General features: G+C 51.1%; 6 protein-coding genes and 1 pseudogene across 10 annotated transcripts; 4 read left to right on the top strand and 3 right to left on the bottom strand.

Annotated features, from left to right (window-relative positions):
- Positions 1–22,852: 22,852 nt before the first annotated feature.
- UPK2 (uroplakin 2) lies at positions 22,853–24,861 on the top strand. The gene is made up of 5 exons (XM_008150090.3): positions 22,853–22,928; positions 23,361–23,492; positions 23,629–23,767; positions 24,115–24,185; positions 24,725–24,861. The coding sequence occupies exons 1-5, from the start codon at positions 22,853–22,855 to the stop codon at positions 24,859–24,861; spliced, it is 555 nt and encodes a 184-aa protein (XP_008148312.2).
- Positions 24,862–30,029: 5,168 nt separating this feature from the next.
- FOXR1 (forkhead box R1) lies at positions 30,030–37,876 on the top strand. The gene is made up of 6 exons (XM_054725648.1): positions 30,030–30,090; positions 35,309–35,383; positions 35,475–35,725; positions 35,942–36,171; positions 37,172–37,392; positions 37,842–37,876. Exons 1-6 carry the CDS (start codon positions 30,030–30,032, stop codon positions 37,868–37,870), a joined length of 867 nt encoding a protein of 288 aa, XP_054581623.1. The 3' UTR covers positions 37,871–37,876.
- A 7,456-nt stretch (positions 37,877–45,332) lies between these two features.
- On the top strand, positions 45,333–58,568 carry CENATAC (centrosomal AT-AC splicing factor). 3 transcript variants are annotated; one of them, XM_008150203.3, is made up of 11 exons: positions 45,333–45,460; positions 45,573–45,736; positions 46,104–46,202; positions 54,833–54,899; positions 54,961–55,023; positions 55,338–55,402; positions 55,788–55,893; positions 56,971–57,001; positions 57,998–58,087; positions 58,169–58,301; positions 58,392–58,568. In XM_008150203.3, exons 1-11 carry the CDS (start codon positions 45,341–45,343, stop codon positions 58,453–58,455), a joined length of 1,002 nt encoding a protein of 333 aa, XP_008148425.2. In that variant the 5' UTR covers positions 45,333–45,340; the 3' UTR covers positions 58,456–58,568. The 3 variants fall into 3 exon arrangements, with proteins under 3 accessions (XP_008148425.2, XP_054580587.1, XP_054580588.1); XM_054724612.1 differs by having other exon boundaries at positions 45,333–45,478; XM_054724613.1 differs by lacking the exon at positions 54,961–55,023 and having other exon boundaries at positions 45,333–45,478.
- Positions 58,537–60,425, bottom strand: RPS25 (ribosomal protein S25). The gene is made up of 5 exons (XM_054724614.1): positions 60,316–60,425; positions 60,006–60,101; positions 59,329–59,512; positions 58,672–58,773; positions 58,537–58,578 (listed from the first exon to the last, which is right to left on the bottom strand). The coding sequence occupies exons 1-4, from the start codon at positions 60,316–60,318 to the stop codon at positions 58,679–58,681; spliced, it is 378 nt and encodes a 125-aa protein (XP_054580589.1). The 5' UTR covers positions 60,319–60,425; the 3' UTR covers positions 58,537–58,578; positions 58,672–58,678.
- A 68-nt stretch (positions 60,426–60,493) lies between these two features.
- Positions 60,494–64,124, top strand: TRAPPC4 (trafficking protein particle complex subunit 4). Its single transcript, XM_008150089.3, has 5 exons — positions 60,494–60,942; positions 61,081–61,255; positions 62,635–62,738; positions 63,385–63,511; positions 63,767–64,124. Exons 1-5 carry the CDS (start codon positions 60,768–60,770, stop codon positions 63,843–63,845), a joined length of 660 nt encoding a protein of 219 aa, XP_008148311.1. The 5' UTR covers positions 60,494–60,767; the 3' UTR covers positions 63,846–64,124.
- Positions 64,125–64,405: 281 nt separating this feature from the next.
- Positions 64,406–71,298, bottom strand: SLC37A4 (solute carrier family 37 member 4). 3 transcript variants are annotated; one of them, XM_054725557.1, is made up of 11 exons: positions 70,725–70,810; positions 69,922–70,261; positions 68,862–69,094; positions 68,319–68,562; positions 67,712–67,870; positions 67,422–67,507; positions 66,265–66,378; positions 65,996–66,061; positions 65,554–65,692; positions 65,278–65,449; positions 64,406–65,064 (listed from the first exon to the last, which is right to left on the bottom strand). In XM_054725557.1, the coding sequence occupies exons 2-10, from the start codon at positions 70,067–70,069 to the stop codon at positions 65,283–65,285; spliced, it is 1,356 nt and encodes a 451-aa protein (XP_054581532.1). In that variant the 5' UTR covers positions 70,070–70,261; positions 70,725–70,810; the 3' UTR covers positions 64,406–65,064; positions 65,278–65,282. The 3 variants fall into 3 exon arrangements, with proteins under 3 accessions (XP_054581532.1, XP_008148309.1, XP_054581533.1); XM_008150087.3 differs by lacking the exon at positions 70,725–70,810 and adding an exon at positions 71,275–71,298 and having other exon boundaries at positions 64,406–65,449; XM_054725558.1 differs by lacking the exon at positions 65,996–66,061 and having other exon boundaries at positions 64,406–65,449.
- A 7,764-nt stretch (positions 71,299–79,062) lies between these two features.
- LOC103293812 (ATP-dependent Clp protease proteolytic subunit, mitochondrial-like) lies at positions 79,063–85,297 on the bottom strand (annotated as a pseudogene).
- Between the last annotated feature and the right edge of the window lie 23,284 nt (positions 85,298–108,581).

Genomic DNA, 108,581 nt, shown 5'->3' with positions numbered 1-108,581 from the left:
TGCCCTCACCTTCTCTTCTTTCTGTGCCCTTCAGGCCTCAGCACCAAGCGCACACCTCAGGCCAGGCTTCCCAGCTCCTGCGGAGACAGGCCCGTCAGCCAGGACAAGTGAAAGAGGGAAACTGAGACAAATAGGTAAAGGGCCAAGCAGTTTACCGCCATCCGGTAAATTGCAAAATCCTATCTTCCCTAACCAAGGATACTTGGGAGTAAATGGTTTTCACTACTCCCAACCAGAGGACAAATAGCTTAAATTACCCTGTTCAGGGAGACAGAGAGAACTCCCATTAGTGCCATTGTGCCCACCGCACCTAAGGAAAGAGGAAGCTGAGGGAGTAAATCTCATTTTGTCACATCGGTATAAAACTCTTCCATATCCTATTGAGACCCTCCTGTGAAGTCTCCCCTAAACTCCCACCCTTTACAACCTCCGAGAGCCCTGGCTGGTGTGGCTCTGAATAGAGCATCGGCCTGCAGACTGAAGGGCCCCAAGTTCAATTCCAGTCAAGGGCACATGCCCGGGTTGTGGGCTTAATCCCCAGTAGGGGGTGTGCAGGAGGCAACCGATCAATGATTCTCTCTCATCATTGATGTTTCTATCTCTCCCTCTCTTCTTCTCTGAGATCAATAAAAATATATATATTGAAAAAAAAACACAAAACCGTCAAGAGCCAGGCTCACTCTCCCTCTGCGGAGCAAGCCTATGGCTTGCTTTCCTCTCGGGCCTGCATCTCCTAAACTCTCAGGGTCCCCAGGAGACTTGCAACGAGGGGAGCAATGGGCAGCGACAGCTGGTCCCCAGCTCCCCCCCTGAACCTGTCCCCAACGTCCCTTTTTTCAGACTTTCCAAAGAACCAAAGCAGCCGGCCCAGCTCCCTCCTGTTGCCTCTTCCTACCCTAAGTCCTGTGTCCCTGCCCCAGCTTTAATGAACACTCTCACCACCACCGGGACGTGTTGTGTGAAGTCTTTCCTGCTCAGAGTCCCACATCCTCCAGGCCGGCCGAGCAGACCCGCTCCAGGCCCGGTTCTTGCTAACCACCAGTTCCTTCTCCTCCACCAACACCCTCTGAGCTTCTCCCCATAACAGGACCCTTCTGAGGAATTCTGGGTGCTTCCCACCACTTCCTCTCACCCTGCTCGAGGCTGAGTCCATTCTCCCTCGATCCAGAAGCCCTCCCAGCTTAGTGAAGGGTCCCTTTTTTAGTAGTAAACTGCCTTACTTTCCTGCATCTCCCCTTTCCCAGGAGCCTCTCTCTAAGACTGTCCTTTGCACAGGCAATTCTGGCTACTTGCTGACTGTGATGTCTGAATCCACATGTACCATTTCCAAAGTGCATGAAGGGGGCAACTGATCAATGATTCTCATCATTGATGTTTCTCTCTTTCCCCCTCTCCCTTTCTCTCTGAAATCAATAAAAATATATTTAAATTTTTTAAAAAATATATTTTTACTGATTTCAGAGAGGAAGGAAGAGGGAAAGAGAGAGACAGAAACATTCATGATGAGAGAGAATCATGGATCGGCTGCCTCCTGCAAGTCCCCTACTAGGGATCCAGCCCACAACACTGGGCATGTGCCCTTGACCGAATCGAACCTGGGACCTTTCAGTTTGCCAAACCGGCTAGGGCTAAAAAAAAAATTTGAATGGGTTGAGAATGCATCCTTGCCTAACAACTGGTGAAGAGTCCTCGCTGGGATCTTATTCTGTAGGTTCTGTAGGTGAGAGGCACTGAGCCGGCCAGACCTCATCCCAGGCTGGAATCCGCCTCAGCTCAGACGCTGTTTCCTGCAGGAAACGTTCTCAGACGCCCACGCCTGGACAGACCACTCTCCAAGGTGCTCCCCACGTCTCCGTGACACGGAACTGAAGTTGCCCATTCACTTGTCGTTTGTCCCCAACTAGACTGTGTGCGCTCTGAGGGCAGGGACCATGTCTGTCTTGTTTACCAGCATGCACTTTTTAAAATATATATATTGACTGATTTTTCACAGAGAGGAAGGGAGAGGGAGAGAGAGTTAGAAACATGAATGAGAGAGAAACTTCAATCAGCTTCCTCCTGCACACCTCCTACTGGGGATGTGCCCGCAACCAAGGTACATGCCCTTGACCGGAATCGAACCTGGGACCCCTCAGTCTGCAGGCCGACGCTCTATCCACTGAGCCAAACCGGTTAGGGCAACAGCATGCACCTTTTGTCTAGTCCCATGCCCCAGCACATTCAGTAGTCATTGAATAAATACGTAGGTGGGGTTGGGGAGGAAGGATTCCTGGAGGAAATGGATTCAGACATCACAGTCAGCAAGTAGCCAGAATTGCCTGTGCAAAGGACAGTCTTAGAGAGAGGCTCCTGGGAAAGGGGAGATGCAGGAAAGTAAGGCAGTTTACTACTAAAAAAGGGACCCTTCACTAAGCTGGGAGGGCTTCTGGATAGAGGGAGAATGGACTCAGCCTCGAGCAGGGTGAGAGGAAGTGGTGGGAAGCACCTGCATCCACTCTGGGGATCGAGCCCACAACCCAGGCAGGTGCCTTGACAGGGAATCGAGCCGTGACCTCCTGGTTCATAGGTCAATGCTCAACCACTGAGCCATACCAGCCGGGCTCAAATAACAACCACCCCCCCCCTTTTTTTTTAATCCTCACCTGAGGATATTTTCCCATTGATTTCTAAAGAGAGTGGAAGAGACAGGGAAAGACAGAGAGAAACATCGATGTGAGAGGAACGCATCTAGCATGCACTTTGACCAGGGGCTGGGCCAGGGAGGAGCCTGCAACCAAGGTACGTGCCCTTGACCAGAATTGAACCCGGACCCTTCGGTCCGCAGGCCAACGCTCTATCCACTGAGCAACACCGGCCAGGGCAAATAGCCCATTTTTAATAAACTCTGAGTCCCAGAAGAAAGAAGACTGGCCTGAAAGTCGCAAGTGTGTGCCTTGGCCTATGCACTCCCTGCCTTAGTGTCTTCAAATGTAAAAGAAGAGGATTGGATGAGTTTATCTTCTCTTCTTTATCAGGAAGATATTAAATAGATGGAGTAAATAGCAGGCTTGATCTGTTGAGAGAAAAACATGCCCTTAGCTCGGGTCTGCGTGGGGAGGGAGGGCAGAGTTCAGAGCCCAGGAGAGGCTCCAGAGAAAGTGAGCGAAGTCACCTCCTGCTCCTCACTGTCTGGCATCCCCTGCACTGCCTTCTGCGATCATGCTGAGATGTGCTCACAGCGTGGCTTTAGTCACTGCATGACTGTCTTGTACGCAGCACTCTGGGGCAGGCGTGTCACACTCACAGGCTAACACGGCCCAGTAAACAAGATTTAAGCTTATGTGGCCGCAAACAAACAAACGCTTCCATTTTCATAGAAATGTAAGTTTATTTCAATGGGGACATGCTGAATACAACGGGCTGAAATAAATCAGTCATCATTAACATAAAATAATAGAACATTTTAATAAACATTAATATTTTTTCTTGAACATTAACTTACCAGACACTGAATAACTGTACAAATAAATAAGCATAACGCAAATAAACCTATTTTTCTTGTTCTCCGAAAGCAAAATATTTCCTGTTGCGCACACCAAACAAGTCAGTCCAAGACTAAGGACGTGGCCATCGGCTGCTAAAATATTTGCTGCCGGTATTAGTGGGGAGAAATGGTGCGCCTGCGCGTAAGGACCATAAGGGAAATGAATGCAGCACGATTGTAGTCATTAGTCATTAGCGAACGCTGTGGTTCGTTGTTAATAATTATGTATAACAGGATATTGTAAAAATTCAGTTACAAAATTTTTATTAAAATGTTTCTTACATACCGTTATATTGGCTGGGCTGCAAAAATATTTTTTGTGGCCCTAGCTGGTTTGGCTCAGTGGATAGAGCATCAGCCTGCAGACTGAAGAGTCCCAGGTTCAATTCCAGTCAAGGGAACATGCCTGGGTTGCAGGCTCAATCCCCATTAGGGGATGTGTAGGAGACAGCCAATCAATGATTCTCCCTCATCATTGATGTTTCTATCTCTCTTTCCCTCTCCCTTCCTCTCTGAAATCAATAAAGATATATTAAAAAATATATATTCGTTGTGGGCTGCATGCGGCCCATGGGCCGCGAGTTTGACATGCTTGCTCTAGGGCTTTTATCGTAAGAGATGGATGTTCACAGGGAATCGAGCCGTGACCTCCGTGAGGAAACTGAGGCCCCAGTGGTGAAAGGACTTACCTAAAGTCACGTGGCTGGTGAGTGACAGCTGCAAGAGGCGCCAGGGTCTCCTAATTCTGGGTCCAGACTCCAGGACACGCAGCACTTACTTCCAACTTTCTGCTGGGTTTCTCCCTACCTCTGGCTCCCCTCCCGGTGCAGCCCTGCGACCTGGGAAGGCAGGCCTGGCCTCCTTATCTGAGCAGAGCCGGGAATGCTGGGACCGCCTCGCTGCCCTGCTCTCTCACCCTGTCCGCTATCAGGCCGCATCTCAGAAGGCATCCCTGGATTGGGGACAAGGCCCTGGGCCAGACACCTTCCCAGTCCGCGAGGGAGGGAAAGCTGCTCTGTGACTCCGAGCAAGCTGAGGCGCGTCCCTGGGCCTCCGGTCTCCATCTGCTCAGACTGTCACCATCCTCCTCGCAGGGTGTTTATAACTTGAAGTCCCTGATGACGGACTGGTTCTCAGAGGTAGAACCCTGAGGTAAGGAGGAAAGTTCAGTGTTTTGGTCTTTTTGGCAGGATCCCACCGCCTCGGCCACATCTGCTCCCTCCCCAGAGACGGGAGTGCTGCTTCATGGGGCACCCACACCGGGCACCATGATGTACTCTGTGAAAACTACAGGACCTGGCCCGGGCCGGTGCGCTCAGTGGTTAGAGCACCAGCCCTTACCACTGTATAACAGGATATTGTAAAAATTAAGTTTTTCCACCGAGGGGTTGTGGGTCCTCAGGACAGGTGCAGGAGGCAACCAACCTCTCTCTCTTTCTCTCCCTGGCATCGCTGTTTCTCTCCCTGCCTCTCTCCTTCCCTTCCTCTCTCCCTGAAAAACAATGGGAAAAATACCCTTGGGTGAGGGTGACAACAGAAAGTTACAGGATATGTAACCTGAAAATATCCTGGGGTCCCACAACCCAAATACCAAATATTGAAAATAATTTCAAGAAGGAATCCCAATTTCTACTTGCATCCCTTGAAGGCAATCTAACTCGTAACCTACAGCACCACTCCTTCCAGCTCCCCTTCCCGCTCCCCCTGCTACACCGTGAGCGAGCGGGGGTGCTCGCTCTCCGTCCGCCCCCCCCCCCCATTCTCATTACAGAAGCCCTGGAACTGCGTCCCCCAGACCAGGTTTCCAACAACAGGTGAAGCATGGAGTCCCCTGGGGCTGAGAGGAGGCGGGCAGAGGGAGGCCTGGAGCAGTCAGTGACCAGTCAGTTTTTACCTGTGAAACCACACGGTGCCTGCCCTGAAGGAGCTCAGAGAGGGACCACTGAGGACCATGAGATGATAAATGACTGAAGGATGTGGGCTTCATGCGACCAGTGCGGGCTGCGTCCTCAGAGAAACCTGGTGGAGGACAGAGACTGACCTCCGTCTGGGGAGCACAGCGGTCTTGGTGAGGGCACCAGGGGCAAGAGCAAGAGGAATCACAGGTTTGGGTGGGAAAGGGTCTCAGAGACCAACGACCTAGTCCAAATGCTTTCTGATGCTCCACTCGCTGCCGACATCCCTGCGAGCGATGGCCCACATCGGAGGGCCTCGCGCTGTGGGGCACCTACTGCCCGCCAGGCGGCCCTGGCATTTACGCCTGCCTGTTTTCCCTTCCCTTGGGCTGAAGTCTACCTTCCAGGGGTGCCCACTCATTGTGGACTTGAGAAGGGAGAGCTAGGCCCTGGCTGGTGTGGCTCAGTGGATAGAGCATGAGCCTGCGGACTGAAGGGTCCAGGGTTCTATTCCGGTCAGGGCACATGCCCAGGTTGTGGGCTTGATCCCCAGTGGGGGGTGTACAGGAGGCAGCTGATCAGTGATTCTCTCTCATCATTGATATTTCTATCTCTCTTCCTCTCTCTGAAATCAATAAAAATATTTTTTTTAAAAAGAGAAGAGAGGATAGGAGGAAAGCTGCGGAGAGGTTTGAACATCGGTGCAGGAACAAATGGGAAGCAAGAAAGAGATGCTGAGAGACAAGGAGAAAGCTGGGCGCAAGGAGTGTGTGCAGATGCAGGGGGGGCGCGGGCAGAAAAAAGGTTTGCAGGAGAAACTGATGAAGTGCAACTGAGAAAACTGTTGCCATGGTGATGGGTCCAGAGGAGGGAGGAGAAATAGAAATCGGATTATGAGCTGGGGGAGAGGGGAAGGGGGTGTTCAAGACCCAGAAGCAGTGCCCCCACACCAGGCCCTCCCACCAGACCCCCTTCTACCCTTGAGGAATAGCTTTCTCAGAGGCCCCCAAGGCCAGACCAGGGGTGCTGCGGTCCTGGAGGGTCAGGCCTCTGGAACCCCCTCCCTCCTCTCCTGGGTGAGAGCAGATCTGCACCCCACCCCCACATGCCTCCTGGCCCTGGGACGCTCTCTGCACCAACCCTCTCCCTCTCCTTCTGCCTCTTCATCAGAAGCTCACAGTGAGGGGGGAGACTTGTTTTAAGCACCTACTATGTGCCAAGCACTGGACTGGGCCCTTCGTGCCTGGTTTCCTTCAGTCCTCACCCCAGCCCTGAGGTAGGTCACTACCTCCACGAATAGACAGGAAACTGAGATCAAGGTCCCAGGCTGGACAGGGGCAGGCAGAGCTGGGGTGTGGCCCTGGCTCACGTGCTCCAGCGTCCCTGCTGGCCCTGCCTCCTGCACAGCCCTGCCCCGCTCCTGCGCAGGGTGGCCGGACCGGAGGTGAGCTGCGGGGCCTTGAGGCAAACATGCCACAGGCAGTGAGACTGGGCTCAGTAGGAAGCGGGCAGCTCGGGGCTCAGGGCTGGGGTGGGAGGCGCAGAGCCCGGGCATTTCTGGCGGAGCTGAAGGAACAGGTCCAGCGAGCCTGTGGGAGCCCTGGGGGCAGCACTCGCTGAGTCTGTGAGCCCAGCAGCTACAGGGGAAGCGCCGCCCCTTGGGCTTCGGTACAAACAGCAGTTCTGTAACGGGCACTGCCTCTGATGTGCAGATCAGACGGGGCCTGGGAGGTGGGAGAAGCAGGGTTCAAGGGCATGTGTGGTCTTGGGTAGCTATGCCAAGACCACCCCCCGCCCGAGTTTGAGGGGGGCGGCTCCAAAAGGTGTGGGTCTGGCCCATCATAACCTGCTCTCCCTCCTGGTGGAGACCTTAAAACACCCACCTGTTCTCTCCAGGGACTGGCTAGAACCATATCCTAACCTGGGAGGCGGGGGGCGGGGGGGGGGGGGAGGAAATTGGCGGTCAGAAATGGCTGGACCCCAAGGCTAAAGGTCACAGTTCTATTGGGTCCCTTGTCCACTGGACTCCAGAGGTTCTAGGTCCCTGCCCCACAGCCCATAGCAGTTAGAGGGGAATAGAGCTGCTACAGAGGCAGGCCAGTCAGCCAGGGCAGGCAGGACAGGGAAACAGGCAGGCAGACAGCAGTTGGCAGCCATCTAGAAAATCCTATCTTCCCCAAACCAGGGACACTTAAGAGTAAACGGTTGTGCCCTAGCCGGTGTGGCTCAGTGGATAGAGCGTCAGCCTGCAGACTGAAGGGTCCTGGGTTGGATTCCGGTCAAGGGCACATGCCAGGGTTGAGGGCTCCATCCCCAATAGGGGGTGTGCAGAAAGCAGCTGACCAGTGATTCTCTCTCATCATTGATGTTTCTTTCTCTCTCCCTCTCCTTCCTCTCTGAAATCAGTAAAAATATATATTTTTTTCAAAACGAGTTAATGGTTTTCACTTCTCCTCCCCAACCAGAGGATAAAGAGCTTAAATCACCCTATTCAGGGAGAGACAGCAGAAATCCAACTAGTGCCATTGGCCAACCTTCTCGCCATAACCCCCTGGTCTCACTGTCCCAGCCCCCCTGGTCTCACTGTCCCAGCCCCCCTGGTCTCACTGTCCCAGCCCCTCTGGTCTCACTGTCCCAGCTCCCCTGGTCTCACTGTCCCAGCCCCCCTGGTCTCACTGTCCCAGCCCCCCTGGTCTCACTGTCCCAGCCCGCCTGGTCTCACTGTCCCAGCCCCCCTGGTCTCACTGTCCCAGCCCCCCTGGTCTCACTGTCCAGCTGTAACAAACACCCTCAACACTCACCTGGACGTGTGGCGCAACTTTCCTGCACGAAGTCAAAAACCCACAGACTCACGGCCGGCCGGGGGCAGACCCCCAAGGCCAGGCGCCCTTCCCGGAGACTTCCTCCTGGGCCTGAAGGAAGGGGATGCAGAGAGCTCACTCCTGTTGCCTCCGTTCACATCTCATCACCCCACCAACACTCCAGGATGCCCTTCCGGGCGCCCAGCCTTAGTCCCCACAGACAAGGCAGGAGGGGCCCAGCCCCAGCCCAAGGCATCCGAAGGACTGCAGGGAGGAGAGAAAAGACACTTCCCTCCTCCTCCTCCTCCTCACCTGCTCCCCAGACTGCCTGCCGCAGCCCCTCATGGAATCCCAAATCCCATTCCACCAGCCGGCAGCCCCACATTCGTGGCCCGCCCAGTCCCTCTCATTCCCATCTTCCCTCCCAGACAGGCCGAATCCAAGAAGCACATTCCAACCCCCCCTCCCCCCCCCCTCCCCCGGACTGGTCTGCTGCGGAATGGACTCCCAGAAGGCTTCTTTCTCTTTCGGTGCCTGGGGCGCCACTCCCTGCGGGCTCTTTCCCATTTTCTTTTCTTTTTTTAAATATAACTTTATTGATTTCAAGGAGAAAGGGAGGGGGAGAGAGAGAGGGAGAGAGAAGCATCAGTGATGAGAGAATCATTGATCGGCTGCCTCCTGCACAACCCCTGCTGGGGATGGAGCCCGGGACCTGGGCCTGTGCCCTGACCGGAATCGAACTGTGACCTCCTGGTTCACAGGTCCACGCTCAGCCACGGGTGGCTCCTACTTTCTTTTAGGGAAGCTTCTCGGTCCCCTAGCGGCTCCTCCTCTGCCGAGCATGTGGGGCCCAGGCTCAGTCCTCGGCCTGCCTTCCCCCTGGGCACGCCCTGCTCTCCACGGCTGCAGCCCTCGCACCTGCGCCACCCGTCTGAGCCTCCGACCACACCTCACCTCGGTGTCAGGCGCCAACTCCGCACGTTCAAAACAGAGATGTCCTCCTTCTGCCCCAGTCTGCTCCTCCCCTCCCCCGCCACCCCACACCGCTGCGGCTTCAGCCAGCGAAGGGCAGCAGCCAGCCAGCAGCTCAAGCCAGGCCCCGAGACATCCTAACTCCGCCCCACCCCACCCCGCCCTGAAGACCACCCCCAAAGTCTCCTCTGTCAACATCTTTTGCCTAGAATCTCACCTCAACAGCGAGTCAGGAGACACCGGATGGCGCTCAGACCCAGCTGGTGTGGCTCCAAGGTTTAGCATTGAGGCAGCAATCAATGATTCTCTCTCATTGATGTTTCTATCTCTTCCTCTCTGAAATCAATAAAAATATTTTTTAAAAGAAAAAAACAACCCAGTGGTTGAGCGGCAACCCATGAACCAAGAGGTCACTGGTTCGATTCCTGGTCAGGGCACATGCCCGGGTTGCTGGCTCGATCCAGTGGGGGGCGTGCAGCCCATTCACCGGTATTTCTATCTCTCTATCCCTCTTCCTTCCTCTCTCTGAAATCAATTTTAGAAAAATATTTTTTCAAATATATTTTATTGATTTTTTACAGAGAGGGAGAGGGATAGAGAGTTAGAAACATTGATGAGAGAGAAACATCCATCAGCTGCTTCCTGCACACCCCCTACTGGGGTTGTGCCTGAAACCAAGATACATGCCCTTGACCGGAATCGAACCTGGGACCCCCCAGTCGGCAGGCCGACGCTCTATCCACTGAGCCAAACCAGCCAGGGCTAGAAAAAAATATTTTTTAAAAATGTCTCTCAGCTGTTCATCCAACACATTGCAGCAAAAATCATCTTTATAAGACACAAATTTGATCATGACACTCTCCTGTTTAAAACCCTTTTATCCTTAGGATAGAAATTAGAATCCTTGCCTAACCAGTGTGGCTCAGTGGATAGAGCGTTGGCCTGCAGATCAAAGAGTCCCGGGTTCATTTCCAGTCAAGGGCATGTACTTCGGTTGCAGGCCCCTCTCCGGGCCCAGCCCTGGTCAGGGCTCATGCAGGAGGCAACCGATTGATGTGTTTCTCTCACATCAATACAGTTTTTCTCCGTCTTTCCCTCTCTCTAAAAATCAATGGAAAAATATCCTCAGGTGAGGATTAAAAAAAAATTAGAATCCTTCAAGGGACTTACAAAGTTCTTCATCTGGTCCCAACGTCTCCAGTGACTTCCCCAATGCTCCTCTACACCTTCAAGGTGTCCATTCTCTAACCTTGAGCCTTTGCAGTTCTCTCAGCCTAGAACAGTCTCCACCCCTTCTTCTGCCTTCATCCTGCTAACTGCTACTCAACTGTCAGGTCTTCACTTACCACTTCTTCCAGGAAGCCCTCTGGGACTCCCCATGCCCAGGTAAGTGGCCCCTTCAGTGAGGAGCCTCTTTGACAAGTCCTTTAACTTCTCTAACCTAGATTCCTCATTTATCAATAACAGTACCTACCTACAGAGTTGTTATGAGGATTAATCAAGAAAATGCATGGAGGACTTAGCACAGTGCCTGGCGTGGGGTTAGCACTCCATAAATAGCAGCTATTATCAATTCTACTAAAATCCTGGTGCAGGGTAGTAGTGGATTCTTCAATACCCCCCACTGGACCATAGTTTCAGGGAAAGCATTTCATTCACCTCTGAATACCCAGCACTTAGCAGTAATTAGTGGAAAGGCATTTAATAAACATTGATGGAATAAAATAATTCATGCTAATTCCGGCCATCATTACTTCTTGTATGGATTAGCTTAGCTCTCCTTCGGGTGTTAAGAGCCTTAATTATCACACAATGAAGGCCCCACCTCTCTTACCACAAACTGAAGTAGGCCCCTCCCCTGCTGACCGCCCACCCCCCACCCCCCCGCAGGCTCCTCTCTCTACGGGAAACGTGATGGGCCAGGTCTTTGCAGGGTAATTGCTCCTTCACATCCACACCCCACTCCTCCCATTGCAATCCCTCCTTCCCAGGGCTCTGCCGGGCTGCGCTGCCCCCAGGCTGCCTCTACAAACCTCCAGCTCCTTAGCCTCAAATAGCCTTCCTCTTTGCTCATCTGGCAGAAAAAACAACTCCCCTTCCAACATCGGGGCAGACAGCACAGCCTGAGGCCCCAATGTCAAAGCTGGCCTTGGGGACGGATGTTTGGCTCACAAGGTGCGTTTTTATCTTGGATATCCATTTAAATTTGAAAATAAGAACATTTTACCTAACAATTCCGATTTCTGGCTTCCCTAGGAAGAGTGAGAAGGCATGGCCGCACACAGTGTCACCGGTCCGCTTTGGCTGATCTTGTTACCTGCCTAGTCCTTCAAGACACCAGGGCTGGTCCGGGCCGGGCGCTCAGTGGTTAGAGCGTCAGCCCTCAGACTGAAGGGTCCCAGGTTCGATTCCATCAGGGGCCCGGACTTCGGTTGCAGGCTGGATTCCCAGCCCTGGTCGGGACACAGGTGAAGGCAACCAATCAGTGTGTCTCTCTCACATCCACGTTTCTCTCTGTGCTTCTCCGCCTGCCTCCACTCTCTCTAAGAATCAGAAAAATACCCTCAGGTGAGGATTAACAACAAAAGGAGAAACCTATCCTTGGGTGAGGATTTAAAAAACAAAAGCAAACAAAAAAACTATAAGCCAATATCCCTAATGAAGATAGACACGAAAATCCTCAACAAAATATTAGCAAACCGACGTGGCAATATAATTTAAAAATCATACACTATGATCAAATAGGATTTATTCCTGGTTTAATATCCACAATCAATCAAGGTGATGCACCACATAAGTGAACTGAAGAATAAAAAATAAACAATTAATTAATGAAAAACAACAACAATAAAATAAAAAAAAACAACGCCCTAGCCGGTTTGGCTCAGTAGATAGAGCATCGGCCTGAGGGTCAAAGAGTCCCGAGTTCGATTCGGTCAAGGGCCCTGGTCGGGCTTGTGCAGGAGGCAACTAATCAATGTGTTTCTGTCACATCAATGTTTCTCTCTGTCTCTCCTCCACTCTCTCTAAGAATCAATGGAAAAATATCCTCGGGTGAAGAGTAACAATCACAACAAGACTCCAGGGGCTGCCCCGGCTGTCCTTCCGGGTCACCCAGCGGCAATAGCGAGCCTGGCTTTCCCTCCTCAGCAGCCGTGTGGACGCCACTCCCCCTCCTGGCCCGGCCCCCGGCCCCTGCTCTTCCAGGTCTCCTCGTCCCACCTGCCTCCCTGCGCTCCCACCGCAGTGCTCCCCTCACCTCCGGCACGCCCCTTCAGACCCGGCCTGGGTCGCCCTCCCAGCCACTCGCCCCGACACCTCAGTTTCCAAACCTTGAAAACCGAACTCTGAGTCAATACAACCTGACAGGTTTACAATTTCTCTATCCAAACTGTTGAGTAATTGGGAAAAAACTCCCAAAATAGCAAGGTCAGTTAATTTTATGTGTCAACTGACGGGTCACGATACTTGCCAAGATACTTGGTCAAACATTCTGGGTGTGTCTGAAGGTGTGTTTTGGGTGAGGCTCACCTGAAGTCCGCGGCCTTGGAGGAAAGCAGATTACCCCAAAATGTGGGGGGTCTCGTCCAATCAGCTGAAAGCCCTAAGAGAACCAACAAAGAAGGCGTCCTTCCAGCAGCTTTTGGACGGGACTGCAACTCTTTGTCACCTGGGGACATTTTTCCTGTTGCTTTTTAGAGCGAGTGGAAAGGAGGGAGAAGACAGACAGAGAGAAACATCGATGTGAGAGAGACACATCCATTGGTTGCCTCCCCCACACACCCTGACCTGGGTCAGGGATCCAGCCCACAACCGAGGTATGCGCCCTTGACCGGAATTTGAGCCCTCGGCCCTTCAGTCCACAGACCGACGCTCTAAACATGGAGCAAAAGCAGACAGGGCCGAACTGCAGCTCTTTCCCTGGGTCTCCAGCCTGCGGGCCTCCCCCATCAGATTTCGGATTTGCCAAGCAGCCCCGAGTGCACGAGCCAATTCCTTAAATAAATCTCTATAAATACACATCCTGTTGGAGCCCTGACTAATGCAGCGGGGCCCCGAGGACCAGCGACACTCAGGGCTCGTGGGAGCTGGATCTTCCTCTCCCACCACCGGGATTCCAAACTCTTCCCCCCCCCCCCCCCTTTCAGGCCCCAAACCTTTCTCCTTCTGGAGCTTTCTGCTTCCCTGAGAAGGCAAAGGCCTTCCGGGGGAGCTCCACTCACTTACTCCTGCACCACCCCCCCCCCCCCCCCCCCGAGAGAGTGTGGCCGTTCTCTGCATCACTGCCCCTTTTCTCTGCTAAAAGGTGTTCCTGCCCGGCCGGCGGGGCTCAGGGGCTGAGCGTCCACCTAGGGACCAGGAGGTCACGGTCGGTTCGATTCCCAGTCAGGGCACATGCCCGGGTTTTGGGCTCGGTCCCCAGCAGGGGGCGTGCAGGAGGCAGCCAATCAATGATTCTCTCTCACCATTGATGTTTCTATCTCTCTTTCCTCTCCCTTCCCCTCTGAAATCAATAAAAATATGTATATTTTTAAGAAGCAAGTGTGGTTCCTAAGGCAAAGGCTAATGGCTCCACCTCTGATCTGAACCCCATTTTCTTCCTCCTCCAAAAGCCCCTCAATCATTATATACCCCTCTCTCCTGCATCTTTGACTTGGAAAACAGAACGGAGGAGCCTTTTCTGGACCCCAGTTCCTCTCCAGGTATCTCCTTCGCGTCCTGCCCAAGCTCCCTGAAAGCTGGGGCTCCAACTGCACCTCCTCGCAGGGGCTCTGGCCTCTGCCTCCCTCCCCGGCAGGAAGCTGTTGCGAAGGAGCCGCATGACCCTCAAGATGCTCAGCCCAGTGGACAGTGCTTAGTCCTTACTTCACGTCACGTGACACGGCCTTTGGGAAACTCTCCATCCACTCCCTGTTTTCCTCCTCATCTCATTCCTCCATCAGCTCCCTCCTGCACCTGTCCCTTAGACACTGTGCTCCTCAGGTCCCTGTCCTGGTGTCTCCTCTCCTGCTGCTCTCTGCCAGGACTTGTCCACACTCAGGATTTTAGCCATTGCTCGCCTTCCCTCTCTCTCTTTTAAAAAAAAATTTTTTTTATTGATTTCAGAGAGGAAGGGAGAGAGCCAAACATCAATGATGACAGAGTGACCGGCTGCCTCCTGCACACCCCACACGGGATGGATACACAATCCTGGACCAGGAACCGAACTCGTGATCTCCTGGTTCAGAGGTCAATGCCCAACCACTGAGCCACGCCGGCTGGGCTCACCTTCTCGCTTTATCCCATACCTCTCCTCTGCCCCAGACTCACATATTCATTATGAAAATGTCCAGAGGAGCCGAGACCGGTTTGGCTCGGTGGATAGAGCGTCGGTCTGCGGACTGAGGGGTCCCGGGTTCGATTCCAGTCAAGGGCGTGTACATTGGTTGTGGGCACATCCCTAGTGGGGGGTGTGCAGGGGGCAGCTGGTCGATGTTTCTCTCTCATCGATGTTTCTGGCTCTCTGTCCCTCTCCCTTCCTCTCTGTGAAAAATCAATAAAATATATTTAAAAAAAAAAAAAAAAGAAAATGTCCAGAGGATACAACTCACCCCCAAATGTAGCGGTTTATAAAACAGACACTTTTCTGAGCATCAGGAATCTGGGAGGGACTTTGCTGAGTGTTTCTGGCTCAGGGCGTCTCAGGAAGTTTCAGCAAAGCCGACCACCTGGACCACAGCCTGGCGGGCTTGTCTGGGCCTGAAGATATGCTTCCGAGCTTGTCCATACACGTGGCTGTGGCTGGAGTCTCAGCGCCTCCCGACCCATTGCAGTGTGGTCCTCCCCAGGGAGGTGTGCGGGAAGCAGCCACTGCCGATACTCTCATGAGAGTGCACCACGGAACGCAGAAGGCCGATGGACCTTGGGCGTTAGCAGGGCTAATGCCAAGCACCATTGTTCTTTTGAGATAGTGGTGGCTCGAAGCAATTTCCTGACCTGATCGCCTCAAAGTAAATGTTTACTGGACCTTACTGATCTTTACTGATCTTCATTGACCTTAGAGATGGTCTGTCTGCTACCTGTTTGCCATGCTTTACTGAGGGCAGGATGTGTATCTAAAACTGAACAAAAAGTGGACAAGGCCAGGTTTCAGTGTGCCTCTCCCAGAGAGAGGTCTCCACCTGGCCCCCATGCTATCATCAACAAGTCAACAAACGACAAGTGTTGGCGAGGATGCGGAGAAAAAGGAACCCTCCTTCACTGCTGGTGGAATGCAGACTGGTGCAGCCACTGTGGAGAACAGTATGGAGTTTCCTCAAAAAACTAAAAATGGAACTTCCATTTGACCCAGTAATCCCACTTCTAGGAATATATCCCACGAAACTAGAAACACCAATCAGAAAGGATATATGCACCCCTATGTTCATAGCAGCACAATTCACAATAGCTAAGATTTGGAAACAGCCTAGGTGCCCATCAGCAGATGAGTGGATTAGAAAACTGTGGTACATCTACACAATGGAATACTATGCTGCTTTAAAAAAGAAGGAATTCTTACCATTTGCAACAGTGTGGATGGAGCTGGAGAGCATTATGCTAAGTGAAATAAACCAGGCAGTGAAAGAAAAATACCACATGGTCTCACTCATTTGTGGGTTATAATGAACAACATAAACCGATGAACAAAAATAGATCCAGAGACAGAGAAGCATCGATCAGATGCTCAGTCCTCAAAGGGAAGGCAGGGGAGGGAGGGACTAAGGGGGAGCAATCAACCAAAGGACTTGTATGCATGCATATGAGCCTAACCAACGGACACAGACACGGGGGGGGGGGGGGGGGGGGGGGAGGGGCGCGGCGGGGTTTGAGGGCATAAGTGGGGGAATAGGGGGACAATGGGGGGATAAGGACACATTTGTAATACCTTAATCAACAAAGGGAAGGAAGAAAAAAAGCCCCATGTCTTCTAAATTCGTGTTTCTTGTCTAGTATTTTCATTTGTGCATTGGCCCCTCCTTCAGATCCTGAACCCTAGCCATGCAGGTCGTGGCTCCCAGGTCCTACAGAGGGAGGCATCCAAGCGAGAGCCAGGAGCAAGACCAGTGCTTTTTGTGACCTCACCGTGACCTCTGCTATGTGCTCCTGGCCACAGACCAACCCTGGTACCATGTGCCAATCATTCCTTGCTGCCATTCCATTCTCTCCAGTTCCCATAGGATCTTCACACAATTAAAACACCTTAAAAGCTTTCTGGTTTTTTTCAGGGTAAAAACCAAGCTCCTCAGCACAGCCTGCAAAGCCACCAGTGACCCTGCCAGTGGCTAGACTCTCTCCAGGCCCATCTTTTTATTATTATTGCTAGAGGCCCGGTGATGGGTTCGTGCACATTGAAAGGAAATTAATTAGAAGAAGCATTTTAGAGGCGGGGAGGGACAGGGGAGGGCTCCAGGGTGTGTCTGTCCTGTCTTGCCCAGTCCCGATCGACTGAACCCCAGTAGCAAGCTAACATACCGGTCGGAGTGTCTGCCCCCTGGTGGTCAGTGAGCATCATAGCAACTGGTCAAACAGTTGAACGAACGGTTGGACACTTAGCATATTAGGCTTTTATTATATAGGACTAGAGGCCCAGTGCACGAAATTTGTGCATGGGGCGGGGTGTCCCTCAGCCCAGCCTGCACCCTCTCCAATCTGGGACCCCTCGAGGGATGTCTGACTGCCCGTTTAGGCCAGATCCCGGTAGGATCGGGCCTAAACAGGCAGTCGGACATCCCTCTCACAATCCAGGACTGCTGGCTCCCAACTGCTCACCTGCCTGCCTTCCTGATTGCCCCTAACCGCTTCTGCCTGCTAGCCTGATCACTCCCTAACCACTCCCCTGCCGGCCTGATTGATGCCTAACTGCTCCCCTGCCAGCTTGTTTGCCCCTAACTGCCCTCCCCTGCAGGCCTGGTCACCCCTACTGCTCTCCCCTGCAGGCCTGGGTCCCCACCAACTGCCCTTCCCTGCAGGCCTGGTCACCCCCAACTTCCCTCCTCTGCAGTCCTGGTCACCCCTAACTGCTCTCCCCTGCAGGCTTGATTGCCCCCAACTGCCCTCCCCTGCTGGCCTGATCGCCCACAATTGCCCTCCCTTGCAGGCCTGGTCCCTCCCAACTACCCTCCCCTGCTGGCCATCTTGTGGCGGCCATCTTGTGTCCACATGGGGGCAGCCATCTTGTGTGTTGGAGTGATGGTCAATTTGCATATTACTCTTTCATTAGATAGGATAGAGGCCTGGTGCACGGGTGGGGGCCAGCTGGTTTGCCCTGAAGGGTGTCCTGGATCAGGGTGGGGGTTCCCTTGGGGCATGGGGTGGCTTGGGCAAGGGACCTGTGGTGGTTTGCAGGCCGGCCACACCCCCCGATGAACCAAGTGGTGGCCCTGGTATCTGGGATTTATTTATCTTCTATAATTGAAACTTTATAGCCTTGAGTGGAGCCAAGCCTCCTGCTCACTCCCTGGCCATAGCCATTTTTATTGGGATTTATTTATCTTCTATAATTGAAACTTTGTAGCCTTGAGTGGAGGCCTGGGCCAGCCAGGGTGTGCGGAAAGCTTGGCTTCCTCCATTGCCGGGAAAACCCAAGCTTCCTGCTCTCTCCATGGCTGAAGCCATCTTGGTTGGGTTAATTTGCATACTCACTCCTGATTGGCTGGTGGGCGTGGTTTGATGATGTAGTGGATTGATGGTTAATTTGCATATCACTATTTTATTAGATAGGATTATTTTTTTAATTATTGATTTCAGAGAGGAAGGGAGAGGGAGAGAGATAGAAACACCAATGATGAGAGAGAATCATTGATCAGCTGCCTCCTGCACGCCCCACACTGGAAATAAAACTGTGACTTCCTGGTTCATAGGTCCACACTCAAGCACTGAGCTACGCCAGCCAGGCTCACCATGCCCATCTTTGAATACTTCTTTCTAATCAAGATGTACAGTTCCCAGTTCCAGAAGGTGTCAACATCATTCACATTTCTAAGTCTTATGCTGGCCCCTCTAGGTTCCCTCCCCAGGGCATTTTTTTGATATATATTTTTATTAATTTCAGAAAGGAAGGGAGAGGGAGAGAGAGATCGAAACATCAATGATGAGAGAGAATCATTGATGGGCTGCCTCCTGCACGCCCCGCACTGGGGATGGAGCCCACAACCTGGGCCTGTGCCCTGACTGGGAATTGAATCCTGACCTCCTGGTTCATAGGTTGATGCTCAATCACTGAGCCGCGCAAATTCTAATTTCTATGCCATCTCCTTCTCTACTCACCCTATAACCTTGGGGAAATAATGAGTTGCCTCTGTGTCTCTGTCTGCACGAAGGGTTAATAGAAAGGAAAGGAGAAGATTAATTACTTAAATTAATATTTATTGAACCAGATCCTGTGCTAGACACTCTTTCATAAATTAACTGAGTGACAGACGCAGTATCCGGGCGAGACAGGCTGTCTACCCTTCCCACAGACGGGAAGCTGCGCTCTGGGTAGCTACGTGGGTAACTTGGCCAAAGCTGTGAAGCTGGAAGCAGACATGAGTAACATTAGAAAGAAAATGGAGCATCCGTGTCTTTTCCAACTGAGTGACGGAGATTTGTCATTCTCACGGCCTCTTCCAGCCTCAGGTCTCAAGGACAGAGGCCTTGCCGTGTCCCATGGGACCAAATCTGGTGAGCACTGCATCTTACCTCCAGGCTCAGCTCCAGGGTCTCTCCCAGTGCGTCCTACAGATCAGGGCAATGACCTCCTGCATTCCTCCTGCACCTGTGCATGGGTGCGTGTGTGCATGTGTGCGTGTGTGCGTGTGTGCGTGTGTGTGTGTGTGTGTGTGTGTGTGTTAATCCTCACCCGAGGATATTTTTCCCCCATTGATTTTTCCCCCATTGAGAAAGGAGGGCAAGGGAGAAAGAGAGATAGACACATCAATTGGTTGCCTCCTGCAGGTGCCCTGTCCAGGCCTGGAGATCAAACAGGAAACCGAGGTATATGCCCTTGACTGGGAATCAAACCCATGACCCTTTGGTCTGGTCTACGGGCTGACACTCTCACCAATGAGCAACCAGCCAGGACCTGCACCTTTATTTCTTACACCTGTCATATGTTGCTAGAGGAATGGGAAGGAATGAGTCTTCCCATTTTAGGTGAGAAAATGGAGGTTCAGCTGAAACCGGTTTGGCTCAGTGGATAGAGCGTCGGTCTGTGGACTGAAGGGTCCCAGGTTCGATTCCGGTCAAGGGCATGTACCTTGGTTGCGGGCACATCCCCGGTAGGGGGTGTGCAGGAGGCAGCTGATTGAGGTTTCTCTCTCATCGATGTTTCTAGCTCTCTATCCCTCTCCCTTCCTCTCTGTAAAAAAATCAATAAAAATATATTTAAAAAAAAAAAAGAAAGAAAATGGAGGTTCAGAGTGACTTACCTACAGCCTATGGCACCACTCATCAGCAAGAGGCCCCCAGGAGAGGCTGACCGGCCCCTGGAGCCCATGGGCCACTTTCCTAAGGCCCTGGGGGCGGGGGGCGGCTTTAGGGGGGAACCGGCAGTGCAGCCCACAGACCTGGGCTCTCATCTGAGGCCTTACGGTTGCAAAACGACCAGAGTCAAGAAAAAACAAGTGCTGTCGCTCAGAAAGAGCGGGTCTGAGTGAGGAGGATCCAGGCCAAGCAGCAGAGGGCGCCTGGGAGCTCCTGGGCGGAACTTCTCTGACCTTCCGGTCCCTGGTGCCGAGCACAGGGCCAGGGACATAGCGGATACTTAACACGTACTGGTTACCTTGAATATGGAACTCGGCAGGAAAGAGGCAGGGGAGGGAACTTGAGGGAGCTTAGGACTGAGAACCCAGCCCGGGGAGACAGCCTAGAGAGAGTGGGTCCACGCTCGAGACACCAGCACTTGTGCTTCGGGTTTGCTGACGCCGAGCGCGGAGGAAGTTCTCCGGAGGGGCCGGGCTGTGCTTCCAGGGGCCTCCGTGTAGCCAAGGAGTCTGCTCTGCTAAGAGGCTGAGAGAGTTACCCTCTCACTCCCGAGCTTGGCCTCCCCTCCTCTCAGCTCCCCAAACCCCTCTCCACCACCGTGATGGGATAATTAGATGTGAGAGCTCAGCACAGATGATGCTCCAGTTGCTTAGCAACTAATGGTTTCCATGGAGACCACAAAGCACAGCCTCCAGAGCCACCAGTGAGCAGCTTGGCAGGGCAGGGAGAAGACACAACTCTCAGCTCCTCCAGGAACCTGGGGGGGGGGGGGGGGGGGGGGCGCGCCAGGGTTGGGGGGCGGGGATTGGAAGGAAAGGGCGGGTTTAAAGCTACAGGGCCCTCTTATACCTTTAAGTGCTGGTCCGTGCTCTGGCCTCCCCTACCCCACGCCGTCGCACTCATAGTTTCAGATGGGGCTGGGGCTTCGGAGTGGGCCCAACACAACCCACCCTGCAATAAACCCAACCTCTTCCCCTTTCTGCTCCCTGGTTTGTGACTGACATGGAGACAGACACTTCCCAAGCCGTCCTCCTGGCTCAGGGACACCCCCGATTTGAAGAGCCCCAGGAAGGTCCCCTTCCCCCTGGAGTTCCACTTTCTAGTCAGTTTCCTCCCTCCGAAGTTCCACTCAGGGTACAAAGATCCTCTTTTGTTTGTACAATGACGGTAGAATCTGATCTAAGAGGACAAAGGCCAAGGTGGAGAAAAGCAGAATCCGGTTCTTTAGGAGGGCAGCCTGGCCGGGAGACGAACCTGCCCTGGTCTTCACCAGAGCGGCCGCGGGGGCCGGGGCAGAGTGTCCAGAGTGTCTGGCAACTCCCGAGTGGGGGCCGCTCAGACCAGTGTCACCAGCGTCGCCTGGACGCTAGTTAGCAATGCAGGACTTCAGGCCTCACCTCAGACCCACTGAACCCGAACCTGCATTTCAGCAAGATGCTGCCCGCCGGCCTGGCTCAGGGGTTAAGCATTGACCTATGAGCCAGAAGGTCACGGTTCGATTCCTGGCCAGGGTGCATGCCCGGGCTGCGGGCTCGATCCCCAGTGCATGATTCTCTCTCATCATTGATGTTCTCTCTCTCTCCCTCCCCCTTCCTCTCTGACATCAATAAAGATACATTTAAGTGTCTGGAGCAGATGCACGTTAAATTGGGAGGAGCGCTGGTCTAAGCCCCCCAACCCACGCTTCACTGTCACCCTTGCTTGCACCCAGGCTTTGCCCCTCCCCTCCCGCCACAGGGGTAAGGGCACAGCCTCACCGTCCCTCGCTTTGCTGCAGGCCCCTGACCTGCTCTGGGACAGGGAAGACAGAAGGGCTCATGGGAAAGGACGTAGGAAAGCTGGCTCCGTGGTTGGAGTGTGGTCCCACAGACCAAAAGGCCGCCGGCTTGATTCCCGGTCAGGACACACACCCCGGTTGCAGGTTCCATCCCTGGTCAGGGCGAGGAGGGGAGGCAACTGCTCGATGTTGTTTCTCCTCTCCGTCTCCCTTTCTCTGTCTCTAAAACCGATGAGAACATTCCCCCCGAGGAGGCTAGACAGACACACATCAGCTTCTGCGGACGTCTCCGTCCCCTCCTAGTGTCCACATCCCACAGTGACGGCACCTCTTGGAATCTGTTTCCACATCTACAAAGGGGAGCCAGTGCCCCCCTGCCCAGGACGTGGGAGGACAAATGTCGGAGCCCGTAGCCCGGCATCCCCTCTGCTCCCCATTCCGTCTCCCTCAGCACAGGGGTCCGGGTGCAGCCAGAGGGGCGATGCGTTTTCTTTGTCTTGTTTCTTCTCAAACAGTTCAACAACGCCACCCGTGGGACTGGTCCATGCCCGCCTCCCTGGTCTCTCCCTGGTGCGCCCTGCCCCCCACCCCTTACCCTCCCAGCACCACATCCCTCTACGCTCCCACAGCAGGACCTGGGCCTCAGGGAACACTCAGAATTAGAGCCCCCTTTTTTAGAATATATTTTTATTGATTTCAGAGAGGAAGGGAGAGGGAGAGAGATAGAAACATCAATGACGAGAGAGAATCATGGATCGGCTGCCTCCTGCACGCCCCCCACTGGGGATGGAGCCCGCAACCCGGGCCTGTGCCCTGACCGGGAATCAACTGTGACCTCCTGGTTCCTAGGTCGACACTCAACACTCCACCCCGAGCCACGCGGCCGGGCCAGCATTAGAGCCCTTGGCGCTGCCGCCACACAACCAGCTTCCATCCGCGCAGCCAGGGCCTCCGAGTTGCTCCCCGCGTCCTGAGCCCAGGGCACCCTCAGAGCTCGCTGCCTCGAAGACCTCCCACGCAGGGGAGCCGTCCCCCGCAGGCTGGGCTCCAGATACACGGGCAGCAAAACCACGGGTGCCCTTCCAGGTGTGGGTCCCAGAAGAAGGGGGGATTTCCAACCCTCCCCCCACCCAACCCCCGCCCCTTAGGTACCGCCCCCACCCCCCCAGCAGCTGACTAAGCCACCTAGATGCTTACTCCGGGCCTAAGGGCCAGCTCCACATCCTGAAAAACCTGTCTCTCCGCCCACCCCCCAGGCTGGAAAGCCCAAGGGGCAGGTTGGACAAGATTCCTCTCCAGCCCCTCCCCCCGCCCCAGGACAAAACCGCAGCCCCAGCGGCGAGGCCTCACTTGCCTCCAGAAGCCCCAGCCGCCAGCATCCATTCCAGCTCCCAGCCCAGCTATGGCATCCCTGCTACCCAGCCGGACCTTGCCCTTGACCCTGGTCCTGATGGTTATCCTGGCCCCAGGGGCTGCAGGTCTCTGCCATTTGGGGGGTGGAGGGCTGGGCCTGGACGGGGCAGTGCCCCCTGTGCCTTCCAGACTCAGAAAGAGGGGCTCATCTGGCCAGTCGGGAGTGGGGACTGCCGATGGCAGTGACTGGTCATTGGTCACTGAAGCCATCGGCCACTGAGCCCAGTGCACACTCCTGTCCTCGTCCTGGCCCAGGAGGCAGAGCGGCCTGGGGATGGGCCGAGGCTGGGGTAGGGGTGAGGCTGGGCCCGCTGGATCTGCAGGTTTGTAGGGTACCCAGGTTCTGCAGCCCACGCCTGCCACCTGGCGGTCGGACCAGCAAAGGTCCGTGTTCTGCCAATGGCCCGCAGGGTGGGAGAGGCACCTGGGGGTGGGGGGGGGGTGGGGGACAGGTCTGACAGTGGGGGCCACCTAACTTCCCCCCGGCCCCTCAGCAGTTTTCAACATCTCAAGCCTCTCCGGCCTGCTGTCCCCGGCGCTCACGGAGAGCCTGCTGGTTGCCTTGCCCCCCTGCCACCTCACCGGGGGCAACGCCACCCTGACGGTCCGGAGAGCCAATGACAGCACAGGTCTGCTCCCCTTCCCTGGCACCCCGGTTCCTTCCCAGAATGCCCCAGCGTGCCTGCTCCACGCCCCTTCCCTCGACCACCGCTGCTGGGCCCGCACTGTAAACTGCCCCTCTCCTCGGGCCTCGACCTCCCGCAGTGGTGACGCGTGGCTTTGTGGTGCCCCCCTGCCGTGGGCGAAGGGAGCTGGTGAGTGTGGTGGACAGCGGGGCCGGCTTCACCGTCACCCGGCTCAGCGCATACCAGGTGACAAACCTCGCGCCAGGAACCAAATACTAGTAGGTGCCAGGTCCAGGCCCGGGCCCTGGGGGAGGGGGCGCTGGGTCCTGGCAGTGGGCGGTCGTGGTGGGACGTGGTCACCTTGGGGAGAGAGGGCATAGCTAAAGGGCTCACGAATGGGCCTCTCCAGCCAATCAGTGATTCTCTCTCATCATTGATGTTTCTCTCTCTCTGTCTCCCTCTCCCTTCCTCTCTGAAATCAATAAAAATATATTTTAAAAATAAAAATAATAAAAAAGAGCGGGCCGCTCCCGGAGGAGGCACGGGGGAGGCCTGGCTGGGCTCCCCTCCTCCCGAGTCCCAGACACGCCCTGAGGACCCTCTCCTTTCTCCTAACCCACAACAGCGTCTCCTACCGGGTGCGGAAGGGGACGGCCACTGAGTCCAGCCGAGAGGTCCCCATGTCCACCCTCCCTCGTGAGTAACCTGCTCCCTCTCAGCTCCAGCCGCAGCCCCCCGCCCTTCTCGGCACTGCCAGCCCCCTGGGGCCCCCTCTATCCTAGCACCGAGCCCTGGGCATTTTACTTGTTCCTTTTTAATTGATTGGTTTGAGAGAGAGATTTGTTGTTCCACTTATGTATGCAGTCATGGGTTGCTTCTTGTATGTGCCCTGACGGGGGATGGAACCCGCACCCTCGGCGTATTGGGGCAACACTCTCACCAACTGAGCCACCCAGCCAGGGCCAGCCCGGGGCATTCCCACTGGGCTGGCTCATCTTCTTGCTAAACTGAAGGTTCTCTGTGGGGGGACCGGGTCCGATTGATTGCGGTAGCTTTCGCGAGTGATGCCGGAGTGGCCCCCTAGCCGGTTCCTGGGTGGATGTCTGGATCCCTTGGCTGGCCCGGATGCTGGGAGAATAGACAGATGAAAGGGTACTGGCGGAGTGGCTGGAGGAGGCAGCCAGCTGAGTGCCCGGGCCGCCGCCTGCCCTCGGACCTCCCTCTTCCCCCCACAGGACGCCAGGGGGCCTCCCTCGGGCTGGGGATGGCCCGCACGGGGGGCATGGTGGTCATCACGGTGCTGCTCTCCGTCGCCATGTTCCTGCTGGTCGTGGGCTTCGTCGTGGCCCTGGCACTGGGCGCCCGGAAGTGAGGAGGCCAAGTGGGCGCGGGGGGCTCGGCCAGGAGGTTGGCACTGGCCAGCTCTCCAGCCCAGACCTGGGCCTTTGCTCCTGACAAGCCAGCCTGTTCCCCGTCCCGTCTGGCTCCTTGGTGCCTTAGCTCCCCTCACCCTCCTCCCTCCGCTCCTCCCCTTGTCTCCAGGCCTCCCTTTCCCAGCTCTGTCCTCTTCCTCACCCTGTTCCTGTCACAGTGGAGTTCCCTCCCCTCTCACTTCTTTAATGGCCTCCAACAAGGATTCACCAGTGACTGAGCTCCTACAATAAGGGGCCCTGGCCAGTGTGGCTCAGTTGGTTGGGCGTCCTGTGCCCCGTCCCAGTCAGGACACACGCCCAGGTTGTGGGCTTGATCCCCAACAGGGGGTGGACATGAAGCAGTCGATCCATATTTTGCTCTCACCTTTCTCTTTCTCTTCCTTTCCCTTCCTCTCGCTCTGAAAATCACTTAAAAATATTTTAAAAAAAAAATAAAGCCTGGCCGGTGTGGCTCAGTGGTTGAACGCTGACCTATGAACCAGGAGGTCCTGGTTCAATTCCAGGTCAAGGGCACATGCCTGGGTTGTGGGCTTGATCCCGAGTAGGGGGCGTGCAGGAGGCAGCCGATCCTTGATTCCCTCTCCTCATTGATGTTTCTCTCTCTCTACCTCCCCCTTCCTCTCTGAAATCAATAAAAATATGTTTAAAAAAGTAATTAATTAATTAAGTCAGCCGCTGCCTCTGCTGCATGTGTCCCCATCTGTGGCCCCCACTTCGTCCTGAGGCTACAGAGTCTGCGTCTAGGCTTCGGCAGCTTCCAGGCCCCTCCGCCCCATTCCTCAGCTCCAGAGGAGGCAGGGGCCAGAGGAGGGAACTCAGGAGTCAGAGTCCGCAGACCCACACCTAGCTGTGGGGCTGTGCGCCCTCCGCAACGAGCCCCCCACCAGGGGTGGGTGCGCCACGTGGGGACCGAGAGGCCACGGGGCCGGGGGTGAGTGACGTGGGCACCAGCTGGCAGAGGCAGGGGAAGCGTCGGGGAAGAGGATTGGAGGCTCTGACTAGGGAAAGACAGAGGGCCACCGGGGGAGACCAAAGGCCAGGGTCCTGGAGTGGGGAATGGAGAAGAGGCTAGAGGGGCTCTGGAAGGAGGGAGCAGGCGTGGAGTAACCTGGTGGGCAGAGTCGAGAGCGGGGCATGTGGTAACTGAGGGAAAGAGCAGGAGTAGTCGCCCTCACTCAATTCAAAAAAATGTTCCCGCTGCACGCTCCTCGACCAGGGCCCGGGCTGGGGAGGAGCCTGCAACAGAGGTACCTGCCCTTGGTCAGAATGGAACCTGGCACCCTTTGGTCTGCAGCCCCATGCTCTATCCACTGAGCCACACCTGAAAAGGAAAACGGGGGGTGGGGTGGGGGGCTTTGCAATCTAGTTCAGTGTCTGGTTAAAACTATGGTCTTGCCGAAACCGGTTTGGCTCAGTGGATAGAGCGTCGGCCTGCGGACTGGAAGGTCCCAGGTTCGATTCCGGTTAAGGGCATGTACCTTGGTTGCGGGCACATCCCCAGTAGGGGATGTGCAGGAGGCAGCTGGTCGATGTTTCTCCCTCATCGACGTTTCTAGCTCTCTGTCCCTCTCCCTTCCTTCCTGTAAAAATCAATAAAAACAAAAAAACAAAAAAACTATGGTCTTACTTCCCCACTCTGACTGCCGTGGGCGGAGCTGCCGCCCAGGAGGAGATATAGAGGTCAGAGGCTCCCCTGAGTTCAGTTCAGGCTTTGGATCCGGAATCCCCTGGACTAGCAGATCTGCGAAATAAAAGGTTACACTTTCCTCCCTCAGAGTTGGCTGATCCTTCTGCCGTGCGTTCTGCCACAACAGCCTGACTGGGAATCGAACCGTGACTTCCTGGTTCATAGGTGAATGCTCAACCACTGAGCAACACCGGCCAGGCCCGAAAACAAACTTCTCAGTTGATTTTTATAGAAATACAGGGAGGAACTGTTGGACATTGAAATTGGGTCTCAAAAGAACTGTTGGCCCAGAAAGAAACTCACTACAGACTGATTCATTTGCCTGTCACCATAACCATTATTGCTTGTCTCATTTTTGGTTCTTGTAAGTGTATTTCTAATAGCACATGATCTCACTCATCTAGGGGAAATAATGAACAACATAGACTGATGAACAAGAACAGACCCAGAAACAAGGAGGCATGGATCAGACTGTCAGGCCTCGGGGGGAGGGTAGGGAAGGGTGGGGGTAAAGGGGGAGATCAACCAAAGGACTTGTGTGCAGGCATATGAGCCTAACCGGCGGTTAAGGACAACAGGGGGGTGGGGGCATGTGTGGGGAGGGGTGTGGGATGGGAATGGGGGGACGAGGACAAATATGTGATACCTTAATCAATAAAGAAATTAAAAAAAAAAGAAAGAAATACAGGGAGGGAGGGAGGGAGGGAAGGAGGGATAGAGGAAGGGAGGAAGAGAGAGAGGGAGGGAGGAAGAGAGAGAGGGAGGGAGAGAGACATCGATTTGTTCATTTATTTATGCATTCAATGGTTGCATTACTGTATGTGCCCTGACCTGGGATGGAACCTTAAACCTTGGTGCATTGGGAGGATAGTTCAACCAACTGAGCTACTCGGCCAGGGCCAAAACCAAATTTTTATAAAGGATATTATTGGGCCCTGGCCAGTGTGGCTCAGTAGATAGAGCATCAGCCTTTGGACCAAAGGATCCCGGGTTCTATTCCAGTCAAGGGCACGTACCTTGGTTGCAAACTCCTCCCTGGCCTGGGCTCGTACAGGAGGCAACCGATCTATATGTTTCTGTCACATCGATGTTTCTCTCGGTCTCTCCCTCTCTCCCCCACTCTCCCTAAAATCAATGGGAATATATCCTCGGGTGAGGATTAACAACAACAAAAAAAGATATTATTAAGACAATGTTCTCATTTCTGATTTCCTGGTTATGTAAGCCAATATCCTTGTTTTAGGGAATACACACTAATGTCTTTAATGGCAAAGAGGCATGATGTCTGCAAATACTCTTAAACAGCTCAGAAAAAATACTATACATGTATATCGGGAAAGAAAAATTGAATGTGGTTAAATGTCAGTAGTGTAATAGCTGAATTACAATATTTAGGTATACAGGAGTTTTTATAGTATTCTTAGAATTTTTCTAAAATTTTTAAATTATTAAAAACAAAATTTGAACTACAGCTCCAGACTGCTCCAAAACTGCCCAAGCAAAGGAGGAGAAAACTAGCCCTTGCTGTAGCTCCTGCTGGGGAACACACAGTACACAAGGGTACCCCAAGAGTGTCCACCTCAAGTAACTGGGAGGCTGACCCGTTGAACCAATAGGACACCTAGTAGACAAAACTACCCTACCAACTCAGGGAAGCAGAGAATATGAGAAGGCAAGGAAACAGATCACAAACCAAAGAAATGGAGGAGAATAAGCGACTGGACATAGAGTTCAAAACCACGGTTATAAGGTTTTTCAAGAATTTCATGGAAAAGGCCTATAAATTCAATGAGACCCTTGAGGATATGAAAAAGGACCAACTAGAAATTAAACATACACTGACTGAGATAAAAAATATTATACAGAGACCCAAAACCAGACTAGAGGATTGCAAGAATCAACTCAAAGATTTGGAATACAAAGAGGCCAAGGACACTCCTCCAGAGAAGCAGGAAGAGAAGAGAATTCAGAAAGTTGAAGATAGTGTAAGGAGCCTCTGGGACAACTTCAAGCGAACCAACATCAGAATTATGGGGGTACCAGAAGAAGAGAGAGAGCAAGATGCTGAAAACCTATTTGAAGAAATAATGAACGAAAACTTCCCCCACCTGATGAAAGAAATAGACTTACGAGTCCAGGAAGCGCACAGAACCCCAAACAAAAGGGATCCAAAGAGGACCACACCAAGACACATCATAATTAAAATGCCAAGAGCAAAAGACAAAGAGAGAATCTTACGAGCAGCAAGAGAAAAACAGTTAGTTACCTACAAGGGAGCTCCCATATGATTATCAGCTAATTTCTCAACAGAAACCATGCAGGCCAGACGAGAGTGGCAAGAAATATTCAAAGTGATGAATAGCAGGAACCTACAACCAAGACTACTCTACCCAGCAAAGCTATCATTCAGAATTGAAGGGCAGATAAAGAGCTTCACAGATAAGAAAAAGCTAAAGGAGTTCATCACCACCAAACCAGCATTATATGAAATGCTGAAAGGTATTCTTTAAAAAGAGGAAAAAGAAGAAGAAAGATAAAAATTATGAACAACAAATACATATATATCAACAAGTGAATCTAAAAGTCAAGTGAATTAAAAATCTGAGGAACAGAATAAACTGGTGAACTTAATAGAATCAGAGGCATAGAATGGGAGTGGATTGATAATTCTCAGGGGGAAAGGGGTGTCTGTGTGGGGAGTATGGGAAGACACTGGACAAAAATCATACACCTATGGATAAGGACAGCGGGGGGGAGGTAAGGGCAGAGGGGGTGTAGGAACTGGGTGGTGGGGAGATATGTGGGGAAAAAGGAGAAACAATTGTAATCTGAACAATAAAGATTCATTAAAATAAAAAAAAACAAAAACAAAATTTAAGCCTGGCCAGCATGGATCAGTGGTTGAGCGTTGACCTATGAACCAAGAGGTCACAGTTCGATTCCCGGTCAGGGCTTGCAGGCTCCATCCCCAGTGGGGGGCGTGCAGGAGGCAGCCCATCCATGATTCCCTCTCATCATTGATGCTTCTCTCTCTCTCCCTCTCCCTTCCTCTCTGAGATCAGTAAATTAAAAAAAAAAAAAAGAAAGAGCACCCTTTAATCCCATCTCCACAAAGTTCTACAGATTGGACCTTGGGGAAGCCTTAAAGCCAACCCAAACTTGTAGGCAGTCAGTCCCCTCTCGGAGTCTTTCTTAAGCGGTAGCCGAACCTGTGAAGTCGGAGGTCTGTGCAAACGCCGCGGGGAGGGGCCGTGGAGGCCCAGGCCCTTCCATCAGCTCCGGGATTTGCGGCGGCTGCGGCGGCCTCAGTCTCTCCGCCGCCCCCGGGCCGGGCTCCTCCCGAAGGTGGACGCGCGGCCGCAGCGCCTGGACCTCTGGGCCGGCCTCCACGGCCAGGTCCCGGGGCTGCTGGACTGGGACATGGGCAACGAGTGCTTCCTGGCCGGCGCCACCGCGCACCTGCCCCCCGCGGAGCAGAACCGTGAGCCTGCGTGGGGCGTGGGGCGGGGGGCGTGGGGCGTGGGGCGTGGGGCCCAGCTGTGGGCCCGTCGGGGCGAGCCCACCACGCGCCCCGGAGCTGGAGGCCCCTGCCCGGAGCAGGACCCGTCCCTGGGCGCCAGCAGCTCGGCCAGCCCGCCCGGCCGCCCAGGCCGCCCAGGCCCCCCACCGCCCTCCTGGGCGCGCACGGGGTTGGTCAGTTTTCTCCTGCGAACGTAACGTGATGACCGGCTCTGGCCGCGGCTGTGTCCCGCCGGTGACCCGGGGTCTGGCGCTGAGAGGGCTCCCCACGGGCTGGGTGGGAACCTCAGGTGCAGGGAGTGGAGGCCTCACCTTGCCTTCTCTGTGAGCCGTGGCCACCTGTTGGGGCAAAGGGCTCGGATTAACTCGCCCCCCCTCCCGTCAGTCACCGCCCCCCCTGCCCCCTGCACTGGTCCCCCGTGTTTTTAGGCCTGTGTCTCCTTAACAGCTGTTCAGCATTCTGTTGTATCTATAGGTTACCTTCATCTACATACGCTCATTGCTTCCCCTTATCACCTGGTTCTCTGTTTTTGTTTTCTGTGAGGACTGCCGGGTCCTCTTGCTGTGTCTTCCTGTGGCAGAGAAGGGGTTTCTTTTTTTAAATCTATTTTTACTGATCTCAGAGAGGAAGGGAGAGAGGGAGAGAGAGAGAGACGTCAGTGATGAGAGAGAATCATGGATCGGCTGCCTCCTGCACGCCCCACACTGGGGATGGAGCCCACAACCCGGGCCTGTGTCCTGATGGGGAAACAAACCGTGACCTCCTGGTTCCTAGCTCAGTGCTCAGCCCCTGAGCCCCGCGGGCCGGTGATAGCACATTTCTCTGGAGAGCTGCTCAGGTTGCTAACTAGACCTGGTCCACCATGTGTTCCTGTTGTGCAGTGGCCTACCCTCTGCACATGCTCACTTCTGCACTTTACTCAAGGAGACCAGATCGCCTCCAACTCTTTGCCACTACAGCAGTGCTGGTGGCCATTCCCTTGTGGTCACTGATTGGAGAGAGATTTAGTGAGAACCCCAGTTTGCCAGGCACAGTTCATGATACATAAGGAAGGAAACAGACAAGCTGTCATGGAGCCTACATTCTCCTGGAACAGACAACCCGCTAGTTATGTACTCACTGGTGTGTCAAACGGGGAAAGGACACAGTAGAAGGGCTGGGGGGGGGGGGGGCGGGGGAGAGGGAAGGTGGTGGCAGCTATAGTTTTAAACAGGGCACCAGGCTGGGCTTCATTGGGAACAGAGTATTTGAGCATCGAGTGGGAGGAGGTGAGATAGGGAGCCAAGAGAACCATCTTTAGAGGGAGGGTCCCAGGCAGCAGAATCGCCAGTACAAAAGCCACCAGGAAGACATGTGCTTGGAGGGTGAGGAGCAGTGAGGAGGCCCGGGATGCTGGGTGAAGGAAAAGAGAGAGGAGGCTCACAGGTGTGGCAGGGAGACCAGGAAGAGCTGCCTTCCCCTTTAAGGACGTTGGGGTTGACTTTGAGGGAGATGTGGCGTGGTTGGAAGGTTTTGAGCAGAGGGGAGACAGTCACCAGTGCATGAGCATGTGACCTGTGTAGCTGCACAGGATGGCAACACTTACGTTATAGAAGACGGGAGAAAACCAAGCGACACTTAGAGAAATGGGGTTACACAGCTTTATTACACCAGCGGACTCAGAGGAGTTGCCTCTCAAAGTCTGAGCAAAGCAATCTATCTAGTGGAAGCTTTTCCTTTATAACTTTTTCGTTTCTTTGTCCCCAAATATGGATGGGACTTCCGGACCTTTCAGGGGCTTTGCAAAAAGCCCCGTGCGTGGGGATGGGGGTTGTGAGACCACACCTACGGGCCTGGTCCGGCACCAGCACTGACAGCCCTCTCGGGGGGGTGTATTGTTTTACAATTTATGGCCTCTGTAACATGTGAGCAAACAGGCAACAAATCTTGCTAGCCCAGACTGCAGGAAAAGGGGCAATAGGTTATATTTTCCCATCTGGGTTACACTGTTCCGCTTGAGGAAAGTTCCCTTAGAGGGAACCAGATGTTATAGAAAGAATTCGCCTTTAACCTTCTCACTTAATTCAATGTGCTGCTATAACTGTCTTGAGATTTTTAATAATTTTTTAACAAGGAGCTCCACAAGTTATGTAGCTGGTCTGGCATGATCTATATTCTGAAAAGACCACTGTGGCTGCTGTGTTGTGGGTACACTGTACATATAAAGAAAGTAGGCCCTAGCCGGTTTGGCTCAGTGGATAGAGCATTCGCCTACAGAATGAAGGGTCCCAGGTTCGATTCTGGTCAAGGACACGTACCTCAGTTGCAGGCTAGATTCCCAGCTCTGGTAGGAACTAATCGATGTGTCTCTCTCACATCGATGTTTCTCTCTATCTCTCCCCCTCCTTTCCACTCTCTAAAAATCAGTGGAGCCCAGCTGGTGTGGCTCAGTGGTAAAATTTCTACCTATGAACCAGGAGGTAAGGGTTCAATTCTCGGTCAGGGCACATGCCCAGGTTGCAGGCTCTATCCCCAGTAACGGGCATGCAAGAGACAGCCAATCAATGATTCTCTCTCATCATTGGTGTTTCTCTCTCTCTCCCTTCTTCTTTGAAATCAATGAAAATACATTAAAAAAATCAATGGGAAAATGCCCTCGGGTGAGGATTAACACACATACAAAAAGAAAAGAAATTAGGATCCTAGAAACCAGGAGACTAGTTAACTGGAAAGCTATTATAGTTGTTCAAACAAGAGATGATGCTAGACTGGACCGCCAGGATGGTAGTAGGGGATGTGGTGAGAAGGTAGAACCAGCTAGGTTTGCTGATAGAGTGGATGTGTGGTGTAAGAGAGGTTAGAGGATGATTCCTCCCAAGTGTTTGGCTACATAAGTGGAAGGATGGAGTTGCTTTCTACTGAGAGAAGCAGGTTTAGGAAGAAACTAGGAATGCTGTTCTGGACAGGCTGAGTTGAAATACTTTTTCCATATCCAAGTAGAAAGGTTGAGTAAGCAGATAAATATACGCCTGGAGTTCTGGAGGTGTGGACTGCAGATAGCAATTGTGAGAGTCTGGTGTAGAGGTGAGAAGAGAGGAGAGAGAAGGAACAAGGATGAGCCCGGGGGCATCACATTGGAAAGAGACTGGAGAGAAGAGAGAGAACCAGCAGAACCTGAGGAGAGAGCTGTGGTCCTCGGGGACCACCCACAGGAAGGGAGAGATTTAAGGAACGAGTGGCCCGCTGAGGGGAAGGCTGCCCGGGCCTGCTGACAGCTGGGCTGACGATCGGATTTAGCACAACAGACCCCGACGATGTGCTTTGGGGCAGCGGTGGAGGACAACGTGAAAACATTCCAACCTGGAAAGGATTTTTGTGAGTTTATTTGAGCCAAACTGTTGACAATTGCCGGGAAGAAGAATCTGAACGAATTGAGATAATGCTCCGGAGAATGGCGGGTTACATCTATACTATTATTTATACATTGCCATCAAAGGAGGGGACGGGGGTGGGTACATGAAATCCATTGATAGACTAGAGAGGCGGGAGAAAGCAAAGCGGGAAACCTCTGGGATTGGATAAAAAGTAAAATGATGGACACACACTTAGGTGGGTGCAGGGACAATTAACATGATAATGAAGGAATTTGTGGTCTCTGTCCTGGCGCCCACCACATTAGGTTGTGCCCCAGGGGCTCCAGAAAAAGGGGAGTTACAAGCTACCCAGACATTTCAAGGGTGTGTTACCATAGATGCAAAAAGACAGAAGGCTCAGTTCAGGTAAAGGTTGACCTTGTCAGTGGAGATACCGGCCTAGGAGGTGACTGCCCACCATCACTGCTTTAGTTAAAGTTCCATTTCAGACCATCCTTTGTGGTGACTTTAGGTCTCTGAGTCTGCTAGACCGCCATGCAGGCCTCCCCGGAGCTGTCAGGTTAGCTTGTGGCCCCTTCTGTCCACGATAGCAATGAACCATGCAAACAGAAGAAGGAGGCGTGTTCTGGCTAAAGAAACAGCTTGTAGGAAGGCCTGGGAGCAAGAGTGTGGTCTGTGGGAGGTGGTGAAGGGCCTGGGGGGAATGACTCCACCCGTGAGCAGCCAATGTTGGACATTTTCAAGGGGTATGTTTAGACTCGGCCCGAAGGCAATGGGAAGCCATTTCAAAGCTTTACTGCAGGCTGACAAGATGGGGTTCACACGTTAGAGAGGTCATTCAAACTGTACTATGATCAGTTAAAGAGAGGGGATAACTGATAACCCGACCATTTGGGTTATGGCTTGGACTAGGATGATCAGACTTGGTCATTGATTTGCTGTGGCTGTCGGGAAAGAGAAGAGTCAAAAGCGATTTCTAAGTGCCTGGCCTGAAAGGCTGCTTAAGAGGTGGGGCGACGTGCTGAAACGGAATCCAGGAGGAAGAGGGAGTTTAGTTTTTGTTTTTTAAATATATTTTATTGATTTTTTACAGAGAGGAAGAGAGAGGGACAGAGAGCTAGAAACATCGATGAGAGAGAAACATCGATCAGCTGCCTCTTGCACACCCCCTACTGGGGATGTGCCCGCAACCAAGGTACATGCCCTTGACCGGAATCGAACCTGGGACCCTTCAGTCCACAGGCCGACGCTCTATCCACTGAGCCAAACCGGTTTCGGCAGTTTTTGTTTTTTTAAATTGGAGTTTAGTTTTAGAAATGATATTCAGACCTAGCCGCTTTGGCTCAGTGGATAGAGCATCAGCCTGCAGACTGAAGGGTCCTAGTTTGATTCCAGTCAGGGCATGTGCCGGGGTTGTGGGCTCAATCCCCGGGTGGGGGGGCGGGGGCATGCAGGAGGCAACTGATCAATGATTCTCTCTCATCATTGATGTTTCTATCTCTCTCCCTCTCTGAAATCAATAAAGATACATATTTTAAAAAAGAGCGAGTAGAGAAGTCTGGGTAGAGATGTGAAAGTTTTTATCCTGGTAGAAGGTAACGAAGCCACAGGCACCCATCAGATCCTTCAGGGACAGTGTGCACAGTGTGAGAAGAGAGGGACGCAACGGTGCATGAGGTCCGAGACGTAAGGAAAAACTAGCAGATATGGAGTCATATCTCCCCACAGGGCTCACGGCCCGTCCCACAAGCCTCGGAGCCCAGGGCCCGGGGGCCACGGTGGACGTCCTAGGGCGTTTTGACCCTCTTCTGTCTGCCTTTTGCCAGTTGCCAGATACAGACTCCGTGTGGTTGAGCCACCACCACTGCCTGTGGGGAAAAGCCCCTCCCCTGATGAAGATGGTGAGTGTGGGAGCGAGTGGGTGGCCCCAAGGCCCGGGCTGGACCCCCAGCGCCATGAGCTAAGGCGCCCAGCTGCTTTCTCTCTGCACAGGCCCACACACTGAGCCCAACCTGTGGATGTGGGTGAACCCCAACATCGTGTTTCCCCCCGGAAAGCTGGAGGTCTCACAGCCCAGGAAGGGGGAGGGCCTGACCAGCACACTCCCCTCCCCTCTGCTGCCCCCGAAAGAGGAAGACTGTGCCCACTGCTCAGAGGCCGAAGTGGGGGAGCTGCTGCCCGCGTCCATTGGGGAGCAGTCTCCCCCTCCGAAGCAGCCCCTTTCTTCCCCCAGCAGCTCGGAGGTGGGGGTCTCGGGGTTGCCGGCGGGGTGGGCAAAGGGATGATGCACCGCAGAGTTCTGGTGTTCAGGGATCTCACAGGGTTAATGGGCTCAGCAGTCAGCTGTGCCCGTGGGTCGGGGACCAGTCCAGAGGGTGGCCCTGCACCACGGCCCCTTCCTGCCACTGCACCGAGGAGAGGCCAAGGGTCAGGACAGGCCCCACTCTGTACTCCTGCAGCTCACAGAAGAGGAGGAGGCTCAGGACCAGCACGACGGCTCCTCTGCGGCTCTCCCGTCCCCTCACAAAAGGGCCCCCCTCCAGAGTCGGAGGAGGCTCGGGCAAGCCACCAGCCAGGCGGGGAGGCCCTGGCCCCGGCCCCCTCTCAATTACTTCCACCTCATAGCACTGGCACTGAGAAACAGCGCCCCCTGCGGCCTCCACGTGCAGCAGATCTACAGTTTCACCCGGTAGGTGCCTGCTGGGCCGAGAGGAGGGGCGGGGGTGAGGGCCCTGGTCTGAAACCTTCCAGTCCACCCAGCCCTTTGCTGCCGCCTGGCTGTTACCACCCGGACCCCGGAGGACAGGTGTGTCCTCACCGGCCTCCCCGGCACTGGCTCTGCGTAGTCCCTAGATGTGTGTCCACACGTCACATGCGGGGAAGATGCCCACCTCCACCCACTCTCACATTCAAAAACTCGACTCTTTTTACATCTTAGTTCTTTTTAAAAAATATATTTGTATTGATTCAGAGAGGAAGGGAGAGGGAGAGAGAGAGAAACATCAAGATGAGAGAGAACATTGACTGGCTGCCTCCTGCACGCCCCCCACTGGGGATCGAGCCCACAACCTGGGCCTGTGCCCTTGACCGGAATCGAACTGTGACCTCCTGTCGATGCTCAATCACTGAGTCACGCCGGCCAGTGTCATCTTAGTTCTTTAAAACAGAAGTTCCTCTGGGTGACAGATTCTTCCACTCCCTCTAAGGATCATCTAGTATGAAGTCTGGGTTCACCAGCAGTCTCCCCATGCTCCCCCTGTGGGCAGCACTGCCGGGCACAGCCCCCCTATCCAGGGCACATGGCTGAGGAGGGGCTCGCCTGGAGCTTTGGCAGTCACGTGCACACGAGTGTGGGGATTCCTCAGGCCCTTCCCGCATCAGAAGAGCCTCGGAATGCTCGCCCTCAGTGGTTCCCCTCCTGGACCAGCCTCTCCCAGGAGTTGGTTGGCCCGATTTGTGCCCCGTTGCTGTTGCCAGTCAAGGTCCCGGTTCTCAGAGGGAGGGAGGCTAGGGAGCCTGGGGCCGGGGCAGGCGAGGGCCTCGTTCAGAAGACGGGGTTTGTGCCCACCATAGAGCAGGGGGAGGTGTCCCACGGGCTCAACCAGCAGAGCCTCCCCTGGAGGGAGGGCCGAGGGTCCCGGCCCCTGGGGAGCCAGGCCTAGACCGCTGCCTCACGTGCCCGTCCTCAGACAGCACTTCCCCTTCTTCCGGACGGCGCCCGAGGGCTGGAAGAACACCATCCGCCACAACCTCTGCTTCCGGGACAGCTTTGAGAAGGTGCCGGCCGGCTCCTGGCCCCGGGCCTGCCTCTGGAGGCTGACGGAGGAGGGCCGCCGCCGCTTCCAGGAGGAGGCCCGGGCCTTGGCCTCCGCGCAGCTGGCAAGGATCCAGCAGTGCATGAGCCAGCCAGGTGCGAGGCCGCCTCGCGGGGGTGGGGGGGCGGGGGGGGGGCTGGAGATCCTGGCCCGAGGCTGGATGTGCAAGGAAGGAAACACGCCGTGGGAGGAAGGGGAGAGGAAAGCAGGGTCTGAGATGGGGGCGGGGGCGGCTGCCTAAAGTGGGACCCACCCACAAGCTGGGACTTGAGGTCCAGGGAGCTGATGGAGAAACAGCTCGGATACCATTGGTCCTGCTCACAGGCCAGCAGCCTAGGGACATGTGGCCACAGTGCCGGGGCCTGGCGTGAGCGACCGTGTGCAAAGGGGCGCTTTCTTTGCCCGGACACCAGGAGGAGTGTCTGAGGCTCTTCTGATCTAGGAAGAGGGCCGGAAACTCCTCACGCTCACGCCTGGCACGTGGGCCTTCGGGGAAAGACCGCCTGTGGGGGCTGCGGCTCCTGTGACTCCTCCTCTCTTACAGATGTGATGCCCTTCCTCTTTGACCTGTAAGTCCAAGAAGCGAGGCCAGCCTGTGCCTTATTAAAGTTCCAGCAGCAGCCTGTGTGTGTGGTCTCTGAGGATGGGGGCGGTGAGCTCTGAGGTTGGGAATGGGGTGTCCCCAGAGCTGACGGATGCCCCAGAGGCAATGGGGCAGTGGTCTGGTGTGCAGCAAAGGGGTCCCATACTCTTTCTTTCCTCAAAGGAAGAAAATTCTTCACCCTCTTTGGAATCCTGGAACAATTCCCATTTTTCCTTTTAAAATATATTCTTATTGACTTCAGAGAGGAAGGAAAGGGAGAGATGGAAGCATCAATGATGAGAGAGAATCACTGATCAGGTGCCTCCTGCACGCCCCCCACCGGGGATGAAGCCCTCAGTGCCCTCACCAGAAATCAAACCCTGACCTGGTTCATAGGTCACTCAGCCACTGAGCCATGCCGGTCGGACACCGTTCCCGCTTTTCTGGGTGATGACGATAGTCTTGGGAGATGCTATCTTGTAGCAGCCAGCCTGCAAAAGACCCCAAAAAGCACTGCCCACTCAGGAGCAGCGCGAAGGTGAGAGGAAATGGAGAAGGGATGGTCAGGCTCCTCTCGCCCGCACACACGGGTGGAACCGCGGGCTGGGTGCCTGGGCCGCCCCGCGCCACTCGGCCTCACCACACCCTCAGCAAGAGCCAGAGCCCGCGGGGTCCGGTCCTCAGCGCTGCAGACCCAGCCGGGGGCTCTCCTGGGCCTGGGCGGCCGTGCTCAGGGCTAGGCCAGCTGCCAGCCCAGGCCTGAGGGGAATAGGGGGCAAGTAAGAAAGGGACGTGGTCCGCCCGGCCGGCGGGGCTCAGGGGCTGAGCACTGACCTAGGAACCAGGAGGTCACGGTTCGATTCCCGCCCAGGGCACAGGCCCGGGTTGTGGGCTCCATCCCCAGTGTGGGGCAAGGAGGTAGCCGATCCATGATTCTCATCACTGATGTTTCTCTCTCTCACTCCCTCTCCCTTCCTCTCTGGAATCAATAAAACATATTTTTAAAAAAGAAAGAGGAACGAGGCTCAGAGCTATGTCTGGATGCCAGGACATTAGGCGGTGCCTGAAGGCAATGGGTTTCCCCCAGGCTGAGCTGACCGGTCCCGTTCCCTCCGGCTTTCCCCTCGCCCGCCCGCCTAGGCCTGCACCGAAACGTGGCTCTCCCGCAGACACCCCTCCAGGGCCTGGGCATCGCACCTCCCGGAGGTGGCAGGGCTGGTGCGGCCTCTGTCCGGAAGCACCCACCTCAGGCAGGCACCTCTCTGAGCTGGAGCGTCCGGTCAGGAAGATGAGCTCAATGCCTTTCTCCGTGCCCGAGTGGAAAACCAGGGGAGGGAGCAGAGCTTCGTGCTGAAGGTGAAACCCAGAAGGGGTCCTCCCTCAGTTTTCGGCCTGGATGTCAGGACATAGTAAACAGACGCTAACCGTGTGCGTGTGATGGCATGCACACGGCAGTGCAGGTTTTTGTGGCACTCAGATGAGATTGGGGAGGCCAGAGCCGGCCTTCCTGAGAAAGACATTGTAGCTGAGACCAATGCAGTGCGCACCGGGCTGAAGATGGGAGGAGAAGCCTTCTAGGGGAGGGACAGAACGGCCAGAGCCTGGAGGCAGGGCCGCCTCCCTGTGGTCTATTGAGAGAAAGGCGGTAAGGCCATGGCCAGTAGCGGGGGACAGAGATGGGGTGAGGCTGCGGGGGAGGCAGGGACTAAACCACGTCGCCCTTGCAAGGACAGTGGAAAGTAATCGAAGTAACTGACACAACCTGATTTTATTTTATTTATTTATTTATTTATTTATTTATTTATTTATATTTTTTTACAGAGAGGAAGGGAGAGGGATAGAGAGATAGAAACATCGATGAGAGAGAAACATCGATCAGCTGCCTCCTGCACGCCCCCACCTGGGGATGTGCCCGCGACCAAGGTACATGCCCTTGACCGGAATCGAACCCGGGACCCTTCCGTCCGCAGGCCGACACTCTATCCACTGAGCCACACTGGTCAGGGCTCTGATTTTATTTTAAAAATCATGCTTAGCCACTCATCCAGCTGGTTGGAGTGTTGTCCCGTGCACCAAGAGGTTTGGGTTCGAGTGCCAGTCAGTGCACATATGTAAGTAGGTTTGATCCTGGTCAGGACACATACGGGAGGCAACTGATCGATTTTAAAAGTAAGATCCTATCTGGCCACTCACTGGAGGTGGCTTGTAGGGTGCAAACACAGACGCAGGAAGACCTGTGGAGAGTTGCTTGCAGTAGTCCAGGGGTCCCGGGACAGTGGCAGTAGAAATGAAGAGAAGCAGGCTGATTTGATGATGAATCTTGGAGTGAACAGTATTGACTGGATGCTGGAAGAGAAAAGAATGACTCAGGTTTCTTTGTTTTGTTTTGTTTTTTAATTTGTTTTTATTGATTATAGAGAGAAAGGAAGGGAGAGGGAGAGAGCGATGGAAACAGCATGGAGGGCCCCCTGCCCACCCACAGGGGGAATCAAGCCCGTAACCCAATCGTGTGCCCTGACGGGGAATCAAACCAGTGGCCTCCTGGTGCGTGGGTCAACGATCAAACACTGAACGACACTGGCCAGGCAAGACTCAGATTTTTGGTTTGAGTAATTGGGTGAATGATGAGAGAAAGCCTGTAAGAGCAGCAGGTTTAAGCAGTTTTGTTTAGAATCAGAGAAATCAGAGTGCTTATGTGAAGTAGATAATTGTTATAAGTCAGAGTTGAGATGATATATCTCAGCTGAAGGTATAAATACATTTGAGAGTCATCAGGATATAGATAGTATTTATAGAAAGATATCCACAATACATTTTTGGAGTAAAAAAACAAACAGTAAACAGTATGCTTGATATGATTTTAAATGTGACAAAAATTATTGTTCATATATAAAAATATGTTTAGCCCAGCTGGTGTGGCTCATTGGTTGAGCATCAACCTATGAACCAGTCACCGTTTGACTCCCCCCATCCCACCCCCATCAGGGCACATGCCCAAGTAGTGGGCTTGATCCCCAGTCGGGGATGTGCAGGAGGCAGCCAATCAATGATTCTCTCTCATCATTGATGCTTCTATCTCTCCCTCCTCTCTCTCTGAAATCAATAAAAACATTAAAAAAAAATAAAAATATGTTTACATAGAAAACGTCTTGAAGAATATAGGTATCAAATAGCACTAGTCATGTTTGAGGAGTGGGGGGAGCAATCACTTTTTATTTATAGCCTCTATACAGGTTTCTTTTTTTTTTTTTTTACCAGAAATTACTTTTTACAGTTTTTAAATAAATAAAACTACCCATTAGCCCATTTTGTTGTTTGATACTATTAATTACTAGGCTGTTAGCTGCATGCTTCGTAGGCTCTTTCCTTGCTCAGATTCCCACCTCAGAGCCATCGTAACCCCAGGTGCCTCAAGTTTTGATGGTTTTAACTTAATTCGACAAACATGTATAGAAGATTCTAGGGAGTCAGACATCACAAGGCAGGTTTCCGCACTTGAAAAGCTTTTCTCTTTGTTTTAAAGAATTTTTATTGCCTTGGCCAGTTTGGCTCAGTGGACAGAGCATGGACCTCCGGACCAAAAGGGATTGAGCTCACAACACGGGCATGTGCCCTGACTGGGAATCGAACCATGACCTCCTGGTTCATAGGTCGATGCTCAACCACTGAGCCACGCCAGCCGGGCTGAAAAACAGACTTTTTTTGTTTTGTTTTGTTTTTAAATAAGCGTGTCCCGTCCTTGATCTATTCACAAAATGTATTTCTTTTCTGAGTAATGAACCCACAGAGTCATCTTATCTTTCTACAGCCTTGCTTCCTCCTCCAGTTCCCAGGGTCTGTAAGAAAACCTCTCATGGATGGTTGGTAGGTGAGTAATTACTAGATGGCAGTGGCTCTGTGCTCGCCTGTGCCCTTTCCACTCTCCGTTTATCCACAGCTGTGGTTTGACAGAATGAGAGTCTTGGAAAGTCCAGTGCGTGGCAGTTTGCCAAAGTGTGGCGGAAAGATTTCTAACATTCAGTGTGGAAAGCAAAGTCAAGAGGACCTAAGACCTACCCCACTGCCTTAAACGCGACTGAGCGCCAGGATCCCACGAAGGGCTCATTACGCCAAAGACGGCGGGCCCACACCGGACTTCTGATTCAGATCTGGGGCGGGGCCCAAGAATTTGCATTTCTCTCTCTTTTTAAAAAAAATATGTTTTTATTGATTTCAGAGAGGAAGGGAGAGGGAGAAAGCAATAGAAATATCAATGATGAGAGAGAATCATTGGTTGGCTGCCTTTTTTAAAAAAATATATTTTATTGATTTTTTACAGAGAGGAAGGGAGAGGGATAGAGAGTTAGAAACATCGATGAGAGAGAAACATTGATCAGCTGCCTCCTGTACACCCTCTACTGGGGATGTGCCCGCAACCAAGGTACATGCCCTTGACCGGAATCGAACCTGGGACCCTTCAGTCCGCAGGCCAACTCTCTATCCACTGAGCCAAACCGGCCAGGGCGGCTGCCTTTTTTTTTGGTATTGGGTTTATTTTTTATAATTGAGTTTTGAAAGTTCTTTATAAATTCTGGACACAAGCCTATTTATCAGATATATAATTTGCAAAATAGTTTCTCCCAGTCTGTGACTTGGTTTTTACCTTTTAACAGTGTCTAAGAAAAGTTTGTGTGTTGTTTTTTTTTAGTTTTGATAAAGTCCCAATTTACCCGTTATTTTTCTTTTATGGTTCATTCTTTTGGAGTAGTAGCTAAGAAATCTTTACCTAATGCAAGAACACAAGGATTGCCCTAGCCTGTTTTGCTCAATGGTTAGAGCGTTGGCCTATGGACTGAAGGGTCCCAGGTTCGATTCTGGTCAAGGGCATGTACCATGGTTACAGGCTCCATTCCGGCCCCCGGTCGAGGCACGTGCAGAAGGCAACCGATTGATGTGTCTCTCTCACATTGATGTTTCTCTCTCTCTGATTGGCTGCCTTCTGCATGCCCCACACTGGGGATCAAGCCTGCAACCCAGGTATGTGTCTTGATGGGGAATGGAACCGTGACCTCTTGAGCCACGCTGGCTGGGCAAAAATTTGCATTTCTAACAATGCTCTCAGATGCTGATCTGGCTGGTCACACTTTGAAAACCACTGGCCTAGAGCAAAGCATCTGGCAGCTGGTAGATGCTGAACAATTAATTCTCTGAGTGGATGGGTGAGTCACTTCTAGAAAGGGAAGTTTCCTGGAGGTAAAAGACCAGCTAGAAGGTAAGGTTATATGGGAAGATGGAAGATGGCGGTCAAAGTAGAACTTCCGAGTTTGGATTCAGAGAAGGAACAATTTTGTTTGTTTGTTTTCTTTTTTGGAAGAAGGAACAATTTTGGGTGAACAAGGCCCTGGATTGAGCCTGTCAGGGGAATGACGGGAGGTCAAGGAATTGAGTGTTGCAAGGGTCATCAAAATGGATCGAATCTGGCAGAGGCTAAAGGGAAGCTTCAACAGAATTCAAAATCTGAAGAGGAGGCTGGTACTTTCTGGGCCTGAGTTATGTAAAGTTGACTGTGTATACCTACAGACATTGTAGCCACCAGGTGAATGCTCCGTACTCCTAACAAATCTGAGGGATCTGAGACTCTGGGCCGCGTCTGTCTGCTCATCCTTTAGGTAAGGTCTGCACTAGCCCCCAGGCTTCTGTGGCGGAACTCTGGGTGGAGGTCAGGACCTGAGGACTTCAGCCTTATGAAGAAGCAGCTCACCTTCGGCCCAGCCTAGGGCTTAGGAGCAGGACAGGCAGGATGGCCGCTGATGCTCAGTGAAGGGTTTGCAAAGAATGAATAAAAATTCCACTAGACTGACACTGGTACAGGTTGAAAATTCTGCTCACCCTCAGGAATGATTTTGTACCCTTTACAGTTTCCCCTTTTCTGCTTCACAGGAGCGATGCTCACACACCCTCTGGGCATGGCTGTGATCAGGTCTTAGGTGATGGCCGCCCTTAGCTTGTGCTCCTCATAGTCTGCGGTGCTCAAGAGCACGGGCCCAAGGTGCTGCCTCCCCTGCTTAGCACCTCTGCAACCTTACACAGTCCTTCCTCCCCCGGCCTCAGTGTTCCTGCCTGCAGAATGCCCATAACAATAGTATACGCAGCCCTGACCGGTAGCTCAGTTGGTCGAGTGTTGATCTCCAGTCAGGGTACACTCAAGAATCAACCAATTTGTCTCTCCCTCTCTCTCTCTTTCTCTCTCTCAAATCCTATATAACAAAACCCTAATATGCAAATGGACTGAACGGCAGAATGACCAGCAGACCGACCGGTCGCTATGACATGCACTGACCACAGGAGGCAGATGCTCAATGCAGGAGCTGCCCCTGCTTGAGTGTCTGTCCCCCAACACCCAGAGGGAGGTGACCGGCAGCTATGGTGGGGAGGCAGGGCCAGCCAGTGGGCAGCGCCAGGCCACCAGCCAAGGCGGGTGCCAGCGGGACACCCCCCCTTTCCCCTCCCGATCACCCTGCCACCGGTTGCCCCACAGATGGCCCTGCTCACCTGCCAGGCCTAGGGACCCTTCCCTATACATTGGGAACAGTCTTAGATTTAAAAATTAAAACCTGGCAAGGCTACTCTAACATTGAAAAAAGAGGATGATGCAGCGATGACATGCATGGACTCTGGCTTGCACATTTTGTGTCAGCCCTGATTCTGACACTTATAACTGTGTGACAAAGCCAGTTACATAACTTCTCTCTGCTTCAGTGTTTCCACCCATAAGATGGGGAAGATGGTACTACTGCCTCAGAAGGGTCATGTTATGTTCTACTTTTTATAATCAGGGCAAAAAAGTGTAGCTGCCCACACAACAGCAACATGCCTTTCACCTGTATGAAAAGTACGGTCACTGGTGCATGCAGCGTCCCAGCTTGCGAGAGGGATGCCCGACTGCCGGTTTAGGCCCAACATCCCCAAGGGGTCCTGGATTGCGAGAGGACGCAGGCTGAGCTGAGGAGCGCGCACACACACACACACACACCCCTGTGCATGAATTTCGTGCACCGGGCCTCTAGTAAATAAATAAAGCATTCTAAAAACCAATAGCACGCCATATAGGGTTATTGTGAGGGTTCCTGAGGAAGTCATGTAAAGCTCTGGGCCCCCAGTGAGCCCCCTACGCATTACTAGCTAAGGTCCAATAGGGTCCCCGACGTGTGTGTGGTTTTCGGTCCCGCAGTGCCACCTGCTGGCGGGCGCTCCTTCCCGCGCACCCGTCGGGCCCACCCCTTTTCCCGCCCCTTGTGGCTCCTCTGCGGCCCCTTTCCGGCGGGGCAGCACCACGGCTATTGACGCCCACAGCGCATGAGCAGAGGGAGCCGGGGGGAGGGTCCGCGCAGCCGCAGACGGGCCAGCCCCGCCCCCAGGGGTGAGGGGTCACGGGTTGCGTAGGACCCGCGGCGCAGCGCTCCCCCCCCCCCCGCCCGGCGATGGCTCCGGCGCAGCGCTGCTCTCTGTGCCGCCAGACCTTCTTCTGCGGCCGCGGGCACGTCTACAGCCGCAAGCACCGGCGGCAGCTGCAGGCGGCTCTGGACCGGCTCCTGCCCCAGGTGCGGGCGGGCAGACCAGTGAGGACCCGATGGGATTGGGGGCGCGGGGCTCGCTCGGGTGCCCACTCTGGCTCCCACTTGGCCTCCTCCGGTCATCCCGCCTCTCCCGCAGGTGGAGGCCGCCCGCAAGGCCGTCCGCTCGGCGCAGGTGGAGCGGTACGTCCCGGAGCACGAGCGGCGCTGCTGGTGCCTGTGCTGCGGCTGCGAGGTGCGCACACACCTCAGCCACGGGACCCTGACGGTGCTGCACGGGGGGCTGCTGGAGCACCTGGCCAGGTGAGGGCCGGCCGGGAGCCTGCACGCGTGGGAGGGAGGGTCTGGCCGGGGGGATGGATGGCCACCCTGTAGAGGTTGCCTGCCCTAAGGGATAAGAGGGCTTGGACTGCCACGGTCCCAGCGGTGTGGGTGGGCTCACTGGGAAAGCCAGCAGGGCAGCCAGCTCGAGGTCACCTCCTCAGGTTCTCGCATTGTAGTTGAGGATGGAGACTGGACATCTGGAAGAGACTGGTGACTGTTTCTCTGCCGGCCTTGCCCAGAGGCAGAAACCGAGATGTCAGCTGGCATTACTTATCCAGTACCTGGCTAATACCAGATCGATAGTCTATAATCTATCACTGGGATCATCCATATTCTCTATTCTCAGCCCAGAGCATAAGAAAGCAACGAACCGATTCTGGTGGGAGAACAAGGCTGAGTTTCAGCTGAAAGAGAAGTTTCTCATCTCCCCTCAGGATTATGCACAGTAAGTCGCTGCTTATGAAGGACGAAGTGGCAGAATGTGAATTCTCTGGGTCTGTGTCAAGTACTAGAGCTTCCTCTTAGGTGGAAAGTTTGGTAAAGAATTTATAAGTGTCTGTTGTCTTCATAGGACTCATTACTCTAGGTACTGTATTGGACAAGAGCCTTTGAGAGGTTTATAATGTAGTTGGGGATGGGATTGACAAACGGGATTTAGCAAATAGAGAGCAATAGGCAGTAAAGGTTGACTAATCAATGAAGTGTGGCACAGTGAATGCACAGTGCCCACCCAGCACCCACTTGCAATAGTTTTAGACTCTCTGGCCTCTGGAGGGCCCTTAGAAACGAAGTGCAGGAAGCTGGCCAGCCCAGAGGGCGTGTGAGCCTGGCTGCCTCCAGGGAGGGACACAGGCAGCCCCAGGACACCACTCGTATCGGGACCATATTCAGATTGTGGATGTGGAGCCGTTACAGAGAAGCTCATGGGGTCTAGTGTCTATTATTCCGTTCTTCTCGGTGTGGAGAGTAATGAGGGAATGATAAGAAATGCTTCAATCCGCCCTAGCTGGTTTGGCTCAGTGGATAGAGTGTCGGCCTGAAGGGTCCCGGGTTCAATTCCAGTCAAGAGCACATGCCCAGGTTTCCAGCTCGATCCCCAGTAGGGGATGTGCAGGAGGCAGCCAATCAATGATTCTCTCTCATCATTGATGTTTCTATCTATCTCTCTCCCTCTCCCTTCCTCTCTGAAATAAATAAATAAATAAATAAAGACCCAACACTTTAAAAAAAGGAAAAAGAAATGCTTAAATCCCACTACCTGCCTTCACACCTGTGTCTCCGATTAGGAGATGGGAATCTGAGGCCAAAAAGCACTCACGTCTCATTACCTGACCCAGCCACAAAGGGTTTGGGTGGGTGACTAAAGGATCGTTAATCAGTAAAGTTTATGATTGAGAATTATGAGGACAGACTCTTGGAATTTATGAAAATACTAGAGGCCTGGTGCATGGGATTCATGCACTGGTGGGGGGCATGGCCTGTGGGGATCGACCAGCTATGGGAGCACACTGACCACCAGGGGGCAACTCTTGCGTTAAGCCTCTGCCTCCTGGTGGTCAGTGTATGTCATAGCAACTGATCGTTCTGGTCATTCTGCCATTCAGCTGCTGGGCTTTTATTATATAGGAGGATAGTTTTGACTTTTAGCTGTATAAATTTTGTTGTTGTTAATCCTTACTTGAGGATATTTTTTGCATTGCTTTTCAAAGAGAGGGGGAGGAAGGGAGAGAGAAACATGGATGGCACATCAACTGTTGCCTCCCGCACGCGCTCCACCAGAGGGCAGGGAGTGAACCCCCAACCCAGGCACACGCCCTTGACTGGGAATCCAACCTGCAACTCCAGTGCATGGGCTGATGCTCCAATCACCGTACCACACCAGCCAGGGCTAATTTTACACATTTTTTTAAAAAAATATTTTTATTGATTTCAGAGAGGAAGGTAGAGGGAGAGAGAGATAGAAACATCAGTGATGAAAGAGAATCATTGATCGGATGCTGTAGGAATCCCTTTCCACGTCCCGCGTGGTTCAGGGTTCCGGTTCAGGGTTCGAGTTCTGGAGAATGGCCGCACACAAATGAAAGGAGACTTGAAGAAATTCAATTTGGCGAAATGGGGGGCCAGGCGGTAGTCCAACTCTAGTGGGAGAACTACCCCCTGCTCTGGCCCTGCCATCCCTTTTATTGAGGCTGTGGGGAAAAACATCTTAGCCAGGATAAACAGAAATTTACATGGGAAAAACAAAGGTGGAGGCTGCTTCACCTAACAATGTCTCAACTAAAGGGTGAGTGGTTAGAGCAATTAAGGTTGTTGACCAGCCTTCCTGGCTTCCTGTCAACATCTCTCTTTTAGTGAAACTGATTTGTTTCTGGCATCTCCCCCGTTTTCTTTTCTTTAAAAATCTTGCATATGCAGACTAGAAATAAACATATAAGAACAAAAAATGAGACAAGCAACAATGGTTATGCTGAGAGTTCAAATGAAATCAGTCTGCACTAAGTTTCTTTCTGGGCCAACAGTTTTTGAGTCCCAGTTTCACTGTCCAACAGTTTTTGGAGTACATGTCAGCAATGGTATCTGGATGGTGGACAAATAGTGGCAGTGCAGGTCCGACCTTCTCTGGTTTGGTCCTGGGCAACCTGCAGTGACGCACAGCTGCTGACTGCTAGCATGGCAAGGTGTCATCAGCGTCTTCCATCTCTGGACTGCTTCTCTTCTGTCTTCATGGCTGGAGCAGTCCTGTCAATTCCTCTCTGTTGCAGGAATCCACATGGTCTTGGAGTTGTTTTCTGAAAATATACAAACATATTCTCGACCAAAAGTTAATAAAGGAATCTTTTCTATAAATTTTACTTGGGATCCTTTTTATTTGAGCCCAAACTATTTTCCCTTGGCTTATTCTGACACCATGTGTGTTTTTTCATAGGTATTACAAATGAAAATTAGTTTTCAAAGAAAAAAAATTTTCTGTATATTTTTCCTTACATAATATTTTTCCACTATCCCCTCTTTTTTTGATTTAATTATTAGGAGGCTTTTGGAAACTCTTTATAATGCATTCTTGATGACTTTAAATTTTAATTTTTTGTACAAAAATATGACTGTTTTAGGTTCGTTGCATGTTAAGCAATTTTACCATGGAATGAACTTCCAATAGAAATTTTAGTTAATACTTTAGAAACAGCTTTTTGTCCAATACAATTAAATTTTCTTGAATATTCACTTATTTCAATTAGCCAATTTAGATTAATCTGAAAACTTGACTACTATTTTACTGTCAAATTTAATACTCTAACAACAATCTTCATTTACCCTGTAAATATTAATGCAAAGGATTATTTGCATCCTTGAAGGCTCTAAGCATTCCTGGTATTAGACTGGATTTAGATATAGGGCTGCTGCTGTCAGCCAAGTCTCTGTTGCCTGGGTCCCGATCTGAGCTGGATAAGTCTCTGTCAGCCACCTGAGTCCCGATCTGAGCTGGATATGGGAAGCGCGAAGCAGCCATGGGGCAGGAGACACCTCCCTCAGAAGGGGCGAGTGTTCAAGCCCCTGCAATGTTGTGGGGGGGGGGGTGAGGATCTGTGCCCCACCTCTGTTGACCCCCAAGTTCTCTCCTAATGGTCTCTCTGCGACTGTGCCTGTCTTAGGTTGTTCCTCCGCTGAGGAATCTTACCCGTCTTTGACTAACCAGCCATCCTCCGGGGCCAAGCAGGGTGATGTGAAGTTGTTTTGTCTCCTTGGTAGCTTATGCCCCCGTGGCCTCCATGCCCAGCACCTCCCTTGGGATCCCCTCGCCTGCTGGCGGGGCCCTGGCATTGATCACATATCTTGGGGAACCCAGGTTTCTTCTCCAGGGAGGGCCCAGCTCACGCCATTGTGCAAGAGACAGATCCACGGTACCAGCCACCACGAGGCTTCTACCTCAGCATGAACAGAAAGCTCAGGCAACAGCTGTGGGAGGATCCCTCTTGGCAAAAAGGGCAAGAGAGGCCAATATAGAATGCTCAAGTGCCTTCCCAGGGGGCCTTCCACACCATGGAAGGGATTAAATCCTTTCATGTGCTTTTTTTTTTTTTTTTTAACTTTATTTTATTGATTTTTTACAGAGAGGAAGGGAGAGGGATAGAGAGTCAGAAACATCGATGAGAGAGAAACATCGATCAGCTGCCTCCTGCACAACTCCCACTGGGTATGTGCCTGCAACCAAGGTACATGCCCTTGACCGGAATCGAACCTGGGACCCTTGAGTCTGCAGGCTGACACTCTATCCACTGAGCCAAACCAGTCAGGGCCTTTCATGTGCTTTTAAATTGCTGCCAAACATTCAAAGAATTAGTTTGTAAGTTTGTTTGGTATATGCTGTTGTAAAATATCAAAAATTATAATGACGTTGTAGAATAATATCATGTAAGGATTTTCTTTGCTCTAGGCCATGGCAATTCCATTTTAAACTGGCTGTCAATTATTTAGTTACTCCGTTTTGCCCTTTTTGGGGCCAAAAACCTTCATAACATTTAAAGTATATTTATTAATTTTTATTTGATAAGGCTTTCCATGCAATTTCAAGTATATTAGATCTGTTTTTAAAAGATTTCCTTTAAGAAGAAAGAATAAATTTCTTGTATTACTCCGGGCCCTTGGAGCTTTCCAAGAATCATCTCTGTTAAGACCTTGAAATTTTAACATGGTAAAAAAACCATCAAATATATATATATCCATATATGATTTAAAGATTATAATATTTTTTTATAATTATCTTAAGATATCAATTAGATTTTAAACTAGTTTTTGCATAGAAAAATTTTGGTTGAGATCACAGAATTAATCCTTTTTTTTAAATTAGACCAATAATAAGCAACTTATTTTGAATTTCTAATTATTAGAGAAAACACAACATTTTATTTTCTCAAAAATAAGTTCTTATACTTTAGGCATATGGTTACCACAACCACATTTTCTCCCAATTTAATTTGCACTTTGAACTTTTAAAGCTGGCAAGTCAAATATTTTTAGCATGTCCTAGATTAATAACACAATAACACTATATTTCTAAGAATAAATACAAGAAATAATCAATTAAGAGCTTCAATTCTGTCCTCTAGGTTTTTTATGAGGCAAATTTAAACTTTACTTTTCATTTGCCAGTGGCTCTGGAAAACCAGGTTTGGTTTATTCGAATGTAAATTACCACATTTCTTAGCATACTGGGAGAGTGGGCTTCCATATAGGATCTCCACTTGTCTTCCCTCCCCCCACATTCTGCTTACTTCGGGGGAAGTTTCAGCAACAGATCTGGCTGAATTTCTTTTCATGCTTAAAAGATAAAGACAGATCTCAATTTTTTTCTTTCTTTTTTGCTTTCCAAAGTAATAACTAACACCCAATTTGGCCAAGATTTGAATTTCTCTGCGAGTTCTTTTATAATTTTTAAACAAAGCCTTAAGTAATCTCATTGCAGGAAAGCAGATAGCCTTGTCCTCTCCTGCCACCTTTGAATTTCTCCGCACCAGAGGCGGCTTCAGCAGTGGAGTCCCACTTCCCATTATAGACTTCAGACTCCAAATATCAATCAAGATTCCAATTTGAACAAGAAACCACATTCTTTAAGCATGCAAACCAAAAGTCTATAATAAAGTTTACTTTATATTTATAACCTAATTCTTCCCCATTAGCCTGGCTGAAAAATACGTTCCCACCCTACTTACAGTTCGCGACTCTGCCGCTGGCCGTGGGCTTTTGTGTGCGGTGAACTTCCCTCACCTTTTTCCGGTGAATTTTCCACACCTTTTCTCGGTGTAATTTTTTTCCTTCCTTCGCTCTTAGTCGAAAAATACCTCCTCCTCCAGAAGTCCCTCGGTAGGCACCAGAATGTAGAAATCCCTTTCCACGTCCCGCGTGGTTCAGGGTTCCGGTTCAGGGTTCGAGTTCTGGAGAATGGCCGCACACAAATGAAAGGAGACTTGAAGAAATTCAATTTGGCGAAATGGGGGGCCAGGCGGTAGTCCAACTCTAGTGGGAGAACTACCCTCTGCTCTGATCCTGCCATCCCTTTTATTGAGGCTATGGGGAAAACACCTTAGGCAGGAAATAACAGAAATACACACAAGATAAACAGAGGTGGAGGCTGCTTCACCTAACAATGTCTCAACTAAAGGGTGAGTGGTTAGAGAATTAAGGTTGTTGACTAGCCTTCCTGGCTTCCTGTCAACATCTCTCTTTTAGTGAAACTGATTTGTTTCCGGCAGGCTGCCTCCTGCACGCCCCCTACTGGGGATCGAGCCGGCAACCCAGTACGTGCCTTTAACCGGAATCGAACCTGGGACCCTTCAGTCTGCAGGCCGACGCTCTATCCACTGAGCCAAACCAGCTAGGGCGAATTTTAAGACCACACATAAGACCAGACAAGGCCGAGCCTGACTGACCAGTAATGATAAAATGAGCCACTTTTAGGTTTAGACAGTTTATTCCTTACCTAGACAGCAAAGAGAGTAAGCCCAAAGTGCCAGCCTCCCAGGTCCTTGTCCAGCGTGCCAGAAAGGACTGTACTGAAACAGAAAGGGCCGGGGGACCTCAGCATGAATGGGGGGAGTGGCTGGGAGCCAGGAGTCGGCTGAAGCTGCAGCTGCATGGTTCTCAGGTCGCAGCTCTGCTCTGCGCGGACGGGACAGAAAGCCCGACCTCATCAGAACCTGGGGGTTGATGAGAAACTGTCTCATGGCAGCCTCCCAGGGAAGAGAGGGTAGGAGATGGCCTCAGTGCCGTCCAGGCCTCCTGTCCTCTTGTGTTCTGGGATCACACAGGCATTCAGCCAAGACCGACAAACTGCGGTTCAAGGCTTTGCCTGTGCAGCTACGTGCAGGGCTGCCAGGGCACTGGGAGAGCTGTTCCCCCACCAATTAACATTTCAGTTAGAGCCCTGACCTGTTTGCCCAGTGGTTAGAGCGTTGGCCCGCACACCAGAGTCACGGGTTTGATTTTTGGCCAAGGGCATGTACCTTGGTTGCATGTTCTCGAGCCCCAGTTGGGGTATGTTGGGGGGAAGTCAGTTGATGTGTCTCTCACATTGATGTTTTTCTCTCCCTCCTCCCTCCCTTCCACTCTAGAAATCAATGGAAAAAATATCTTTGGGTGAGGATTTAAAAACATTTTTGTTGTTGTTAGAAAACAGATCCTAAAATTGATTGCAAAGACAATTTTCCCTAATTATAAGTCAAGTTGATAACAATCACAAAAGAATAAGAATTCAAGTAACTTCTTTTTAAATATATTTTTATTGATTTCAGAGAGAAAGGGAGAGGGAGAGAGAGATAGAAACATCAATGATGAGAGAGAATCATTGATTGGCCGCCTCCCGCACACCCCCTACTGATTGAGCCCACAATGTGCCCTTGCGTGGAATTGAACCTGGGACCCTTCAGTCCACAAGCCAGAGCTCTATCCACTGAGCCAAACCAGCTAGGGCTGAAGTAATTTTTGTACACAACATTCTGACTGTACATCTTAAAGGGGTATTTTGTAAGGACTAAAGAATTGAAAAGAAATCTTGAGCTGTGCTTAGTAGTTTCACTGTTAATAGTGATATTGGTGTTCTGATACTTTTGTGTGTGTTGTAGGATAGTTTACCCTTGAACAACATGGGTTTGGACTGCGTGGGTCCACTTACACACGTTTTTCAGTGGGCCAGCGCAGATCAAACCCATGTTGTTCAAGAGCCAACTCCCCAGTTGCGAGTGTGTATGCTGAGGGATTTCAGCTGTGCAGGAGTTGGTGCCCTAACCCCCCACGTTGTTCAACAGTAAACTGTCTATTGATGTTGTGAGGAACCAGAGATTTCAGTATGGCAGAAGGAAGAGACCAGTAGGAATGGAGGGATTTGGTTGGGAGGTATCAGTATGAATTTTTATTTAAGGAAATGAAAGTTCTGTCCTCTGAAAGAGCTATACGTGCACCTGTGGAGCAATAACTTTACTAACACTCAGCTCTGTTTCTAAATGTGACTTTCTACTGCAAGAAAGCAGATCTCATTGGAGAACAGTTGATTTCAGGCTACAGCAGGGAAAGTACACGGTGAGCCCATGGAGTGGTGCAGAGGACAAGAGCTGGTTTGAAGAGGGTCTCAATAGCCACATCCTATCTAATAAAATATGCAAATTGACCATCACTCCAACACACAAGATGGCCGCCCCATGTGGACACAAGATGGCCAGCACGGGAGGGCAGTTGTGGGCAATCAGGCCAGCAGGGGAGGGCAGTTGTGGGCAATCAGGCCAGCAGGGGAGGGCAGTTGTGGGCAATCAGGCCTGCAGGGGAGGGCAGTTGGGAGCAACCAGGCCTGCAGGGGAGGGCGGTTGGGGGGGACCAGGCCAGCAGGGGAGAGCAGTTAGGGGTGACCAGGCCAGCAGGGGAGAGCAGTTAGGGGTGACCAGGCCTGCAGGGGAGGGCAGTTAGGGGCAATTGGGCCAGCAGGGGAGCAGTTAGGTGTCAATCAGGCTGGCAGGCAGAAGCGGTTAGGGGCAATCAGGCAGGCAGGTGAACAGTTGGGAGCCAGCAGTTCTGGATTGAGAGAGAGATGTCCTGTGAGAGGGATGTCCTGACTGACATCCTGGGATCGGGCCTAAACAGGCAGTCGGACATCCCTCAAGGGGTCCCAGATTGGAGAGGGTGCAGCCTGGGCTGAGGAGACCCCCCACAACCACCACCACGAATTTCGTGCACCGGGCCTCTAGTATGGGATAATTTGAATATCAAAGAGCAATTGACTTTCATAAATGTGGTCATGGTTTCATGGTTCCATAGATGCTCTCAGGAGATGCATGCTGAAGTATTTAAAGTTGTCTCGTGATGTCTAAAATCCATTTTTGCTTTGGCAAAAAGGAAATGTGTGTATAAAAGAGAAGTGGAGCCAGTATGAAAAAATGTTAGTGTGTCTGGATGAGAAGTACATAGGTGTTCATTGTACTATTTTGTGAGTTTGAAATTACTAAAAACTTAAAGAAAAAATTATCTACTGAAGATCTTTTCCCAATTGGCAGGGCCTGAGGTTCTGGGCTGACTTGCCCTTTTTCTTTTTAGATTCAAGAAATCCATGGTGAAAGGTTTGGATTCCTATGAGGACAAGGAGGACGAGGTGATCAGAGAGGTAAGTCACAGGGACCCGGCCCCATGCTCTTGTACCCATCTAAGCAGCCTCTCTCCCACAGATGGCAGCTCACATCCGAGCGGTGGAGCACAGCCGGCAGGAGGTGGTTCGGTCCATCTTAGAGGTTGGTTTCCCTCGGAGAAGCCAGAGCAGTATCCACATCCACTGACCCCTGCTTCTCCCAGGTCCAGCATTTCACCTATCAGCTCTAAAGCTCATGGACTCCAGGCTTCACCTGCTCTGCCTGAATTCCCTTACCTGTCCGCTAGGGGAAGGCCTTATCAGTGGAGATGTGGGCAGGGCTGGGAGGCGGGGGGGTGCTGCAAGATGGGCAGTACCCTCCATATGCCAATTTGTTTCCTTCTGGAGGGTGGGAGCATGGCCTAGGTAGACTCTTAAGCATCCTAGACACATTTATTTTTCCTGAATCAAACTCAGTCTCAGGCAGTGCCAGACCCAGAAGAGGGCTCTTCGGCACCTGGAAGCTGGAAAGGGACAACCAGGTAAGATTGGAGGGGAATCGCGAGTTGAGTTTGACCTGCTAGAGCATTCTGTAACTTTTTTTTTCTAATATATTTTTATTGATTTCCGAGAGGGAGAGGGAGAGGGAGAAAGAGGTAGAAACATCAATGATGAAAGAGAATCAGTGATTGGCTGCCTCCTGCACACCCCCTTCTGGGGATCAAGCCCGCAACCCGGGCATGTGCCCTTGATTGGAATTGAACCTGGGACCCTTCAGTCTGCAGGCCAACGCTCTATCCACTGAGCCAAACCAGCTAGGCGGCATTCTGTAACTTTTGGCTGGGATGTGGGAACAAATCGCATCTTTGCCGTCCTCATGGATCAAGGACCTCGTTTGCCAGCCTGGCTCCTGTTTGTCTTTTTCAGTCAAGTAGCCTCCACCTCACAGTGGCCCCCATACTTGGACCTGCCACCTGCCCCAGAGCTTGACTGGATGGAGACAGGACAACCTCTGACATTCATTGGTCATCAGGTACAATGGACAAGCCAGCCAGGAAAGCACAAATGCCCCTCCGCTCCCAAGACACCCATCTCTCCCAGGTTTCCTACCCAGTCTTGTCTTCGCTGCAGGTTTTTTTTGCCAGTTTTGTAGTATAGGGTTTTCAGGTGTGTTTCTCACCTGTTGCCCCCCTCCATACCTGTTGCCCCCACTACCACTTAGGAGTGCCAACACCCAACCTGTATCATCTGGAGAAGCCATTGGTCCAGTTGATTACATCCCTACGTGTCCCACGGCATCTGTAATTAACCCCCCTCCTGTATTTCCAAAAGGCTTAGATGCAGATCCTCTCCCCTCCATCTTCCACATCTTATCAAGTATGTCCGTGTGCCTCAGTACATTGATCTCTTGAAACAGTTCCTACCCCTCCCCCCTGCTGTCTCTAGTCTTTTTTTTTAATTTCAGAGAGGAAGGGAGAGGGACAGAGAGATAGAAATATCAATGATGAGAGAGAATCGATTGGCTGCCTCCTGTACACCCCATACTGGGGATGGAGCCTACAACCCAGGTTTGTGCCCTGGGCGGGAATCAAACCAGTGACCTCCTGGTTCGTAGGTCAATGCTCAACCTGAGTCTTTACTCCAGCTGTACTGCGCTCTTCACTTTGTGCGCATGCAGTTGCATTGCCTTACCTATGCTTTCTTTTCCTCATGACCTAGTTACTAACATCCCTTCAGGTTTTAGCTCAAATGTCGCATTTCCTGGAAGGCTTATCTGAAGTTCTCTCTTATAAATTGATGTAGTACCATGTGCAAGCCTGTGAATGGAACTTGTGCTTTCTTAGTTCTCTTCCCCAACATGTATGTTGTGAGAAAAGGGTTTTACCTGGCATGTAGCAGGCCCATCTTTTCTATGAAGACCAAGTCTCTTGAGGACTGGACTTTCAATGGTTTCCCGTGCTCTTAGGATTTAGCACCAACAGGGTACAGAACTAGCTGTGGCATTGGCTCCAACCACCTCCTACAGTTTGCCCTTTCTCTAGCTGTGAGTACCCTATTACTCTTGGCTTTCTATATCTAGGTTGTTTTTTTTCCCCACTTCCAACTGCAGGACACACCAGGAGTTGGTAACATCCACTCAGGTAAGTGTTTCTCCAACTCTAAGAGGTACCTTTTTAAAAAAGCAAAGTCGAATGTCTTCTTGGCTTTCAGGCTAAGATCAAGTGTAGTAACTGTGTTTTGGTTTTTCTTGAGAAACATCGATTTGTTGTTCCACTTATTTATGCATTCATTTGTTGATTCGTATGTGCCCCAACCAGGAGGGAATCAACTGAGCTACCCTGCCAGGGCATAGTATCTATTCTCGACCAGTTTAATATAGATACATCCTTTAACTGAAGACAATATATCAGATGGCCTCTTGGAGCAGGGAGATGGAATAGGAACTTGCTCCATCCACTCCACGCATCGGCCTGGTATTGCACCAGGAACGGTGCCCCAGGAGAAATAAGGTTGATTAAGATAAAGCACTAACTGCAATCTAGGTGCCCAACAGATAAATGGAGAAAGATGCGATGTGTGTGTGTATCCGCAATAAAAAAAAAATGAAAGCTTGCCATTTGGACCTAGAGAGTATTATGCTGAATGAAGTAAGTCAGAAAAAGACAAATACCATATATGTGAAATCTAAAAAAACCAAGACAGGAACAGACCCATATAGAGAACAAGCTGATGATTTCCAAAGGGTAGGGGGTCAGGATGAGAATGGAAAAGAAAAAAGAAAAAAAAGAAAGAAAACCAATTGATGAAGGGCTTGGATCCTGAATATATCAAGAACTCAAAACTCAATAAAGGCATATAAAAAGATGTTCCTCAGAATGGCTAAGTCAAAGACTGGGCCCATACTGAAAGAACTTATTCATTGCTGGTGCAATGTAAAACGGCACAGCCACTTTGGAAAACAGTCAAGCAATTCCTTAAACATACGTTATGATCCAGCCATTCCAAGAGTAAAGAAAGGCTTGTACACAAATGGTCATAGTAGCCCCAAACTGAAAACAATCCGCCTCAACAACAAAAAGGAACGGTTGGCATATGCATCATGGTAACTCTCCCAGTAACTAACAGGTCTCTTCCAGGCGCCACACCGCCCTGGATGGCCCAAGATGAGGAACACAGCTCTGGGAACCAACCAATAGGCCCTTCCTATGAAGAATTTCTTAAAGAAAGTGAGTAAACTAAAGCAAGAATGGCAGTGGGGGCTCTTTAAATCTTCCTACTCACATAAAATCATTTACTTATTGTTACAGAGGAAAAACAGAAATTGAAGAAACTCCCCCCAGACAGAGTTGGAGCCAACTTTGACCACAGCTCCAGCACCAGCGCAGGCTGGCTGCCCTCTTTCGGACGGGTCTGGAACAACGGGCGCCGCTGGCAATCCAGGTTTGGGTCCTGGGCCAGGAGCCCGCCCACCCTCCTCCCCGCTGTGGAGATGTCATCCTTTTGTCCTGTTAACCCTTCATTTCCTTTCAGGCATCAATTCAAAACTGAAGCCGCAGCAAGGAACAAACAGCCGTCAAAGAAAATGGTTTCATGAGGCTAGAAGCCACGCCAGCAAACCCACACCTGCACTACCCTTTGTGACTGCCTCACTTAGGAAAAAGACACACCCACTTACTGATTTAATAAAGGTTTATTTTTCAAAATGTACAGCTGAGATCTGTAAAAAAAAAAAAAAAGTAAAAAGCATCAGCCTACGGCCTCATCAAGGGAAGGCGTACTTCCTGCACCCCGCCCCTGGGTCCTTGCTCACCTCTTGTTCATGCATCTTCTCCAGCAGCGGGGGCGTCCCCACCTTTGGTGTTTCTGGTGTAAATCACTTGAGCTCGGTGCTTTGAGACGAGTTTAATAAGGCCTAAGGAGGAAGAACAAGGCTTTCACACAGTGCTGTTACACCTCCTTCCAAAACAGAAACTCTGAATTTGAGCATGAAGTCAGTAACAGACATGCCTACATTCTGGGTGACAGCCTAATTTTACTTACCCTTTGTAAATGAGGGACCCACCACCTGCTCAAGATGGCCACCCTCACAGCACTTAGAGCACAAAAATGACATGTTAGAATCGTATTACTAACCACCACTGGTTAGCCCAAGCCTTTTCTTTTTTACAAATTCCAGTTAAAACATTTAAGATGGCTAAAATGGTCATGACAATTTAATGTGCAGCACGGCCATCGTGGCTATGGTTGAGCATCGACCTATAAACGGGGAGGTCATGGTTCCATTCCCCGTCAGGGCACATGCCTGGGTTGTGGGCTCCATCCCCAGTGTGGGGTGTGCAGGAGGCAGCCCATCAACAATTCTCATCATTGATGTTTCTATCTCCTCTCCCTTCCTCTCTGAAATCAATAAAAATAAGTTTTAAAAATAATGTGCAAAACCACTCCAGTGCAATATTCCCCCTCTCACCTTTACTAAGGAGCTCCTGAAGGGCTGCCCTGGCCAAGGAGCCGCGAATCTTCAGCCTCTCGGAGACCACAGCTGGGGTGATCAGCTTGTAGTTGGGAACTTCCTTACAGAGCTTGTCATACGTGGCTTTGTCAAACAAGACCAGGTTATTGAGCTTGTCCCGAACTTTGCCTTTGGACCACTTCTGCTCACAAAAACAAAAAGGAAGGGTAAGTGCTGCTGACAGAATCCCCTCTCGCTCCCAGACAACCTTATCAGAAGCTCCTGTACTGGCAGGGCTGGGAGGGTGACAGCACGAGAGGTTCCTGGGCCTGAAACTACAAATTAAGATTCAAATAATTAGAATATAAAGTAAGAGACCCTGGTAACCTTTAATGGCGTCACATAAATTAGGCTCTGAGACTTTGGGATAAGGGTTGAGTCCCGCCGGACTGGTTGGAATAATGTTACATGCGAGGCACCAGAACAAATGTCTTCAAACACATTTGAAGTTCCAAGTAGCAGGCACCACACCGTTCTCGAAATGAGAAAAAGCGAGAACGGCGATAGGCGCATGAGCTCCAAGTCTGCCTCTGTACCCCACCATGGTAAAAGCCATCCGCTACACGTCGCTTATTACCACGGCCATCTGGGACGGCGGCCCAGTTGTCCTTCCTCTTAGAGGGGCTCACTCCTACCTTCTTTTTGGCCTTGCCCCCCGACTTGTTCACGGGGTCTTTGTCTTTCTTGGCCGACTTTCCAGCATCTTTCTTCTTCTTGTCGTCCTTGGGCGGCTGTTGAAGAAAAATGTGGATACCGCCGACTCCTAGCGCGGCCCAGACCCCCCCTACCGCGCCCGATCCGGCCCGGCCCGGCCCCCAGCGGAGCACGTGGTGAGCGGGGCCACCCGCCCCAGGCTGCAGCCCGCAGTCCCAGGGGTCCCGCCCGCGGAGCCTCCACCGCGTGGACACAGCGCCGCCGGCGTCCGGGCCGCAGCGCCGCACTCACCATCGCGGGACTCGGAGAGCAGGGACGCGCTGCTGCCTCGCCAAGATGTCGGCCCGAGAGGAAGCGCCGCTCCCCACCAAAGGCAGAAGCCGTCCCCGCCGGCAAGCGCTTCCGGGGCAAGGGGCGGGGCCCGCGGAGGGCGCCCGAGGCCCCGCCCCTCGCTGGAGCCGGAAGCGGAAGCGGGCTGAGCCCTGGGCTCCGATTCCCGAGCCCGCACCCCGCCTGCCTCGTCGAGCTGTGCCGCTGGTTTGGAAGCAGCCGCGCGCTGCTCTGCCCTGGCGCTAAGAGCCGGGAGAGAGGCCGGAAACCCGCTCTCAATCCAGGCAGCTAGTTTCCGGCGTCGCGCCCCCCGCGCGTAGCCTCTAGTGCGCTAGCGCCGGCGGCGGCGGCGGGCCCAGCGACTGCGGTCCAGCCAGGCCGCCCCTTGCCCGGCTCGCCGCCGCGGCGCAACGATGGCTATTTTCAGTGTGTACGTGGTGAACAAAGCCGGCGGCCTGATTTACCAGCTGGACAGCTACGCGCCACGAGCCGAGGCTGAGAAAACGTTCAGTTACCCGCTTGATCTGCTGCTCAAGCTACACGACGAGCGAGTGCTAGTTGCCTTTGGCCAGCGCGACGGCATCCGGGGTGGGCTGGGTTCAGGGTGGGCCGGGCTCGGGAGGCGGCCCCGCGGCGGTGGGCTGGGGCTGGGGTCGCGTCCCTGTTCCCTTGGCGGAATCCACTGGATGGGGCTTCGTTGACCCTCGCCTCGCCTCGCCTCTGCAGTGGGCCACGCAGTGCTGGCCATCAATGGCAAGGACGTGAACGGCAAGTACACGGCCGATGGCAAAGAGGTGCTGGAGTATCTTGGCAACCCTGCCAACTATCCCGTGTCCGTGCGATTCGGCCGGCCCCGCCTCACCTCCAATGAGAAGCTCATGCTGGCCTCCATGTTCCACTCGTAAGTCCCCCAACCCTGCCTCGTGCCTCCTGGCCTGCACTGGGCTCTTAGGCTGGCGGGTTAGTGCTCCGCAGGCAGGCGGTCTCCTGAGCGGCAGTGCTTACCTGCCTCTACTTTTAAGTCGTTAGGAAAAGAACGACTGGTTCAGTTCGGCCAGGTTTTAGGTAATACTGGCATTGGCGGGCTGTGGCTTACGGCAGCTTCTCGGAACCTCAGTTCGCCATGTGTATAGTAAGGCAGTTGAACTAAAAGATCTTTAGGATCTTTTTCTGTTCTCAACCACAGTATGAGCTGTGATGGATATGTTAGCCTTGGGTTAAGTAACATTCCCGTTGTTAAGTTTAATTGATTCCAGAGAGGAAGGGGAGAGAGAGAAACATCAATGATGAGGGAGAATCATTGATCAGCTGTCTCCTGCACGCCCCCTACTGGGGATGGAGGCCACAAACCTGGCCTGTGCTTTGACCTGGAATCGAACCCTGACCTCCCGGTTCATAGGTCCACGCTCAACCATTGAGTCGCATGGTGGGCCCCAGTGTTAATTTTTCCCAAAGTTCTTAATGTAAAATGTTGTATAGCAAAGTATGGATATACAGTAAGTCCTCACTTAACATCCTCAGTGGGTTCTGCAACATTAAGCAAAAGGAGGTACAGTTGACCTTGAACCACAGGGGTTTAGGGGTGTGAGCCCGTCACAAATAACTTGACCCAAAACAACTGTCATCCCTTGGTGTCTGCAAGCTCAGTTGGTTAGAGCATCGTCCAGATGCCAAGATTGGAGGTTGGATCCCCGTAAGGGCACATACAAGAATCAACCAGTGAATGCCTAAATAAGTGCAACCAATCAGTGTTTCTTCGTCCCTCCCTCTCTCTCTTCCTCTCTCTCTAAAAATCAATAAATAAAACAGCATACAACAATGCAGACAGTTGGCCCTCTACCTCCAGGAATCTCCTACTATGGATTGAAAATACTATTTTTGATCCAGAGGTGGTTGAATCCTGTATTTGAAACCCCTGGATAGGAAGGCCGACTATATATTTTTTGGAAAAAATAGTGTATAAGTGGACCCACACAGTTCAAACCCCATGTTTAAGTCAATTGTATCATGAAACCAGTTTTGCCACAGGTCAATTGATGTGAAAAGTTCCTATGGCATCTCATCAGTGTTAAAATAAACGATGTTATTTGAGGACATGCTGTAAAATCCTTGCAGAATTCGAGTGAACTTGAAAGAAATTTTGTTCCCACTGCCCGTTCTGCCTGCCTCCAGCTGTCATGTGAACTCCGCAGCAGGGAGGATGGCTTCAGTGGGAGGTTTGGGGAAGCGCTCCTCCCTCACACAGCGGTGCATCCCCAGCTTTGCCTCCTTTGCAAATAGGCTGTTCGCAATCGGCTCCCAGCTGTCTCCTGAACAGGGCAGCTCAGGCATTGAGATGCTGGAGACAGACACGTTCAAGCTGCACTGCTTCCAGACCCTGACAGGTAGGCCTCCGGACGGGCCAGGGATGCAACGGGATGGGCTGGGGAAGGGACTGGCCAAAGCTGGGGAAGCAGTGGCGCGGGCTGGCTTCCTGGGCAGTCAAGCATGGACACATCTGTCTGCTTTGTGAACCCAAAGCTAGTTAATATTTAATTTGCCGCTGATTTTGTCCACACCACCCAGTATGCTCAGCCCTGGTTATCTTGTGCACACAGAAAACTCACCTAATGTCAGCTCATGTTCACATTTTGGAAGGTGTGTTGTTTCAAAATGAAATTTGAATGCCAAGTGGTGACCTTTGGATCGTGAGTTCCATGGGTTCACTCCCTTTTAACGCAGATAATTGAAAATTGCCTGAGTTTGTCCCCTGCCTGGCACTTTCTACTGAGGGACCCCCAATTCCAGAAGTAAGTGAAAGAGATAAAACTCAAAGCCTCTCAGTCAGCTGAGCGATGTGATAAAGTCACTTCGACTCTTGGTCTCACTTACGGATTTAAAACCTTGCCTTTCTGCTCTGTGGAGCAATAAGGATAAAACGAAAACGCGCTGATGAAAGTGCTTTGCAAAACTGAAGTGCTATACAAACACGGGATGACGCTGTTGGTTGCCTTCTCTACCCTTTGGTAACCATTCCTGGCCCCTCTCCAGGAATCAAGTTTGTGGTGCTGGCAGACCCTAGGCAAGCTGGAATAGACTCTCTACTCCGAAAGATTTATGAGATTTACTCAGACTTTGCCCTCAAGAATCCATTCTACTCCCTGGAAATGCCCATCAGGTAGGTAGTCCCACTCCCCAGATCAAGTTCTTGCCCCAACCTGTGTGCTCTTCTCCAAAGTCACTTTGAGGTATAATAGAGATTTTTAAAAATAAAACAAGAGTAGCCTTTTACTTATTAAGAAATCCATGACTTTTCCTTGGGAAGTGCGTCCTTCAAGCAGGCACTTCCCTGGCTCTGCCTCTGCACCCAGAGTGGGGAGGGCGCCTTAGCCTCCCACTTGGTCCTTACGTGTGCCTCCTGGGCCCGGTGTAGGTGTGAGCTGTTCGACCAGAACCTGAAGTTAGCCCTGGAGGTGGCAGAGAAGGCTGGAACTTTTGGACCCGGGTCATAGGCTGAACCTGCAACAATACCTCACTGCCGCCTTCCTAAACTCTGATCCTGTGGCAGGGGTCCTACTGAGTCCTCTCCAGTGGAAGTCCCAGGCGCCTTGTTAGTACACCTGAAGGGGGGTGGGGAGGGGGGGCTGAGCTGGTTGACGGTACTGATCCCTGAGCCTCACTACCATGCTCTTTCCTCTCAATCTGTCATGGTCCTACTTCCCGACTCTACATATTTTATTTATGGAGGAGGTAGGCCCATAAATGCTATAATAAACATTCCTTTGATCTCAGTGTTTTCGATCCTAATTGATGGTTTTGGGGGAAAGGCCCAGAAGGGGAGACAAAAATGATAAGGGAATTCTGGGGAGATATTCTAGTAAAAAAACCACCAAATGTGCTCATTAAATGAATGAACGTGGGACTCTGAATCAGGGCCCTTGGATCTAGTTTCATAATTACCACTGACTTCTAGGCTGGTGGTTGTGGTGATGATGATGATGGAACATTTATCAAGTGTTTACAGCCAGGCTTTACCGCATTATTGCTTTATCTCATTTAATCCTCACACCAAACCTCAGGGCGAGGCTCTGTTGCAGACCAGAGGTTTAGCAGGTGCTCGGTGCTGCAGTCTCAGCCAGTTACTGACCGCCTGAGGCTGAACCCAGGCTTCTGCCTCCCTCCACTCACTTCTTAATCTGCGCGAAACCCCGTAACTCCACCTCTGAAGTGATCGTTGCTAGATATACAGTGTTAAACTGAAGGCGGAGGAGACGTACATTCACAGGAGTCCATGTCCGCTTTCCCATTCCAGGGAACTGGGTCTCATTTTTAGGGTGGAAAGCAGGCCCCAGAAGGGTATTTTCCAGAGAAAGCTGCCTGGCTTATACCTCTTGAAAGAAGGACTGACTCGCTGTCAGTGTTTAGTATGAAATCTAGCTTTAATCTTTTGGACCTGGGTCATTGGCCAAACCTATAATGTCTTCCTACCCTCCCGCCCTTACCCGATGGGGGTGTACCCAGGAGAATGGTGAGAGTGATGGTATCTTCCCCTGGACCCTGAGGAACTGGCAGTAGCAGTTACCTCTGCTGAGAGGCCTTAGGGCAGAAGGCAGGGCATGGTGGCCTGCGGGGAGCCTCACCCCTGGTGGGGACAGACGGGACGGGACAGGATGGGGGACAGGCAGGGCCCAGGAGAGAAGAAGAGTGTAGGAGACTCCCTGGCTGTAAGGGCTTCCTTTTTGAAGGCAGAAAATAGAAGCTAATGGAATCCTAGAACAAAGGTTATCCTTTAAATAGAGCATAGGATGGGGAGCCGGAACCTCATTAGCCACTGATGCCGGCCAGGGAAAAGGAGCAGAAGGAAGTCAGGCTCAGTGCGGCCAGAGCAGGCCCCTCCCCTCCCAGCCGGTGGGGCGGGGCCAGGTGGGAGCGGGGCTCTGGAACCTGCCTCACTCGGCCTTCGTGGGCACTCGGCCCATCTTGGTGCGGATGTTCCGCAGGACGAAGAAGGCAGCTGTGCTGGCTGCGCAGATCACTTCGGCCACCCAGAAGGCTGTGCTCCAGCTGTAGTGCTTGGCGATGGTGCTGAAGGGCAGCCCCGCCAGAAAGCCACCCACTGCCGGGGAGGAGGCAAGAGCAGTCACTTGTGAAACTGGTCAGTGGGCACCCAGCCTCTACTGGCCATGTGGCAGTGAGGTAGGACTAAAGGGCATCGCTTACCGTTGGCCATGAGTCCCACGATGGCATGGGAGGTGCCACACAAGTTGGGAGGGGCACTCTCATTGGCAATGACTCCAAACAAGGCAATGGGACCATAAGAGGAGAAACCAAACAGAGCTCCCAACACCAGGATCCAGAGCTGCAGGGAGTGCAGGGCAGCACTGAGGGCTGGGCACGCCCACCCTCCCCCCCAGAGAGGAGGCGTACCCCAGGAACAAGTGACTGGTCAGGAGGAGGTGACCCCTCACCCCACTCCCAACACAACTGCCAGTGCAGAGCCGGAGGAGTGGCTGCCACACTGAGCGGCCCTGGGGCCATGTGGGTGGGTGGAGGAGATACAGGAGCCGGGCCTCTGAATGAGGCGCTGGCTCCTGTGAGCTGGACTGGCTGGGCAAGGCAGAGGGGGCAGGACAAAGGTGAGAAACAGACAAAGATAAGGCACCTCGTGCTCCTTAAAGCCTGTGAGCTCAGTGAGAGGGTGAAGAGCCAGAGTCCAGAAAGCAACATCCTGAGGAGCAGAAGGAAGAGGAGAAAACCAGAGCCAAGTCAGGAGGGAGGGCACCAGAGTGCAGAGGAGAGGAGCCGAGGCACAAACAGAACCAGAAAGGGAAACCGAGCCAGAGGAGTCGGGTCGGGCCGCAGCCAGAGGAGAGGAGTCCCTGGCCCTTGCTTCCTCATTCCATGCCTGCCCTGGCCCAGCCCCTTACTTACCTTGGGGGCGTCCCTGGTCACGGTTACCCGGAAGAGGTACATGGACGCTGTCATGCCTGCCATCATCAACAGCAGCAGGCCATGGCGAGGGTTCCCATGGGTGGACGGCCCTGCCTGTGGAGACAGTCCAGCAACGTCAGGCCCCAAGACCCTGGACTCTGACACACAGGCCTCTGCTGACAGGTCGTTAGCAATCCCTCCATTGGGACCTCCGATGCTCTGAGGCCAAACTCCACAATGTCCCTTCCTCCACGCAGGCCAGCTCGGGACACGTGCCGGCAGCTGCACCATCCTCCCAGCCATTGCTGGGGTTGTGAGAAGCCCACTGCTGGCTGAGAGAAATTCTGACTCACACTGACATAAGTTAAAACCCTTTCCTTTCCGGCCGGCGTGGCTCAGTGGTTGAACATCGACCTAAGAACCAGGAGCTTACGGTTCAATTCCTAGTCAGGGCACATGCCTGGGTTGTGGGCTTCTCATCATTGATGTTTCTATCTCTCCCTCTCCCTTCCTCTCTGAAATAAAAAAATATAGATTTTAAAAAAAACAAACACCTTTCCCCAAAGGCCTGATTTCTACATCGGCCTAAACCAGCACATGCCAACCTGCCTGTGCCCCAGGGCTCCCACCTCTGGTGCCTGTCCCATTCTGGCTGGGAAGACTTTTATATATATACTAGAGGCCCGATGCATGAAATTCATGCATAGGTAGGCCTGGCTGGCAATCAGGGCCGATCTGTGGGGTGACTGGCGGGGCAATCAGTGGCCCCTGCTGGCACCCGCCTTGGCTGGCCTGGGGCCTGCGGGCTGGGGGCAACTCCTGTGTTGAGTGTCTGCCCCCTGGTGGTAAGTGCACGTCATAGCATTCTGCCGTTCAGTCGATTTGCATATTAGGCTTTTATTATATAGGATGTACTGATTGATTTCAGAGAGGAAGGGAGAGAGAGAGAAGCATCAATGATGAGAGAGAATCAGTGATTGGCTGCCTCCTGCACACCCTCTACTGGGGATCGAGCCTGCAACCCGGGCATGTGCCCTTGACTGGAATCAAACCCAGGGCCCTTGAGTCCACAGGCCACTGCTCTATCCACAGGGTCAAACTGGCTAGGGTCTGGCTGAGAAGATTTAGGGATCCTCCTGTCCCTTCTGCCCACTCACCTTCGCCATGGCCCGGTCCGACAGGTAGCCAGCGGCAATGCTGCCTACAAGGCCCCCGACCTCCAGGGCACTCATGTAGGAGCTACCTGCAGTGGGGTGTGGGACAGGAAAGAAAGGGTGTTGCACATTGAGATTGTCCCAGAGGGTCCCCAAGGCTGGTCACATCTGCCCACATAGTACCCAGCCTCAGGGAGAGAAGAAAAGGGAACGAAGGGAAGCCGGGCCTGCATTGCCCACGCCCTGCACTGGTTTCTGCTCTGTGCCCACCCCTGTCCCAACACTCCTCTTACCCACAAGGGCTGACTGTCCTTTCTCCTGGATAAGGAAGAACTGGCCCCAGTCAGTACAGCAAGTCTTGACTCCAAACACCACCAGGTAGCCAGTGGAGAGCACCCACAGGTAGGGGGACAGCAGCAGCTCCTGTAAGGTACTCTCCTCCTTCACGGAGCCTGGGGGAGGAGCCAGGCCTCAGGCTCTGCTGCTGCTGCCCTCCCCAGGGAGCGCCCACCACTCATCAACCAGCCACAGGACAGCGTCCATCCAGAGCCCGGGTCAGCCGAGGTCCCCTCACCCCTGCGCTGCCCTCCCCTCGCTGCAAGCCTCAGCCAGTGAGCGACACTGATGGCCAGGGCGGATGGAGGAGAGCGCCCAGCCGCTTCGGCTTCGGCTGCTGCCCAGGACGGAAGCCTGGCTCTGTGTGGGGAAGGGTCAGGACAGAATAGGAACCCCAGCATTTATGGGCGCTGCCATTTGTCTGACACTTAGCTGTGTTTGGAGTGGAGTTTTACCTACTCACTCCCCACCCTCTCCATCACCATTCCAGCCCTTCACCCATTGGCTAGCACAGGCCAGGCGTACAGCCAGTGACCCGAGGGGTCAGCCTCGGTGGGTGCTCACCCTTTTTGCCCTTGGAGGGGGTGGGGTCCAGGTTGCGGAGTCCAACATCGGCAGGTTCATTGTGGATGAGCAGGAGACAGAGGACGGAGACGGCCGCACACAGCGCCCCCGACAGGGCCAGCGTGCTGCGCCAGCTGTAGCTCTGGGCCAGAACGGTTGCCAGGATGGGGCCCAGCCCTCCGGCCAGGTTCATACTGGTTGACAGGATGGCCCACCAAGTGCCAAACTGAGATGGCTCAAACCACTGTGGGCACAGAGGGACAGAGGTAGGTGCCCGGCCTACAGTCCATGCAGGAGGGGACCAAGGGGGCAGACCCAGAAGCTCACATGCCAGGAATGAGGAAGAGGGCGCTTCTCTCTGGCAGGGCCAGTTCCCTCATTTGCCACCTGACCCACCATGTCAGGCTCCTAAAATACCTTGGCAAGCATAGGAGCCAGGCTGACCCTCCTGAGAAACCCTCGGGTGGAGGTGGAGGTGCCGGCTCCCCAGGCTCCGCGGATCCTCAGGGCCCAGAGACGGGTTCCTTGGAAGGAGACACTCACCTTCCTGAGGACCTTCCCACACGGGGGCCAGCCCAGGCCCTGCGCCAGGCCATTGAGGAACCAGAGGGCAGCGAAGGCAGACACTGTGGAGCTCCAGGAAAAGGCTACGTTGACCAGGCCGACCAGGAGCAGCCCGGACGAGAAGAGCCAGCGAGCGCTCATCTGGTCAGACAGCACTCCACTCACAAACTTGCTGATGGCGTAGGCTGCCGACTGGCTGCTGGTGATGAGCCCTGCAGGGGAGGGGCAGGGAACAGGACCCCTGGGGGGTCAGGGGCAGGGCAGAGGCGCAGGAGAGGTTGGAGAAGCTGGGGTCAGGTGGGCAGAGGTGCTGGGCAGGGTGAGACAGCTTCCTTCCAGGAGCACTAGCAGGACCCGTGCCGGGACCCACCGCTGCCCCTGCCTCAGCTGCTCTCCCTGCTTCCCGTCAGCGCTAGCCCCGGCTGACCCATGACCTTTCAGCCTCTTGGAGAGTTCCAGCGACAGCTGTCTGGAAGCAAGAAGGGGCAGGACAGGAGCACCCTCCCTGGGATTCACATCCACTTGATTCCCCCTCACCCTGGGTGCCAACCCAGGTCTCTGGCCACTCACTCTGTTGCCCCACCTTTGAACATGGGGCGAAGGACTTAGAATGGAATCAGGGACCACATTCCTCCCGAAAGGTAACCTGCTGGGCCACATGAGGCCGTGGTGCCGACTCCAGTTCCCATGCTCACAGCGCCAGTGGCCAGCAAGTGCTCGGCGTGCACCCGCGTGATAGGCAACCAGACTCACATCCCCTGAACACACTCAGCACCGACAGTGCCTCGGGGTACACGTGGGTCACAGGCACGCAGACACATCGGTTAGCAGCCTGCCTCAGGCTGCGTGGATCATGCTGAGAGCCCTTCACCAACACCACGTACATGGCTCTCCGCCTCCGTCCCACACGGAGACTGTCCCCTCACCTCTGCTGTGCAGATGCTCCACACACATCACGGGCTGTACACACACACGCCACACACACTCATGCGGTCCTGCGGGCCCTGTGGCCTGGCCCGCCACCTGCTCTGAGGCTCACCCAGGTCATCCTTGTCCAGAGGGACCTCCTCCACCAGCGAGGGCATGACGAAGGAGAAGGTCTTGCGGTTGAAGTAGTACAGGCTGTAGCCCCCGTACATGGCCGAGAAGATCACAGTGCGATAGTAGCCATAGCCCCGGGCGGCCATGGCGGACCCAGCGAGCCCTGCAGGCCAGGACAGGGCGCCTCTGACCTCGGCTCCTGCCTGCAGCTCCCTCGGTGCCCAGATCTGCTGAGCTGGGCTTTCTCTGCTCCCTCCTCCACCTGGACTCCCGGGCTCTCTTTATAGCCACCTTCTGGACAATCATTAAGCCTGGGCAGCTCTTGGGAACCCAGTGTCCTGAGGGCGACAAGAAAACAGATTGACGGCCAGGCTGTGGGGGCCGGAGGCAGTGCCCTGAGCCAGGCCAGCACCCTGTGTCCCAGGGTGTCTGCTTTTCCCTGCTCTTCCTTGTTCCTCTGCCTGTGCAATCAGCGGTGATTAAAGGCTCACCCTAATTACTTTTGTCTGCAAGCGCCCCGGGAGGGAGGCGGGTGGGAGGCAGCAGAGCGGCCCTCTCCTGCCGGCTCCCAGGCACCACCTTCTCATTCATCCAGCAAAGCGTTCCTGAGGGTCTCCTGGCTGCCGGGCCCGCACCGGGGTGGGTGCGTTTCCACACACACTGCACCGGACGTGCACCGAACACCACCACTTGCGGGGCTCACAGAACTGACCCCAGCCCTGTCCCTCCCAATGCCTGGCACCCGGGCAGAACTGCGCTGGTTGCAGTTACAGGAAGGAGGGCCCCTAGCGCAGGACTCACAGTGTCACCCCAAGGCCTCACTAGGGGCTGGAGTCGAAGGGCCACTCGGCGGCCTCGGACTTCCAGCGGCAGTGCCCAGTGCCGAGCCCCCGAAGCCCGGACAGCCCGCCCGCCCCCTCCCCCCGCTCCTCCGCGCGGCTGAAAAGCAACTGGAGCGGAAGGAGTCGGGCCAGCGGAGCAGAAGACCTTGCGGAGGCCCCGCGTGGGCGCCCGGCGGGCGTGGGGGAGGGAGAGGCGAGAGCTCGCGCCTGCACAGCCCATGACCTCAGGCTGCCCCGCACCCCGACACCGGCTGGGGCGGGATGGGGCCGGTGCGGAGCTGCAGGGGTGCGGAGACAGCCTGAAGCACGGGAAGGAGCCGGTCCCCGGCGGCGCCTCCTTGGTCCCCAGAATCAAGACCTGTCCCCCACCGCCCCAGCCGCAGGAACAACTCCGGTTGTGGCGGAAATGGGGCAGCCTTTGTTGGGGCTCCAGCAAAGGAGCCTAGGCCCTGAGATCCCCTCCGCAGCCCCGCCGGCAGGAGACGCCGCTCCCGCACACCACCACCTACCGGAACCGGCGGGGCAGCCCCGGGGCCGGCGGGCGGAGTCTGCGCCTGGGCCCGGGCGAGGCGGGGCCTCGGAGAGCCAAGTCCAGGCCCCAAGGTTCAGACTCAACCCTGCCAGTCACCCCGTCCTTGGGCGAGGACGCTCTCCTTAGGGCTGGGCAACTCTCTTTTCTTTTCTTTAAACGTGTTTTTATTGACTTCGGAGAGGAAGGGAGAGAGAGAAACACCGGTGATGCCGAGAACCATTGGTTCTGCCTCCTGCCCTGGGAGCCCGCCTGCAGCCCGGGCAGGTGCCCTGACGGGGAACCCAGCCCTCCTGGGTCGTAGGCCCACGCGCAACCCTGAGCCACGCCAGCCACATCTGCATTTTTACACACCAGTAATGAGCTCTCAGAAAGAGAAACCAGGAAGACCAGTACATTTGCATTTCCCGTTGTAACAAAACAAAAAAATACGGCTCCTAGCCCGCCCACATGGCTGTGTTTGAGCATCCACGAGGGGTCACCAGCTGGATTTCCAGTCTGAGCACATGCTGGGGTTGCGGCCGATCCCCAGGATGGGAGCATGCAGGAGGCAGCCAGGGGATATTTCTCTCATCGATGTTCCTCTCTCTCCATCCCCCTCCCTTCCCTCAATCATATATATATATAAATATTATATATAAAGAAAGTATATAACTCAACACTAGGAAGACAAACAATCCGATTTTAAAATGGGCAAAGGAGCCCTGGCCAGTGTGGCTCAGTTGATTGGACGCATTGTCCCTTACAGCAAAAGGTGGCGGGTTCGATTCCGGGTCCAGGCCCATGCAAGACGCAACCAATCAATGTGTTTCTCTCTTCTCTCTCTCTCTCTCTCTCTCTCTCTCTCTCTCTCTCTCTCCCCCTTCCTATCTCTAAAATCAATTTTAAAATTAAAATAAAATAAAGCCGAGACCGGTTTGGCTCAGTGGATAGAGCGTCGGTCTGCGGACTGGAAGGTCTCAGGTTCGATTCCGGTCAGGGGCATGTACCTTGGTTGTGGGCACATCCCCGGTGGGGGGTGTGCAGGAGGCAGCTGGTCGATGTCTCTCTCTCATCCATGTTTCTAGCTCTCTATCCCTCTCCCTTCCTCTCTGTGAAAAATCAATAAAATATATATATTTTAAAAATAATAAAATAAAATAAAAAGTGGTCAAAGGACCTGAATGGGCACTTCTCCAAAGAGGACGTGCAGACAGATGGCCAACAGACACATGAAAAAATGCTCAGCGTCACTGACCATCAGAGAGATGCAACTTAAAGCTACAATGAGGTACCACCTCACACCTGTCAGAATGGCTACCATCAATAAGTCAACAAATGACAAGTGCTGGCGAGGATGCGGAGAAAAGGGAACCCTCGTACAATGCTGGTGGGAATGCAGACTGGTGCAGCCATTATGGAAAACAGTATGAAGTTTCCTGAAAAAATTAAAAAATGGAACTGCCATTTGACCCAGTGATCCCACTTCTGGGAATATATCCCAAGAAACCAGAAACACCAATCAGAAAGAATGTATGCACCCTATATTCATAGCCAGTATCTAGAAACAGCTCAAGTGCCCATCAGTAGATGAGTGGATAAAAAGATGTAGTAATTGCCCAGCTGGCGTGGCTCAGTGGTTGAGTGTCAACCTATGAACCAGGAGGTCATGGTTCGATTCCTGGTCAGGGCACATGCCTGGGTTTCGGGCTGGATCACCAGTCAGGGCGTGAAGGAGACAGCCTATTAATGATTCTCTCTCATCATTGATGTTTCTGTCTCTCTCACTCTCCCGTCTTCTCTGAGATCAATAAAAACGTAAATATGTTTGTTGTCCCGGTGCACAAGGCAGCACCGAACCAACTGAGCCCCACCAGCCACAGCATAATTTGGCCAGTTTTTACGGAAGAAATGATGTCTCTGATCATTTGATCCTATCTATGTAAAATTAGATTTTTTAAAGAGGTAATATGTGATCAAAGTTAATTTTCTTCCTAAGGCCTAAATAAAGAGAAAGCAGTTACCCATTTAAAAAAGAAAAAAAGGCCGGCCAGTGTGGCTCAGTGGCTGAGCATCAACCTATCAGCCAGGAGGTCACAGTTCCATTCCCGATCAGGGCACATGCCCAGGTGGTGGGGGTTGTGGGCTCGATCCTCAGTGTGGGGCGTGCAGGAGGCAGCCGATCAATGACTGTCTCTCATCACTGATGTTTCTGTCTCTCTTCCCCTCTCCCTTCCTCTCTGAAATCAATAAAAATATATTTAAAATAAATAAAAAAATAAAATATATAAAATAAATAAAAATATATTTTGAAAAAAAATCTTTCATGACTTTCATATTTTTCAAGAGTCTAGGTCAGTTATTTTGCAGAATGTCCCTCAACATGAACTCATTAGACTGTTTTTGCAGTAAAGATCAGGTGAAACAATTGTGGCACGAGTTCGATGGTGTGTCATTCTCAATGTGGCCATTTAGTTAAAAGGTGTCCACCTGATTTCTATAGTGTAAAGGTACTTTTTCCTTTTTTTAATTAGCAATCTATGGGATCATTCTTCAATACTATGAAATATCCTGTTCCAATAATCTTTCACCCAGTGGTTTTAGCATCTATTGATAATTCTTGTCTGAATCCATTTATTAACATGGTGGTTGCAAATGGAGATTTTTCTCAATATATTATTCCTTCTATATTTATGAGTTGGCATTCTTCTGTAAAGAGGTCGTCTCCCTCACCCTCCCCTCTTTAAAAAATTAGCATAGTATTGCCCTAACAAGTTTGGCTCAGTGGATAGAACATCGACCTGTGAACTGAAGGGTCCCGGGTTCGATTCCCAGTCAAGGGCACATGCCCGGGTTTCAGGCTTGATCCCCAGTGTGGGGCGTGCAGAAGACAGCCGATCCATAGTTCTCTCTCATCATGGATATTTCTCTCTCCCTTCCTCTCTGAAATCAATAAAAATATGTAAAAAATAAAAATTAAAAATTAAAAAGATTAGTATTGTCCAGGCAGGTGTGGCTCAGTGGCTGAGCGTCAACCCAAGAACCAAGAGGTCACAGGTTTGATTCCCGGTCAAGGGCACAGGCCCGGGTTGTGGGCTGATCCCCAGTGTGGGGCGTGCGGGAGGCAGCCAATCAATGATTCTCTCTCATCATTGATGTTTCTATCTCTCCTTCTCCCTTCCTCTCTGAAATCAACAAAAAATATATATTTTTAAAAAGAGCAACTGGACTTAAAAGAAATTTCTTTTAAAAAAAAAAAAAGATTAGTATTGGCTCAGGAGTTGGAGCATTGTCCCCCAGACTGAAGGTGCCTGGGTTCAATCCCAGTCCAGGGCCCACACCGTGGTTGCAGGCTCAATCCCTGGCCCTGGTCGGGGCATGTGCCGGAGGCCAATCTATGTGTCTCTCACCCGGATGTTTCTATCTCTCTAAACAATGGAAAAAAGTGTCCTCAAGTGAGGATTAACAACAACAAAAGATTAGTATCATTGTATTTGATGTATTATAATCTGTGCCCACTATTATTTATCTTATTGCTCAAATTGTCTCATATTTGGTCAGTGGGAGCCCTTATATGTTTAACTTTTATTTATTTTAAAATATTTTATTGATCTCAGAGAGGAAGGGAGAGGGAGAGAGAGATAGAACATCAATGATGAGAAAGAATCCTTGATCAGCTGCCTTCTGCACGCCCCCTACTGGGAATTGAGTCCACAGGCCCGGCATGTGCCCTGACTAGGAATCGAACCGTGACCTTCTGGTTCATAGGTCGCTGCTCAACCACTAAGCCACACCAGCTGGGCTTTTAATGTTTTCCATCATTCATGTTATACGTTATTATTAGCATAAACTTGGAAAAAATAAAAAAGAAGTTTTAAACGCCAGTTGAAGATTGTCACTTATAATAGAGCATTTCTGATTTTATTCTTTTGTGTGTACTAGCACATATGTGTATACATATATATCCTTGAATATATAAATATAATCTTTCCCATTGACTTGAAGTTTTCCATTTACTTGTCAGCCTCTCCAACTACATAAATTCCATGAGGATGGACTATGGCCCCTTTACCACTCTACATAGGGAGTGTTTAGTTCAGAACAAATGCTCTGCAAATTAGTAGATGAGCAATCACTCACATCATATAAACATTTTATATATTGATTTTTTTCTGTTATTGCATACACATTTATAAAAAAAATATTTTTATTGATTTCAGAGAGGAAGGGAGAGGGGGAGAGAGAGATAGAAACATCAGCGATGAGAGAGAATCATTGATTGGCTGCCTCCTACAAGTCCCACACTGGGGAGCAAACCCACATGTGCCCTGACTGGGAATTGAACCCTGACCTCCTGGTTCATATGCTCAACCACTGAGCCATGCCAGCTGGGCTACACATTTTTACAGAGTTAAGGACTTTGAGCTGAGGAAAGTGAAACAGTCAAAATGCTGTTTGCTACAAATTAGTTTGCCATTGAGGAGCAATAGATGGAAGAAGGAGCAGAAAGTGGACAGAGCTGTAGTTTCAGTGAACTTTCTAGTAGAGAGACACAATGGGAATATAGAATCTTGCCTCAGCCACTGCTGACGCTACTAGTTGGCTAGAGGGGAAGGGAGTGGATCTCAGAGTTGACATCAACCAGACCTAGGAAGTCTGGAGGAGTTTCCCTTGGCCACAGTTTAAGGGCAGAGACACCTGACAAGGGCCCTGAAGATTACCCAGAGACAGACTTTAACAGTGCTTCACACCTGCAGTGCCAACTTAGGTACAATCAAACCTCCTCTCAGCCACAGCTCATGTTGTTATTTGCCTATCTTCTCTCATTTAAGTTCCCTAAAATAAAATATGGATTATATAACCCACTTCAGCATAGCTGTGAAAAATAAACTAAGAAAGCTGAAGAGGAAGGAGGAGGAGGAGGAGGAGGAGGAGAAAGGAAAACACTATAAAATGTCTTAATGATCAGGTCATAGTAGGGACTCACATGCTAGTTTTCTCACTATTTCCCAAGATATCTACACTAATAAAAGAGTAAGATGCAAATTGACCATACTTTTGTGATGCTCACCAGCCAATCAGGAGTGAGTATGCAAATTAAACCAACAAAGATGGAGGATTAATTTGCATATGCAGGTGCCAAGTGGCTGGGGGCGGGGTGGGACACTTGCGTTGTCGCCATGGCGACGATGCAGGCTTTCCGCACCGCCCCAGCCACTCCAGGCCTCTGGGCAATGTGGGAAGGCGGAAAGGCAGCTCAGGGCCGGAGTGAAAAGGTGGCTCCAGCCAAAGCGAAGGTGGAGCCGGCAGCCAGGGGAAGGAAGGCCCATTCTTGCAGGAATCTTCATGCATCGGACCTCTAGTGTAAAAATAAGGAAAGAAAATGAGATGACGTCACAAAAAAGCAAGACAGACTTTACTAAGAGATAATAAAAGCTAATGTGAATAAATGTAAATCAGCCCAGCTGGTTTGGCTCAGTGGGTGAGCATTGATCCATGAACCAGGAAGTCACAGTTCAATTCCCGGGTTATGGGGGTTGCAGGCTCAATCCCTAGTAGGGGCATGTAGGAGGCAGCCGATTGATTGATGATTGTATCTCATCATTAATGTTTCTATCTCTCTCTCACTCTCCCTTCGCTCTCTGAAACCAATAAAAATATTTTTTTTAACTAGTAAAATAAAAATAAATAAATGTAAATCATACTGGATGCCTGAAAAAAAAAAAGCTATCATTTCGATACTGTCAAATGTCAATTTTTTCCAAGTTCTTTTGGAGTTTTAGAACAGTTCCAAAAAAATCTCAATAGTATTTCTTGAAAACTGGAAAAAAAATTATTTTAAAGGTCATCTGGAGGAAAAAATAAGCATCAGAATAAAAAGCTTGACCAAAAAAAAAAGGAAAGAGGAACATTTCCACTGCCAAATATTAACCATCCTAAGGTTATGGTAATTGCATGGTTTAGAGCATTGCCAGTCATTAGAGGAACAAGATGTACCAGAAACAGACCCTTGCATAAATGGTTTTTACTGTGATAAAGAAGATGTTCCAGCCGGCATGACTCAGTGGTTGAGCATCGACCTAGGAATCAGGAGATCATAGTTTGATTCCTGGTTAGGGTATATGCCCGGGTTGTGGGTTCCATCCCCAATGTGGGTGTGCAAGAGGCAGCCAATCAATGATTCTTTCTCATCTTTGATCTATCTATCTCTTCCTTCCTCTCTGAAATCAATGAAAATATATTTTAAAAAAATAAAATATTTTAAAAAGTTAACAGTGAAACATGGAGAAATTCCTGGAAAATGGATGATAAATTCCTAGTGTGTGTTTGGAGTATGAGTGGAGAGTGGTGGAAGGAGCACAGAGTGACAGAGGACCATAAACTGTGGATAGGAGAGAGGGGAGGGTGCTAGGGTCTTTCCGCAGCTAGGGTTCAGGAATCTGGAGAAGGGCTGTGATGTAAATGAATAAAGAGACTAGACAAGAAATATAAATTGGGGAGGCAGGAGGGAGCGAGGGGAGGCTCCACTTGCTAGTGAAGTGGGCTCCCTGAATCTCCGGACCCACGGCTTTTTATTTGCTGGAAAACACATTGACCCTTTAGGAATGCAAACAGGTACAGTTTGATAAACAGGAAAAGATGATCAGGTTAGGGGAAATGCCTACAGCTGTTCAGCAGCAGGTAATAATATGCAGATTTTCAGCCCTGCTGAGGCCCCAAGGTCCATCAGCCTTCTGAGGAACTTCTTGCATAATTATGACCTGCTGGAATTTGCCACCAGCAGGAGGGGAGAGTTTTGAGGTCTGTAACTCACTCTCCCTCAATATTATGTCATTATGTTGGACAGTTCGTTGCTTGCCCTTGTTACTACTTAAGGGCAGAAAACAGCCACCAGTTGAACGTCAACAGGTTGGGGTATCAACTTTCAACACAGGTACAGGCAGACGGCCTGGGTCCTGGCATTTACTCTGCCACTTCAAAATCTGAAAGGCAAAATGCTTCTAAGTTAGCAAGAGAGCTCCCCAAAAGGGAGTTGTACCGCTGTGGATGATTTTAACATTGGAAAAATCTTTGATCTATATCTCATACCCTCCTTCAGACAGAAGCCAGATTCTTCAGGAGGGGCACATGCTAGGACCTGAAATTAGCCCTTCCTCACAAGTCTGCCAGCCAAGATGGCAGATACCCCAGGGGAATATGAGCTCAAGGGGGGAAAGAAAGTGTAGACAACTTAAGAAAGAAATCATTACAAGAATGAATTAAACAAATTGAACAGTTTCTAATAGACAAGGTACATTGGTGGGACAAGGAGTTAAAATCAACATATTAAAATATCCCCCAAAATATTGTTTTTAAGGATTAATGGAAATATTAGAAAAAACAAAGTCATCAAGGATGTTTTGCTTCTAGTAATTTTTCAGGTCAATCCTCCTGCCAATAACAATAAAACTGCTGATCAAAATGTGAAAAAGTGTTTGAAGGTATCAAACAGCAACCAAAGCACCAAGTTATCAACTGACTTTTGCTGTTAGCTGTTATATAGCAAAACTGTAACCCAGCTGAGCAAGTGGGCTCATTGACACTACTCAACAGAAAGACCAGGTTCTGATGCAATGGTCTTTTGCAGAGAAAAGGATTTCATTATAAGGTAGTCAGATAAGGAGACAAAGTGCAGATCTTTCTCCCCAAAGGCTTGAGATGAGTTTTAAGAGGTGAGAGTAAGAAGAGGTTATACATATTTTAAGTTCTGATTTTTTTTTAAATTTTACTACAAAAGTTTAATTTAAAATCACAGTGTCTCAGCCAGGATACCCACCAGAACCTTGTCTAAGATGCCAAACTCCTGGCCTCCGTGGGGCTCATGCAGCGGTCTCTGCCCATGGCTGACTCAGTCACCTGTAGGCTGTTTGGTGTGCTTGCCATAGATGCTGTAGAGCTGCTTCTTGAGTTTTATGATCTCCTCGGCCTGAATGGTGATGTCTGTGGCTTGGCCCCGGGCGCCCCAGGAGGCTTGTGGATCATGATGCGTGAGTTGGGGAGTGAGTGGCGCCTGCCTGGGCTGCCCGCAGTGAGAAGCAGGGAGCCCATGCAGGCTGCCTGGCCAACGCACCACGTGCAGGTGGGGCTCAGGATGTACTGCATCCTGTCACAGAGGGCCAGGCCCGAGGGCACTACGCTGCCAGGGCTGTTGGTGTTCACATGGATGGGCTTCTTGCTGCTCTCAGACTGCAGGAGCAGCGGCTGCGAGCCATAGGAACGCTTGCCGCAACTGTGCTCCACCACGATGGGCGTGAGTGGGACAGCGCTGCTGCGGGGCCAGACCCCCCTCGGGTGTCCGCTGTGTGGGGATGAGGGCGGAAAGATGAGGCCAAAACGCTGTCTCCGAGTCAGCAGGCGGGTTGGCTGCTGGTTGGCTGATCTAAGACGGGTCCATGTAGTCTGTCATGTTCCAGCAGAAGAGCTTGGTTTCAGTCCCCTGGCAATTCCCAAGGAAAGGGTCTGAGACAGAATCAAAGCATGCAAGCCTCCTGAGGCCTCGTTCCAGAAATGGTACATTATTGCTTCTATGTCTTCTATTGGCCGAAGCAAGCTATAAGACCACCAAGGTTCAAGGGATGGAGAAACAGACGCCACCTCTATTGGGAGGAGCTGAAAAATCACATTGCAAATGTTGTAGATGAAAAACTGCAGTCTTTTTTTTTTAATAACCCTGCCACACACAGCAAGGTCTCAGAGTGAAGAGAAGCACAGAGAAGTGAGCCTACTATTTGGTGCTGTTTGCATCATCAAGGCATTTACCAGTCCAGAAGGAGCGGCTCGGAGGAAGAGAAGCTCAGCACAGCTTTCAAATGTCTGCTAGGACTGGGGTAACAAAAACTGGAGTTCAAGGCCCACCAAGGAGAAGGCGCTCTGAGAAATCGCCCAGGCACTGAGGGCCTCTGCAGGACTGTACTTTGGGAATGAGGATGAGCATTAAATATACAATCTTCACAAAGACTACAGTCCAATGAAATAAGCTGACACCCTGGTTGGATTAAGGCAGCGGTTCTCAACGTGTAATCTTCAGACGCCTGAGGTATTTTCAGGGGGTCAAGGAGGTTAAAACTGTCTTTATGATAATACTGAGCTCTAATTTGATTTTTTAACATATTAACATCTGCACCGGTGAAGTAAAAGCAAATGGAAGAGTCAGCTGTTGCCCCTGGTGTGAATCAAGACAGTGACGTGAAACCACACTGCTTTCTTCACTACCACACACTCAGAGTTTAAAAAGGAAAAGGAAAAAGCCAGTTTCACTTAAGACTCTCCTTTATTAAGTAGAAAACATCATTAACTTTATTAATTTTGAACTCAAGCACATATCTTTTTAATATTTTGCGTGATAAAATGTGAAGCATGCAGGCACTTCTGCTGCTTCTAGAAGTACAATGGCAGTCTGAGGAAAAGCTGCCATGCAACTGAGCTGTGAGCTGAGCACAGCCCCTTCTTGCACGGAACATTTTTTACCTGAAAGACAACTGAGCGACAAGCTCTGGTTGCCAGATGTGGGCACTGGCAGACATTTTCTCCAAAATGAACCCAGTAACCTGTCACGTCAAGGAAAATTACTGACAGTATTTGTTGCCAAAATTTTTAAATTTCAGCTTGACATCTTTCCACTATTTTCTGTTTGTTTGTCAGTCCTTACTGAGGATAATTTTCCATTGATTTTTTTATTCCTTAGAGACAGTGGAAGGGACAGGGAGAGACAGAGAGAGAAACATCAATGTGAGAGAGACACATGGATTGGCTGCCTCCCGCACGCACCCTGACCAGGGCCTACGATGGAGCCTGTAACCAAGATATGTGTCCTTAACCAGCATCAAACCCAGGACCCTTCAGCCCATGGTCCAACGCTCTAGCCACTTAGACAAGCCGGCTAGGGCCAGCTTTCCACTCTTTTATCATGTTTCCAATGAGATCAGTGGTGGTATTACCAAATATCATTCTTTGGTTTTGTGTAATGTAAGGTGTTAACAGTTGGGAGATCTGCATAATTCAGTGAACCAACATTTTCCAAATGAGCAATGCATGAGGTTAAAAAAGCATGCATTTCCCTGGCTGGTGTGGCTCAGTGGATGAAGTATCGGCCGGTGGACGGAAGTGCTGAGGGTTCGATTCCTGGTCAAGGGCACGTACCTGGTTTGCAGGTTCCATCCCCACCCCAGTCGGGGCACATGTGGGAGGCAACCAATGGATGTTTCTCTCTCTCTTCCCCTTCCTCCCTCCCACTCTTTCTAAAAAAGCAATGGAAAAAATATCCTTGGGTGAGAATTAACAACAAAAAAAGCACTCAGGTAAGCCATCCAAAGTGCAAGATAGACCAATAGATTTTGTTTACTTTTTATTTATTGATTTGAGAGAGAGAGAGAGAGAGAGAGAGAGAGGGAGACATTGATTTGTTGTCCACTTATTTATGCATTCGTTGGGAGTTTCCTGTATGTGCCCGACCAGGGACCCAACTGGAAACCTCGGTGTATCCATTCTAACCAACTGAGAACCCGGGCTAGTGGTCTGTAAAGCCGGGCATTATGGAAATTTGCATACAGAGTAGACAATCCCAGCGCTCTCACAGATTTTAAAACAGCAATTCTCTTTGGTCTAGCTTCCGCACCCGCGCCGGACGTTTCTGAGCGCAGCCTCACCGCCGGGCCCTCACCGCCGGGCGCCCCCTCACCGCCGGGCGCCCCCTCACCGCCGGGCGCCCCCTCACCGCCGGGCGCCCCCTCACCGCCGGGCACCCCCTCACCGCCGGGCGCCCCCTCACCGCCGGGCCCTCACGGCTAAGGCCGCCTGGTGCTCAGGCCCGTCTGAGCTGCGGCCCGGCGCCCGCTCCCTATGGCGCTTCCTGAGCCGAGGAATGGCCGACGCCACCGCCACCGGATGGAGGAGCAGACCTGGCAGGAGCGGGCCCTGGCCTGGCACCTGGCCTGGTCACGTGTTGGGCTGGCAGCGCCATTAGCAGCATCGGAGGGACGGCCTGTGCGCCCAGGCGGGGCGGCCGGCCCTGCTTTCCTCCTGCGTTCCTGTTCCGGCGGCTGCGCTCCGGTTTCCTTTGCCGGAAGTGAGGGCTGTCACGTTTCCTCGGGTTTGTTATTGTGGCGGCGGCGGCGGAGAGGACAGAGGGACAGGGGACAGGGGACCAGGCAGCTGGCGCCGTCCCACTGCGGCGTGTTTGTGGGCCGTCCTGGCTTTGTCTGTGGTGACCTTTCTCTCCATGACCTTTTTGTTTTTCAAATGGCTTGTTGGTTCGCAGGAATTTTTTATATGGTCTGGAAATGAACCTTGTTAGAAATATTATTTTCGAGCAATGTCATCTCTATGTATTTTACCAAAACAAATGTTTTCTGTTTGTATGGGATTAGCCAAAGTGCCCTTGTTACAGAAAACCGGAGAAGAACCCGCGACACTTAGAGAGATGGAGTTACGTTTATTACGTGTGGGTCCAGAGGAAAATGTCTCTCAAATTCTGGGCCCCAACATGGAGGAACTTTCCTATTTATGTTTTTACCTTCTTTGTCTCCCAGATATGGGGTGTTTCCGGCCCCCTTTGCAAGTTCTTAAAGACCCATGTGCTGGGACCTTGAGACCTCAACCAGAGGCCTGGCCTGGCGCCAGCACCGATAACTTCGTCCGGGGGAGGTTTAATGGCCTCTCCGAAGTGGGAGTAGTCCTGTTTTCCTTATTTTTTAAGCAAGCAAGCATCTACAGAAGCCAAACAGCAGGGTTAAAATTTCAAACAGCAGTTTTTATATAAGATGGATGCTTCATTCCCCACTGGTTTTATGTACATGAGTCAAATCATTGACTCTTAGTCATTGTCAGGGAGGGAGTTATATTTACCCCTGAGGACTATAATCTTAATTTTCTGCCTAATAAAGTTAGTGGGCCTGCTTATAAGATAAGGGCCCAGAATGAGGGTGGGGAGTAATCTTTAGAGGGTCCGAAGAGTCCTGGACTCTCAGTTTTGCCCGGGCTGTCTTAAGCCGGGTGTGATGAAGCCACATTGGGATTCTGTCAACCTTGACTGCCGTGGAGGTGGTCCTTTCCAGGTAGGAGTCAGTCCTTGGTGGCAAATTTCTTTACCCAAACAGAGTCACCAGGGTGGAAGGGATGTACAGGATCAGAAGTTGGAACAGGCAGAGCGTCTTGGACGTGCTTCTGGATTGCTTCCTGGGTAGGCTGTAAAGCCTGTAAGAACTTGAGTAAAGACTGGTTATGGATTTCAGCTTTTTAGATTGGGTAGGTCAGGGTCTGGAAGAGGCACTAGAATCTGTAGAGGCCCCACTGGTTTTAGGGCAGCCTCCTGGGCTGCTTCATCTGTGGCCCGGTTCCCTCTTGTTTCTGTGGAGTCTCCTTACCTTGCAAATAGCACTATGTATGTGAGCCGTTGTAAATGTGTACCTGCTATCAGTATAAATTGTTATTGGTTTTTATTTTGTTCACTGGAGAGCCTGAAACTGGGTGACTCAAGTGTTTGACATTCAGCACTTCAGTGTGTTTCAGAGGAAAGCCTCGACCTCATGTGGGACAGTTAGGATTAGTTCCTGCCCTAGGGTTAACTTATTTGCTTTTCGATAAGCATAGCTGTGGCTGCTACTGCCGGGAGGCAAGTAGGTCACCCAAATGCAAAGCGGTCAAGTCTTTTGGACAAATAGGCTACCGGCCTTTTCTAGGGGCTGAGACTTTGTTGAGTACCTCTTTGGCTATGCCCTTGTCTTAAATACTTAGTTACATCTAGTAGCTCAAGTTGGCCCATCGTCCTTGCTCTGCTCATGTCTGTCTAACTGCCTAATATATTACCTCAAGGATGCTGGCTCTGAATTTTTTTACGGAAAATGGACATTGAATTTCTTCTGTAGCTGCTTCCTGCTGAGGATGGATGGAGTTTTCTCTCAGAGCCAAGAGATCCTTGCTGTCTGTCAGAGGGACGATGAAGCCTGGGCACAGAAGGAGGTGGGCTTGTGACCTGGCAGAGACCAACTGTAACAAATGGTCCAAAGGAAGGGAAAGAAAACATTCCAGTTTTAATAACCTCTATTGAAATAGAATTTTTCTCCTCAAAATTACCTCTATGTTTATCAAAAGAGCCAGATCAAGACCAATTTACTTATTGTACTCAATTTGGCCTGATTGTTTGCATAAACACAACAAGAATGGTAACTGACTACCTTTGCTGGAATTTCATGATTGAATCTTAGTGTGCCCTGTAGGGGCAGGAAGCCAAGCTATCCAGCTGCCTTCTGGCCTGCCTGCAGTATCTGCTGAGTTAGGTGAATCCCTCACCTGCAGTGACTCCACCTGGGCCCACGCCCTAGGCTTTAAGGCCCATCTCAGTAGCCCTCCTACTCATCCCGGCTCAGAGTGCTTGCGGGTTCCACAGGGACGCAGAGTTGTCCTTATTGGTCCCCTTCTACTCTGACCAACCGCCAGTGATGGTAGGGCATGGGCCTGATGCTCCAGCGCCAGCCATTTTCAGGGCTCCCAAGCAGGATACCAGGCTTTTCCTTGGCACTCTCATTGGCTTCAAGTCTTCAGAGTTCAGACAGGATTCTTTAAATCATGACACTCCAATCAAAGTTTTCAGTTAATTTTTAAAAAAATATATTTTATTGATTTTTTACAGAGAGGAAGAGAGAGGGATCGAGAGTTAGAAACATCGATGAGAGAGAAACATCGATCAGCTGCCTCCTGCACACTCCCCTACTGGGGATGTGCCCGCAACCAAGGTACATGCCCTTGACCAGAATCGAACCTGGGACCTTTCAGTCCGCAGGCCGATGCTCTATCCACTGAGCCAAACCGGTTTCGGCAGTTTTCAGTTATTAAAACCACTATTAGAAACCGGTCTTATTGAATTTATGCAAAGAAATGTATTGCCATGATTTATTTATTAAGAATTGCCAAATTTTGGAGGAATTATATAAGGAGAAAAATATACTGACCTGTTTTAAGATCTGATTTTCCTTGTTGGTCCTTTTCATAGACTCTTTAAGGTAATATAACTGTCTTCAAATGGCAAGAAGAAATTCAAAATGTGTCTATATTCAAATAGACAATTACAGCTGTCCCTGTAGTAGGGTTCCCTCTACTTGACTTGTCCTTAAAATTTCATATGGTCTCTGGGAGGGGTGACATGCCCTCTGAGAAAGGACTAAGGGAGCTTTATTCCTTTACACAGGACCTCACGGGGTCTGTAATTCCTGTAACAAAGGGCTGGTACTCACCACTTCCCTCTGTTACAAACAGGCCTCCCCCAGTTTCCTAAAGTTGAGGTTTGTGTCACCCCTGACATGGGCATGGTTACACAGGCCTGCAAGGCAGTAACATTGGCACTGCGACCACTTCTGACAGCTAAATCTTCTGCTACTGAACATGACACATGGCAGGGCTATACAAATATCTTAGGGAGGTGACTAAAGTCTATTCTTGACCTTCCCACACAAAGCAAAATTGTCCTTGTCTCTCTGGAGTCATGTCCATGAAGACGCAGGCATCATCTAAGTCTATTATACAGTTTTCTGCAGGCCACTGTCGGGGCTGTGCGTGGCGGCCAGTTCTTTCTAGCTACAAACACAGCCTAATTTCCCTGAAATTTATTCTGGCACGGGAGAAAGTTGTTTTGCTGTAAACAGGCAACTTAACGCCTACATAACTGGGCTTGGACATCTGCCTAGAAAGTTTAACATGCGGCCTTAGGTCCTTCCAACCCAGCAGGGTCTCTGCCATCCCTCAGTCAGACTAGACTCATCCTCTCTTGGAGAATCTCAAAGTCCTGAAGGCTCCCCGGTCCAGCCTTTCCTTTGCCTTTTTTGTTAACTGTTTACTAGTTACAGGGCCCTGACATAAGCTGCCAGTCCCAAACAGCCGGAGTTGCAGTTAGAAACAGCTTTGCATATTGCAAAGGGCTTCTGTGGCAGTGGCTTGGGTATTAGGCCCCTTGTCTTCCCGCCTGTCGTCCCCTTTGTGGCAGAGCAGCGACCGGGCCTCTCCCAAGGGAGTGCACTGGAAAGATATCTCAGCCCCTCCTCTTCCAGCAGCAGCAGGTACTGAAAAGTACATTTGCAAACAGGGAGCTTTCACTAGCTCTGTCTGCTGCTTTCACAGATCCCGGGCGGGCCTGCTGCTCCATTCCTGGGGCTGCCGGGAGACTAGTAGCAGTCACTGGCTTCTGGTTTAACTGCTGCAGCCAGCAAGCCAAAGGCCTAAGTCTTGTATTGCTTGTTGTAAAACACTCATTACTCACCGGGCAGCTGTGGGGCAGCTTTAGTGTCAGGCAAATGTCTGCTGTCTCCAGCTTTTCTCACTGCTGCGGCTTCTTCCAGGGCCACTGCAGGCAGGTCTGGCATCCAGCCCCCCTTATCCCCTTTTTTCACCTGGCTCTCGGGGGCTGAGTCTGCCTAGCAACCAGTTTTAAATCACCAGGGCGGCTGCGGACTTCAGCTCCGTTTCTCCTCCGCTTGGCTCCTGGGAGTTTAGTTTTTGTAATGTATTAGAATTCTTTATTCTTAGAAATATCAATGCTTTAATGATTACCAAAAGTGAACAGTCAGCATTTTCAGATTAATATTTATGAATTTCAAGTATATTGTATCGGTCTAATTTAGTATTGGAAGGGTTAAAAAGAATAAAAGAGAAAGATTAATTATGCTTGCAGAAAACTTGCAACCTTGAATCTAGTGAAGTTCTGATAAGACACCTAGACCAGACCCCTACGCCAGCAGAGCGGTCTGCAGCCAGTAAAAATCAACAAAAACCTATCTCTCCCTGCTTCATAATTAACTGCCAATACCCCCCCCCTTTCTGCATTAACCATTTACTCTGTCCTGAAACAAGGCAAATGGTCTGAGATCCTGTATATTTAGGCTTTTTACATTTAAGGATACTTTTTTCTTTCTGTAACCATTGTTTTCCCTCATAGATCTTTCCTCTTACTCTAAGCTCCTAGGATCTTAAATCCTCCTCCTTTACCACTCTTGATTTCTCCGACCATCCCTGTCCCCGACCCAGTCTAGTTGCTTGTCTCCCTTTCCTACTGTGAGTCAGAGGAAGACAATTCCTACAGAGGGGAGAAATAGAAACAGTGGGAGTTTCAGAGAAAACTACAGACTACAGCTGTAGCAGTCATCCCTCATGGAAGCTGGGGTCCAACCTGTGAGAAAAATGATTCTCAGTTAGCCTGGAAAGATAGCGGATGAGGATAAGGGTGTGTAGGAAGATTACTTGCAGACTGAAAGCCTGGAGGGCCTCCTGAAAGAAAAGATCTTTAATCCAGTTACAGATGCTATTAGAATCAGGATGAGGGAGGAAGGGAAAGACCAGGTTAGGTCCTCTATGAGGATACTAATAAATAACTGAAAACAGCAAGTCAAACAAAACACACAACCACGAAGACAACAGGCCACACAAGACACACAATCAGGGTTAACGGGATCCATAGACAGTTAATAATAACTTCAGCCTTAGTTCCGCCTCAGGAGGCTCACGTTGGACTATGATGTCACAGGCAGGGACAGGGCCTGTAAATCTCTCCGCCCTGTGGAGCTGTAAGCCCTGCCCCTGGAAGTCTCCGACCACCAAAAAAGATAAGAAAGCCATAAATAAAAGTTCTTTGTTCTTTGAAATTTCACAAATTTATACTTTTAAATTAACCCTAAGACTTCAAAATTTCAATTTAATATAGCAAATTCACAAATCAGAGCAAATTGAAACCCTTACTTATACAAACATAGAAATTTTTATTAGTTAAATAGGCTGATTCCCTCTCTGATGGAGAGCAAACTACTCTGAGAAAAAGAAATCTCACAGCTGCTAGAGACTTCTGCATTTCGTCACAGCGGGTCCGCCCTATCTTTAAACAAATTAAACAATAGAAAGAGGTAACAAATATTCTCCTCCTAACCCAGCGGGGTCTCAGCTAGTCCCCGAGGAAGTCCTTGACTTCCGGGGAGGTGATCAAGCTCCCCCTTCCACTCACTCGGAGTGGGCCTAACCAACTGGAGCTCCTACATTGCCAATTCTGTCGACAGGTCCAAAAGTGTCTGTCCACTCTCTCCAGATGCCGGCCAGGTCCTGGGATGAGGTCCAGGAGTGCCCGGAGTCCCCGGTTCAATTCTGCTAAATCAGCAGAGCGGCGCCTCCCAGAGGCCTATCCAGCTCCCCCAGGCTCCAAACCTGGCCCATTCACTGGAGGCCAAAAGGCCAAGCACAGTTGTTCCCCGGCTCAGGGAACCATTAATATTACAGAAAACCAGAGAAGAACCAAGCAATACTTAGAGAGATTGAGTTACATTTATTACGCAGAGACATTTGAAAATGTCTCTCAAATTCAGGGCCCCAACATGGAGGAACTTTCCCTATTTATATGTTTTTACCTTCTTTGTCTCCCAAATATAGGGGTGTTTCCAACCCCCTTTGCAAGTTCTTAAAGAGCCCCTATGTGCTAGAGACTTCAACCAAAGGCTTGGCCTGGTGCCAGCACTGATAACTTCGTCCAGGGAAGGTTTAATGGCCTCTCTGAAGTGGGAGTAGTCTTATTTTCCTTATTATTTAAGCAAGAAAGCATTTACAGAAGCCAAATAGCAGGGTTAAAATTTCAAACAGCCGTTTTTATATAAGATGGATGCTTCACCCTTGTGTTTTTTGGATTCTGACTTTTCCTTCTTATTCAGGAAGGTGACATTAACTATGGTATGTATATATTTTTAAAAAGTTGCCTCATGGCTGCAGGGAGAGGCTGAGACAGAAGTCCTGGCACAGGGGATGCAGAGGGGCCCCTCAAAGGCCAGGGGGCTCTGGAGGCTCCTTGTAGTACTTGAGAGTAAGCCTTTTGAAGAGACACTCACCCATCCCAGAGTGAGGGACAACTAGCCTGGGGAGTTTAGGCAGGTAGTTGCCCATCCTCCTAATGACTTTCACCTCCTCATCTAGGAAGTGGCTCTCCAGGAAGCCATAAAGATGGGGTCTATGAGGGCAGAATCCAGGGCATGCAGACCCAAAAGGGCCTGGTTCAGGTTGTCCTATAGAGCCATGGTAGCTCCCATGGCATGGTGGGACAGCTTCTGTAAGCCCTGGAAGAAGGCATGGCCACCAGGCTGGTTCTGCATCTTCTAGAGATGCTCAGCTCCCTTTTACTTCTTCTTGGTCAACTCGCAGAAGTGTCCTAAATTCTCCAAAGTCACACCGCTGCAATGGAAATAGAAGCCAAGAGAAAGAGGGAGGCATTGGAGACCAATGGATACAGGATGACCAGACAATTGACAACATTCTCCATCTCAGGGGAATACTGTGATGAATATGAGGGCTCAGGATTGGTCAGCAACAAGGGTCTAAACACACAACACAAAATGGATTTGTCTGGTCCCAGAGTCAGGGGATAGCTGAGAAGACTTCCGGGAGGTTGCAACTGGAGAGGAGGTTGGAAGATGGAGAGTCCCCAGGTCTTCTCTGTTCAAACACTGTTGAAGCATGAAGCAAGAGACAGACCTGCCAGGACCACTAGGCAGGCTGTGAAAAAGAAATTAAGAAAATAATCTCTTTTACAATAACCAATTAGGTGAAAGGTCTGTACACTGAAAACTATAAAACACTGATGAAACAAATTGAAGGGTAGGGTCAGGGTGGAGGGAGTCAATGGGGGGAGGGGAAGGGCATATTGGTGTTACTACTTTCTTTCTTCCTTTTTTTTTTTTTTGTTCTTTTTAGTATTACCACTTTCAACAATAAAGATAAATTTTTAAAAAAGAAAAACAGCCCTAACTGGTTTGGCTCAGTGGATAGAGCATCCGCCTGGAAACTGAAGGGTCCCGCGTTTGGTTCTGGTTGAGGGCACATGCCTAGGTTGCAGGCTTGATTCCCAGTAGGGGGCATGCAAGAGGCAGCAGTTCAATGATTCTCATCATTGATGTTTCTATCTCTCTCTCCCTCTCCCTTCCTCTCTGAAATCAATAAAAATATATTAAAATATGTATATCGGTGAGGATGTGGAACAAAGGGAATGCTTGTACATTTGCATGACAGTGGAAATATAGATCGGTACAGCCATTATGAAAAACAGTATGGAGTTTTTCAAAAAATAAAACTAGGGGGAGAAACCAAGATGGCGGCATAGGTTAAACACCTAACCTGCAGCCGGGCACAACAATTTCAAAGGCACAACTAGAGGTCAGAACGGACATCGTCCAGAACCACAGGAGAGCTGGCGGACTGAAATGCCCACAGCTGGGGGGAAGGAGAAGGCCACGGGGACAATCGGGGGAGCCGTAAAAGCCTGAGGTATGGAGAAACTGGCGGAGACATACGCGCCTGCGGGGAGGATGGAGCCGGAGAGGAAGGGGCGGCTGACGGCCTGGCCGGCGTTCACTGGCAGGAAGGAGATAAAGGCTCCGGAGTGCGCTAAGCGCCGGCTCCGACTGCACTGAGCGCCAGTTCCGGGCGAAACCCTGGGAAGCCAGGCGCAGGCTGGGGGAATGAATCTGGGCTGTGGGGCGCAGGCACAGAGGAGCGGGGGAAGGCAGAGCTCCAGAGGCGCGCACGGGAAGGGGCGCAAAGGACGGACTGTTGCCTGCGCCACTGAACTGCCCTAGCGGGAAGGAGACATAAGCTCAGGACCGTGCTGAACTCCAGTTCCGACTGCACTGAACCCCAGTTCCGGGCGAAACCCTGGGAAGCCAGGCGCACGCTGGGGGAATGAATTTGGGCTGTGGTGGCGGAGGCACCGAGAAGCGGCGGCTCCAGACGCGCGCACTGGAAGGTGCGCAGAGGACGGACTTTTGCCTGTGCCACTGGGTGGCCCTGCTGGGAAGGAGACAGGGACGCCAGACTGCGCTGAGACCCAGTTCCAACTGCACTGAAACCCAGTTCCAGGCGAGAATCTGGGAGTCCAGATTCATTAGGGGAGGGACTGGACTGTTTGGCAGTGGGCGAAACTCCAGGGCGCGTTTCTCTCAGAGGTGTTTGCAAGGAGTACAGAGGGACACAGACGCAGGAGCCTCATAGGGCGGGGCTGACAGGAAGCCAAGGTTGTAGGCTCCACCCTGTAGCTCCGCCCCAGCCAAGCTGAGCAGAAGCTTTTTCCTGCTGAGTGCCTCAGGTAGTGGCTGACCCACACTACATTGGAGACCCAGAAACGAGGGCATCTAGTGGTTGGTGGGAGATGACACCAGATTTCAATCACTTGCATAAGGGAGGCATTCTAGAGGCAGACTCAGTGAGCGCCAAGGCATTGCTGCATCAAGACCCGGCCCACAAACATGTCTCCTGCACAGCAACTCTTCCTATATAGACAAAGAGGGTCCTCACGGCCAATTGGCCTGGAGGACAATTCCTCCCAGTGACACCAACAACAATCAAGACTTAACTGTACAAAGGAGGACCAAGATGGAGACATAGGGCGGTAGCCTGATCGTTGCCTACCACAACAATATTGAGACTACGACGGGAGAGCAGAGCAGACACCAGCCAGAAAGACCGGGGGGCTGGCTGAGCAGATGCTCTACAACTAGAATAAAAGAGAGGGGTACGCAGGATGATGCTGATGCCGGTGACCCAAAGTCCACACTTTAAGAACTATGGCTCAGGCGACACAATGGCGGCCTGGAACGTGCTCGGCGCAGTTCCCCCGGCGGTCTCCGGCTGAGGGGACGGCTCCACTCGCTGCCGAGCACGGACAGACGAGCCCCTGGGAGACATGGGGTGGGAGACTCCGTGCTTGCTGACCTCCGAGTCCTTCAAGAATCTCAATGCCCCGAAGTGGCCAGGTGCGCACGCTCGGCGACCGGCCACCGTTGCAGACCCAAGGGCCGACGCAGCGACACCGGACCAGCCCACCGCCGTGCACCGGGCACACCGGAGCCTTGCCGAGCCCGCCGCCCAACGAGTTCTGCGGCAGCCGCCCTGGAGCTCTGAGAAAATGACCGAAGGAATTGCTGAGAGGGAATTGACCAACAGGAATTGGGATCAAGAAGACGAAACCCCGCTGAGACCCAAGTCCAGGCGAGCCTGCGAGCCTCTGGGCTCAGATGTGGTCACACGCCTCTGGGTCTAGGTGAGGCCTCACGCCCCTGGGTTTGGGTGAGGCCACGCGCCCCTGGGTCCAGGTGAAGCTGGATTCCGGGTTCGGGTGAGGCCATGTGCCCCTGGGTCCGGGCGAATCTGAACCCTGGGTCCGGGTGAGGCTGTGGGCCCCTTGATCCGGGTGAGGCTGGGTCCGAGTCCGGGTGAGGCCGTGCGCCCCTGGATCCGGGTGAGACCACGCGACCAGGGGTCTGAGAGAGGTAACGTCCCCCTGGGTCCGGGTGAAGCTGAACCCTGGGTCCGGGTGAGGCCGTGGGCCCCTGGATCCGGGTAAGGCTGGGTCCCGAGTCCGGGTGAGGCCGTGCGCCCCTGGATCCGGGTGAGACCACGCGACCAGGGGTCTGAGAGAGGTAACGTCCCCCTGGGTCCGGGTGAAGCTGAACCCTGGGTCCGGGTGAGGCCGTGGGCCCCTGGATCCGGGTAAGGCTGGGTCCCGAGTCCGGGTGAGGCCGTGCGCCCCTGGATCCGGGTGAGACCACGCGACCAGGGGTCTGAGAGAGGTAACGCGCCCCTGGGTCCGGGTGGCTTCGTGCACCTAGGTCCAGGTGAGGCCACGTGCCCCTGGGTCTGAGAGAGGCCACGCACCCCTAGGTCCGGGCGAGACCATGTGTCCCTGGATCCGGGTGGGGCCTCGTGCACCTAGGCCCGGGTGGGGCCGCGTGCCCCTGGGTCTGGGGGAGGCCAGGCGTCCCTGGGTCCGGGTGAGACCGTGTGTCCCTGGATCCGGGTGAGGCCTCGTGCGCCTAGGCCCGGGTGAGGCCACGTGCCCCTGGGTCTGGGGGAGGCCAGGCGTCCCTGGGTCCGGGTGAGACCGTGTGTCCCTGGATCCGGGTGAGGCCTCGTGCGCCTAGGCCCGGGTGAGGCCACGTGCCCCTGGGTCTGGGGGAGGCCAGGCGTCCCTGGGTCCAGGTGAGACCGTGTGTCCCTGGATCCGGGTGAGGCCTCGTGCGCCTAGGCCCGGGTGAGGCCACATGCCCCTGGGTCTGGGAGAGGCCAGGCGTCCCTGGGTCCGGGTGAGACCATGTGTCCCTGGATCTGGGTGAGGCCTCGTGTACCTAGGCCCGGGTGAGGCCACGTGCCCCTGGGTCTGGGAGAGGCCACACGCCCCTGGGTCCGGGCGAGACCATGTGACCCTGGATCCGGGTGAGGCCTTGTGCACCTAGGCCCGGGTGAGGCCACGTGCCCCTGGGTCTGGGAGAGGCCAAGCGTCCTGGGTCCGGGTGAGACCATATGTCCCTGGATCCGGGTGAGGCCTCGTACACCCAGGCCCGGGTGAGGCCACGTGCCCCTGGGTCTGGGAGAGGCCAAGCGTCCCTGGGTCCGGGTGAGACCATGTGTCCCTGGATCTGGGTGAGGCCTCGTGTACCTAGGCCCGGGTGAGGCCACGTGCCCCTGGGTCTGGGAGAGGCCACACGCCCCTGGGTCCGGGCGAGACCATGTGACCCTGGATCCGGGTGAGGCCTCGTGCACCTAGGCCCGGGTGAGGCCACGTGCCCCTGGGGCTGGGAGAGGCCAAGCGTCCCTGGGTCCAGGTGAGACCATGTGTCCCTGGATCCGGGTGAGGCCTCGTGCGCCTAGGCCCGGGTGAGGCCACGTGCCCCTGGGTCTGGGAGAGGCCAAGCGTCCCTGGGTCCGGGTGCGACCATGTGTCCCTGGATCCGGATGAGGCCTCGTGCGCCTAGGCCCGGGTGAGGCCACGTGCCCCTGGGTCTGGGAGAGGCCAAGCGTCCCTGGGTCCAGGTGAGACCATGTGTCCCTGGATCCGGGGGAGGCCTCATGCACCTAGGTCCGGGTGAGGCCATGTGCCCCTGGGTCTGGGAGAGGACAAGCGTCCCTGGGTCCGGTGAGACCATGTGTCCCTGGATCCGGGTGAGGCCTCGTGCACCTCGGCCCGGGTGAGGCCACGTGCCCCTGGGTCTGGGAGAGGCCAAGCGTCCCTGGGTCCAGGTGAGACCATGTGTCCCTGGATCTGGGGGAGGCCTCGTGCACCTAGGTCCGGGTGAGGCCATGTGCCCCTGGGTCTGGGAGAGGCCAAGCGTCCCTGGGTCCGGGTGAGACCATGTGTCCCTGGATCCGGGTGAGGCCTCGTGCACCTAGGCCCGGGTGAGGCCACGCGCCCCTGGGTCTGGGGGAGGCCAAGCGCGCCTGGGTCCGGGCGAGACCATGTGTCCCTGGATCCGGGTGAGGCCTCGTGCACCTAGGCCCGGGTGAGGCCACGTGCCCCTGGGTCTGGGGGAGGCCAAGCGTCCCTGGGTCCGGGTGAGACCATGTGTCCCTGGATCCGGGTGAGGCCTCGTGCACCTAGGTCCAGGTGAGGCCACGTGCCCCTGGGTCTGAGAGAGGCCACGCACCCCTGGGTCCGGGCGAGACCATGTGTCCCTGGATCCAAGTGAGGCCTCGTGCACCTATGCCCGGGTGAGGCCATGTGCCCCTGGGTCTGGGAGAGGCCAAGTGTCCCTGGGTCCGGGTGAGACCATGTGTCCCTGGATCCGGGTGAGGCCTCGTACACCCAGGCCCGGGTGAGGCCACGTGCCCCTGGGTCTGGGAGAGGCCAAGCGTCCCTGGGTCCGGGTGAGACCATGTGTCCCTGGATCCGGGTGAGGCCTCGTGCACTGAGGCCCGGGTGAGGCCACGTGCCCCTGGGTCTGGGAGAGGCCAAGCGTCCCTGGGTCCGGGTGAGACCATGTATCCCTAGATCCGGGTGAGGCCACGTGCCCCTTAGTCCGGGTGAAGCTGTGCCCCTGGGTCCGGCCGAGACCAAACCAGAGGGAGTTGGACCTCCGTTACCACCATTTGTCCACCATCCAGAGCTGAGGGGTCAGTGCTGACATGTACACATAAGGAACTGGTGGACATTGAAATTGGGTCTCAAAAGAACTGTTGGTCCAGAAAGAAACTCACTACAGACTGATTCATTTGCCTGTCAGCATAACTATTATTGCTTGTCTCACATTCAGTTCTCATAAGTATATATCTAGTGACATATGATCTCGCTCATCTAGGGGAAATGATGAACAACATAGACTGAGGAACAAGAACAGAACCAGAAGCAAGGAGGCATCGATCGGACTATCGGGCCTCAGAGGGAGGATAGGGGAGGGTGGGGGGAGGGGGAGAGTTCAACCAAAGGACTTGTATGCATGCATATGATCCTATCCAACGGTTAAGTTCAACAGGGAGTTGGGGCATGCGTGGGGAGGGGGGGATGGGAATGGGGGGATGAGGACAAATATGTGACACCTTAATCAATAAAGAAATTTTAAAAGAAAAATAAATAAATAAATAAATAAAACTAGCCTGGCCGGTGTGCCGGGGCTGACCAGCAGACCATGTTATGTCAGAATAACCCAGATGAATGGATTACTCTGACATAACATTTGCTGTGAAAGTAAGGGCTAAGGGGACTGCCTGGCTAAATGAACCAGACAGCCCCGATTGCCTGCCTCGTTAGGCTTTTATTGTAGCAGCAGTTTGAGATAAAGTTTATCTTTTAGATGCAATCAGTAGGGTAAGTAATATTGAGAGGACACATGTGTTTGTAGGGTCCTTTAAGCAAGGACACCCAAAGATTAAGCATAAGGATTCCAGTAAACACCCAGGGGTCTGCACGTGCACAGACTTGTTTGGAAAGGTCAAGGAATAATTAGGGGCACTGCTTTCGGCACTCCCCTAAGTTGGAATTCCGACATACAAACTTTCTAACCAAGTCTCATATGCTTCCCAACATCTCCCCCTTTTTGTTTTGCTTAATGTAGAAGACAGAGGGAGGTGGTGAACTTTCTGCTTTGGAATGTCAGGGTCCACAAAGTGCATTTACTGCTCCAGTTCTGATTTTACAGAAAAACAAAAAGAACAATGGTTAGTTACCTGAGATGTGTGGAGTGTGAGTAGGCTCCAATAATTGCTCAGTCTCTATGGTCAGCTTCATCATTCCCCAGATTATTCCGCGGGCCATCTGGGTCCTGCAAAGACGCAGTGTTTGGTGCTGCAGAGTCCCCAGGCCCAGATTCTTCATTTCTGGAAGAGGATTGGTCCAGTGCCATTCCACAATAGGGTTTAATCTGGCGAAGTGGAATCCACAGCGGCCCTGTGGGGGTAGAAACACACGCATATCCTCTCCCCCATGTTAATAATTCATTGGGTCCTATCCAGTTATTAGTGTCCACATCTTGCAACAAGACTTGTGGTTTCTGAGGTGGGGTTATTGAGGATTGAAAATGATCATTCAGATTCAAAAAATAAGGGTAAACATTGCTTTAGATAGTATTATAGCTGGGTCCTTGAGTCCCATATTCCTCCTTTTTTGTTTTACTAGCATACCCTTCAGGGTAGCATGGGCACATTCAACAATGGCCTGCCTTGTGGATTGTAAGGGATTCCCGTGGAATGCTGGATGGACCAAGTTCTACAAAAGGCAGTAAAACCGTGGCTGCCATAGCAGGCCGATTATCAGTTTATCTTGGTTAATATAGCTACAATTAGAAACAGTTCTTATTGAATTCATGCAAAGAAATGTATTGCCACTTATTAAGAATTGCCAAATACTGGAGGGACAGGTGGGGAGAATATATAATTTATCAAATTTGCATTAAAAATGCTTCCTTAGCCCTAGCTAGTTTGGCTCAGTGGATAGAGTGTCGGTCTGTGGACCGAAGAGTCCCGGGTTCAATTCTGGTCAGGGGCACATGCCTGGGTTGCAGGCTCAGTCTAACATGCAGGAGGCAGCCAATCAATGTTTCCCTTTCAACACTGATGTTTCTATCTCTCTCTTCTTCTCCCTTCCTCTCTGAAATAAATAAAAATATATATATTTTAAATGCTTTCTTATATCTGAAAAACAAAAAGTTTAAGAATCAGCAATACTTGCAACAAAAATTACAAAAACTATATAATTATTTTTCATTCATTCAGCCCCATAATAAATTTTTTGTTTTTCCTGATTTTTCCTGCCAGTACTTCTATAAATCCAGATACTGTATAGAATAATACAAATGACATGGAATTGTGTCCTTTCTGCAAAACACAATATTCCAGAATAACAATTAGAGCTATAAATGAAAGCATAGTATACTAGGAGTTATTATTATTTGACAAAGCTTCCTATGCACCTTAACCAGAAAAGTTTTCTTGATGAGAGAGAAAACAAACACTTGAGGCATTCCAGAGCCTATTGGAATGATATAAAGCCAATTCTAGGTCAAGAAAAAGTTTCTTAAAATTCAAACCCTAGAAGGATAGTCCAATTTATTTTACCAAAAGATCATATATCAAAGTGTATTAGGCACAAACATAGGCTAGCAAACTTCAGTTCCCATGATTAAAAGATGGCTTTAAAAACCTGATTAATATAACATATAACTATTTTAATAATTTATAGAACTTTTGCTTTGTGGGTAGAGAAACAGGAAAGATCTTTTCCCTATTAACAGACTAGAAAAGGACTAACCAAAATAAGGTTTATTCTCTAACTTCATTTGTCCTTGGATGCAGTCATCAAATGACACTAATTGGATTTCTGCTATCAGTCTCCCAATTCAGATTCAAAAAATAAGGATAAGTACATTGATATAAGCTATTTACCCTCTGGTTAGGGAGGCAACATTCAAATCATTTACTCTTAAGTGTCCTTGGTTTAGCGAAGATAGGATTTACTAGATGGCTCCAAATTGCTGTTTAACCATCTCAGTTTCCCTATTCCACTTGTCCTGGTTTACTGTCCTGTCATTTATACAATTTCCTTTCAACATTTCTCTTCACAAAATTCTACAACTTCCACAAACTTTCTACAACTTTCACAAATCTTTCTTCAGAACCTTACAACTTTCAGGAGTAACCAGCTTTAGAAACCACTTTCTTTCTCCTGCAAAATGCATCTCCATGCCTCATGTCTTCTGTTACACCAAAGCCATACTTTATTTCCAATTAATTAGAATTCTTAACCCTTAAAAACCTTAATTTTTAGGTGGCATTCCTCAGATTAGCAATACATTCACACTTTAAGAGCTAAGTGACCAAATGACTGAATGACCGGTCGCTATAACGTGCAGTGACCACCGGGGGCAGACGCTCAATGCAGGAGCTGGTGGTCAGTGTACTCCCACAGTGGGAGTACTGCTCAGCTGACCGACCCATCCCAGCAGCCCACCAGCCTGGCAGCAGCCACTCACTTCCTCAGAAGTCCTGCAGGTCCAATCTCCGGAGAAGGGCCAGGCACTGATGGACCCGTGCTGCCAGCACAATCCCGACAGTGCCGCTGGCCTCCTGAAAGTTGGCCTCAGGCACCGTGGCCGCTTTCCCACCCTAGACACTCCACAAGGAAGAAACAATATAAAAGCAGCTGCTAGGTGGCTCCCAACAACTGATCGCATCCCTCAGGATGGGCGCCAGATGCAGGGCTCATGGCTGGCAAGCACTGCTGTGATGGTGTGATCCTCTCCTGATTGGAATTGACTGGGCGCAAGCCCTCAGCAGGTACAGCGGGGCTGGGATGAGCGGGAATGGCAGCCAGGAGTGGCAGGCATTGTTGGACTACAGGTTTCAGCTTGATCCCCGCAGGCCACCCTGAGGGACCCCACCCATGCATGAATTCATGTACCAGGCCTCTAGTTTCAAATAAAATACAAGACATTCATTAACAGATTCAAATCTATCCTCTAGATTTTTCATATGAGGCAAACTCAGATGGATATTTCAGTAGCCTGTTATTTAAAAACTAGAGGCCCGGTGCACGAAATTCATGCACAGGTAGGGTCCCTAGGCCTGGCCAGCGATCAGGGCCAATCTGTGGGGTGACTGGCAGGGTTATCGGGGCCCCTGCTTGCACCTGCCTTGTCCTGGTGCCACCTGCTGACCTGCTCCACCATCCCACCATGGTCCTGATCTCATCGGGGCCCATCGGGGCCAGCAGCACCTCCTCTGCCGCCTGCTGCCAGCGCCACATCGCCAACACCTGCCATGTTCTGCACCTCCCCCTGGTCTGTCGTTCACACATCTAACTCCTGGTTGGTCAAACTCCCATCTATGGGGACAATTTGCATATTAGCCTTTCATTTTATAGGATACCTAGTTATTTAATAACTTTTATTATTTAATTAAGCAAACTCCAAATTTTTAAGTTACCAAAGACTTTGGAAAACTATGTTTAGGCATATATAATTACCACTGAAGACATTTTATCATATACCTTTCATTTTAGTTATGTTTATTTTGCCTTGACAACTTTGAGATTTTAAAGCCAGTTATTATTACCCAAGGCATTTTCTTGGCAAATTTTGTAACAGGGATAACTCACTGGCTTTCAGTGACTTTACAAAAATGGGAGTGGCCCCCACACTGCTGACACCTTGAGAAGGGAGAGCAGGAAGGGTTCCCAAGGTTTAGAATTCTTGGCAGCTGCTGGGAAGTTCCTGCAATCCCTGCCACAAGTAGCTGGGGTCCCTAACAAAGTGAAATATGCTTCATCTTTAAAAAAGTAAACCAAACAACAAAGACACATAAAACAATAATCAACAGACACGCTTATATATGATATTTATAGGTGTGCATAACCCACAGACAAGACTTAATAAATCAGAGTCCTTTTCATGGATCTTTCAGAAGATGTCTTATAGTGCCCGGGACTTACAACCAGAATGTGGTCCAGAGGGCTACCAGGTGGGGTGGCCAGTGAACACCCACAAACAGTCTGTTGTTCACAGATCTTGTCATATTCTGCTCTCCATAGCAAATATTGACTGGTGTCTAAAGTAGTTTTAGCCAAATGACTGCCAGTCCCCAAGGCATCAAATGGTAATTTTCAGACAAAGCATTAAGCAGTCCTTTTATAAACAGACTGTTAGCCTCATTTTCTCTAACACTTTTCCTTATTTCTTTAAAGGTATTAAAGGAAAGCGGTTCATATATTCAATTACCTTGCTGATCTTGCATAACTGGGCAAGCCAAAAGCTCTCCTTCTAACATAGCTTGCCTGACACAGGACCCCATAACTGACAATCTAATTGATGAGCCTTCCCACACTGGAGGTGGAGGATCAGGAAATATTTCCTCAGGTGGTGGGGCCTTAGGTATTACAGGCTTTACAGGCTCTACTTTAGGAGGAAGGGGTGGTGGTAAATCTTCCTGGCTTTCTGTAGGCTTTTGATCCTCAATATGAAGTGGGCATAGTGCACCTAGAACAAGAGCCCACATAGTTAAAGATGACAAGGGTACTCATTTTCCCTGGGCCTGATTTCTCTCTAAATTCCTACCTACTTGTTCCCAGAGATCAAGGTCTAATGTTCCAGCATCAGGGAATCAAGTTACTAGAAGCCTGGTGCACAAAATTCGTGCACTCAGGGGGGTCCCTCAGCCTGGTCTGCACCCTCTCACAGTCTGGGAGCCCTCAGGGGAAGTCCGACTGACAGCTTAAGAGCGGGCCTAAGCTGGCAGTCAGACATCCTTAGTGCAGCCATGGAGGAGGGAGAGGCTCCCGCCACTGCCGCTGTGCTCGCCAGCCATGAGCTCAGCTTCTGGCTGAGCAGCGCTCCCCCTGTGGGAGCACACTGACCACAAAGGGAGCAGCTCCTGCATTGAGCATCTGCCCCCTGGTGGTCAGTGCGCATCATAGCGACAAGTTGTGCCGCCATTTGGTCGATTTGCATATTAGCCTTTTATTATATAGGACTACAGGCCCTGTGCACGAAATTCGTGCATGGGGGTGTCTGTCCCTCAGCCCAGCCTGCACCCTCTCCAATCTGGGACCCCTTGAGGGATGTCCGACTGCCCGTTTAGGCCTGATCCCAGTAGGATCGGACCTAAACGGGCAGTCGGACAACCCTCTCACAATCCAGGACTTCTGGCTCCCAACTGCTCGCCTGACTGCCTTCCTGATTGCCCCTAACCGCTTCTGCCTGCCAGCCTGATCACCCCCTAACCACTCCCCTGCCAGCCTGATTGATGCCTAACTGCTCCCCTGCCAGCCTGTTTGCCCCTAACTGCCCTCCCCTGCAGGCCTGGTCACCCCTAACTGCCCTCCCCTGCAGGCCTGGGTCCCCCGCAACTGCCCTTCCCTGCCAGCCCGGTAGCCCCCAACTTCCCTCCTCTGCCGGCCTGGTCACTCCTAACTGCCCTCCCCTGCAGGCCTGATCGCTCCCAACTGCCCTCCCTTGCAGGCCTGGTCCCTCCCAACTGCCCTTCCCTGCTGGCCATCTTGTTGCAGCCATCTTGTGTCCACATGGGGGCAGCCATCTTTGACCACATGGGGGCAGCCATCTCTTGTGTTGAAGTGATGGTCAATTTGCATATTAGCCTTTTATTATATAGGATAATAGTCTGCAAAAGGCCCTTTAATTGTTTCTTTGTAACTGAGGCACCATTCGCTTTTAACAACTGTTTAAGCACTGTTATATATTGTTGTTGTTTTACAGACAATTTCTGTCCCATTATGAAACCTTAGCTGAAAAACTATTCCCTCAAATTTGGAAATTCCAAGGGAACCAAGGGTTATAAATTATAACTATGCAACAGGCTCTTTAATTGTTCTTCTATAACTCAGGCATCATTGCTTTTAATAACTTTTTTTAAATTTCTTTATTGATTAAGGTGTCACATATTTGTCCTCATCCCCCCATTCCCATCCCCCACCCCTCCCCACGGATGCCCCCACCCCCCTGTTGTCCTTAACCATTGGTTAGGCGCGTATGCATGCACACAAGTCCTTTGGTTGATCTCTCCCCCCTACCCCCACCCTCTCCTACCCTCCCTCTGAGGCCCGACAGTCCGATCGATGCCTCCTTGTTTCTGGGTCTGTTCTTGTTCATCAGTCTATGTTGTTCATCATTTCCCCTAGATGAGTGAGATCATGTGTTACTAGAAATATACTTATAAGAACCGAATGTGAGACGAGCAATAATAGTTATGCTGACAGGCAAATGAATCAGTCTGTAGTAAGTTTCTTTCTGGACCAACAGTTCTTTTTTTTAATAACTTTTTAAGCAACAAAGAAATCTGTTACTCAGTGGACAGCTGCTATCCTATTGTGAAACTTTAACTGAAAAACATACCCTTGAACTTGGAAATCCCAAGTGGGCTCCAATGACTTACTGCACAGTTACTCTGTCTCCTTTCTCTTCATTTTCAAGGTTTCTACTGCATCTCGTTGCATCCCTTGGTTCTCACATGGGGCACCACCTTGTCAGGGCTGACCAGCAGACCCTGAGTGACAGATGAATGGATTACTCTGACACAACATTTGATGTAAAAGAGAGGGCTAAGGGACTGCCTGGCTAAATGAACCAGACAGCCTCGATTGCCTGCCTCGTTAGGCTTTTATTGTAGCAGCAGTTTGAGATAAAGTTTATCTTTTAGATGCAATCAGTAGGGTAAGTAATAGTGGGAGGACACATGTGTCTGCAGTGTCCTTTAAGCAAGGACACCCAAAGATTAAGCATAAGGATTCCAGTAAACACCCGGGGATCTGCATGTGCACAGACTTGTTTGGAAAGGTCAAGGAATAATTAGGGGCACCACCTTCAGCACTCCCCTAAGTTGAACTTGTGATAAACAGGGTGGGTGGCCTTCCGCACACTTCCCTTTTCTCAGAATGTCCTCCTTACACACTTTCCAACCAAGTGTTTTGTACTCCCCAACACTGGTGTGGCTCAGTGTTTGAGCATCAGCCTATATACCGGGATCATGGTTCAATTCTGGTCAGGGCACATGCCCAGGTTACAAGCTCGATCCTTAGTGTGGGGCATGCAAAGGGAAGCTGATCAATGATTCTCTCTCATCATTGATGTTTCTCTCTCTCTTTCCCTCTGCCTTCCTCTCTGAAATAAATAAAAAATATATTTAAAAAATAAACTAGAGCCAAGATCGGTTTGGCTCAGTGGATAGAGCGTCGGTCTGCGGACTGAAAGGTCCCAGGTTCGAGTCCGGTCAAGGGCATGTACCTTGGTTGCGGGCACATCCCCGGTAAGGGGGTGTGCAGGAGGCAGCTGGTCGATGTTTCTCTCTCATCGATGTTTCTAGCTTTCTATCCCTCTCCCTTCCTCTCTGTAAAAAATCAATAAAATACATTTAAAAAAATAAATAAATAAATAAACTAGAACTACCATATGATCCAGCAATGCCACTTCTGGGTATCTACCCAAAGGACATGAAGTCACTGTGTTGAAGAGATATCAATACTCTCATGCTCATTGCAGTACTATTCACAATAGCCAAAGTATGGAACAATCTAAGTGTCGATGGACAGATGAATGGATACAGAAAATGTGATTATATATCTCTATATATAATTGAATAATGTTCAGCCATACAAAGAAGAAAATCCTACCATTTATGACAATATGGATCAACCCCAAGTGAATTATGTTTAGTGAAATAAGCCAGACAAAGACCAATAGTGTATTGTATCAGCTATATTTGGAAACTAAAAAAAAAAAAGTCAAACAGAGAGTAGAATGTGGTTTCAGGGGCTCAGAGGAGGAGGAAATGGGAAGAGGTTGGTCAATGGTATAAACTTTAGTTATAAAACGAATCAGTTCTGAGGATCTAATAATGTACAACAGGGTGACTACAGTTAATAATATATTGTATACTTGCAATTTGCTAAGACAGTAAATATTTTTCTCACATAATACACTAACAAATTATAACTAACAAAGGTACCTGTGAGGGGATGGAAGAATCAACTAACTTGATTGTGGGAATCATTTTTTAAAAGATTTTTTAATTGATTTTTAGAGAGCGAGAAGGTAGAGGGAGGGGGGCAGAGAAAGAGAGAGAGAGAGAAACATTGAAGTGAGCGTGAAACATCAATTGCCTGCCTCCTGCACTGGGGATCAAGCCCAAAACCTGGGCATGTGCCCTGACCTGGGATCGAACCAGCGACCTTTCGGTGCACAGGACAATGCCCAAACAATCGAGCCACACTAGCCAGGGTGATTTTGGAAATCATTTCACAATGTATATGTATCAGATCATCACTGTATATTTTAAGTGTATTACAATTGTATTTGTCAATTAAACAAATAAAGTTGCGGGGGGGACTTTTAAAAAAAGGTTATTTTTCTCTGCCCTAAGTGCCTACCGTAAGGAAACTAAATATCACTGAAGGAAGATAATATCGTTCAAAACTTCAAATTATCTCTACAATTTCTTTTTATTGCTAGATTACCAATCTATACTAATAAAAAGGTAATATGATAATTAGACTGGACATATTCCGGATGTCTTTCCAGACAAAGCCACGGTGGCGGGGGCCGAGGCAGAGGTGGTGAGGGGCAATCAGGCCAGCAGGGGAGGGCAGTCAGGGGGCAATCGGGCTGTCAGGGGAGGGCAGTTAAGGAGCAATCGAGCCAGCAGGGGAGCAGTTAGGCATCAATCAGGCCGGCAGGGGAGCAGTTAGGGGGCAATCAGGCTGGCAGGCAGAAGCAGGTTAGGGGCAATCAGGCAGGCAGGCAGGCAGGCAAGAGGTTAGGAGCCAGTAGTGCTGGATTGTGAGAGGGATCCGGGATTGGAGAGGGTGCAGGCTGAGCTGAGGGAACACCTCTCCCCACCTGCACTGCACGAATTTCGTGCATCTAGTGCATACTGATAAAAGGGTAATATGCTAATTAGACCGGGCGTCTTCCAGACAAAGCCGCAGCAGCTGCAAGGGCCCATGGCTCAGGAGAGGCAGCAGTGCCGAGGGCCTGAGCCGGTCCCACCTGTGCCACATGGCCCCTCCTTCTGCAGAGGCAGTGCTGGGAGAGGCAGGGCGGCGCTGGTGGGCCCAGGCCAGTACCACCTGCTGGAAGCCAAGATCAACAGTTATTAATATAAATTCGAGAAGTTCGGTCAGAAGGCTGAATGGGGCTTTTTAATATTCACAGGGATGAATATCTGCATTTTATACTGCATTTCATACTGCTGATGATTCAATGGCCTAACGCAAACTCCCCCAACCTGATAATCTTACTGTTTACCAAACATCACCATTGATATGTCTGTTTGCATTGCTGAAAGGCAATTGTGTATTCTAGTAAATAAATGCAGATGGGAACGAAGACTCAGTGGAACTTGGTTCCTTGTACCAAGATCACAACTGGCTTCCTCCATAATTTTCAAATTTATATTTCTTGTCTTGTGTATTAATTTGCACGTCAGCCCTTTCTCCAAGTCTTTGAACCTGAGGCCACGTAGGCCATGGCTTCACATTTGGCGCCCTTGAACTGGGACTTGGAGAAAAAGAATTCACCAGAGCAGAAAAAGAAATCACCACATCGGTGGTGGAAGATTAACTGCGTGCAAAACTCGTGCCAGCTGCAGAAGCCCGTGGATCTGTAAGTGCTCGAGGAATTTCTTTTGTTTCAGTCAGATCATAATTGGGCAGAATTCATCGAAAGGGGAGAGACTTTCTTGTAGACTTTTGGCTTGCATGCTCAAGGATAAGGGAATTGCAGTGTCAGAAAATCTTCTTTTACAGTTTCTACAGATTATTATAGAATATATTCCATGGTTTTCTGACAAGGGTACATTGGATGTTGAATGTTGGGAAATAATAGGTCAAAACTTGAAAGAAGCTCAGCAGCAGGGGAAAATTTTGTCTCCATATTGTTTCTCCTTGTGGAAAATGGTATTGCATTTGCTAGAGCCTTTCAGAGAAGAAAGGCCTCCTCCCTTTGCACCCTTCGCTCCTAAAGAGAAGCAGAAAGATAAATTGGAGGAGTGGCCTTCATGTCCTGATTCTGAAACATTTAAATTGCCACTAATAGAATCGCCTATGCAAAGAGCTATCTGAGAAGGATTAAAGGATATGAAAGTGGAGGATAAAATTGCTTTTCCTATTATACAGGTAGCTAACCCACAATTCCCAAATCAAATAATAAGACAGCATGAAAGATTTGACTTTAAAATGATAAAGGCCTTGCGTGATAGTGTGATATAGAATGGCCCAACGTTTCCATTTACTGGAGAAATTATAACTAACATTTCTGATGCATTCCTAGCTCCTTATGATTGGTATTCTCTGGCCCATGCAACTCTGGATGGAGGAGATTATTTGCTATGGAAAGGAGAATTTTTAGAGAAATGTCAAGAACAAGCTTATTCAAATCTCAGACAGAATATTCCCATAACTTCTGAGCAGTGTAGATCTAAATTTCATAGAAATAGCCAGCCATTAAATCAAGACATAGGAAATGGCCAGCCACAGGGAAATGGCCGGAGGGGGTCCCCCTGGCCCCGTTGTTAAATAAGGGGAATTTCCACCCTGCCAGGCCCCGAGTAGATTCCCTCGTTCAACTCACTCCAGGAAGTGCAGACTTAGATCTCAATAGTACAATAACAATCACCCTGATCCCCGATATGGCTAGACAAGTTGTTCCTATAGGATTTTGGGGACCTGTGCCACCAGGAACTTCAGGCTTAGTCTTAGGGAGAAGTGAAAATATTCTAAAAGAACTGACTGTTTTTCCTGGAGTCATAGATTCAAACTATGTGGGAGAAATCAAGGTAATTTTAGAATGCAAACATATTATGCTAATTACTCCAGGACAAAGAATTGCTCAGCTCCTGCTTTTACCTTATATTCAGCAAGGTGAGGTTATAAATAGGAAGAGAGGCCCTAACTGGTTTGGCTCAGTGGATAGAGCATCAGCCTGATGACTGAAGGGTCCCAGGTTCGATTCCGGTCAAGGGCATGTACCTTGGTTGTAGGGGGTGTGCAGGAGACAGCTGATCGATGTTTCTCTCTCATTGATGTTTCTAACTCTCTATCCCTCTCACTTCCTCTCTGTAAAAAATCAACAAAATATATATATTTTTAAAAATAAATAGAAAGAGAGGAACACAAGGATTTAGAAGCTCAGATATATATTGGATACAGGAAATTAGCAAGACCCATCCTATGATCAATCTAAGAATAGAGGAAAAACTGTTTAAAGGTTTAGTAGACACTGGAGTGGATGTTAGTGTTATCAGTCAAGAATTCTGGCCTCCAAGTTGGTCCATGGTGTTAGAGAGTGGGAATTTTTGAGCACTACTGAGGCCATGGACTGTGCCCCAGATAGAAATGTCAGTGCTGACACTAGGCCAGGCCTTGAGATACAGTCTCATGGCCCCTTCCCAGCACGTAGCCTTCTTTCACAGAACACTGTCAGCTTTCTGAAGAACAGGATGGCCCTGTGAATAACATGGTCGTCATTGGCATGATCCTGACGTTGCTTGGGAAAAACTGTTTTGTCTTGGGTTACTTGTTCTGCAAAAACCGGATGTGGTTAATGTGCTTAAAAGTGGTCCTACACAAAGGGTCGCTGCTGCTCTCTGGTCTCCCTGCGTGGAGAATGGCAGAGCAGTCTCCGGGTCGCCCGGCCACCCGGCTAATAAAGGCTCCCTAAATTTTAATTTGGTCTCGGCTCCAGTGGTCATTCACTCGCATCCGCTCCACAACATTTGGAGGCCCCAGCGAGATAACCAGCCTTTGACTGGTCCTGTGACCAGAGCCCACCGGGGTCCCCGGACTCTCCAACCCAGGGGGAGATCTCTGAGAGACGTTCCTCAGCCCCGGGACTGGTAGAGGTCGGAAACCCCGCCTGCTAAATTTCCTGATTGACTCTGATCGGAGCCACCTGGATCTGGTTCTTACCGGTAAGAAACTTATTTCTGGTTCTGTTCTGTGGGCGCCCATCTGGGGTCTCTGGAAGGCTGGACGCAGCGCTACTTCCGAGACCAGATCCCGGTGCACGACGGTGCCCGCGATCCTGTTGGTTGCCATTGTCTTTGTTATTCTGTGTTATTGTGGTCTAATTGTCTTTATCATTAGAATGGGTCAGTCTGCTTCATGTTCTTCTGTCTGTACTCCCCTGCAATGTTTTTTGAAAATTTTTCAGGAATTCAAGCGGTGAGCAGATGATTACGGAGCTTCCGTTAATGCTTTTGATTTACAGAAATTTTGTGAGTGGGAATGGCCGACTTTCCCATATCCCAGTGAGTGGAAGGGGGAGCTTGATCACCTCCCCTAGGTCAAAAACTCAGACTGTCTGGTGTATAAATGTAGGTGTGAGAGTATTTGTTATCTCTTTCTGTTGTTTAATTTGTTTAAAGATAGGGTGGACCTGCTGTGACAGAATGCAAAAGTCTTTAGCAGCTGCTGAGACACCTTTTTCTCAGAGTCTTTTGTTCTCCGTCAGAGAGGGAATCAGCCCACTTAGTAATAAAAATTTCTGTCTATGT

This window comes from Eptesicus fuscus, chromosome 13 (assembly GCF_027574615.1).
Source record: "Eptesicus fuscus isolate TK198812 chromosome 13, DD_ASM_mEF_20220401, whole genome shotgun sequence".
NCBI classification, from domain to species: Eukaryota; Metazoa; Chordata; class Mammalia; order Chiroptera; family Vespertilionidae; genus Eptesicus; species Eptesicus fuscus.
Note: the sequence above shows the minus strand (reverse complement) of the source record. Positions and strands in the feature narration are given on the sequence as shown.

Coding starts and splice junctions, on each gene's coding strand:
- UPK2 (XM_008150090.3), top strand. CDS start 22,853: ATGGCATCCCTGCTACCCAGCCGGACCTTGCCCTTGACCCTGGTCCTG. Junction 22,929..23,360: donor CCTGGCCCCAGGGGCTGCAG/GTCTCTGCCATT, acceptor GCCCCTCAGCAG/TTTTCAACATCTCAAGCCTC. Junction 24,186..24,724: donor CCCCATGTCCACCCTCCCTC/GTGAGTAACCTG, acceptor TTCCCCCCACAG/GACGCCAGGGGGCCTCCCTC.
- FOXR1 (XM_054725648.1), top strand. CDS start 30,030: ATGGGCAACGAGTGCTTCCTGGCCGGCGCCACCGCGCACCTGCCCCCC. Junction 36,172..37,171: donor CAGATCTACAGTTTCACCCG/GTAGGTGCCTGC, acceptor GCCCGTCCTCAG/ACAGCACTTCCCCTTCTTCC. Junction 37,393..37,841: donor GCAGTGCATGAGCCAGCCAG/GTGCGAGGCCGC, acceptor CCTCTCTTACAG/ATGTGATGCCCTTCCTCTTT.
- CENATAC (XM_054724612.1), top strand. CDS start 45,341: ATGGCTCCGGCGCAGCGCTGCTCTCTGTGCCGCCAGACCTTCTTCTGC. Junction 46,203..54,832: donor TCCCCTCAGGATTATGCACA/GTAAGTCGCTGC, acceptor TTTTCTTTTTAG/ATTCAAGAAATCCATGGTGA. Junction 55,403..55,787: donor AGCTGGAAAGGGACAACCAG/GTAAGATTGGAG, acceptor TGTCTTTTTCAG/TCAAGTAGCCTCCACCTCAC.
- RPS25 (XM_054724614.1), bottom strand. Junction 59,513..60,005: donor GGGGCAAGGCCAAAAAGAAG/GTAGGAGTGAGC, acceptor TTTTGTGAGCAG/AAGTGGTCCAAAGGCAAAGT. Junction 58,774..59,328: donor TCAGGAGCTCCTTAGTAAAG/GTGAGAGGGGGA, acceptor CTTCCTCCTTAG/GCCTTATTAAACTCGTCTCA.
- TRAPPC4 (XM_008150089.3), top strand. CDS start 60,768: ATGGCTATTTTCAGTGTGTACGTGGTGAACAAAGCCGGCGGCCTGATT. Junction 60,943..61,080: donor CCAGCGCGACGGCATCCGGG/GTGGGCTGGGTT, acceptor TCGCCTCTGCAG/TGGGCCACGCAGTGCTGGCC. Junction 61,256..62,634: donor CTGGCCTCCATGTTCCACTC/GTAAGTCCCCCA, acceptor CTTTGCAAATAG/GCTGTTCGCAATCGGCTCCC.
- SLC37A4 (XM_008150087.3), bottom strand. CDS start 70,069: ATGGCCGCCCGGGGCTATGGCTACTATCGCACTGTGATCTTCTCGGCC. Junction 67,871..68,318: donor CCCCTCCAAGGGCAAAAAGG/GTGAGCACCCAC, acceptor CTCCTCCCCCAG/GCTCCGTGAAGGAGGAGAGT. Junction 65,450..65,553: donor CGTGGGACTCATGGCCAACG/GTAAGCGATGCC, acceptor CCTCCCCGGCAG/TGGGTGGCTTTCTGGCGGGG.